This window comes from Malania oleifera, chromosome 11 (assembly GCF_029873635.1).
Source record: "Malania oleifera isolate guangnan ecotype guangnan chromosome 11, ASM2987363v1, whole genome shotgun sequence".
NCBI classification, from domain to species: domain Eukaryota; kingdom Viridiplantae; phylum Streptophyta; class Magnoliopsida; order Santalales; family Ximeniaceae; genus Malania; species Malania oleifera.
In genome coordinates this window covers 45,727,218-45,853,726 of record NC_080427.1, presented here as the reverse complement: position 1 = coordinate 45,853,726, position 126,509 = coordinate 45,727,218, and the positions used below count along the sequence as shown (strand labels likewise).

General features: G+C 36.4%; 6 protein-coding genes across 8 annotated transcripts; 5 read left to right on the top strand and 1 right to left on the bottom strand.

Moving 5' to 3' along the window:
- The first annotated feature begins 10,517 nt into the window (after positions 1-10,517).
- LOC131167753 (NAC domain-containing protein 83) lies at positions 10,518-12,658 on the top strand. The gene is made up of 3 exons (XM_058126631.1): positions 10,518-11,085; positions 11,495-11,772; positions 12,195-12,658. The coding sequence occupies exons 1-3, from the start codon at positions 10,896-10,898 to the stop codon at positions 12,480-12,482; spliced, it is 756 nt and encodes a 251-aa protein (XP_057982614.1). The 5' UTR covers positions 10,518-10,895; the 3' UTR covers positions 12,483-12,658.
- Positions 12,659-63,286: 50,628 nt separating this feature from the next.
- Positions 63,287-73,155, top strand: LOC131167751 (uncharacterized protein At2g33490). The gene is made up of 11 exons (XM_058126629.1): positions 63,287-63,675; positions 64,831-64,903; positions 65,451-65,525; positions 67,899-67,960; positions 68,074-68,142; positions 68,664-68,692; positions 68,768-68,975; positions 69,072-69,311; positions 70,032-70,085; positions 70,383-71,400; positions 72,747-73,155. The coding sequence occupies exons 1-11, from the start codon at positions 63,562-63,564 to the stop codon at positions 72,755-72,757; spliced, it is 1,953 nt and encodes a 650-aa protein (XP_057982612.1). The 5' UTR covers positions 63,287-63,561; the 3' UTR covers positions 72,758-73,155.
- Positions 73,156-73,941: 786 nt separating this feature from the next.
- Positions 73,942-78,972, top strand: LOC131167752 (probable inactive shikimate kinase like 1, chloroplastic). Its single transcript, XM_058126630.1, has 10 exons — positions 73,942-76,113; positions 76,997-77,043; positions 77,168-77,222; positions 77,328-77,400; positions 77,487-77,574; positions 77,866-77,948; positions 78,067-78,193; positions 78,345-78,423; positions 78,506-78,570; positions 78,694-78,972. The coding sequence occupies exons 1-10, from the start codon at positions 75,681-75,683 to the stop codon at positions 78,760-78,762; spliced, it is 1,119 nt and encodes a 372-aa protein (XP_057982613.1). The 5' UTR covers positions 73,942-75,680; the 3' UTR covers positions 78,763-78,972.
- Positions 78,973-82,412: 3,440 nt separating this feature from the next.
- Positions 82,413-90,715, top strand: LOC131167750 (uncharacterized). Of its 2 annotated transcripts, XM_058126628.1 has the most exons (6): positions 82,413-82,979; positions 83,796-85,602; positions 85,726-85,977; positions 87,905-87,985; positions 89,315-89,968; positions 90,490-90,715. In XM_058126628.1, the coding sequence occupies exons 2-6, from the start codon at positions 84,313-84,315 to the stop codon at positions 90,544-90,546; spliced, it is 2,334 nt and encodes a 777-aa protein (XP_057982611.1). In that variant the 5' UTR covers positions 82,413-82,979; positions 83,796-84,312; the 3' UTR covers positions 90,547-90,715. The 2 variants fall into 2 exon arrangements, with proteins under 2 accessions (XP_057982611.1, XP_057982610.1); XM_058126627.1 differs by having other exon boundaries at positions 89,315-90,715.
- A 5,762-nt stretch (positions 90,716-96,477) lies between these two features.
- On the top strand, positions 96,478-96,987 carry LOC131167495 (uncharacterized). Its single transcript, XM_058126298.1, has one exon. It carries the CDS (start codon positions 96,478-96,480, stop codon positions 96,985-96,987), a length of 510 nt encoding a protein of 169 aa, XP_057982281.1.
- A 1,364-nt stretch (positions 96,988-98,351) lies between these two features.
- On the bottom strand, positions 98,352-119,580 carry LOC131167749 (phytyl ester synthase 2, chloroplastic-like). 2 transcript variants are annotated; one of them, XM_058126624.1, is made up of 14 exons: positions 118,974-119,580; positions 118,610-118,661; positions 118,112-118,167; positions 109,960-110,118; positions 109,299-109,403; positions 106,439-106,545; positions 105,607-105,728; positions 103,613-103,721; positions 102,877-103,007; positions 101,874-102,243; positions 101,041-101,154; positions 99,551-99,636; positions 99,179-99,288; positions 98,352-98,943 (listed from the first exon to the last, which is right to left on the bottom strand). In XM_058126624.1, the coding sequence occupies exons 1-14, from the start codon at positions 119,329-119,331 to the stop codon at positions 98,753-98,755; spliced, it is 2,070 nt and encodes a 689-aa protein (XP_057982607.1). In that variant the 5' UTR covers positions 119,332-119,580; the 3' UTR covers positions 98,352-98,752. The 2 variants fall into 2 exon arrangements, with proteins under 2 accessions (XP_057982607.1, XP_057982608.1); XM_058126625.1 differs by lacking the exons at positions 103,613-103,721; positions 105,607-105,728 and having other exon boundaries at positions 118,974-119,507.
- Between the last annotated feature and the right edge of the window lie 6,929 nt (positions 119,581-126,509).

The window sequence follows — 126,509 nt, the reverse complement described above, 5'->3', positions numbered from 1 at the left end:
TTTATGTTAAATGCTTTAAATTTTTAAAAAAAATTATCTATTTAATAAATATTATATAAAAGTTGTCGGTTTTATTTTCATTAAGTATATGTTAAATTTATATATTAGTTTTAATACTTTAAAATATTAACTACTACTTTAACGGTTTCATATTTATGATACTGGAAGTTATCCTTAATTTTGCCTATATAAACTATGATCCGACTTTATTTTAAGATACAATTTTTATTCTTCTAAATAACTTTATCTTCTACTATTTCTTGAGATTTATATTTTGTTAGCTAACTAAATGACACTACATCTCCTATTTTTATTATTATTATTTTATTACATAGGAACTCCATCTACCAACAAGCCCTTTGGACCCCCTAGTGCGGCATCAAACTTACGGATTATCATCCTCTCCCTAGGTCTCTTTGATTAGGTAAAATCCGGAATGCGGACACGGCTTCCGTGCATCAGTTGGACGTTCGGCCAATCTGACTCCTATGACACATCTCCATTACCATTCACGGTCCCCGCTGGCTCATAAAGAGCTCTCACCATCCACAATCCTCGCTGGCTCACAGAGCGAACTCTCACCATCCACGGTCCCTACTGACTCACAGAATAAATTCTCACCACCCACAGGTACCGTTGGTTCCGTGAGTGTATTTACCTAAAATTGAACCCTCAATATTTGTGAGTGTACACAAAATCAAGTCGGCTAGGTAATCCTGGAGGTCATGCGTGCAGTGATACATGCACCGAGAAATGTTCTCGATAGGCACGAAATTGACTTTGAAGACACTAGTTTTTCACGGCTCAACTTCAGTCTTCAGATAAGATATTTGTATTTTTATTTAAGATTAATTTTATTAGTAGATATTTTTCCTTCTATTATATTTCCAACATCACTTACCATGTATGTCACGTTTGTTTGTTTAAACACGTGAAAGACAATTCTGCCGCGTAAGGTAGAATAATTTAAAATTAATAATAAATTACCAAACAAAAATTAATATAAATGCTATTAATTATATGCATAATTCTCCTTCCCAAATAATCCTTCTATATTTGAACCTCTTTATGAAATTACTCTCTCTCTCTCTCTCTCATCAATTCTTCTATATTTGAACCTCTTTATGAAATTATTCATTCTCTCTCTCTCTCTCTCTCTCTCTCTCTCTCTCTCTCTCTCTCTCTCTCACACACACACACATCATGAATGAAGCTATACGCTGGCATTGAGAGGGATGAGAGTTGTTTGGTGTCATCTAGCCATTTAGCATTATATGCACCAAGTCATTTCAAAATCTTCCTCATTCCTATCCAGCCTATTAATTTCTAGCTTACTTATCCAACTCCCATTTTTCCTTTTTTAGAGTTCAGGCTTCTCTCCAACTTGAAAACCAATAACAACGTCTTATCTCAATTAAAAAGTCATAACCCCTAAAACATGAATCTCGATCAACTTGGAAATTTTTTTTTACAGAGACTCAAATTGTCGAAACCCATATATAGTAACTTAATTATACAATCGGACTAAATAGGAATTCTTAATTTACTTCTAATATTGTCAAAGTCAAAACCCTAAAATGACAAATTTTTCCATTTCTTAATATTGACTTTGACGAAAAATTTATTAGTAAAAGTAGAAGAGCAACTAGTTGAGAATGGATTTGGCTCTTTCAAGATAAATTTTGAGTCTATCAATTTCAATATTCCTTTAAAGAGAACGCGTAAGTAATTAAATTGTTGAAGTGCATTAAGTAACTTAATTATACACACAAACTAATTAATAGTCCTTAGTGTACTTCTAATCTCATAAAGTCAAAAGACTCAAAACCCTCAGATAACAAAATTTTCTATTTTTTTGAAAAACAATTTATTAGTAATCATCGTATCACCCCATATAAGGGCAATTTGTTGAGGGGTTTGATTCTTTTAAGCGGTGGCAAATATATATACCGGAAAGATGGAGTCCATATTTAGAAGTATACATAACTATATTTTTGAACTTCATGTAGAAGCATACATATAGTTTTATTTTATTTTTTCGGAAACGATAGTGTTCGAGGCTCTTTGTATACTGTACTAAGTCATCAGAACAATTGGCTCCTTTCTACCCTTCTCCACTTAAATATTAAGGTATTATCTCAAATGGAAATTCGTAATCCTTCAAACTCGAACTCTGACCATTTAACCAATATATTATTTTTTGTTTTCTTCTCAAATTAAATGTTTTTCCGTTATTAGGGAGCATTGTAATAATAATTGACTAACTTATAAATCATTATCATACGTTGTATTTAATAGTATGAATTTTAGATCTTAAATTTAAATTTAGGTGAATTTGAATAAAATTTAATATAATATTATATTACATTTTGTCTAAACAAATTCAAATTTAATACGTTTCCCCAAACATAAGATTAATGAATATTTTGAATGAGCTCACACGCGTCAATAAATAATTAACATACTTCTCGACTTACTCAAGATCAAAGAGGCCTATTAGATTGAAGCCACTTTTGGCCTACAAACATATATATATATATATATATATATATATATTTCTTCTTGATGTGTGCTTCGACGTAGGGGTGAGCATTTGGACGATTCGGTTATTTCAGTTAATTAACCAAAAAATTGTAGTTAAAAAATCCCATTAACCAAATTGATCGAAATTTCATATTTAACCGAACTCAAAACTGATCAAACCGAATTTCGGTTAAATTGGTTAACCGATTTTAACTGATTTAATATATATATATATATATATATATAAAATATAGATTTTTAATATATATAAAATTGTAATATATATTAATATATATAAAATAAATAAAATTTTAGTATATACAATATTAAAAATATTTTAATATCTAATGTATATAATTATTTATTATTAATTTATATTATTTGGTTAATTCGATTAACCGAACCTAAAAACCAAACCGAAAATCGAAAATAAAAATTGTCAAAATAGGTGTGATCCCAAGAAAGGAGGTGAATTGGGTTTTAAAATTTTGTTGACTAATTTTAAATATTTGCCGATTCACCACAGTTCATATCTCAATCAATATTAAATGTATGTATGTAAAACGATTATACAATCAGTGCAGACATACACTTGTGCATGCGAATAATTAAAACAGTAAATAAGCAAGCATACACATATGAAAACTAAAGTGGAGTAATTAAATGAGATAGAGAGAGAGTGACACACGATATTTTTTTATTGAGGTTCGGCCAAACCAGCCTACGTCCCCGCCTTGGGCATACCCCTAAAGGATTGCACTATCCCTACTCACTTAAACGGGCGGAACAGAAGCCGTTTACATCCTCTCCTTACGGGGTAAGGAAAACCCCAACTCAATTACTAGGCTAAGTTCAATTGGTCTCCCTTACGGGGCGAAGACTTTCTAGTTCAATTTATCGGGCTGAACCAAACTAGTCTCACTTACGGGACTGAGACTCCCTAAATAAATTTACGAGCTAAACCCAACCGGTACATAAAAACATTTTTCGTACATATAAACATGCTTCTAAATACAAGCAAAGATGTACATCATTAAAGCTCAAATACATACACTCTAACATTATATGAGTTATGCTCAGTAGAGAAATAATGCTTATCAACTAATCTATGCACAAATAAAATATATGAAAAATGAGTATTATGTTCTCATATAAATATTTTTATAGATAAAGAATATTTGAAGAATTTAGGAATTTAAGTTTAAGAAAATATTTGTGTTATAAATAATTTTCTCCTAAAAATTTTTATCAAAGAAATAACCGGGAGAAAACCTAAGCAATACTCTCAAAAATATTTTCCAAAAATTAAGTGTTAAGTAAGAGTATATGTAAATAAAATGTAGAGACTTGAAAAAATTAAATAATAAAAATAATTTATAAAAAGAGGTTTTTGGCTGGAAGAGGAGAATAGAAAACCGGCAGTGATTTTGGAAAGGAAGCTGGTTAAGGAGAAAACCAGCGACAATTTTTTGGAGTGAGGAGAAAACCGGCGACGGTTATGAGGAATTACCGCAAGTCAGCAACAGGTTAAACGGTAAAAATTGACCAGTTAAACAGAAAATCGGCAACGGTTTTCTGAGAGTCAGACGAAACCGTCAACGATTTTGGCTAACAGTGCTGAAGGTATAACAACCGAGAGCTTCAATTGAAAATTCATAATAAACATTTTTCTCTCTCTCTCTCAAGAAACCCTACGGACCTCCACTCTTCTACCTTCGATTCCGGCCCTATTAAGCTTTGTTTTGACAATCAGGAACCATCATAGGGTTCCTAGGAAGATTCTTTATAGTGTAGGTGGAACAAATTTTCAGTTTAGAGTACTTGGGCACCACTCCAAAACCAGGGTAAGTAGGGTATTTTAATATTAAATTAAGTATTAAGAGTGTGTGGACCTGGGAGATGATAAATGATAAATATCCTGGGGTTAAACTAATTAAATAATGATTTTTAGAATACAGGGTTTCATTATCAATTCGATTTAGGCAGAATCTTGAGGAGCAGGTAAGGGGAAAACGTTATAGTAGTTTTTTTTTATTAATTTTAAACCGGTTAAATTCAAGTATACAAATATATATATCTATATATATATATATATAGATATATATATATATATATATATAGGTATGAATTATCTGAATAGTTAGGCACTTGGAAAGTAATGATTTTGAATATATTTCATATTTGGGAAAAATCGTATGGTATGAAAATAACTTTCGTAATTAAATGGTTGCGAGTACTGCGTGATTATGATTATTGTTCGCTTGTGGAAACTGTTTGGGTTGTAAATTCTGCTTGAATGTGAATACTGTCTGATTGTGTATACTGTGGTGAATGCATTGATGTGCTTGGATGATTTGTCATGTTATGGATATGTATTGTTTTATGGTTCATGTAAATTGCGATATAGCGTTGGTAGTGGTATGAGGAGGTCGTTATATCGTACCTGATATAAATCGCCATATAACGTTGGTAGTGGTATGAGGAGGTCATTATATGGGCATTTATATTAAGGGGGTAAAACATTAGCAGTGGAATGAGGAGTTTGTTTTATCGATTTACTATGAACGAAGTTGTGTGTGTGTGGATTTGTAACCTGTATGGTTGGGAAACTTGTGTAGTAACTTGTGTGGTTGTAAGTCCTGTGTGGACAATATTCCTATGTGGATGTGGGTCCTTTGTGAATTGTATCACTTATGTGGTTATGGACCCTTTATGAGTGTACATGAAGTATGTGTGTATCCTGTGTGGATGAGTTGTGATATGCTTGTATACGTGGTTATTTGTGAAATGATGACATTGGATGCATGTAACTATAATTATGTAAGTATTTATGGTAAAGTAAAATTATCCACCCGAGGGTTTGCTGAGAAAGGCGAGTGCCCTGGTAATTTTCTATGGGTACCAGAGCAAAGGGAAGCTATTTGTATGCGCGAGTATTCTTCCCTATTTTCGGAAACTTTGCTTGGATACATAACCCGAGGACTTACTGAGTAAGGTGAGTGCCCTAGCATTAATGTTAGATCAGAAAGAAGTTACTTGTATGAGCGGGGAAACTTCCTTATTCTTGGGAATTATCAATAAAAATATTTATGTTGTGTGTATGTTGTTATCATATGTCAATGATGTAGTTGATGATGCGGACTCTTTGGTGCTAATGATATTAAATTATAGATGATTATTTTTGTATGTACTAAACTCTCTACCACACACTATTATAGCTTTTTCTTCCTTACTAAGAGGTGTCTCACTCCAACGATTTATTATTCTTTTTAGGTCCTTCAGGTGATCGAGCTTAGAAAGCTCTGGGCCAGGGTATAGTTTTGTGAGTGTTTAAAGGAACATATATATGTTAAGTGTTATGTTTAATTTCTTTCTTGGATATGTAATATGGAGAATTTGGTTACACTACTTTATGGGTTTGTATACATGTTTATAGTACTATAGTATTTTATTTATGTTGCGTGAATGGTGTCAGAGACGTGTGATACACCCTAGGCCCCACTGAGCGGGTTCAGAGCATTACATAAAATGCCCTAAATAAAATACTCTCCTCAAAAATGATTTTGAAATAATAGTATGAAAGAGAATTGGAGAGATTTGTATAATATATTTTTCCCCAAAGGAATTGATTTTAATAATTAAAAATAGTTTGGAGGAACTTTGATTAACAATGGATTAGAGAGAAAATTTGGGTTAGTCAAAGTTGCTAATCTTAGCTTATGAAAGGGTATATATAGACTTTGTGAAAAATATGACCATTAGGAACATACTCGGTATTATTAGAAAAGTTTAATTAATTTTAAACGTGTTTTTAACTTTTAAAAATGTTGGAACCCAAGAGGTTCGGTCAACCAAGAACAAGGGATGGTCGACTACTTTTATAAGTTCGGTCGACCAAAGATATTTTGAATTACAAGGATGGTCGACCATCTCAGGGTGATTTTGAACCCTTTGTGGGTTCAATCGACCAAGGTAAAAGGCCCGATTGACCATTTATGAAGTTCGACCAACCAAGTAGTTGAAAAAGTAGATTTTTATTGTTCGGTCGACCGAGGAAGGTTAGTTCAAAACAGGTCGGTCAACCTAGGTAAGTTAAATTGTTGACTTTCTCCCTGTTCGGTCAATCAAGGAATTTAACACACCAAGAGGTCAGTCAACTGCGCATTGGTCAACATTTTGACTCCGGGCAAGTTCGGTCAACCGAACTTATTAAAGCTCGAACTGGTTGGTCGACTGAGGGCATTAACAATTAATATTTTGCCCAAAAAATTCAATGTCGATCAACCGAAATCATTGTCAAAATCATTTTAGCCTTAATTTTTTACCTTAATTTATTTTGAAAACTTTTGTGTGATTTAAGTAATTTTGAAAAATGTTTTATGTGAACGATTAGATCTCTAAGGTCAATCAAAGGTCGTCTGAGCAATCAATCCATTTCATACAGATGCATATATTATTATAGACCAAGTAATAAAAGAACTTAAATGCAATATAAATAAAAATGAATGTTTTTGTCTTTTTACTCTTCAATCTTCATGGAATACGCCAGAATAATGATAAGTTTGAAGTTCCTCCTCGCTTCCACTTCCCCTTATGTGTGTATTTGAATTAAATACCTTTTCAATCACTAAATACATACATAAGCGACTTGTGCTTTGTCAGCATTAAAACAGGGATCAAACTTAAAAAACCAACAAAAATTCAAAGAAAATGAAAACCAAACCAAACTGAATAAATTTTTTACCAAATTGAACCAACCAAATTTACTCTGTTAATTTGGTTTTAACCAAATTATGCTCACCCTTATTTTGAGGTAAAATGCGAAATTGACTATTCATTTGAAAACAAAATTTCAAAATTTGACATAAACACCCCTTGCATTTTCCAAACATAACCATTTTTTTTTTCAAAAAATCTCAACAACAAATTAGTTAATTTCTAAGAATATTTATTAGAGAAATGATATTCTTACAATTCCTTGTAGAAAATATATTACCATCTTATTCAAATTAATTACTTGAAAAATAATAATAAATAGCTTTTCATAAAGCAAGAAAAGGATTTTTTTTTATAAAAAAAAAATGTACTAAATAAACATATAATAAATATATAATGTAAATATATAGAACATTACATACATTTAAATACCTATATTATATAACTTTTGTAATATAATATAGTAAAATTAAAAAGTTACATCAAACTCATCAGTCGTATTATAAAGTTTGAATTCAACTCACTAAGTACTACTCTAACACTTCAAACTATTTTAGTAGAATCGGGTCAACTCAAGTCGAATTAGAGAGCGAGTCAAATCTAAATAGCTCAGTAGTAGACTTGGCTGATCTCTTACAGCCCTAAGAAGGAGATATAAAACAATGAATTTTGGGTGACTTTTTTGCTTTGACTTTTCAGATTTCTAATAAATTTGGTATAAAACAACTTCTTTTCTTCTTATAAATTTGGTTAATTTTTAGCTAAGAGTTTCATATATCACTCTTTTGGGCTTGTAATTTATTGTTTTATTGGTTGAGACGATTAATGGGTTGGGGGTACGGGGGCAACGCCTTTGTGAATCTGTGATAAGATATAGGGATATTTGAGAAATTTTTCTAATACCTCTATACTATTAGGGTTAGTATAATACATATAATGAAACCCTACTTAGAAAAAGTGAAATTCATCCACCGCTCGTTCCTGTGAATATAGGCATACTGTCGAACCATGTTAAATCCGTGTGTTTTTTGTTATTTTATCTATCTCTTTATTTTTTCGAGCTATTCATCATAATTGCCGCACATTTCACAACAATATAGTAAAGAAATATATATATATATATATATATATATATATAATTTGTTCAATAAATTGTTTTATTTCTAAGAAACACTTTTGGATAAATTATTTTGTCGTTATTGTTATTATTGTTACCTAAAAATAGAAGTTATATTGTCATTTTATTGGAATTAATTACTTCAAAAAAGGATAAACTTAGAAGAAAAATAGAAGTAAACTAGGATGCAAGTCATGTAAAAAAACTGTACATTAGTAGCACTATGGAAAATGCCAAAAAATGTTTTGTGACGTTATCTAAATTGAAGTTTCTTGAACACTATTTCTGAACCACTGACATGACTCTTTAGAAAGTTGGTTTCTTCGATTGTTTTTTAGCTCGAATGCTGAAGCACTAGCTTCCAACTTACCAACTTGTTTCCTTTTTTTTTTTTTTCTTTCATTTTTTTCTCAATCCCAAACAACATCCTAATTTTATTCGCACCCAACTAATTTACTAAAATAGTGGGCCAGTATATTATCTTTTTTTACTAATTAAATCCTCGTTTCAACTAAAAAATCAAAAATCTTGTTTTCAACTTCATTGTCCATTTTTGATTGTTATGAAAAAATAGAAAATCGGAATTATTAGTTTGTAGTTCTCGTGACCACATGTCGCCTTAGCACATTAACTCACTTTTGTGTGCGAGTTAAATCACTTTTGATTTGAGGATAAAAAATGAACATACGGTCGACTAATTTTTTAACTAATTTAATTATGAAAATATTTAAAATAGATTCTCATTTTCTATTCCGGGTTCTTAGTTTTTCTTTTCCAAAATTGGACACTAACATCAAATAGACTTCCAAATTCTATTTATTTATTCACAAATGAGATATAACTAAATGATAAAGTCAAAACCCCCAATCATACTTTATCGTCTATTATTTTTTTTCTAATATTGACTTGGCAAAAAATTACTATTAATAATTATATCACCATAACAAAGAAATTATTTCACTTACGTGGAAGGCATATGTAAGAAGGATTCAAAGGAAAGGGTTTTGACTCTACCAAGCGGTGACAAAACCAGATTATTCAATATTTCGACAAATATATCTTTTCGAGGGCACTGTATAATTGACAATGAAAATTATACGTTAAACCGGCACGAAAGGGGTTTTGGCATGTGAGCTGTTCTTTGAAAGCATAGGCACGTTGTGATTTTTCAGTAAGTCGTAAAAAAAAATTATTACTAAATGTCTTACTTCATTTTTCTTTTAAACAAAAGGCATATTCGTTGGATTAAGTCTCTCCCAGATACTCAAATCGTGAAGTTTATGTATTTACAATTAGAATGATACAAAATTTGGTAAATTTTGAAACAAAATATAATGTATTTGAAATTTTAAAGAGTTGGAAAAAAAAAATTATAACAATATATTTAAGTACGACTCGTATATCCCACTATATTTTAATAAATTATTCTATAAAATTTATGATATCTTATTCAATTATAATCGTTATAATGATGTTTGTGAATAGGGATTTCTACAAACCTAAAATATGAAATTTTAAATTCAATTCTCACAATTAAAACTTTAATAAATTAAATGCAATTTAGTGAATCTTTGAAAACGTTTCGTGCATTTAATCCATAATAAATGTGTTTTATCATCAAACATGCTTAAAATTGTCTACTAACGAAATAACTTTTTAATTGTTTGAATTAAAACCTTAATCGAAACTTAAGGTTAAGATCGATTGACAAGCTAAACCAAAAACAAATTGTGGAATACAAATAGAAAATTTCCCCTCATCAAATCATACTAAAAGCTTTCAAGAAGAAGAATCAAAACCGAATCGATTAATAAAAATTCTAATTCTCAAAAAATGATCACATAAAAAAATATGTAAGGTGACATTATTACATTAGGAAGTTACTTCCTGATCTGCATATCAAATCATAACTGAAAAATTCAGAAAAAATCACATCGAGACCAATCGGTTAGTCAAAATTTTACTTTCATAATATTTACATAATCAAAATTTTAAATTTTCTTCTCCTCTCATAATTTCTTTCTCCCAATTAACCCCCTCTCTGTTTTTTGGAATTGGGAAGGCTTGCACGTTTGAGAATGGAAAAAGGCACGTGCCATTGGGTCACAGTACGCGTGAGGGTACGCTTGTTGACCGCAGCGAAGCCCTTTCTTTAATTATCTTCCCTTTTAAAAATAAACGATGCCTTACACGCTTGGGGAAACCCAAACGGTCGTCAAAACAGAGCAGTCCCAAGTCAAGAAGTGCAAATCGAAATCGGAGGAGGGAGTTTCGTTTCCGATTCCAATTTCCAACTGGGATTTTGGATTTTTGGGAATTGGAATTGCTTTCCCCCAAATCTCCCCCTTAAAAAGGAACCCACTTCATCCCACGAGCCCACGAGGCCTTTTCCTTTTCGTTTTGCCTTTCCATTCTCTTTTTCTTGCTTCCCAATCTCCGCCATGGATTCTATAAATACCCACTTGGGTTTCTCTGCTTGATTGAGCTCGGTCTCGGAGTTCGGGAACAGGGTCGTCTGCGGATTTTGAATTTCTGGGTCATGGAGATGAAGCCCTCCTCTGATATCGTCCAGAAGAGAGAGCTGAGATTGCCAATTGGGTGGAGGTTCCGACCCACAGACGAAGAGCTCATCCTTCACTATCTGAAGAACAGAGTCTCCAATCTCCCCCTCCCTGCTTCTGTCATCCCTGAGCTTGATGTCTTCCAGACCCATCCCTCCGACTTCCCTGGTTTGTAAAAAAAAAAAAAAAATCCTTCTTTTATGTCTTTTTGTTTGTTTAATTTGCGGAATGAATCCGAAAGGTTGGTTTAATGGGGCGGGGAGAAAAATCAAACTCAGAAATTGTATTTTTCTAAATTTCGTTACTTGATTTGTAAACTTCTTTTTTGGTTCTTACTAATGGAGGATTTGTATTTATTTTTTGTTTACAAGCCGCAGATTTTTAGTTTGTTTTTCTAAATGTAATATTGTCTTGAGATTCCTAGTTCATACAGAGGAGAAACCAGAAAATCCAAATAACCCAGTAGTTTTCCTTTCTTGAATCTGTCATTCCATGCTACACAGATTGTCCTTCCCTCCCCCCCCCCCCCCAATTGCTCCATTGTTTATTGTGTTGGGTTTCCATTTTCTATTTGTAGGTGATTTGAAGGAGAAGAGGTACTTCTTCAGCAGAAGGAAAGGGAATGGGAGAAAATGCATCAGAGCCAGCAGTGGCTCTGGGTACTGGAGGGTTGTGGGCAAAGATAGGCTATTTGTGGCCCACTCAGGATGCAACATGGCAGTCGCAATGAAGAAATCTCTGGTTTTCCATGAAGCCAAACTCCCTTGTGGGACTAATTCTGCCTCTAAAACTACTTGGGTCATGCATGAGTACAGCCTTGTGAACTGTACAGGACCAAACCCTAACTCAACTCAGGTATAGAAACCAAAACTCACATCAAAACCTAATTCACAAAAACGAAAATCACTTAGTTTAAGCCCCCATTGTTGGTCTTGGGAAATTCTTTCCCACACACTATGTCAATATATCTGTCGTCTTTAGACTCTTTACCCACCATCTCGGTTCAAGTCGTTCGAGTTCTGACATGCATAATCAAAATCTTAATCTATTTGGTCTTGAACCCATTTGCATATAGCTTTGTATACTTGGTGAACTCTGAACAACCCTAATCATTTAGCGGTTGCTCAAGCGAAAATTACATTTTATGTGCCTTTTGAATCAATCATACATCTTATTAGTTGATGATACTGCAAACCCATTCGAAGATTTTAGTTTTCTTCTGCATTTTAATGATAATATGGTTTTGTTTTTTTGTTTTCGAATCTGTGCACATGCAGAACCCTAGGATGGATAGGGAAGAGTGGCTTGTATACTGCATATTCCAGGAGAAGAAGAAGAAGAAGAAGTCTAAAGCTCTTGGGATTTCCTCCAGCAGCAAGAGAACTGTGAATATGGAGGCGAATAGCGCTTTTCCCACTGGGGAAAATAGCTGTGAGTTGGGTTCTCCTCAGCCTTCTTCTTCTTGCAGCAGTGGAATCACTGAGGTGTCTTCTCATGGTAATGGGTCAGAGCAGGAAGAAAGCAGTGGCTATGTTAGTCTTTCTTCATTTTCTTGGAAGTGTTAGAGAGCGGAAGTGATGCCTGTTGGGCAGCAAATGTGAAGAGACAAAGAGAAGTCTTGCATATAAACTGTTTTGGGGACTTTGTAAGAGAATGTGTTATGCAAGCAATTGCAAATCTAACATTTTGAGATTAATGTTATACTCTTCCTTCCCTCTTTTACAAGACATTTTGAGATTAATGTCATGCTCTTGCTTTCCTCCTCTACAAGCTTTTAGCCAGTATATGAATTTTAAAATAATCAGTCTAAAAGAAAGGAAGGAGCACTCATTGCAACCCATTGTGTATAAGATTTTACTTTGATATCATATTAATATGCTTGGAGGTGAATTGATTTATATTGTATTAATATGCTTGAATTTTTAGGTGAGTTGATTTTGGGCTTCCGACATTTGTTTTAAAATCTAGGATATGTTGTAGATCTTCGAATACGGGAGATGACAATGGCCCTCTAAAAAATCAAGAGAAAAGACAAGGTGGGCTTCGATATTTATAATCGAATCGATAATTAAATCCTTATAATAGTAAACCATGAACTCAATTGAATACCCTATTATATTAAAGTCCCGCCTTGAGTCACAAGGCTTCTTGCTTTGTGGGGTAGTACATGATATATATAACCTAACTTTTTATTCAAAGAGGCTTGTACTATCACAAAATAAGTCTTGCAATTCATCAATGTACCCTCATCTACATTTCTCTGTAAATTATGACCTCAATTGAAGACCCTATTATATAAGAGGCACCCTGTCACAAGGCTACTCGTTCTGCGAGGGTAGTTAGAGACTTGCATGGTATATATAGCCTTACCATTTACTTTCTATTCAAAGAGGCTGTACTATTACAAAATAAGTCTTGCAATTCATCAATGTCCCCTCATCTTTTCATTGTATATCAAATAATTTCTTCAAAAAAATTCAACATTTGATAAGCATGTTCATTTTGACAAAACTAATAGTATGATGGATAATAACATAAAAGTTAAATTTTTATCAAAATCAAGGTCACTTCTCTAACCAAAGAAGGATTATATGTATATAATCTTAAAGAGCTAATATGTTTGGCCTCTTAAGTGGGAGCTTAGGCGTAAAGATAAAGTTGTTGTCATGTCATTTAAAGGTCATTCGTTCAAGGTATGGAAACAACTTCTTGCAAAAATGCAAAGTTACACAACATACTATGAACCTATCATGGTCTGCCCTTTCTCTAGATCTCGCATATATGAGAGCTTTGTGTACCGAACTATCCTAAGTAGGACAATCAATATTTATACATAAAACCTATTTTATTTACTATTTTTCTTGGAAGTTGGGACATAAAACAAAAACAAAACGCTATTTTTAATAATAATTTCCTCTTCCTCAAAAAATTAAAAAAAAAAAAAACAATTTCTTGAATTTTGCATGATAAATCTTCCCCTGGAATACTTCAGCCACTTGTTCAGTTGTTCTTCTGCCACATTTTGGAACAAAAAAGTTGATGCGAAGCAATTTGCAATTCTACATCAATAAAGAAAGTGTGCAAAAAGAAAGCATCCAAAAAGAGAATTGAGAGGAGGTTCTGTTCTATCTGTTCAAATCATGGAGAACCCTTTTTGCCAAAGAGATCCCTTTTGAGAGTGAGCAGAGAACAGAGACATGGTTGGAAAAGGAAAAAAAAAACAACACGAGGGATGACGATGATGATGATGATGAGAGTTGAGCAGGCATCTGCTCAATGGGGACTCTGATTCCCCTGTTGCTTCATTCTTCAATACTCTCCTCATCAATGCTTACCTTGCTTTGATCGATTCTCCATGATTTCTATATCTGTCTTCACTTTTTAATTTCATGTTCTGTGGGTTGTGACCACAAATAAAAGCAGAGAGATTCTCTGAGCAGAGAGTCTTCTAATCTGTGCAGGGGACAGAGTGTTTATTTTAATTGAATTGGATAATCGAGTGATGAATATTGATACGATTCTCTCTATCTCTGTGTATGTATATAAATAAGAATGGAATCGTTTTTTTGTATGTTGGAGAGAGGAACAAGACATGAAGGATTTTCTAAATGCTTCCATAGTTGGAAAACACAAACCCACATGGTGGGTAAGCACAAGATTCTCTGTTTCACCTCGTAGAGCCAATAGGGGTAGACAGTAGACACCCACGGCCATGGAGCTAACATAATTAAGTGCAAATATTATATATACTATATATACGTATATGTATATGTGTATTACTCATTTTTGACTTTCTTTCTTTTTGTTAAATAAGTGATTAATTTGGTAGTTGATTTCTTATTTTGAAAAAAAAAAATATAATACAAACAAAATAATCGGTGTTTGTCGTGTAAATGGTGAAATAGTATAGTAATATAAAATATGTGTATTCAAACTAGAATATTTTAATGGGCAAGGTTTGAAATTTTTACATCGAAACATATGTTTTAATTTCAAAAGGTATTAGAGGAGCCAATGAGATACGAGATGGTTACCGATTGTTGTGTAATTTAGATATTGAAAACCTCCAAAAACGGAAAGATATAGGAATATTTAGTTCGATACAAGCAGCACGTTAGCTCTTTTAAAAAAGTCGTGTTTAGGCAAATGTTACATTTAGGTCAAGAACTATGACTTTGAGTCGGTAAATTATTTACGACTAGAAAGGAAGAAAATTGAGAGCTCTTAATAGAAAATGTTTTCTTTTCATCAATGATCAAATTATTGGCAGTTTGCCACTTAACAATGTTGTAGTTGTGAATTAGGTCAGAGACACCTCACATGTAGGGTTCTAATGCACAAACACCAGAGCAGAGGAGAGGGGTTGAAAGTAATGAAGCCAAACAAAAAATGACCAAAGGAAAAGAAAAGAAAAGAAAAGAAAAGGGAGTATTCAGGTTCGATTGGTTGGGAGCCTACTGAGAACAGAGGAGGCAGGGGATTGGGATTCTCTATGATGATGATGATTTTTTTTAAATAATAATAATAATAATAGGACTTTTTAGGCATGTATGATGCAGGGGATTGACACTCACATTGAGTAATTCCGTGCACTTAGCAATTTAATCATGGCTAAAACAGGGGAAGAAGAAAAGTGAGAAAAGGTTACCAAAAAGTAAAACTAAACAGGGGACAGAACAGAGCTAAGGCAGAGCTGACCACACAGAGAGAGTTACTTGTCTCGGTGGTTTAAGAATCAGAATTTTATGGCTTGGGTTCTACGTGGTGTAAATTGCTGACTTATGATCATAAATCTCTCTACTCTCATCAAATTTTGTGAGGAAGCAATCAACCCTAGGGCTAATGCCATTAGGAATCTAGCTAGCACTCTTCACATTTCTCTGAATTTTCTTTACATTTGGAAGTGCACGTTTGTGCAATCAAAGCCAAGTTTAAAGCTAGGGTTTTCTTGCTTACCAACTCGGCAATTAGAGGGAAAAAAGAAAAGCAGCCATCCCAATTATCTACCACCATGAATTCATATTCACGATGCAGTCAAAGCTCAAAAGCTTTAGATGAACTTGTCACATGGTGATAATGTTTCGAGAGTAAGAGATTCGAGGATATGAAATTAATACAAACGTTATTATGTTTATGTTTGTGGGAGTGTTTTCATTTTTTATGACAGACGCTAAATGATTTGGTTAACTTATTCTCATTGTTGTTGTTTTGTATAATTGAGAATAGGTTATTGTTGTAGTATGTGGCTCGTATCGAGTGGAACACGTGTACAGAAAAAGTAGGCTGATACGTCTGTATAGGGGTATTTGAGTAATTTTTCTAATACCTCTGTACGGTTAGGGTTAATATAAATACATACGATGTAACCCTACTTTCTATAGTAGTGAAATTCCGTCATTGCTCTTTCCTACCAAACCACATTAAATCTGTGTATTTTTCTCACTTTCTTTATCTCTGTGTTTTTCCGTATTATTCATCATAATTGCCACACGTTTCACATCAGTTATCAGCATTTATGTGCTATTGACATGATTAATCTTTTGGTTTTTATTGCTATATCAATTATAAAGATATATAACTGAGTACAACAGGTGATTCTTCGTAAATGGTTGACTTAAATCCAGATGTGCTCATTGATTTGACCCCGTTATTATCACAAGTATGACTTAATAAAGTTTCAAAACCGATGAACACCATTCCCTTGCTAGTTATATGATTTGCGTTTTGGTTGAATTGTCATATTGATTATGAAGGCATATAGTTGAGTTTATCTAGCATTTCTCCATGAGAAATAAATGACTTGACTTGAGATGGGCTGCCAAATTTCTTATTCTTTTTCTTAGCCGTACAACTCATAGATACGAAGTAAATAACTATCTATCTAGTTTGCTTGTCCTCACAGTTTAGCTCAATCGATCTGAGTTGGCGTCCATTTTTTTGACTTTTGCATGTCGTTTTCTCTTTAAAACAACGTGTATAATGTTTGACTAAACCTCGCTAACTAATTTTCTTTTTACATGCCTCACAATTTTTTTCATCACATTTGCGTGTCAAGCTTTAACTTTGAGTTTTGAACTTCTAGCATAATCAACAAAATCCATATACACGAATCCCTTATAGGTTGGACTTCAGAACGGATCGAGGCGTCCTCGATAGTTTCATAATCTCATTAGAAGAAAAATTAAAAAGTGTAAAGAAGTACAAATTTTAAAAAAGTAAAAAAAATAACGTAAAAGTATTTTGACTTTTCACATAATCTTCGCCCACTTTGAAACGGTTATAAATATTTTTTTATTTTTAAAAAAAATTACCATTCCAAAGAAGAAAATTTTATTTTAACTTCCTTATTCTTTTTTTTTTTTTTTCCTCTTTATTTTTCCTTATCTTTCCTTCTTACCAAACAAAGTGTAGACTTTCTCAAAGAAGGAATAGATTCAATCAAAAACCTTACAAGGAGTATGCATCAAAGGAAAAAATATATATATAATTTTGATTTTACAAAAAAATATAGCTTTTTCCAGCCAATGATTCAAGGTAGCTAGGGTTCTTTGTCCCTCTACTAGGCACTAATGGATAATTCAGACAAGATTTCCTCTTGAAAGGAAAAAAAAAATAGTAATCTTGTAGATTCAAACAAGAAGCATTTTCTAGGTAGACAAACAGACAATTTCCATCTGCCCATTATTTTACATAAATTCAACTGTTAAATGCAAATATTTATATTGCATGCACATGTGTTGGATCCCCTGATTTCAACTATGCTTACAAATATATATATATATATTCAACAGTTGGCTGATGATTTTTTTATTTTTTTTATTTTTAAATACACACAAATTGTCAATAGTCTATGTAGAATACCTACAAAATCTTGATTTTATGATATTTACTTACATTATTATTTTTTATTAAGTTTAAATGTTTGTGAATATTTTTTTCAATTATTATTTTTTTCTAATTTTAAATATTTTAGTTTTTTGGAAACAATTGTAGGGATATACGTGTTTGCACACGACAAAAGAAAAGTAAATGAAAGGAAAAAGAAAAATGAACATCGTAAGTTGTTCACGGCTCACTCAATAATTGATGTGAACTTCAATCGACACGCGTTGAAACCCAACAAATAATATTAGAAAACTTGATTAAGAAAACTAAAATTCAAATTTTTGATAGAAAACTCAGATCCAACATTTATAAATGAAACGCAAACCGAAGGTATAAAGTAACAAATCTCGATCTAATGACTTTGCAGTTTCATACCAATTAATTGGCTTATTTACTTATATATTTTGTAGTCTTATCTTCAACCATGCTTTATAAATAGCATGCACACACAGTAATGAAAGGACATTGAATAGAAATCAAGAAAACGTGAGGTTTTGTTTATTCTATTAGTTCTTCACACAACTTGTGAATTTATCAAGGATTCTTCCTTACGGTGTTCAAATTTTATACCTTCGGTACGTGATTTAATTATAACATTGAGTCGAGATTTGTTACTTTATACATTTGGTTTGCATTTCATTTATAAACGTTGGGTCCGAGTTTTCTATCAAAAATCTAAATTTTAACTTTCTTGCGCGAGTATTCCAATATTGTTTGTTGGATCTCAACACGTATCAATTGAGGTTCGCATCAATAATGTGCTTATGGGGCTCCTGAAAAATATATTGAATTTTGTCTAAATTCATATGCAATTGCAAGTTTAGAATTCATGTTTCCAAACACGGCCTTATAGTCTAAATCCTTAGAGAGGAAAGATCAAACATGGGATAAGATATTAAAAGTGGCTCGGCCATGCTCCAAAGTCATAAGATTCAATATGGGCCAAGGCCCATTTGTGGAGGAAGACTATATATTGGGCCGATTGGTGGACACCACATGTCCAAAAGAAAATAAAAATTATTATGCCAATCAACATGCTCAAAAAAGTTTAAATTGTGAAACCTGGCCCAGCCCATGTATTTTGACGTCACTCTTGGCCCAGCCCATGAATACGCAAAAAATGTTCCTCTTCCTTGCATGTTATTTTTGGACCGTATTACCCCTGTAGCTTGGGGCCGTATAGATTGCCTATACATGCAATAAGGCCGTCACATAAAATTTATAATTCACCAATAAAAGGTATGTAAAAAGTCTTAGGTTTGATCTGTTAGATTAATCTCGAATTATCTATTGTTGATTGTTGATTTGTTCGATCAGTTAACTATTTATCATAATTCAAAAGACCAAACTATCCTTCCTACTCGAACTTTACCGGACCGAATCAAATTTCTGATTCATTCGATTAACCGAATCAAATTATAATTAATCATGGAAAAAAATATGATTATACGCTTTCAATATTTAATTTATATTTAATTATTAATTATATAATAATTTTGGAACCATAATTATAAATTATATAATTTATATTTAATTATTAATTAATTATATATATCGATTAAATTGATTAATTGAAATGTAATTTCTCCATAACTGAACCAAAAATCGAATAACCGATTTTACTTAAATATAAAATCAAACCGAACTAAATTAAAAATTAACCAAATCGAACCACATCAAATTTGATCAATTACTTTGGTTAATTCGGTTTTCACCGAATTATGCACACCCTGCTCGTAGATACTTGGCGATTAGTTCACTCCGAATTTAATAATCAAATGGTCATCCAAGTTTTCAATCATCAAAATAAATAAATAAATAAAATTTACACAACACGTTGAGGACACCTATTTGCTTTTCACGCAAAAGCCGCCAGTAAAAGTGGAGAGTTTCCAACAACTTGAGTTGTCACAAAAGGGCACACAAATCAAAATTCAAAACTCGCCTCTCTGTTTCTTTTGTTATCATCGCCCTCGTCCCGAAATCATCGTTGGATCTCACAAAACTTAATGAACTCATCAATTTCGATTCTCCAAACTCCTATTTTTGTCTTCCATCCGAATGTTCTTTCTCTCTTCTTACACCGAAATCCTCAAAATATCATCTTCCTCCTCGATGGGTTGTGGCGTTTCAAAATTGGACCCAGATGAGGAAACTCCGAACTTCAAAAAATTCACAAAGCTCCATAAGAATGATCAAGTTTTCGTCCATGGCAACTTCTCCCCCAGGCAGCTCCCCGACGACCCCTCTCGGATGAGTGTCGATACTGATTCGGTCTCAAATTATGGCCGTAAGAGCATTTCCTCGCCGAGACAAAGCAATGCATCTGCAAAGGAATTAACGTATGATAATATAGGGGAAACAGGGGAGACGGCTTCCCCTGTTTGGAAACATAGATGGGATAGTGTGGAGAATAAGCAGGGTGGGTTTAAAGAAAGAGAGCTTCGCATGGCGAGGAATGGGATCGCGAAGGGTGATGGCCATTGCGAAGACATCCTCTATTTGGAAACAGGGGAGAGGACGTCCCCCGTTTGGAAACTGAGAGGAGGTAAGGTGGAGAATAAGCAGGGCGGGATTAGGGAAAGAGAGCTTGTTATGGCGAGGAATGGGATGATGAGAAATGGGGTGGAGGTGGTGGTAGCGAAGGAGGAGGAGAAGGGCCGCGGCAATTGTGCAGATTGCGAGCAGAACAAAGAAGCTAGAGGTGAAGATGAAGAAGAAGGAGGATTCTCTGATAGAGATGATCGCTTGGTGTCTGCTACGAGGTCGCCGAGTTTTCGAGAGTATTGCATTGAGAATTCTAGTGATAGCAGCAGAGATGGTGAGTTTAATAAATTTTCCTTCAAGCCAAATGGTTCCTAGAAACGAATGTAATTTTCTCAGAAGCCAAACAACAAATGAAAGACAATATATAGGATTCTAATTTTTGATGGGTTTCTTTGTACGTGCATGCATGCATGCAGGTAGTGGTAGTGCAGTGGAAAAGGAGAACAAGTTACAAAGGGAGGGCTTTGCACGTTTAAGCTCAATTGAGGTACGTATAGTTTTATACCCATAAGAGCATGGCAATAAAATTTTTGTTTTTGTTTTTTTATGATAAAAATTTATCAAATACATGTTTATGAAGTCGAAACTTAAGGATTCTTTGCATGAAATTGGAAAATGGTATTAAGGATTAGTTCCAGAGTGCAAATTCTAAGTTTTGAATTTGAATTTATGTGAGTATTTCACAAGTGTTAGGATTTAGTTTTTCTTTAATTAAAAAATAAATTCAATTCTTCGATGTAATTTGAGGTATTCAGAAGCTAAACATACTTATAATTTAACATAAATTCTTATTCTGCTTGGTGTTTGAGTCATTCGCCAAACAAGTTCTTATACTCAAAATTTGACTCGTTAAAATTTCCATTTGTTGTTTTACCGTATAATTTGTTTTTTTTTTTCTTTTTCTCCTCGATAATCAAACCATATGAGTCATGCATACGACTAAATGGGTTTCCTTTTATTTTTTCTAGCAATCAAAAATGGATTGCTCAATTATTAAAATTTCTTTTGTTCCTTCTTTGGTTTTCTTTGTGAAAGTCACCACTTTGATCTGCAGGATTCAAAGCACCAAAGATCAAATAGATCAGCCAAAATGGGGAGAAGATTCAGAAGGGTGTTACCAAGGGGAAGGCCAAGGGCTGTTAAAAAACTTTTTGAACGTCAATAATAATAAATATTTGTGTACGTATAGAGAACACACATTCTCTCCTTGTTATAATTATTTTTTTTCCTTTTTCTCCTCTCCCTTTAATTATTTTCTTTCTTGAATATATATTGCCTTGATTTCAAAGGTTAGAATTGTATTTTTTAAATTGATTTTTTTTTATATTTCATCTCGTAATATGACAGTTTCTTTGGGAAAAATAAGGTGAAGTGGCGATCAGTATATACAAATAAAGCAGTAATATGGTGTTGATGAATGATTTACATTGTATTTGTAACTATTAGCTTTCATGCCCAGCTGAACTAGCTCAAGTGGTGAGGGTGAGTTGTAACTTTGGTGACCCTAAGGTCACGGGTTGGATTCCCCCTTGAGGCATATATATGTCGGTGAATTACCAGGGATGTGTCAATGGATAAGTGGCTTTCACCCTCTCGGGTTTGATACTGTACCATAGTGTCCAAAGTGGCGCGATGATGGCTGGAATTCCCGAATTATAAAAAAAAAAAAAAACTATGGGCTTTCACGGTTTTGGATGATATGTGAATAAAAATTTATGAAGTTTTGTAGAATTTCAGGTTCAAGATTGAAAATCTATGCTTGCAAATACAGAATAAAATAGATTTATATTTACTCAATCGCTTTGTTATCGAGCTAGTAGGTGAAGTAGAAGTATATATGTACATGGTGGCCAATTAAATTTTGTATGTTATTTGGTTTATTGTTGTGTTAAGAATGAAGGTGACGTAAACAAACCCATACAAAAAAAGAATAGGATAGCATAATTAAGAATTTTCAGTAGTTTTGAATATCTATTTTTTATTTTGAAAAAATTCTTTCAACATTTGGTTGTGTACAACTCAGAGTTCAATATTCAAAAATAAGTACTGGGCACAATCCCTAACTCCTTCATTTTTTTTCTTATCCAGAGTTTTAGGAGAATGTCAAGTTTGAAGAGGTAAGCTCGACCAGATAGATACACTTGATAAAACTTGACAAAAAGACCAGACCTAATGGGTTAGTTCAGCCAAAAAGGACCGACCACTTGATGAAATTTAGTAGAATGACCAAGAAATAGCTAATCATTTCGCCTAAATAACCAACCTAACAATCTTGGTAGAATAGCTAGCAAACAAAGAGCATGCCATGTCCACCTAGGTCGATTTGATAAATTTGATAGAGCAGGTTTGCCTAGCCTAAAAGATCAAATTGATAACCTCAACAGATCGACCAATACCGGAGCAAGTCAGCTCACCTTAGAAGACCTAGTTGATGACCTTAGCTATTCCGCAACTAAAGCTAGAGCATGTTGGCTCAGCCTAAAAGACTGAGCTAATAACTCTAGTAGAATGTCCAATAGTAGAGTATGTTAATTAGTTTTCACCTTCATCTCTTGGGTCTAACTATGTATACAAACATCCATCATCCACTCAAAATTTTCAATACGAGACAAAATCATAAGTTAATTTCTCAACAATATGTTTCTACTAATATCTGCATAATCAATTTGCAGCCTTGACGACCTGTAGAGAATGAAGAAGCTTAGAGGACCCATTCCCAAAAGATCTTCTTGATGCTTAACTTAGGAATTTAATATGTGACAATGAAATGATAATAATATGAAGAAAATGAGTCTTAGATGTCTTATCTCTATTCTTTTATCGATACTCATGCATTTAATGTCTTGTATCTTTAAATCGAAAGGAATTACATAGTCGTAATTCAAGAGAGCTACATCAATTTTTATTCCCTGATTTACATCCCTTTACTTTCTCATTAATTAGGTTTTTTTTTTTTTTAGGTTTTACCTTTATTCTAAGGTAACTGTCATTTTCCTTGGCTAAGTTTTTCACCTCCATCACCATACAAAATTAATAAGGGCATTTTAACTTTTAAGGCCTCTATTTAATGTTACCATTTATTGAGTCAAGTCTAAGGTAAAGAATTAAGAAAGGCCATTATGGTAGTGTGATTCCTATATGGTGTATGGATAACCTCTCCATTAATACAGGTTATTAACTTTCTAGAGTAATCATATAAAATGGAAGTCCGAGAGAAAAGCAAAAGGCAAATGACTCATCCTTTTGATATCGTAATTTTTATTTAAACCTCGAAGAAAGCCCTGGCCCTTAGGCCATTGAGAGTCTCCCGAGTTTCCATGTTTTTAGTCTTAAGTAATTGTTCGAAGGGATTTTTGAACTTGGAAAACCATCTCATACCATTTGAAGATTTGCTTAGGATGCAAATTCTAAACACACTAAAACTACCTTACAATGACTTTTAATTAGTCTCCAAGTGACATTAATTTTACATTATTGAAGAACATAAACATGTTTAACAGAAAATATCTAACATATTACCTTGTGATTGTTTGGTTTACACCATAAATAAATGTTCAATTTTAAAAAAGTAACTTGAAAATTTATTTTGTTTCCAAAAAATAAGCTTTTTTTTAAAAGAAATATTTTTCTAAATAAAAAAAAGATCAGCTAAGAGCACAAAACTCCCGTATATGCGAGATTTAAGAAATGAGTGGACTACAATTGGTCTATACTATGCAGTCTTATCTTACATTTTTGTAAGAGACTATTTTCACACTTCAAACCCACAACCTCTAGGTCATATGGGGCACACTTTTATAATACACAGTCTTACCTCCTATATTTGTAAGAGACAATTTCACCGCTCGAACCCACGACCATTAGGTCATATGGCTCACGCCTCGGACCCGTGACCTCGTCATCGGACCTCTAGACTCAAATAATTGGTGATTTTATCATCCCCCCCCCCCCCCCGGGGGGGCGTCTCTTTATTGAGGGATTTCCCATTAATTTCATGCATTAATTAATATCGGTGACAGAGAAAATATGACATGAATATGACTGACTGGTCATGTAAGCCTGAGAACAGAGTAGACATTTGCATGCATATCACTGTTGTGGTTGATTCGGAAACAGGGGCAGTCAGGACACCTTTGGGTTTGTACTTTTTTCGCTTGTATTTGGGTTAACTCTGCAGGAAAGCCAGAGTGTACAGCCAAACACTGCCTTCTTTTATTCAGAATTCAAGCTACCCGCAACCCACCACTCTGTCTTGTACTGTCCGTGGAGCTAGGCTTTTAGCTTACAATAATAAATAAATAAATAAAATTAAAGGACCAAAAATTTAAGGATCCCTTTAATTGTGAAAGAATATTCTCTATTTTTTAATTTTTAGTTTTCAAGAATTATAAAAAATTTTGCTTTTTTAAAAAAAAAATTCAAGATTTGTATCTAAAAAATAGAAAATAAATAGTAAATTTAAAATTTAAAAATATTTTTTTTATTTTTTATATTTAAAAAAAAAATTGCTATTCATTCTTATTTCCCTCCTCTTAAACACAAATGTGATATTTATTTTTTTCGCAAGATCAAAATCTACTGCAAGAAAAGAAAAAAATTCGACTTTAATACAATGGAGAGACAGATTTCAACAACCTATTTGTTTATATTGTCAATTTTCTATTTTTGTTTTATATCTTGAAGTTTTAGTTAGTTTAGCATGTTTTAGATCTTGACGTTTTAATTATTTTAGCAACCTGCTCCAAAATGCTTTAATATTTATACGTAAATTAAATAATTTATTTTATACATAATTTTCTATGAAAATTGAAATAAAATAACAATGTGAATTTAAAAATAATTCAAATAAAAATACTCATAAAATTTCAAAAAATAAAAAATAAAAACGATAAAAATGATTTTAAGAAATATTTTTACAGACTTTAAGAATCGTTATCTCAATGCCCGATTACTTATATATAGATTTGATCATGTGATGAATCGAATTCAAGATACTTAAATAGCTAAATTGTAAAAGATAAGTCGTTTTCAACGTGTTCCCTTCTAATTATGAAGAATTTACTTTATAAATGAATAAAAATGACATTTTCATATTGAGTGCACTTCATTTTCATTAATATTCATATTCGAAGCCTTAAATGCAGCGTTTCAAATTAAAATCGTTCGACCATCCTTTAAGAAACACTTTTTGGGTATCGAGTAAATTAATACTTTTAATCTCGACTTTAATTTCATTTTCTTTTTCTCTTTTCCTCTTTTTCTCCCACTAAGCAACAAATACAACACTTACTTTTTCTCGACATCACCATCCACTTTAATTTGTCTCAAATGGAAACACTAAAATTCCACTTCAATCCCTTTTTCCTTATTTTTTTCTTCCCACATTTGTGGTCTTTGCTTTTTCTCAACAATGCATTTCTTCCCTCCATGGGTTTAGGAAATCATTCAAACATTTTGGTCAATTTTTTGACTAAAGAAAGGCTATGTTCAAAGGACAATATCTTTTATAAATTGTCTAATGTCTCCATCACCCATTACAATACAATAATAATCCTCTTGGACCCCTCCAAATCTTGCAGCAATAACACTTAACCCTACTTGTCAAATATGTATTTGTGAGGATAAAATAAAATAAAATAAAATTTAAAATTTTGTTTGTATATATATTGAATTTTAATTTTTTGAAAAAAGTTAAACTTCATATACACCAAACTAGAAACTGTATAAACATAAACCCAAAACTTTACATCACCACTACTCTACCCTGTATCTTCTAATCTCTATAATAGTCTTGTTAATCAAACTATCTAAACCCTCATTTCTTCTAAAGACAGGGTCGGCTCTTCATTAAGGTCACTGAGGTGCTTGCCTAGGGCTCTAAATATTTTGGGGTCCCAAAATTTTTTTAATATAATAATGTTAACATTATTTATGGAATTTATGTATTTGGTGGGTGGAGTGCACATGCACTGTAGCTAAAATTATTTGATGTACCTAAAAAAATTAATTTTAAATAAAAATAAAAATTAAACAAAATATTAAGGGTTCCTAATTAAATCATTCGTCTAGAGCCCCATATTGTGAAGAGTCGCTCCTGTCTAAAGACTACCTCATTCCTGAGTTTCCATACAAAATATATAGTAGCTGCGCCCATATCTATTTTTGTATATATACTTTTTTTTTAAAAAAATTAAGCTTCGTATAAATCAAATGGGAAACTATATCGACACAGACCCAAAAATTTAAATCACCATTACTCTGCCCCGTATCTTTTAATATCTATAATAGTTTTGTTAATCAAACTATCGAAACTCTTATTACTTCTAAAAACCATCTCATTCATGAGTTTTCATTCAAAAAGCCATCTCATTCATGAGTTTTCATTCAAAATATACAATGGTTGTCCATATTGTGTTGACTTTATTTATTTTTTTACCTAATTTACTTTATGTTTTATTTTATTTTGTAATTATATTAAGATGAAAATCGGTGAGAATCGAACTCGGTGTCATCAACTAATAAGAGAGAGAATTTAGAGAATCTCTTTTATGCTCTGGTCAACCTAACTTTGCATGAATAGAGGATTTAGGATTAAGGGAAACATTCATCTTAATTTGCAAAGGAGAAGATGAATATGTATACGTGATTTAGAAGATTAAAACCTTGATTAGAAATATATTTTTCTAGTCGAAGGCGACGTGGTGCATTGTGATTGGACCTTATTTTATTCCTCAACAAAAATCTAAATTGAAATAATTAATATTGTCCAATAACGCATTTTTTATATTAATAATTTTTTGAGGAATTATAAAAGTATTATTTAGGTTGTGTTTAGGAGAGTTGATATCTAATTTTGAATTTGAAATTTTTTGTATAAATTTGTGTTATACTAATCTTTCCTGAAATTTAATTTTTGGACACTTATTAACACCGTTTGGAATTTTGGAAAAATATCTAAATAAAAAGAAAATAAAAATTTAGAAGATTCCAAAATTTCATGTTTGGCTACCAAGAAAAGTAAGAAAGAAAATAAAAAATATGTCAAATCTATAAGTAAAATTATAATTTTACACTTCCTTAACATTTTTTTAAAAAAAATTTAATCATATTAAAATATTTTTTTTCATTTTGGTATTTGATGTAAATGAAAAATATAATGTAAAATTAATTTCCTTCTTATTTTCCTTTCCTTAAGCAAAATCCTTGATCCAAACTAACTCTAAAGATACGTTCGAATCATACCATTTGTATTTTTCGACATTTGTATTTTCGAGCTTCACATAGGGCCTAAACGATTTATTATTTTGTCGGTGTTGTTGCCAAAAATCGAACGACCTTCACGAATCGTTCCTTGATCACAACCACCTGAAAAGAAACAAATAAGGATGTCTTGGAGGACCCGATGTGTACCCCAGAGGATCATTCTGATGCCTAAGTACGAGACTTGTTGAGAGGTTAATTGCAATAGTAAAAGAATGAGTATGAAATTAGATGGCCTTACCTCTTCTTCAGGTACCCTTTTTTAGTGGCAAAGTTTGACCTTGTAGTGATATGGTTTTAATGGGCGCATTATTGCGCAGACGTGAATCGCTCTAACCTTTAAGAGCCTTGACTTGGGTGACTTTGTAACTGCCCCATTAATGAGTGTTTTGGTCTTCTCTCATGTTTATGGAAGTCATAATAATGAGTGTGGTCAACTTTCGATAGTCTACTTAATGAGGATAATTTTGGGTATATATGCCTTTTGTTTGGCATTGTCTAAGTCATTTTGGGATTATTCGTGGTTTTATACGCTTATTCGAATCACCTATCATGCCAACGAGCCGTTTTTATTTCACCTGAGTCGTCTTGTACTAATCCGTGGCTCTACCGGTTGATCGAGTTGATGATTGCATTGACAATCCATCTTGGGCTGGTTCGCGGCTCCACCAGTTGATCCGAGCCGATGATAGATTTAACAAGTCGTTTTGGACTGGTCTGCGGCTCCACTGGTTGATCCGAGTCGATGGTAGTTTTGACGAGCCATCTTGGGCTGATCCGCGACTCCATCGATTGATCTGAGCCAAACAGCTCTCTTCGTGCCAAGCAGCTTTTGGAGATGCTTTTGATGCCAAGCAACTCTTTTGAGATGCTCTTCATACTGAGCAGCTCTTTTGAGATGCTCTTTATGTTGAGCAGCTCTTTGAGATGCTCTTTGTGCTGAGTAGCTCTTTGAGACACTCTTTGTACCAAGAAACTCTAATTCGAGCAGCACTTTAAGGCTTTCCTCGTGCCAATCAGCTTCAATTTGAGCAACTCTTTGAGGGACTCTTTAATCATCATGAGCTTTGCTCGTCCGTTGTGTCTTTTTCTCATGCCTCATGAGTTGTACTCATCTATTTGGGTTGTCTTCAGACCTCATGAGCTTTGCCCATCAATTGGGTCTTTGCTTCATACCTCATGAGTTGTGTTCATTTGTTTTGGATGTCTTGTGGCTTTATGAGTTTTGCTCATTAGTTGGGTCATTTCTTCATGCCTCATGAGCTATGTTCATCTGTTGGGCTGTCTTGGGGTCTCATGAGCTTTACTCATCAATCGGGTTGTTTCTTCATGCTTCATGAGTTGTGCTCATCTGTTGGGCTATCTTGTGGCCTCATGAGCTTTGCTTATCAATTGGGCTATTTATTTATGCCTCATGAGTTATACTCATCTGTTGGGCTGTCTTGGGACCTCATAAGCTTTGCTCATCAGTTGGGTTATTTCTTCATGCCTCCTAAGTTGTGCTCATCTGTTGAGCTGTCTTGTCGCCTCATGAGCTTTATTCATCAGTTGGGTTATTTCTTCATGCCTCATGAGTTGTGCTCATTTGTTGGGCTGTTTTGGGGAACTAGAGTAAAGATCCATACATTCTTCATGCTACTTTTCTGCCAAGGCAATGGCAATAAGAAGCAGCAATTCTATCTACGGTTATCCCACCGTTGACTTTCAACCAAGGCAAAGGCAATAAGTGAATTGTTGCAGTTTTCTTAATTTTAAATAATATTGGAACAAAATTTTCAGTTTTAATAGTATTTGATATAGAGAGAAAATACAATGAAAAACTAATTTCCTTTTTATTTTTCTTTCCTCAAACAAAATCTTTGATCCAAATTTTACTCCAAAATGGATATCAAATCTATTCTTTTATTTAAAAAAAAAAGAAGGCGGCACCTCCGATCTTTATTAGAAACCCCTTACTTATGGCGGAGGAATACCGTGGTTCCAACCTTGAGACTTGGGGAAAACTCAAATCCCAAGAATCTAAAACTGACTTAACCAACTTATTCAAAACCAATAAACCAGTGACCAACAACCAAACAAATAAATAAGAACTAAACAGCTATAAGTGGAAAACAAACAAAACTCCGGAAAGATCTCGGGGAATAAACCAACCACTCCAACTTTCACAAACACCAAAACAAAGCATCACAAGCGCAAGGAAGGAAATCCCAATAAGGTCAAAGTCTATTCTGATTAATTAGATATATTCAAAATCAAATCCAAATTTTTGGATCTAGATCAATCATAATCAAATCTAACTGAAGTTCAATAAGATGTGATTATTCATCCTGATGATAATTAGAACATGATCCATCCCCTTGAAGGTCTTTTGCAGTATTGTTAGATTCAAGTTCAAGGGCAAATAACTAGGTAGCACTCTATTGCAGGAAGTTCTTTGCTAATGTTATTAACACATTAAGGCCATGATTAACTATTCATGTCTGACTTACTGAAACCAAACAACATGACATAGGACCATACCTAATGCAGTTCAAATAAATGAAGCTTCATCCAAAGGCAGAGGAAAAAATAAAAAAATCAAATTTCATGGCATGGGAGTTCTTCAAGTTGGATTGGACAAATCTGAACTCAAATAATACTGAAAACCAAACAGTAAAACTTTATTCTTATATCATAAAACAAAATGTAGAATTACGAATAATGATAGCCTAAGGGACAAAGACCGAGGTCACATGAGAAGATAGATTCCAAAACACCAACTCCACAAACATGTCTCCTCATATGATATTAGGCACCAATCTATCACACACTTTTTTTTTTTTTTTTTACATTTTGGTAGCTAAACTTCAGGATTCAGCAGCAAACCATGAAGATTGCAAAAATTTTGCATTTATTGAATCCTTTACCTATTTGACTATTTGGAAAAGCTTATGGCTAATTAGTCCAAAAAGGAGTGATCATCTCAAATTCTCAATACTTCCATTGCAAGGTCAAGTGGAATTCTCTGCCTTATCAAAGGTTGCATTGTTTACTTTGTTACACTGAATAGAGTTTTCACCGGTGCATGAGGAAAGATTGGAGCATTTGATGTGGAATTGTTTAGTGTTAGATCATTATTGGACCTCCTTTTGGCATCTCTTGTGTTAATCTAAAAATCCCCACACAAGGCTTTCCTTATGTAGGAAAGTTAAAGCATGTCAAAAAATGCAAAAATAAGTAGGAAATAGGAAATAGTGTCTTTTTCATGTGCATAAAAGGAGCTTATAAGAAGGATTTTTGAAGGCAAAGAATCTCTTTTGAAACCTAAGATTTTGTTACTTACTTGTTTTTTTGGGAACCAAAAGTTGCATTTTGTTCAAATTTATTTAATTTTTGAATGATGTCCATTGTAAGGTGGCATGTGGACCTTTCTTTTATATTTTGCATGTACTCCAGGCTTTTTGCCTTTTTAGAAATGATACTTAGTTACAAAAGATAAAAAAGGCTGCAAAGTGATATAAAGTCGGTCCTGAACATAGATAAACATAAGGATATTCATAATAGTTAATCAAATTAAAGCAAAGAGGGGCTCTAATACCATGTTAATTTTGGTTTGAATGTCCTTTCAATCGAATATGCTTTCACTATATATAGAAGAGATTTACATAGTTGTTGCCTGATTTTCAGCACATTTTCAGCACCTAAATGCTGCCATATTTTCAGCATTATTTACAGCCTAATTTTTTGATATATATATACAATCGAAATATAAATTAAAATATTTCAACTAATTATTTACAGCCTGATTATCCTAAATTATCTTTGTAACACTAATCACTATTGTAATGTAGTGACCCGAAGAATAATAGTATTTTAATAATTAAAGAGGGAGGCAGTAGACTTCGTCGATGACATCGCACTTTGGAGATAATAATAATTTCAAGAAATTTCCAGGACTCGTCGACGAATACAGGGGTTCATCAACCAGGGTTCTTCAGGACCTCGTTGACGAGAAATTACCGAGAGAAGAATTTGGGCTACTCTGAATTTCGTCGACGAAGGGTAAGGTTCGTCAACGAAATTACTTAAGAACTCGTCGACGAGATGACGTGGCTTGTCGACGAATCCCACAGTATAAATAGCCCTAAACTGATTTTAATCGCAAAAATTCGGCCACAAACCCTCTCTTCTCTCTCTCCTACGACCCTTCACCCTTCTCTCTTCAATTTTGTCCCCGAAATTCGCCGGATCGACGATCTGAGGCCACCACAATGTTCCTGGCAGAGTTCTCTTCAAGTTTGCCGAAACGGATCATCAATGGGACGAAGTTGGAATTCATCCCAAATCCAGGGTAAGGTCTTTTATTCGGAATTTGACTTTCCAACAGTTGTAAGAAATGATGCAGATAAAGAAATATTGATATTTTGTTTTGAGATTTATGATTTTCAGGGTGTTGAGTGGAGAACCCTGCGAGTGTTGAACCCGTTATAATAAGAGATTTTTAGCAGGAAACAGGTAAGGGAAATATGCTATGTTAGGTAGTTTTAAAATGATTTCCAGTATGAAATGTATATTTTTACCATTTTATTATTCATAGTAGGACATTATACAGTTTATTAATTATGAATATTATGTATTAAATTATTGTGTAGCTTGAGAATATGAAAATAGTACAGAAGTATGTTTTATAGTATTTTCATGGTATGTTTTACAGAATATACAGCCAGTGGATATGTTTTATAGTAATTATAGAATACCATGATTATGTAGTTTTCAGTACCATGATTATACAATTTCCAGTACCATGACTTATAGATTACAGTTCAGTTCAGAAATACAGTTTATATAGTTATAGTTTATTTCAGTGTCATGGTTAATACAGTTATTTCAGAATCATGGTAATTCAGATAGTAGTATATAGAGATGTATTATATTGTATCAGACCCTATTGGACCATACAGTTACAAAGCACGGTACCGTAGCTACAGATATTTCAGTTCAGAGTGCAACCACCTATTTAGATAATATGTGGTAATAGGTCGATCGTACCCAAACATGGATAGGCTCCCCATCAAATATGGGTTGAGGAGTGGCCAATCTAACTGAGGGAGTATAATGACTTACCCTGGTCGACCAACCAGGGTAGATCGTGCATACAGGCTGCATAACCCTGTCATGAGGGGTTAAATCATGACACACAGTTATCCACAGGGAAGTTTTCAGTTATAATTATGTATATACAGATTTGCAGAGACGAAGAATATACTTATGTCCATTAGAAGTATTTTGACTAGTAACCTAACATACAGATATGTTAAGCAACATGGAAATGGTAGTGGTTTTTATTACTTGTACTGTATTTACAGATCTAGTTATACATGATTATATAGAAACAGATTTTCATAGTATTGTAACTCATTTGTCACACACTAGCAATAGCATATTTCGTCTTACTGAGCGTTGGCTCATCCCAATTAATTTAACATTTTTCAGGTGACTCAGGTAGGCAAGCAAACTAGGCTCGCAAATAGAGGGGTTGCAGTATTGCCCTGTCAGTAGATAGTGAGTATATTTTTGGAGTATATTTTGTATAGCCCCAGCCAGTTGAGGGTATTTTGGGGAACAATTGTACATGTATATTTTGCGAAACAATTTAGCACTCTAGTGTTGTATATAATTATATATGGTTATGTTTATTTGATTTCTACTTCTCGCTGCTTAGGTTGATGATTGGGTTTAATCCAGTGTGGTATCAGAGTATTTTAGATGTGATTGGGTTTAATCCAGTGTGGTATCAGAGTATTTTAAATGTGATTGGGTTTAATCCAGTGTGGTATCAGAGTATTTTAAATGTTATAGTATATATATATATAAACCCAGTTAAATAACAGGTCGTTACAGTTTGGTATCAAAGCCTAGGTTGTTAGGTTCTATAAACTTTAGAGTGCAGCAGAAGCAATACCAAAGTATAGGAAAAGGATTTGAGGTTTGTTCGGTTGTCTGGATACAGGATTTCCGTGGTGGTTTCTATGTTTTTCCAAGGGTGACGATTTCAGGAAAACCATAGTAAACTATTGTTGGGTCGTGTGTCTAGGTGACAGAACTGGATATTGAGTTAAGGTCAGGGAAGGCAGCTAATTTTGAATTGGTATAGGATAGGTTAGTGTAGGAGATGAGGTACTTAAGTGTGTTTCTTGTTTTCAGGATGGACCCAGGAAGCAGTGGCGCGAATGCTGGGGAGGATAGGCCAGGACCTTCCAACATAGGTGGAGGAGATACAGATGCTATACTGCGTAGCATCACTCAGCAGGTGATGGATGAGATGGCTAGGAGCTCTGGGGAGTGTGGTTGTTCGATTAAGCAATTTATGCGAATGAAGCCCCCATCCTCAGTGGAGGTGATGACCCGATTGTAGCTGAAAATTGGGTCCAGGATATCGAAGAGACACTGGCTGTGCTTCCTTATACGAATGAGTAGAAGGTAGTATTTGCAGCATTTAAGTTGACAGGGGACGCGAAGCGTTGGTGGAGATCAGCGCGTCTGATAGAGGATCAGATACCGGTTCTAGTTCTAGTGACGTGGGACCGATTCAAGGAACTGTTCTTCGAGCGGTATTTCCTTATTATCGTTCGGAGTGCGAAAGCAGCAGAGTTTATGCATCTGGTACAGGGGCAGATGACCGTATCCTAGTACGCGGCTCGGTTTATCGAGTTGTCGCGTTTTGCTCCGCATCTAACACCTAATGAAGAGAAAAATGTAAGGAAGTTTGAAGAGGAACTGAGGCAAAACTTGTTTGAGCAGGTGATTGATTTCAGGGCTCAGACATTCACAAAGGTTGTAGATAGAGCTACAATCATTGAGAGTGGTATTCAGAGGGGTTTAGTAGCTCAGAGTCAGAGGAAGAGGCCGGAACCTCAGAGTTTTCAGGCTGGCTCCAGTAGGGGTCCATGGAAAGGAGCTCGCGATAGGGGAGATCAGAGGCAGATGGCAAAACCTCGTGGGAATCAAGGTACACCGACTTACCCGGTGTGTCAGACGTGTGGGAGACATCATTTGAGGGAGTGCTGGGTAGGCAGAGGTATATGTTATCGTTGTGGGAGACCCGGCCACATAGTACGTGAATGCTCAGGTCATCTAGATTAGGTCCCAGCTCCCAGACCCTATCAGAGAGGACATCAAGCAGCTCAGGGAGGATACCAAGCGTCTCGTGGTGGCCAGCAGAGGAATGTGGCACCAGCACGAGTATACACTTCAACGACAAATGATGCAAAGCTACGGATGTGGTGACAGGTACATTTACTATTTTATCATATCCAGTTATTGTTCTTTTTTACACATTCTTTCATTTATGCATCCTATGTTAAATTATCTAAGAGTCAGAACCAGTCATTAGATGTAGCACTGTTAGTAGCTACACCATCAGGATCAGAGATCAGATATCAGAGGGTACTTAGGGGCTATCCGATAGAAATTCAGGGGAAAGTGTTACCAGCTAATCTGATGGTATTTGAGATGTGTGGGTTTGATATAATATTGGGTATGGACTGGTTGGCTACCAATCACGCCAGTATTGACTGTCATCAGAAAGAAATAATTTTTCAGACCCCCTTGGAGAGTAAGAATTCAAATTCGTTGGTTCACGGGTGCATGCTCCATCACAGCTGGTGTTAGCCGTGCAGGAAAGTGGATTACTCTTGGACGGAGGTCAGGGGTTTATAGCATTTGTGAAAAAAGTATCCGAAAATGAATTGAAGATTGACAGCACTCTAGTAGTATGAGAATTTTTAGATGTTTTTCCAAAAAAGTTACCTGAATTGCCTCCTGTGCACGAGGTGGATTTTCCTATAGATTTACCTCCAGGAATCGCGCCGATTTCTAAGGTTCCTTACCATATGGCTCCAGCTGAATTGGGAGAATTAAAGGAATAGTTACAAGGCTTTCTGGACAATGGGTTTATACGACCTAGTGTATCGCCGTGGGGAGCTCCAGTGTTATTCATAAAGAAGAAAGACGGGTCCATGAGGATGTGTATCGATTACAGAGAAATCAACAAGGTTACTCTTAAGAATAAATATACTCTACCCCGTATCGACGATCTGTTTCATCAGCAAGGTACACGTGTGACAACCCAAATAAAAATGGTATTTAAAATAATAAAGAGAAAGGGAAATTAACAGAGGCCTCGTCGACTAACACAAGGGATTCGTCGATGAGGGCATAAGAGGGTCTCGTCAACGAAGCCAAGTTTCGTTGACGAGGAAATATCGAGAGAGGTTTTGGAGTAGTCTGAATTTCGTCGACGAGGAGTGGATTTCGTCGGCGAAATTATTAAAGGACTTGTCGAAGAGATGATGTGGCTCGTCGACGAATCTAGTCCTATAAATATCAAAACCTCGGATTTAAATGTCAAAAATTAGCAAAAACACACACACACACACACTCTCTCTCTCTCTCTCTCTCTCTCTCTCTCTCTCTCTCCATTCGGTTTCTCTTCCTTCTCTTTTCAATTCTGGCTCCATCGCTCACCAGATCGACGATCTGAAGCCACCACGACACTCTTGGGAAAGTTCTCTGCATATCTGCTGGAGTGGATCGTTGGTTGAATTCTGTTGAAAATCATCCCTAAGTTGAGGTAAGGTTTTCTATGCCGAATTTGGTCTTACAGTAGTTATAGGAAGTGATATACACGTGAAAATACTGAAGTTTAATACTATGAGTTTTCATTTTCAGGGTATTGATCAGGAAATCCTACGGGTGTTAGACTAGGATATTTTAGGAGCTTTCTCAGTAAGCAGGTAAGGGAATAAATTAAAGTAGTTATTTTCCATGCAAATTATTATTATGTATGAGTAAGTTTATTTTTAGAAAAACATATATTACATATGAATATTATTGAGTAAATGTATATTTGGGAAAATACTGTTGTATACAAGAATTACGATTTTAGATGGAACGTATAATTTAATTCAGCATTGTGTGTCATGAGTATTATTTTCATGAAATGTATTATGTTACGGCAATTTTACGAATAAACATGTTTTCAGGAATTACGTAATAATGCAGTATATAATGATTTTGAAATACATGATAATTGATTTATTTTCAGAATATTAAATATGAAATGTTCGGCATTAGGCCGTTATAACGCCCCAACTTGGGTCTTCCAGGGAGCACTGCATCTCTCCTCCTCCACCTGGACTAATGACCGGCCCACAAACCAACACATGTCATTTTCAGTGTGTTTTTGTCCTCACTTACACACTTCCTGAGAAAACTTCCCAAGTGGTCACCTATCCCAAGATTGCTCCAAGCCAAGCACGCTTAACTATGAAGTTCTTATGGGAAGGCTCCCGAAAAGAAAGGTACACCTTGTTGATATGGGTAGTAACATCTAATATTTTTAAGTCTTTTCATCCATGGGGTATCACATTCTCCCCCACTTATAGAACACAACGTTCTCGTTGCGAACCCACATTTCCAAATCCAGGCGATGTGAATCTCATCACACTTCCGGCTGGGTGTTGGCTCTGATACCATTTGTAACGCCCCAACCTGGGTCTACTAGGGAGCACTGTATCTCTCCTCCTCCACCTGGACCAGAAAATAAGGGGGCGGGCCTTATCGGATTAATGACTGGCCCCACAAACCAACACATGTCCTTTTCAGTGTGTTTTTGTCCTCACTCACACACTTCCTAAGAAAACTTCTCAGGTGGTCACCCATCCCAAGACTGCTCCAAAAATGTGATACCCCATGGATGAAAAGACTAAAAAATATTCGATGTTACTACCCATATCAACAAGGTGCACCTTTCTTTTCGGGAGCTTCCCCATAAGAACTTCATAGTTAAGCGTGCTTGGCTTGGAGCAATCTTGGGATGGGTGACCACCTGGAAAGTTTTCTCAGGAAGTGTGTGAGTGAGGACAAAAACACACTGAAAAGGACATGTGTTGGTTTGTGGAGCCAGTCATTAGTTCGATAAGGCCCACACCCCTATTGTCTAGTCCACGTGGAGGAGGAGAGATGTAGTGCTTTCTGAAAGACCCAGGTTGGGGCGTTACAAATGGTATCAGAGCCAAGACCCAGCCGAAAGTGTGATGAGATTCATATTGCCTGGGTTTGGAAATGTGGGTTCGCAACAAGGACGTTGCGTTCTATAAGTAGGGGAGAATGTGATACGCCATAGATGAAAAGACTCAAAAAAATTAGATGTTACTACCCATATCAACAAGGTATATCTTTATTTTCGGGAGCCTTCCCATAAGAATTTCATAGTTAAGCGTGCTTGGCTTGGAGGAATCTTGGGATGGGTGACCACTTTGGAAGTTTTCTCAGCAAGTGTGTGAGTGAGGACAAAAATACACTGAAAATGACATGTGTTGGTTTGTGGGGTCAGTCATTAGTCCGATAAGGCCCGCCCCCCTATTGTCTGGTCCAGGTGGAGGAGTAGAGACGCAGTGCTCTCTAGTAGACCCAGGTTGGGGCTTACAGTCGTATTTATGAAATATTCGATACGAGGCCGTAATTATGAAATATTCAGCACGAGGCCGTATTTATGAAATGTTCGGCACGAGGCCGTATTTATTAAATTATGAAAGATGCTGTAATATCATGTATTATATGTTATCAGAACCCGATTGTTAGTTTAGTTCAGTTTTAGAAGCTTGGTACCGTAGTTATATAGATCAGATATCTATGTTCAGACTTATGCTAACCACCCCACGAGGGGGTGGGAGATGGATAGTCGATGTGAGAGTTGTAAATGTCCACCTGACAGTACGGACTAGGGTGTGGCGAGCCCATTGTACTTACAAACATTTTTTACTCGGTAGTGGTCGGCCAGCCATTGTCGGGTCCTGCTTTCGGGCTGCACAACCCGTCATGGGGGGTAATACATGACATCAGCTAGCTATTCATCCTGGGTATATTTTTAGTATGATTAGTTATAACAGATGTTTTACGAATGATATGATTTATTAGAAAATATGAAAATATATGATTATTCAATACGAAATGACGAATGTTGACAAGTATATGAAATGTATTGTATATATATAACTGCATTATATATTCATGTTGCCACACAGTTGCATTTAGTTTATTTTCCCTTGCTGAGATGTGTCTCATCATCGAACTTAATTAATTTTTCAGGAGACCGTGAGAGACCAGCGGGTTGCGGCCGATATTGAGTGAGTTGAGCTTCCCTGCTAAAAGGGTAAGCGTTGATCTAGGATCAGAAGATTTTTGTTGTATAATCCTAGGGTTATTTTGATGTTTTGGAGATTGTATATATAAACATAGTATTATGGGAATGTAGTAGACTCTGTTATTATGTAATTAATGATTTGATGGATGTAAATTATTTTTTTTTTACTGCTGCTTAGGTTTCTGCTATTTATGTTAGGCTATTCCCCGCTACCCATGGGTTCGGGTTGATGTTATTATTATTTATGTTTAATATGTGATAAGTTAAGCAGGTCGTTACAACACGGGGTATATTCCAAGATCAACCTTTGATCAGGGTATCATCAAGTAAAAGTGCAAGCAAGGGACGTCGCGAAAACAGCCTTCAGGACCAAGTATGGGCACTACGAGTTCCTCGTTATGCCGTTTGGTCTGACGAATGCCCCAGCCGTGTTTATGGACTTGATGAACAGAATTTTTCACCAGTATCTAAATCAGTTTGTAGTAGTTTTCATTGATGATATAATGGTGTATTCAAAGAGTTTTAAGGATCATGAGGTGCATTTGAGGCAGGTGTTGCAAACACTCAGAGAGGAGAAGCTTTACGCCATGTTTAGTAAGTGTGAGTTCTAACTTGAGAAAGTTGCATTTTTAGGCCATGTGATCTCAGGAGACGGTATATCGGTGGATCCCAGCAAGATCAAGGCGGTGGTAAGTTGGGCCAGGCCGAGGAATGTGCAGGAAGTTAGGAATTTCTTAGGACTGGCAGGTTATTACCGTCGTTTTGTTGAGGGGTTTTCGGCTTTGTTAGGACCACTTGTCACGCCCCGAACCCGGAAATGAGACCCAGGGGTGAATTTGAGTAACCTAACCTGTCTTTGTATCAATTTAAACGTACATGACACAATACAAACAGAGGGTCCGACCCCGTGGGGTGAACGGATGCCCACATATATACATACAACCATCCATACTTATCTATAATACGCATCAGAATATGATCTTTTATACATAAACAGTATCATACCAGAGTCTATACAAGCTAGGATATACATCCCCATAATACAAAACATACCCCAGGTGTCTACAAAAACATTCCTGACAACCTAGTTACAAAGACCCATACCTAGTAGGTACTAGTAGTAGCTACGACACCCTTGCTCCCAAATGCTAGGATGCTACTTACGGCTACTTGAGGGACCTGAAAATATTGTACGTACATTCAGGGTGAGACACCTCTTAGTAAGGAAGAAAGCAGGTTATATCAGTGTGTGGCATACCAGTGTTATTTTACATACTTCATAACACTATAAAAGATACGATACAGTTGAAACATTTCCATTCAGTTTCATACATATACATACAGTTCCAGTATTTTCACAAAAACCATTATAGTACATACGATACCCAAAACATACGGTCAGTGTCGTCACACTAGTTCGCAACTACACAAGGTCACCTCATCTCATAGCGATTACATTGCTATATACACAACTACGCTGCGACGACCGAGGCCCAATAGTGATTACATTGCTCCATACGCAACTACACAAGGTCACCTAGTCTCACATCGATTACATTGCTACATACGCAACTACAATGCGACGACTTAGGCTCAATAGTGATTACATTGCTACATACGCAACTACACAAGGTCACCTAGTCTCACAGCGATTACATTGCTACACACGCAACTATGAAGCAACGACTCAGGCCCAATAGTGATTACATTGCTACATACGCAACTACACAAGGTCACCTAGTCTCACCACGATTACATTGCCACATGCACAACTATGCTACTTCGACTCAGGCCCACAGTGATTACATTGCTACATACGGTGTAGAACACACCCTTCGGTGACCAGTTGGAACATACTGGTGATATTTCACACACTGGATATAGAGCCGACCACTCTTGCCCACGGTAATTAACCGATACATGGCTGTTTTACAAATCCCTAGAATCATTTTGGAACTCACGTCCCTATACATTTCAGCGTACGGTAATTAGCCGCCACATAACTGTTTCACAAATACCTGGAACAATTACATACATCCATACATACCACACTTATTTGGTTTACGACAAATCATATCATTTACAATTTCAAGTATAAAGTTTATGCAAATATGGATTACGGTCACCTCAATAATACAGTTTTAGCATAACCAACAGTTTTCCAAACAAGGTAGAGATGATACCCGAAATCCCCAATTTTTCCTGAAAATTGTAACCCAAAAATCCCGCATTTTTATCCTATAGATTTCCCTAAATAAGTAGCCAAAACATACGTATGATCGTAGCCTATAAGCTTACCAATCCTGATTTCAAAAATGAACTAATATAAACTGAATCCCCTTACTTTAACCCGAAATCCAACTACGAACTCTACGGTCCTCAAAACTACGAATTGAGACTCCAAAACCTACAAACCACAGTACAATACATGCTTTCGATTCGTTCTACTACACATATACTGAATCAGAAATGAAAACCGAGCCTAACCTTGATTTTAGCCCGAAACCCGAAATCGCTCAAAACGGGATTCCGATCTGCTAGAAACGTAGAGAATCCTTCACTGATCCTCGCAGTAACTTTGGATTTGCAATTCTAGCGACAAACGGTGAGGCAATCGAGGAGAGAGACAGAGAGAGAGAGAGAAAGAGAGAGAGCTTCGAGTTCTAGAGACAGAGAGAGAGAGTATTTAGGGAAACTTAGCCCCAAAGCAACTAAAAAATCTTTTATAGGCCTTTGATCCGAGTAGATTCATCGACGAATTGGTGTCCTCGTCGACGAATTCTTCACTAGCCTCGTCGACGAATAAGATATTTCCATTTTTCCTAAACCTCTCGGCATTTGCTCATTGACGAGCTTCTGAATTTCGTCAACAAATTCTTTACTAGCTTCGTCGACGAATTATGGCCCCATCGATGAAATCTGTACAATTCCATTTTTACCCCTCTTTTACATAATAAACCCACATCTCACGATTCGGGTTCTTACACCACTTAAGCGGTTGATTAGGAAAAATGCCAGATTTGCGTGAGATGAAGAATGTGAGCAGAGTTTCCAGGAATTAAAAGCGAATCGTCACCGCACCTGTTCTGACGATTCCATCAGGAAGTGATGGTTATGTTATCTACAGTGACGCGTCATTGAATGGGCTCAGTTGTGTGCTGATGCAGCATGGTAGGGTGGTCGCGTATGCGTTCAAACAGTGAAAGAGTATGAAAAGAACTACCCTACTCACGATTTGGAATTGGCTACAGTTGTGCATGCACTGAAGATCTGGAGACATTACTTATATAGTGAGAAATGTGAAATATTTTCAAATCACAAGAGCCTAAAGTACTTCTTTACACATAAAGAGTTGAATATGCACCAGAGAAGATGGTTAGAACTCATTAAGGATTACGACTACATCATCAGTTACCACCCAGGTAAAGCAAATGTGGTAGCTGATGCGCTGAGCTGTAAATCAGGAGACACAGCACAATTAACAACGATAGTTAAGCACCCAATTCAGATAGACTTAGAAAGACTCGGTGTGGAGCTAGTGGAGGATGATCCTCAGGCACTTATTGCCAGTTTGGTCGTATAGCCTACACTTTATGAGAAAATTAAAGCTACTCAGAGGGATGATTCAGAATTGGTAGAAGTGATAGCCAGAATACAGGATGGTTAGGGGGAAGAATTTAGCATTTCTGATGATGGGGTTCTGAGATTTCGCACCAGGTTGTGTGTGCCTGCAAATGACAACATCAAAAGGACGATTTTAGAGAAGGCACACAGATCTCTATACACTATCCATCTGGGCAACACGAAAATGTATAGGGATCTGCGGGAATATTTCTAGTGGAGTAGCATGAAAAGGGTGATAGTAGAATTTGTGCGGCAGTGTTTAACATGCCAGCAGGTTAAGGCTAAGCACCAGAGGCCGGCAGGACAGTTGCAGCCACCTTTCATTCCTGAATGGAAGTGGGACCATGTCACGCCCTGAACCCCAAAATGGGACTCAAGGGTGAAAATGTAATCTAACCTGTCCCTGTATCCGATAAAAACATCCAAAGATACAGTACAAAGGATGAGGGTCCGACCTCGTGGGGTTCTTAGGCACCCTAAACACATCCAAACACAATCATATACGTAGCGAAAAAATGTCATTCTATATATACATATGCAATACCATACCAGAGTCTATATAAGAGCAAAAATAGGCTCTAAAAAAACGTACAAATGGGTGCCCAAATACATCTCAAAATGGCAATCCACCCAAAATACAGTCATAGCACTTACCCAAGCGTTAACCACAGTACATCAGCCACTACGCTTCCTAAACCCGGACGCTAGTTTCGGTTACTCGAAGGACCTGTAAGAATGTACATACAGCAAGGGTGAGACACCTCTCAGTAAGGAAGAACATAGGTTATATCGATGTGTGCCATTTGAGTGTTATCATGATACAACATACATACAGTTAAATGCAATCCAGTACTAGTTTACACAATGCATACACGCACACATACACATACACATGATCAACAATCCCGGTGTCGTCTCACCCTTCAGCCCGAAGCCAGCCCGCGACATACGGCGTTGGCCCGTAGTCAACCCGCGAACATGACGCCACCGGCATATGGCTAGTCCCCGACTCCCATGGCATCGTACTGGCGCTAACTGGTGAATCCACACCCTTCGGCCTGATCTACTGAAATATGCTCATGCCCTCGAATATAGAGCCGGACACTCTCAGTACCTAGAACAATTTCGGAACCGCGTTCCTACTAGCATTTCAACATATCACACACACATGCATGCTCACATAACCAAACAAACCACACCCATTTGGTAATCTAAATCATGGTTTTCCAAACAAATACAGTTTAAATAAGTCAAGGCATGACTATCCCAATAACACAGTAAATGTAAAAACCCCAAAAAGAGATATAAAAGATTAATAGAATGATTTTAAAAAATAAATAAAAAATAAATAAAAAAATAAAAAAATTAATTAATTAATTAATTAATTAATTGGATATTAAAAAAAAGAAAAAAAAAAGAAAAAAAAAAGAAAAAAAAATAATAGTTTAAATATTAATTTTAGATATATGGAGCCTAGGGAAGGCTAGATGAGTATTATTTTGGATAAATTAATTAATTAATCTGGGGAAAATGTAAATTGCAGGAATTAAATTTCGGGCGCCGAGGGCGTGAAATTTCGGGTCCTAAGGAATTTCTCAGTAGGTAGGTAAGGGAATAAATTAAAGCAGTAATTTTCCATACAAATTATTATTGATTATGAGTAAATTTATTTTCAGAAAAGCATATGTTATATTGTGTATTACGAATGAAATATACGATTGGGAAAATACTGCTATGATGATTAAAATGTATATGTATGTATGAGATGTAAGTAATTCACGATTTTAGAATATGAAGTATGACTTTTAACAGCATATGTGTGGCATGAATATTATTTTATGTGAAATGCATTATGATGTGAAAGATTTTACGAACAAAGCATGATTTCAGGTATTATGAAAATATGAGTTATGTTATGATGGTTTTGACGATTATGTGATAAATGATGTATTTTCAGTATATATATACCTGAAATAATTTTGGCGCGAGGCCATATATTTATGTTATCCGCACGAAGCCGTATTTATGTTTTTGGCTTGAGGCCATATATTTATGTTATCGGCACGAGGCCGTATTTATGTTTTTGGCTCGAGGCCATATATTTATGTTATCGGCACGAGGCCGTATTTATGTTATTGGCGCGAGGCCATGTATTTATGTTATCGGCACGAGGCCGTATTTATGCTATCGGCACGAGGCCATATTTATATTATTGGCGCGAGGCCATATGTATGATTTCGGCGCAAGGCCGTATCTATGTTTTCGGCACGAGGCTGTAATGATGTTACGTATGATCATGTATTATATGTTTTCACAACCAAGATGTTAGTTTAGTTCAAATCAGGAGCTCAGTACTGTAGCTATGGGTTAATTTTGGCACGAGGCCTTATTAGTGCTACCGTCCCACGAGGGGATGGGAGATGGATAGTCGATGTGGCTTTCAGTAGAGTGTGGACGTCCACCTGGCAGTCCGGACCAGGGTGTGGCGGGCTCATCGTACTTACAGCCATATTTGATTTGGCAATGGTCGGCCAGCCATTGTCGGGTCTCGCCTTCGGGCTGCACAACCCGTCATGGGGGGTAATACATGACACCAACTAGCTATTCATCCTAGGTTTGTTTTTAGTACTACAGTTATAACAGATGATTTTATGTATGTTATGATTTATTAACAGTTGTGAAAATATATGTTTACCCAGTACGATATGATGATGTTTATAGAATTATGAAATGTACTGTATATGTATAAATGCATTAAATATTCATGTTGCCACACAGCTGTATTTAGTTTATTTTCCCTTACTGAGAAGTGTCTCACCCCCGAACATTAAATGATTTTCAGGAAACCCAGTGAGACCGGCGGGCTAGAGCCGCCATTGAGTGATTGGAGCTTCCCTACTAGAAGGGTAAGCATTGAACTAGGATCAGGAGTTTTTGTTATTTAATTCTAGTGTTATTTTGACTTTTGGAGGTTGTATATCATAACAGTATTTTGATGTTATAGAAAGCTCTGGTATTATGTTTTATGATCGGATGTTTGAGATTTTATGTTTACTGCTGCTAGGTTTTCCGCTGTGTTTGACAGGTGTCCCCGCTACCCACGGGTTCTTGTTGACCATTTTATTTATTATATGATATTTTATGTTAAGAAATTGAGGGACGTTACAATAAATCAACATATACCCTCGATTTTCAACAAAACTAGGGATGCAGCCCGTCGCCCATTTTCCTAAAACTGTAATAATGAAAAACCCATAGTTTTTTTCCGTTAGATTCCCCCAAATGAGTAGCCAAAACACACACATAGAGGACCGTGAACCACAGTTCCACCGAATCCGATTTCAAAAATAACCAATATAAACATAGTTCCCCTTACCTTTTCCCTGAATAGCCAATCCTGAACTCCAAGGTCCCTAAATAGCGAACCGAGTTCCAAAACCTACAAATTACAGTACAGAATATACTCACAACACAGTTTCTTATAAAACTACCATATCAGAATTGAAAACAGAGTCTTACCTCGATTTTACGCCAAAACCCAAAAATCTCCGAAACGGGATTCCGATCTGTAGAACTTGTAGAGAATCCTTCCACGATCCTTGTAGTAACTTTAGATTTACGATTCCAGTAACGGTTGGCGAAGAAATATAGAGAGATAGAGAGTAGGGAGAATTCTAGAGAGAGAGAGAGATAGGATTTGAAGTTTCTTAGTGAAGAGTAATGAAATTTGATATTTATAACCCTTTGACCTGGGCGAACTCGTCGACGAAATGGTGCCCTCGTCGACGAGGCCCTACAGTCTTCTCGTCGACGAGACTAGAAATTCATCGACGAATCCAGATATTCTCGGTTTTCGAAACTCCTCGGCCTCTCCTCGTCGACGAGTCTCTAAATTTCGTCGACGAAATCTGGCTTCGTCGACGAGGCCTGCTCTTTTACCAAAATACCCCTCTCTTTAAATATTTAAAACCATTATCAGAAGTTGGGTTCTTAAAACCTCCCCCCTTTATAAAATTTCGTCCTCAAAATTTGTACTCTCTCATACACGAACTCATTCATACAATCGAACACATATCTACCAATCTAGAGAAAAAACTGGCGACCACTATAGCGTAGCCCCATCATACACATACACATACATACCCTCACTTATGGCAGAGGAATACCGTGGTTACATATACAACGGTCTCAGGAGTTCACAATACACACACTCCCGACAACTAACCACCTATCCCAACCCATAGTAAAATTATTTACAAGCGCTCAAAACAATTATGGATACTTCCGGCGTATTTCTGTTTCCAATTCCCAAGAAGCTTCTTCAACCTCGTGGTTCCGCCACAATACCTTCACTAACGGTATCTCTTTGGTACGAAACTTCTGAACTTTACGGTCCAGAACCTGAACAAGTATTTCCTCATACGCGAAAGTATCCCCAATTTCCAAGTCATCATAACTAACAACATGTCAAGGATCCAACACATACCTTCTCAACATGGATACGTGAAACACATCATGGACCCTCGAGAGTGTTGGAGGTAATGCAATCCTGTAGGCTACCGGACCCACTCGCTCAAGTACTTCAAATGGTCTGATATACCTCGGGCTCAACTTGCTCTTCCTGCCAAATCTCATCACCTCTTTCATTGGAGCAATACACAGAAATACCTTACCTCCCACTTCGAACTCTAACTCACGGCGGCGAATATCTACATAACTCTTCTGTTGACTTTGGGATGATCTAATCCTCTCCCGGATCAAAGCCACCTTCTCAGACGCCTACTGCATAAGTTCAGGTCCTAACACCTGACGTTCACCAACCTCATCCCAACACAAAGGAGATCGACACCTCCGACCATACAAAACCTCGAACGGTGTCATCCTAATGCTAGACTAGAAGCTGTTATTATAAGCGAGCTCTACAAGTGGCATAAATTGTATCCAGCCACCACTGAAGTTTAACACACAAACTCGCAACATATCTTCCAATATCTGTATCGTCCTCTCCGACTGTCCATCAATCTAGGGGTTGAACGCTGTACTGAAAGTAAGCTTCGTCCCCAGTGCCTCCTATAAACTCATCCAGAATTAAGAAGTATACCTCGGATCTCGATCTGACACAATGGACACTGGTACCCCGTGCGTTCTCACAATCTTATGCACATACAACTCCGCCAGCCTACTTAAAAGATAGCTAACTTTCATCGGTATGAAATGATCAGATTTCCAATCTATCCATGATCACCCAAATAGCATCCTACCCGTGAAGTACTGGCGGCAATCCGGTCACAAAATCCATGAAAATATGCTCCCATTTCTACACCGAAATAAGCAAAGGCTGTAACAGCCCTGCTGGCCTATGATGTTCAGCTTTCACGTGCTGGCACGTCAGATACTGGTCCACGAACTGAGCAATCTACCTCTTCATACCAAACCACTAGAAGGCCTCGCGCAGGTCTCGATACATCTTTGTACTACCAGGATGTACCATATACAAAGAACGATGTGCCTTCTCTAGAATCGTCATTCTGATCTCATCATCATTCAGAACACATAACCTGGTCCCAGACCTCAGCACACTTCCCTCAGAGATGTTAAACTCTGTAGCCAGTCCCTGCTGTACATTTTCCACAACCTCTGCCAACTCTGCATCACTAGCATGCGCGACTTTTATACGATCAAATAAGGTCGGTTGGACCACCAAACTAGTAAGATAAGCTTGATGATCACCAACCACCAACTCTATACCCGAGCTCTTCAAATCCCTTCTAATGTTACACTGAGTTACAGCCGCAGATACAACCATAAGCCCTAACTTCCGACTCAACGCATCAACTACCACATTAGCCTTCCCCAGGTGATAACTGATCGTGCAATCGTAGTCCTTAATCAACTCTAGCCACCGCCTCTGCCTCATGTTCAACTCCTTCTATGTGAAGAAATACCTGAGGCTCTTATGTTCAGTGAAGATCTCACATTGCACCTCGTACAGATAGTGTCGCCAGATCTTTAGTGCATATACCACAGCAACCAATTATTGATCATGCGTAAGGTAATTCTTCTCGTACTCTTTCAATTACCAAGACGCATAAGCTACTACCTTACTTTGCTGCATAAGCACACATCCCAAGCCTTTCAGAGATGCTTTGCTATAAATCACAAATCCATCATCCCCCGAAGGAATGGTCAACACTGGAGCAGTAACCAGCCGGTGCTTTAACTCCAGAAAGCATTGCTCGCAATCATTGGTCCACTCAAATTGGACTCCCTTCTTGGTCAATCGTGTCAAAGGTCCAGACAGTTTAGAGAAACCCTTTACGAACTGACGATAGTAACCCGCCAGTCCCAGAAAACTCCGAACCTCCTGCACATTCTTCGGCTTCACCCAGTCAACCACAACTTCAATCTTGCTAGGATTAACTGATATACCATCCCCAATAACCACATGGCCTAAAAATGCAATCTGACTCAACTAGAATTCACACTTCTTCAATTTAGCATACAACTTTTTCTCCCACAGAATTTGTAACACTAACCTTAAATGTTCCACGTGCTCTTCCGTACTCCTTGAGTACACCAAAATGTCGTCAATGAATACCACTACGAATAAATCTAGGTACTCATGGAAAACCCTTTTCATCAGATCCATGAACACCGCCGGAGCATTCATCAACCCAAACGACATGACTAAGAACTCATAGTGGCCTTATCTAATTTGGAAAGCAGTCTTCGCTACATCCTCGGCTCTAACCCTCACCTGATGATATCCTGACCGCAGGTCGATCTTCAAAAAGACTTGCGTCCCTTGCAACTGGTCAAAAAGATCATCTATACGAGGTAAAGGATAGTGATTCTTTACAGTCACCTTGTTAATCTCACGGTAATCAATGCACATCCGCATCGACCCGTCCTTCTTCTTTACAAAAAATACTAGAGCTCCCCAGGGCGAAACACTAGGTCGAATGAAACCCCTATCCAGTAATTCCTGCAATTGCTTCTTCAACTCTCGAAGTTCCGCTGGAGCAATCCAGTACGGAACTTTAGAGATTGGTGCCTTACCAGGCAGCAACTTTATCACAAACTCCACCTCACGATCCGGAGGTAAACCGGGTAAATCATCTAGAAACACATCTGGGAACTTGCTGATTACCCGAATGTCCTTGAGTCTCAACTCATCCTGTGGCAGTTCCTTCATACAAGCTAGGTACCCCTGACGTTCGTCCAAGAGTAGCCTCCTCGTCTGTAGTGCCGACAGAACCTGTGGCGCTGGATGCATACACGATCCCACGAATTCGTACTCCTACTCCCTAGGAGGTCTGAAATCTACCACCTTCCTACGACAGTCGATCATAACATAACTGGAGAACAACCAATCCATCCACAGAATGATATCGAACCCCAACATGTCATATACAACAAGATTTACCGGTAGCAGCTTTCCCTGAATTTCCACTGGGTAGCCTACCAACATCTTCCTATAGAAAGATACACTCTCAGATGGCATAGTAACAGATAACACCTCATTCATATCTCGAGTCTCAACCCCACACCGTCCCAAAAAATTCTCATACACAAAAGAGTGGGTTGCACCCGAATCAAATAAAATAGAATCCTTATTCGAAAGCAATAATAAGGTACCTGTCACCACGTTCCCTATATGCTCAGTGTCCGCTGGAGTAAGAGAGTATATTCTGGCCGGAGCCGTATTCGTCTGAGCGATTCCCTGAGGTATCTAGTTGTTCCCTAATTTCCCACTAAATGCAGGCACCTCGCTTTGGTGCACGACAATCACGAGACATATGGCCTGGCTGGCCACAGTTGTAGCAGTTACCCCCAAATGACCGGCACTCACCCTCGTGCCACTTGTGGCATCTGGTACAACGACCACCAGTCTGGTTCATCTGAGAATCCTAGCACTTGGTATTGTGACGATAACCCACGCTTTTGTTCCTCTTCTTCTATGATCCCTGAAGGAATGGTCAAGACTGGAGCAGTAACTAGTTGCCATTTCAGCTCTTGGAAACTCAACTCACACTCCTTAGTCCAAACATACCTCACCGTCTTCCTCATGAGTTGCGTCAAAGGACCTGCTAAACTAGAGAACCCTTCCACAAAACGATGGTAGTAACTTGCAAGACCCAAAAAGCTTCTGACTTCTTGAATATTCTTCGGTCTCGTCCAGTCCACTACTGCTTCAATCTTACTCGGGTCCACGGATACACCTTCCTTGGACACGACGTGACTAAGAAACACAATCTACTCTAGCCAGAAATCACACTTCTTCAATTTAGCATACAATTTCTTATTCCTAAGCATTTGCAAGACAAGCCTCAAATACCCCTCATGCTCTGTAGCGCTCCTAGAATACACTAGGATGTCGTTGATAAATACCACAACGAACTGGTCTAAATATTCGTGAAAGACCCTGTTCATCAAATCCATAAATGTTGCAGGTACATTAGTCAAACTAAAAGGCATAACCATAAATTCATAATGGCCATACCGAGTTCGAAACGCCGTCTTAGGAATGTCTTCCGCTTTCACCTTCAACTGGTGATACCTAGATCGAAGATCAATCTTAGAGTAGATCTGCGTGCCCTGAAGCTGGTCAAACAGATCATCGATCCGAGGTAGTGGATATTTATTCTTTATCATCACCTTGTTAAGTTCTCTGTAGTCGATGCACATCCTCATCGACCCATCCTTCTTCTTAACAAACAAAACGGGCGCTCCCCAAAGAGAAACACTAGGACGAATGTACCTCTTGTCTAGGAGCTCCTGAAGTTGTTCCTTCAGTTCTTTCAATTTAGCTGGAGCCATACGGTACGAAGCTTTCGATATCGGCGCCATACCTAGAACTAGCTCTATCACGAATTCCACTTCCCTGTCCGGAGGTAACCCTGGCAAGTCCTCTGGAAACATGTTAGGGAACTCACACACTACAGCAATTGTTTCCAACTTATTTTCTTCAATCAGCGTATCTTTCACAAACGCCAGATACCCTTGGCAGCCATCTAGAAGTAGCCTCCCAACTTGCAAAGCTGAAAGGATCCGTGGTGCAGAACGCACACATGACCCCTGGAATCTAAATTCCTGCTCCCGTGGTGGTTTAAACAACACCTCCTGCTTGCGGCAGTCAATACTAGCATAACTGGCCGACAACCAGTCCATCCCAATAATGATATCAAAACCATGCATGTCATAGACAACTAGGTTAACTGGTAGTATTCTTCCCTGAATTTTCACAGGGAAGTTACGGACTAACCTACTACACCCGACTGTAGACCTAGACGGCGTAGTCACTACCAGTTCATAATCCAACAGTTGCACCTCCAAACCACATAGTTTAACAAAATCATGGGAAATAAAAGAATGCATAGCTCCATAATCAAAAAGTACTACACTTTCATGAAAAAACACATAAATAGTACCTGTGACCACGTCACCAGCGTTCTTAGCATCACCAGGAGTCAGAGAATATACGCTAGCCTGGGCAGTACCCCCCTGCTGACCGCCACGCTGTGTCGGAGCATTCCCTCTGCATTGCTGCTGCGTGACTCCATCATTCCTCTGCCTCGGACAGTCTCTTATCTGAAGTCCTTGTCTACCACACCACATACAGGCTTCCGTAGACAACCAACACTGCCCCTAGTGTTTCTTACCACATAAAGAGCAACGTGGAACACTTGCGGCATTCTGGGACGTGCCACCACTGTTTTTCTTCTACTTACTCTGTCCTGCCCCAGACGAATAATTAGGAGGCGCTGGCCTCTTCTTCGTAACCTGAACTTCTGCATCCTCTAGTAAACACTCCTCTGCTACCGTGGCTTTATCAACCAACGTAGTAAAGTCCAACAATTGCAAGATCGCTGTCTGCTTACGGATCTCACTCCTCAGACCCCTCTGAAACTTCAAAGCTTTCTTAGTGTCATCAGGAATCACAAACGAAGCAAATCGAGACAGCTCCTGTAATTTAGCAGCATACTGCTGCACTGTCAGCGATCCCTGCATCAGGTTCATAAATTCTTCCATCTTTGCGTTTTTAACCGTGGCCGAAAAATATCGTTTAAAGAAGAGTTCTTTGAATCGGGCCCACGTCAACACTATTGGTATCGGTCGGTGCTCTTCCATTTGCTTTATCGACCCCCACCATCTCTTAGCCTCCCCTGCCAACTTAAACGTGGCGAAGGTGACTTTCTGCTTTTCGATGCAATTTAACACATCTAAGATCTTCTCGATCTCCTAGATCCAATTCTCAGCACGAACTAGATTTGCACTGCCCACAAAAGCAGAGGGCTTCAATCTGGTGAACTGCTCAATGGAGCAACCCAACTCAGTTATAGGACGATCCTGCCCTCTATTCATATGCACTACCTCAGCCATAAGTTGCTGTGCAAATTCATGTAACACACTAGTAGAGTCGTTACCAGCCTCGGGGTCAGCACCCTCACTACTACTGCCACCTATATTGGCAGTGATATCCCTGGATTCCATCCTGAAAACATTTACGAGAATTTATTAGAAGGTAATAGCCTAAGCATCAACTAACACTATCATACTATAGACTTAGTTCCCTTAAATCCTCATCCTGAATATCGATGTACTCCATTAATTTAACATCATCATTATAACTTAAGTTCTGCCCTTCCACTTGGAAACAAAACCATCAATAGATTGCCATGATTTTCTGAACCCTTCGAATGATCTAGAAAAACACAGAAGTCTGCCAATTGTTTTCGTCTCCAGTTATACAAAACAAAACTCAAGGTCATATCCATGTCCTATACTCTGGTATATTCTAGACTGTAACAACTAGCAACTTCTTAGTTTAGCACATATCCTTAACCAGGTAGCATGAATCAAATCATACTTCCGACTGGCTACGGGCTCTAATACCAACTGTAATGACCCGACCCTTTATACGGACCCAGGTGTCACTCTTTCATACATAATATCTATACCTGTTCAAGATATGGAAACAACTCGCCCTAAACAGGGACATATGGGTGTAAAACATACATAATAATGATGTAAATGTCGCGGAAAAACATAAATATCCATTGGGATTTCTATTAGACTTATACCAGAGTTCACTAAAGCATCCATAATTTACATATTTCGGACTTAGAACAATTCTCATTATTACAACCCTCCAAAAAGGAACTTCATCTAAGATTTACTACATGATTTAGATGCTTACATAAGCTATTCAAAAACAATCTCCCAGTCCTTTTAGCTATTAGGACTGACGCACTGATGGACCTAAAAACAAAGGTTGTATAATAGGGTGAGACACCTCTCAGTAAGGAAGAAGGAGTTACAACAATGTGTGACTGCATACATGCATATTTTCATTCAACATTTGGAATATAAATCAAATATTTTCAATATAGTAATGTATCAGGTATATCATTATTCATATTACAAAATTCTCACATCTGTCTTTCGACCATTTAATGATTTATCAGATGACCAACAGCAAAATATCCCAATAACCAGTTTTACCCCGTGGCCCGGGTTGTGCACTGATACTCGTCCAATGCCCTGTTCGTGCAGGCACTGTCGAGTACCTACTTACGATCCGACTGCTTCCATTGGTCCAATATCAGCCAATGGTTTCACCCTGCTAGTCGACCATCTTGGTACCCACATCGTTTAGTACGTGTGGTTGCACGTGTACATCTAGCTACGATATTGCGTCGTATCATATAACAGTAGTTTATTTCAACTCTGCAAAGAAAGTATTTTTTAACCCTATATCAATAATATAGAAATAATCCCAGCGGGTTCAAATCGACGTCTTTCCACTCAGTTTACCCCTCTTTGTTTACTGATGCGGCTCGGTGTATCACTAGCCTCTGTTTATCACATTGTCAGTATAACAAATTGGAATTTCATTCCCATATTCTATATCAGTAGTATAGAAAATATATTAATTTCCATTTCAACATATATCACACAAGTTTAATACAAAAACCCGCTAAATGATAGAAATTCAATATACATAGTTTAACCGAATAAATAAAGGATTCGAGCCTCTCCTATTATAGTATAAACACAAATATACGATGTTTGTAAAATTTGGAGATTACACGTTGAAATCTTCATTTTTACCAAAAATCGTAAAATCATCAAACCGGCATTTCTACTCGGTAGAATTTCACAAATAAGCAGTTAAATCATACATAATAACATAAACTAGCTTTTTAGAAGTTTAGTTTTTCAAAATAGTTGTTGTAATCAAGTTCCCCTTACCTTATACTCGAAATGAAACTTCGTACGAAAATGGTCCAAAATGACAACCCGAGATCCCGAAAACCTAAAACCACAGAACATAACCTTACTATGTTTTCTACTGTTATCCAAATATCTAATCAAAATTAGGATTAGATTCCTACCTCGATTCTTGGGAAAACACGAAACTTTCCGAAACGACAATCCGATCCACTAAAAGTGTAGAGTTTCCTTTTCTGATCCACGTAGTACCCTTTGTTTTTGGAAACGGACGACAAACGGTGAAGGATCTTAGAGAGGGAGAGAGAGAGAGAGAGAGAGAGAGAGAGAGAGAGAGAGAGAGAGAGAGAGAGAGAGAGAGAAAGAATAAGAGAATTTATAAAATAAAACCTAACTTAGCCCTTAAGTAATCTAAATAAATATCTCCTCCAAGATATTTATATATAAATATCTCAAAATATATCTTTTCAAAATATCTTCTCCAAAATATCTCTTTATTTATTTATTTATTTTATGTTTATTTATTATTTATTTTTATTATTATTATTATTTATTTTATTATTTTTTTAAAATTTTATTTATTTATTTATTTATTTTATTTTTTCTCGGGGTCGGGTTACTACACATGCGGTTGAGGAAGTCTTGTGGGAGTTAGAAGATAAGATCAAACGAAAGTATCCTCACTTGTTTTGAGAAGTTATAATGATGATGTATATATTAGGATAGTAATTTTCTTTTGTTCGGTACAATGTAACTGTAATATATAGTATAAGATAGGTAGTATTTTGGTTTTGGGAGAATTTTATTTTATACTTGTAATCTCTCAGAACTACCCATGTAACTACGATATTCTTCCGCCATAAGTGAGAACAGATAATAAAATAAGTAGACCATTTTCCTTTAAGGGATGATGAATTATATAAATAGTAAATTTCAAGGACGAAATTTTATAAGGAGGGGGGAATGTAGTGGCCCGAAGAATAATAGTATTTTAATAATTAAAGAGGGAGGAAAATAGAAACAGGAACAGAGGGAGGCAGTAGACTTCATCGACGAACGCTCCGCGTTCATCGACGACATCGCACTTTGGAGATAATAATAATTTTAAGAAAGTTTCAGGCCTCGTTGACGAATACAGGGGTTCGTCGATGAGGGTTCTTCAGAACATCGTCGACGAGAAAATACTGAGAGAAGAATTTGGGCTACTCTGAATTTCGTCGACAAAGGGTAAAGTTCGTCGATGAAATTACTTAAGAACTCGTCGATGAGATGACGTGGCTCATCGACGAATCCCACAATATAAATAGCCCTAAACTAATTTTAATCGCAGAAATTTGGCCGCAAACCCTTTCCTCTCTCTCTCTCTTACGACCCTTCACCCTTCTTTCTTCAATTCTGGCCCCGTCAGTCGCTGGATTGACAATCTGAGGCCACCATGACGTTCCCGGTGGAGTTCTCTTCGAGTCTGCCAGAGTGGATCGTTGGTGGGACGAAGTTGTAATTTATCCCAAATCCAGGGTAAGGTCTTTTATTCGAAATTTGACTTTCTAGAAGTTGTAAGAAATGATGTAGGTAAAGAAATATTGATATTTTGTTATGAGATTTATGGTTTTTAAGGTGTTGAGTGGAGAACCCTGCGGGTGTTAGACTCGTTATAGTAAGAGATTTTTAACAGGAAATAGGTAAAAGAAATATGCTATGTTAGGTAGTTTTAAAATGATTTCTAGTATGAAATGTATATTTTTACCAGTTTATTATTCACAGTAGGACATTATACAGTTTATTAATTATGAATATTATGTATTAAATTATTGTGTGGCTTGAAAATATGAAAATAGTACAGAAGTATGTTTTATAGTATTTTTAGGGTATGTTTTACAGAATATATAGCCAGTGGATATGTTTTATAGTAATTATACAATACCATGATTATGTAGTTTTCAGTACCATGATTATACAGTTTCCAGTACCATGACTTACAGATTACAGTTTAGTTCAGAAATACAGTTGATACAGTTACAGCTTATTTCAGTGTCATGGTTAATACAGTTATTTCAAAATCATGGTAAATCAGATAGTTGTATATAGAGATGTATTATATAGTATCAGACCCTGTTGGACCATACAGTTACAGAGCACGGTACCGTAGCTACAGATATTTCAGTTCAGAGTGCAACCACCTATTTAGATAATATGCAGTAGTAGGTCGATCGTGCCCAGACGTGGACAAGCTCCCCATCAGATATGGGTTGAGGAGTGGCCGATCTGACTGAGGGAGTATAGTGATTTACCCTGGTCGGCCAGCCAAGGTAGATCCCGCCTACGGGCCGCACAACCCTGTCACGAGGGGTTAAATCATGACACTCAGTTATCCACAAGGAAGTTTTTAGTTATTATTATTATATATATATATATATATATACATATTTGTAAAGACGAAGAATATACTTATGTACATTAGAAGTATTTTGACTAGTAACCTAACATACAGATATATTAAGCAACATGGAAATGGTAGTGGTTTTTATTACTTGTATTGTATTTACAGATCCAATTATACATGATTATATAAAAATAGATTTTCATAGTATTGTAACTCATTTGCCACACACTAGCAATGACATATTTCATCTTACTGAGCGTTGGCTCATTCCAATTAATTTAACATTTTTCAGGTGACCCAAGTAGGCGAGCAGACTAGGCTCGCAGATAGAAGGGCTACAGTACTGCACTGTCAGTAGATAGTAAGTATGTTTTTGGAGTATTTTTTGTATAGTCCCACCCAATTGAGAGTATTTTGGGGAATAGTCATACATGTATATTTTGGGAAACAATTTAGCACTCTGGTATTGTATATAGTTATATATGGTTATATTTATTTGATTTCTGCTTCTCACTGCTTAGGTTGATGATTGGGTTTAATCCAGTGTGGTATCAGAGCATTTTAAATGTTATAGTATATATATATATATATAACCCAGTTAAATAGCAGGTCGTTACATGTAAACTATATCTTTTTCCCATTTGAAGCAACACTCGACATACATTGTTGCCCCATTTCCCACCAGCTAAGTGTCAGTTTATAATAAATATCAAATTTCTTATTAATTAAAACAACTGTGGTCTTCATCCACATTTTTTCAGTCAATAACAAACTTCATGCATGGAAATTCTATATCATCCACTAAAGATTATCATGACATACTTTTCACCAACTAGCATCTTTTCAACCAATTAAAGGAAACTCTAGCTCTTCTATAGTTGTTCAATGTTACCCTGTAAAGTCAAAATAAATAATTTGAGTTAAAAAATAATAATGTGTACTATAGGCTTGCTGATTTTCCAAATGCTAATAGCTTGTAGAAAAATAAATAAGTCTACTTCTCTATACATGATAATTGATTGTCGGGGAATTAGCCCGAAGCTGAGAGTAGCTAAACCCAATTTATTTGCCTCAAAAAATTTGTCAGGTCTTTTTTTTTTTTGTCCTGTTGAAGTGTGGGAAGAAACATAGATGGAAAAAAATAGCACACCATACCTGGGATTAGGATTGCCTTTCACCACTTTCTATCCATACTTGCGCCAACGATATCCAGCATCCAATATATCAACCTCACTAACAGTTTGAACAACAACTCGCGGCTCCCGAGTTGGCTTAACCAGCACTTCTAGAGTCTTGTTTCATGCACTTTGAGTGGGGATCTAGGTAAGTAAGTCCATGGTCATATAGAGATGCAATTTCATGGAATAATCTCATTTATAGACATGCTAGATTGGGTTAGCTGTGTGGGGCAAAATCAATCTTTGACGAGATGCCCAATAAGACGATTATTTTTTGGACATCAATGATATTTGGGTATGCTAGAATTGGGTTCTATGTTGATGCCTTAGGTGTTTTTTGGAAAATTTGCAATGCACTCATTGAAATGTATGAAAAATGTGGAAGCATAAATCAAGCCTTCTAGGTCTTTGATAAAATGTCTCAAAGAGATGTGATTTCTTGGAGTACCATGATTGGAGGTTTGGCAAGTCATGGAAAAGCTAGCAAAACTGTTGAACTGTTTCATGAAATGTAAAAAGCGAAGGTTGAACCAAAGGCTATTACCTTTCGTGATTAAGGATAGATAAATAAAACCTCTCAAGAATTTCTTATAGATGGCACCAACTGTTGCAGCCAAAAATTGAACGACCTTCACGAATCGTTCCTTGATCACGACCACGTGAAAAGAAACAAATAAGGATGATTTTGAGGATCCGATGTTTACCCCCGGGGATCACTCTGATGTCTAAGTAAGAGACTTGTTGAGAGGTTAATTGCAATAGTAAAAGAATGGGTATGAAATTAGATGACCTTACCTCTTCTCCGGGTCCCCTTTTATAGTGGCGGAGTTTGACTTTGTGGTGATATGGTTTTAATGAGCGCATAATTGCGCAGACATGAATCGCTTTAACATTTAAGAGTCTTGACTTGGGTGACTTTGTAACTGCCCCATCAATGAGCGCTTTGGTCTTCTCCCATGTTTATGGAAATCATAATAATGAGTGTGGTCAACTTTTAATAGTCTACTTAATTAGGATAATTTTGGGTATATCAGTCGGATACAAAGAAAAGTCTATATCATTTTTGATAAATAATATAAAAAAATTATAATTATTCTATAATATTGTAAAAATGTCTAAAATTTTTAAATTTTCAAAAAAAAAATATTTTTTTAATATTTCAAGAAAAATATTATCTTTGGCCTTTTAATTTTTTATTTTTATTTTCCCTTTTTTTAAGAAGTGGTGACTGGACGACGCAAAACGGTGCTTTGATTTTCAAAGAAGTGGAAGAGGACAAAATGGTCACTCTATTGAAAGAAGACCGACAACTGTCAGTCAATGTTGGAGGGTCTTAATTCTTGAATTCCCTCCCCTGTCAGCAAAATCTGACTTTGACCATCCAATTAATTAATTAACAAATTAATTAATATTTTTTTTTGGATTACGCACCGAGTATCCATGCGTCCATTTTACGGTCTACGTGACTAATCTTGCGCCCCTTGAAATTGACCCCACAACTCCAAAGGGAGGGTAAATTTAGGAGTCCAGGGGCAGAAACGAGTCCAGGAGGGTTTGAACACCTTACCTCATGAAAGGCACTCCTGCAACCCACACTACCACCTGAACCACACCCTGGGGGTCCAAATTAATTAGTATTGATATGCTGGCTGCATGTGTATATGAATAAATTCATGCTTTTAATGTTTTTAATGAAAAATTAACAAGAAAATAATATATAATAAATTAATAAACAAAAATTTAATTATATGTCATTTACTTTTTTCCTTATTTTTAATCATATTAAAACCTGTTTTTATTTTTAATAGTATTTAATATTGAGAAAAATATAATAAAATATATAATCTTATTTTGAAACAAAAATTTCAACTTAATAATTTATATTTAATTATTAATTAATTACATAATTTGAGAATTTTATGGATTTAGGTAATTGTGGGAACTTGTCACGCCTCGAACCCGGCAATGGTACCCAGGGTGTGATTTAGTAACCTAACTTGTCCCTGTATCATACAAAACACACATGATACTATAATGAATGAGGGTTCGACCCCGTGGGATTCCCGTACACCCTATACACATTCACATACACAACATATACGCAACGGAAAAGTTCATTTCATACATACATCGTACCATACCAGAGTCTAAGCTCCATATTACAAAACATAACCCACGGTGCCAACAATACCCAAAATGACAACCCAAATATAGTCCAAGTACTTACACAGGTACTTTATGCAGTAAACCGACCACCATGTTCGCAACACTAGGACGCTAGTTCCGATTACCTGAAAGACCTGACACACATGATCAAGTAACCTGGTGTTGTCACACCCTTTGGCACGAAGTCGACCCGCATAACACGACGTCCCCGACACATGGCGTGGCCCCAGGCTCCCATGGCATTGTATCGGTATATCTGGTGGATCCACACCCTTTGGTGATCAGCCGGTAAGAGACGATATTTCACACCCTCGGATATAGAATTGGACACTCTTGCCACTGGCAGACGATATTTCATGCCCTCGGATATAGAGCTGAACACTTTTGCCACTAGCATGTGATATTTCACACCATCGGATATAGAGCTAGACACTCTTTCACAACCTAGAACAATTCGGAACACACATTCCTATATCTCATTTCAGCATATCACAACTCAATGCATATTCATATAACAGTTCATTCCACACTTATTTGGTAATCACAAAATCACGATTTTTAGAATACATTTTAAAACAAGTCAAGGCATGACTATCTCTATAACACAATATATTCAACATATCCACGGTTTTCCAACGAAACCAAAGATGCAACCCAACACCCCCTTTTTTCCTAAAACTGTAACATAAAAATCTCGTAATTTTTACCCATTAGATTTCCCCAAATAAGTAGCCAAAATACAGGCAGGATCGTGAACCATAGTTCTACCGAATTTGATTTCGAAAATAATCGATATAAACAGAATCCCTTTACCTTTCCCAAAAAATCCAACCCGAACTCTACAACTCCTAAATAGCGAACCGAGTTTCCAAAACCTATGAACCACAGTATAATAATTACTCACAATTCCATTCTCTATAGATATACCAAAACGAAAATAAAAACCGAGCCTTACCTCGATTTTTGGGTCAAAGCCTGAAGACCTCAAAACGAAGATCTGTTCCACAGAACACGTAGAGAATCCTTCCCTGATCATCGCAGTAACATCGGATCGTTGATTTTAACAACGAACGATGAAGAAATCTAAAGAGAGAGAGTGGAGCTTCGAGTTCTTAGAGAGAGGGAGTGTGTGTGTTTTGATATCTTAGCAAATAAGTAAAGAAAAAAGATATTTATAGAACCTTTGACTCTATCAACCTCGTCAACGAGGCAGCGTCTTTGTTATAATATTTGACCATGTAATTTTTATATATAAAAATAAAAAATTTAAAATAATCACAAAATAGCTCGCTTTTTAGGGCTTAAGAGTATCCTATAGTTATATAATATTTTAAAATAATATTGTGAAAAGAACTGAAAAATATAACATCACTAAATTCTACAATATTATTATCCCATCTGGTAATATTCAGTACATTCCTTTTTAATAATATTTTAGTTATATAATGTGTATTTATGTATTAGCATTTTACAAAAATTATTATAGATTTAACTGTTTTGATATGACACTAATGTATTGTATGAATTATATGTTGAAGCAAAAACAACATTAAATAATAAATTCAGATGATTCGGTATGAGCCAAAAAAAAAAAAATTTTTACAAGGAATGTTTTTTTACCTAGAATTTATAATCAGTTCATTTTACATTGTCACGATAAATATTTTTTTCAATTGACCCTTTTAATCTCGAGAATGGAGAGAGTTTAGGGTTAATATTTCGAAAATTATTTACAAATAAGTGTTCCTTTATTTGAGATTTGCGAGCCAATTACAGATAAAATGTTACCCATTGGACGCACACAAATAAGAATACATTCCAACGCCACTTCTAATACGTTAAAATAAATAATAATCGATGCACACAATGCCGAGTATCTCAAATTTATTAGGTTTAAGAGACAATGAGGAAAATAAGGAAAATAAAGAAATATTATATGCACGTTCATGATTTATAAATATTATACTTACAGAAAATAAGGAAAATTAAGAAAAATAAAGGAAGAAAATACGCGTTGAATAATGCTTTTTTACTTTTATCATACATTTGAAAGCATGAAATTCAAATATCGAATTTCTGATTTGTGTGTGTTTAATATAACGTAGTGTAAGATTATATGAAATTTCTTCCAAACTCACATACATTTAAATCAAAACACTTAAATTTATATTTTCAAATAGTGTTTTAAGATGTTGAGAACATAAATTTAACGTCTTGAATGTAAATATATACCGATTTGGAACAAATTTAATATTATAATTTATCTAAATTTATTCGAATATACAGTCAAATCTAAAATTTTTAAATCAGTAAAAAGATTAAGAGTCGTTATAAGTAAATAACAAATTTTAGATGGTAAATTGTTCACTAAGAAAAAGAAAAAAGAAAACTTTCATGTGCTGCCACGTCATAGTTGTAAGCCAATCACAAATGTCCACGTTGGCAATTGGCCCACTTCGTTTTTAACGGTGATGCCACGTCCTCTTTACCGTCCGAGTCATCAGTTTATATGACCTCTCTCGCACTTTCGGGCTTTAATGAACCCAGCTTGGCACTTAGCCCCTAGCAATTAGCGGCCACAGGTCTCAAATCGGGTCGCAGCGAGTGCTCGTTCCTCCCTACTCGAGTGCGTGCCGGATCCTCTTTTCGAAGCACACGAAGCGGAGCAATTCTGCGTCTCCGACTACCCAACGAACCAGTTTTCACCTCGAAGTCCCACGCGACGCGGCCCACTCGCATTTGAACTCGCGCCATCTGGGCGCCATCTTTCATCATCTGGCACCGTCCGATCAAGGCCGTACGCGCAGAGCATCTGTTCAAAATCAACAAATTGACCTTAAAGGACACGTGTCGCTCAGCCAGGGGGTGCTTTCCCTAGTCGGCGAATAACGTTAGAATTTTTTCCTTATTCTGTTTATTTCCTCATTCCGCACTCTTCCGGTTTCGTGTCTCTCCCCTTCCTTTCTCTCTCTCTCTTCTGGTCTTTGATTTGTTCCGAGTGTTTTGACCTAACAACCGAGCTTCTTCAATGGAGTTCAGCTGATCGATTTGTGTTCGTGATTTCTTCGTAGATTTGATTTTACTGGTTTTGATTTTGAAGGAGGAGAGTAACTCGGATTCAATCTCTAGTTTGCTCGTAATCTCCGCATCTACTGCTCGCATTCTGCTAGGGTTTTGCGGATATGAAGTCATCGTTGGGGAGGCTGCGGAAATTTGCGCTTCATAAGAGCGATGGGAAGGAGAAGAGAGAGTACCAAGCTTCGGCGCACTTGGATGAGCTCGCTCAGGCTGCGCGGGTACTTTGTGCATGTGTCTGTTTGGGTGTTGGTATAATTGATCTTTGCTGTGTGTTTGCTTCGTTTCGATTGGTTCGAATCTTTTACTTTGAGAGTTGGATGCATGATTGGGCTTTGAAATAGGTTCGAATGAACATTGCTTGATTTTTAAGTCTTAGTTCTGAGGGCCTGTTTGATGAAATGAATTTGAAATTATGGTTGTTGATCAGGCGAGCTTGGAGATCCTCCATGAAGCTACCTCTCTCTCTCTCTCTCTCTCTCTCTCGCTTTTTAATTCGACTTTCCTCTTGTTTTTAAGTCATAAAATTTCAACTTGTTACTTGAGACTACGCTGGTATGGGTTTTTGTTTTTGGGTAGTGTCTTCCGCCAAGTGCTTACATTGTAGGCGCACCATTTGCTGCTCATTATCAGCTTATGCATAGGTTTTTGGACACTTTAAGCTTATGGAAATATAGAAACCTAGCAAGCATTTGGAGAGGAATGTTTTTGGAGAGGAAGGTTGTTCTTAAAAATAAGGTGGTCTCTACCAATGATAATAAAGATTGATGCTTCAATGGCTTTATATGAAAGTTTCTTTGCTGCTATAAATATCACTACATTGTGTTTTCTTGCCCTAGTGCAAGTTGTGGTTAGAGACTGGTTTCCTCTAGTGTGCAAATGGCATCTGTATTTGGCCTTGATTCTCTAAATAGTCTTTCTCTGTCTGATGAGAGGTCTCACAGGGATTACATTGATGACCAGTTAGATTTGTAATGAATTAAGCACGGAACATTTTTTCTTGGGGGATTTTTTATTCCTATTGCGTGAAGTGCTGAAAACGTGTTTGTGGTTGTAAAATCATATAATATTGCAAACAGCGATCCTGGAAAGATAATTTAGACTCAGCCCCGCAAGTAGAAGAATTCGACACTTTATACCTATTAGGAAACAAAATAAAAAATAGAAGGCATATTTTTATGGTTGTGGAAGTATATCTTTCTATATGCACTACATGGTAATTTTTGAGATAATTAGTGTGATTATTTGGTAGGGAAAATGATTGAAGCATTTGTGCATTGTTCAAAATTTATATATTGTATTAAAGTGTAGATTTCCAAGAATGTGATCATAAAATATCCTTTTTTAATTTCCCTTCCCTTGTTTTTCTTTTTCAGGACATGCACGACATGAGAAACTGCTATGATAGCTTACTTTCTGCAGCTGCTGCAACAGCCAACAGTGCATATGGTATGTATTTGACATAATCTTGCATAGAAAAATATAATTTAATTTGGAAAGTAGTTTTAGGTTCATATGGCATTCTATTGCTCTCATGTTGTGTTTGTTCAAAATTAATAGAACATAGGGCCTCTGCTGCTATGCGATGGTTGGTTAAGCTTTATAGCTATGTTTTTATGATATTATAAGTAATTGAAGAAAGTTTGATGCCTGAATTTATATCCATGCCCGACTTATATGTTTATTCCCCCATGCAGAATCTTTTCTAGTTAAATCCCCTTGCGGAATCTCTCTTAGTTAAGTTATGAGTAGTGATACTAGTTAAATTTTAAGCTCAAATATTATCAGAACATAGCACGTTAATAAAAAGGGCTAAAACAAACTTTAACAAATTTCCTATATTAGTATTAGTTTTGAGTCCTCAATGTTTGATTCATTGTTTATACTAGAACATAGTGAATGAAATGCTTTACCAACACACTGTCAAATAATTATAATGTTGTTATTCAATATCATCTTGAACAAATCTCCCACATAACATCTTCTTCACTTCCAGAATTTTCAGAGTCATTGCGGGAAATGGGTGCTTGTCTACATGAGAAAACTGCATTAAATGATGACGAGGAAACTGGTAAGTGAATCAATAAATATTTACTTGAAAGTTGCTCAGATTATCCGTTAAGGAAAATTTTAGTGGCTCGGATGTACTCTAAGATTGTAATGCATTGTATTAATTAGTAATTGGAAACTTTGTTTGCTGATTGCCAACAGTTCTTAATGTTTTTCTGATGCATATGAATAATTGTGTAAATAGGCTAAATTTTAACAGAATTTTATTTTTTCTTCACCATTTATTTATTCATTTTAGGAAAACAAGTGCTGACTAAAAGTTGGTAACAGTAGACTAACTAGATCTTCTCTAAGAAAACCAACTGCAGACTGGATTTGTTCCATGTTAAACAATATTCATGCATTTGACTTGATTTCAGTTGCTGATTATTTCAAATTTGAGACTCCTTTTGTTTGTTTGAAACTTTGAATGACTTGTGGTTGGCAGTGGCAGCATTGTAGCTTAGCAGGTTTGACTGCTGTACCATTTTAAAGATTTTGTGATCCTTTGTCCCACCTTCTCCCTTTCCCGCTTTCCTTTTTTGTCCCTTTCCTTCTGCCCATCATCATTCATTTCATCTTTCATAATTGATTCACTGAGATGTTGATGAGCATTATTAGTGCGTTATTTCCTCTTTGCTTTCAACTTTCGGTTTCATTTTCTGCACCATTTATTTTCTTTGAGGAAGAAATGGCCTTAAGTTACCCTCGCTTGTGTTACTATTATATATAAATCCTCAAATTAACAATATTTTGCTTTTTTTTTTTAATCCTCAAATTAACAAAATCTTGACCTTTTATTTATTTGTTTATTTTATTTTTATTTTTATGGTTTGAGGCAGGATCAGCATTGCGTGCGCGCGCGCTTGGGTGGGGGGGTGGTGGTCCCGGGATGGGGGGACTGGGGAAGGCTGGGGGTTGGTATTTCATACAGGCTTTCCCCTCATATATGGCATTAAAAGGCTAAACTAAGGCTCACCTTAAGAAGGACATGCCCAAAATGCCACAAGACATAGTCTGAAATACCATATTTCAAAGAGGCCTACACATTATACAAAGAAGGCATGCATGCCTTTTGTGCCCATTTAGTTGAGGCTTATGCATTTTTGGATTTGTGAATTTTAAGTTAGATTTAGAAAAAATAAAAATGACAATATGTTTATATGAAAAGGCTATAGTGCACCGTTAGGAGGAGTGAGCTAGTTACTATTAGTGACAATAGAAGGGATAGGGGTAGACCTAAAATAGTTTGGAATGAGATTGTGAGTGAGGATTTAATAGCTTTTAAGTTGTTGGGAGAAATTGCCCATGATGGTGTAAGTTGGCGGAAAAGGATTCATATAGCCTATTTAAGGCTTGGTGGTAGTGTTGTTATGTTTATATGAAGGGAATGCACTGATAGATTGGGTTTGTGTATTGTGGAATGTGCTAAAATTATTTTCATTAATGGAGTTATAGTGATAAGAATTTTAAATTTTTACGCTGTAGCCTCAAAGAACCGTTGGGCAAAAATTGTTAACAGATATTTTTCAAGTAAAATTTGTAATGCTTCGGGGACCTACCATTGTTCAAGTGAATAGTTGGAGCTTTTAGTCTGAATCAGCTTCATTTGGGATTGGGGTAGGGGATGATCTGTACCTTTGTCACTGTTTATAACTGAGTATTTTGTTTGTACTGCAAGTGTGCAAATATTCAGTTTATTTGAGATGGCTTCGGATATTAATTGTGTTGTAAGTTCTCTGCATCATTGTTAGAATCTTACAATTTCCTATTCAATTCATATGATTCATATCAATTTCGCACTAAATCAATTCAAAGCTTACCACTGAATCTAAAAACAACTGAAACATTGCCGAATCTATTGATTCACCTTGTGAATCTAATGAATCAATCTGAATCTATCAATTCACACAATTCTGGACCTTTCGTATCTTGACAAAACTGACTAGTTTAAAACCTCAAAAACAGTTTTTTTTTTTTAATTTTTTATTGCTTTTGTTATTACACAATTACCTTCCATACCTTATTTACGTCAGTTTTGGGCTGCAAACAGGAGAAAATAGAACTTTTGATCTTTTGTTGCTTTCACAAAACCATTCATTTCTCTTGGTGAAGTATGGTGTTCTGCCATTAAGAATGGGCGGAACAATCATTGGCTAAGGTGGTACTTATGTTTCAGTTAAGATTCAAAAGCTGATTTTTTTAGTAGTTTGTTAAATTATCATAATTTTTTTAGGTTTAATATATCAATATATCAATATATGCATCTCATTTAGAACTGAATCTTGGAAATTTGTACTGAGTCTTAGGATTCGATTCTCGATTCTCAAAATTGGAATTTCAGCTCACAATTCAAATCCTGATTTGACAACTATGCTCTGCATTTTATATCCAGGCAGAGTTTTGTTGAAGCTGGGACAAGTGCAGTTTGAACTCCAGAAACTTGTTGATAGCTATGTAAGTGCATATTGGAATGTTGCAAACTGTGACGTACTCATTGATATTGTCTTAGTTTACCTTAATTTACTGCCTTGACTTCAATGAATTAATTAGTTGGTTTGGTGTTTCAGCGCTCACATATATTCATGACAATCACAACTCCGTCTGAGTCTCTTCTCAATGAACTTCGGACCGTGGAGGTTTGTCCTTACTGATTCTTATGTCTCTATGTTACATGAGAAGTCTTTGCTGAACACCATTTTTTGCTGATGATGCTGGTGGCTTTCGGTTGTGTATATTCTTGTTCATTCCATTCTCAGAGCCAGTCTCCTAAGATTGGAATGATAATTCAGTGCCAACTGCCAACTCCTTAATCAGATTCTTAGATTATCAAAACCATCTCTGACTTAATAAAAAACTTTTTCTGATTGGACTTATGAATGGGATTTCTGTTAAGTCAGACGAGTGTGGGATTCTCATCAATCAAAAACATGGATTTGTGTACGACATAAAAATGGAAATTTTGTGAACTTGAGGTATTTTAAAATTTTCTTTTTGCAGATGCATATGCAAATTGAATTTGAGAACCCATGTTTTTTGTGTCCCTTCATGTGGGGATGTGTCCCTTGGTCTTTGGTAGACACCTCCACATGCTGTTAAATTGTTATGGTAGCTTTCCAGTGCAAATTATGCTCAATGGATCTCTTGTTTGCTGGTGCAGGAGATGAAGCGGCAATGTGATGAAAAGAGGTCCATAACTTTTCATTTGATTGAGATTTGCCCTGCTTGAAGTGAAATTGTTTTTTATTGAAAACATATTTTCAGGATTGTTTATGAACACATGACGGCACAACAGAGAGATAAAGGAAAATTAAAAAGTGGAAAGGGGGAAAGTGTTACTTTACAGCAATTGCAAGCAGCTCATGAGGAATATGATGATGAGGCAACTCTATTTGTGTTTCGGCTAAAATCTCTTAAGCAAGGGCAGTCTCGAAGTCTTTTAACTCAGGCAGCTCGTCATCATGCAGCCCAGGTTTTCCTTTCTTAAAATTCCCATAAGCTTCAAATCTCAGGTCTTCCTTGCAAGTTGAATCTTGATTCCTTTTCTTATATTTTGCTTTGAAAGCAGTTAAATTTCTTTCGGAAGGGACTTCAATCCCTCGAGGCAGCTGAACCACTTGTAAGAATTGTTACAGAACAGCAGCATATTGAATACCAGTTCAGTGGGCTTGAAGATGATGATGGTGAAGGGGGGGAATATGATGATGAAAATGACTATGACACTAATGAAGATGGGGAATTAAGTTTTGATTACAGACAAAATAAACAGGGGTTTGATGTTGTTTCCACATCGAGGAATTCAATGGAGGTGAGACTACCTTCATTGGAGCTTCGTTTCTTGAGAAACCTGGTCTATTGTTATTGCATGGCATGCCAAAGCTCTCTAGTACTGTATTTTTCACCATTTTTTTTTATGTACTTAATGATGGGTTGGACTCCTAACCTTCTTATTCCCATCTTATCTCTAAATAAATCAATAAGAATACAAGCTTCACCCATTTACCCATGTGGGTAAACTGCAACTTGAACCTCTAATTCAGCAGTGGCTGGTTTAGAATAAGTTTTGCCTTTTGTTTTTGTTTTATTATTATTTTTATTATTTTCTTTAATTTATATACCCTGGGAAACCTGGGGTGGCCAGGGCCCTTTGGGCCATTACCTCCTTTCCAAAACCCAGGAGGGAACCGCACCCAAAGAAGCCAGCCCCTGAGGCAAGCCAAGGAAACTCAGAGGGGAATCGAACTCAGGATCTCTTTCAGCCTTAGTCCGCGCTCACCACTGAGCCCACACTGGCGGATTTTAGATGAGCTGTTAGTTGAATCAGGAATTGTCACGCAGTCAAGGGTATCTTATGTGTCCTTGACCCAAACCTGTCGAAGTTGTTTTCCTTCTTACATCTTGAATACAAACTTTGGCATATCCATAACCATAAAGATAAATTAAATTTTTGATATGGACTTGTAATGTAATAGCTTTTAACTTCTTGTCACACAATGTCTGTGCCTATGATATGTTGTTTCATTTGCAGTTGGAGCAGTCGGATGTATCATTTCGTCAAGCTTCCACAGTGGAAGATGCAGAGGTATGATCATGCAGAGTAGGTTTGAAATTGTTTTACTTGAGGAAAAGGAATCCATTTATGTGACAGTACCCAGGTGACAAAAAAAACTACATAATTATTAAATGCGCCAAGTATTTTTAATCCTTCGGTAACACTGATAGTACTTTGGGATCAACTTTATAAAATCTGTGTAGTTTTGGTTCCATCATCATCTTGATTGTGTTAATCCAGTTGCCAGAAGGTTTCATTCTTTTGCATCACAAAGCCCAACTGCTATTCATTATGTAAATTTTATATCTCAAATCTCTCTGTTGACAGGTACATCTAGACAAAACCCATGGTGATTACTATGCATTTGGTCGGGACTATAAAACTGGCAGCCATTCAGCCCCAATATTTGCGGAAAAGATTGATACCACAGAAAGGACAAGACAAATGCAGCCATCACCAGCTAGGAAGTTTCACACATACGTGCTGCCCACTCCAGCTGATGCAAAGAGCTCAATTCCTGCAAGGTCAAGCTATTCAGCTCCACGTACAAGGCCAACAGGCTACGGTGGACACACGCACAATTTGTGGCACTCCACCCCATTAGAACTGAAAAGGCATGAAAAAGATTCTGGAGATGATGACCTCTCGGGCCATATTTTCTTAAAAGGACAGTCAGTACTAAAAGAGAGCAACAGCAATAACTCCCCATTCCAACTACCCCCTCCTTTAACGGAGGGTCATCCACTTCAGCAGCTTGATGGGCAAAATGCATCTGGTTCTAAAAAGATCAAAAGACAAGCATTTTCAGGTCCATTATCAAGTAAGCCATCATTGACAAAGCCTGTTTTATCTGCTAGTGGCCCCATTGCCTCTTCAGAGCTTCCCCAACTTGTTTCTGGATTGCTTTCGCGTGTTCCAGTTCACCCTTCTTCATCTCCGAGAGTTTCTCCATCAGCTTCCCCTCCTCTGGTGTCTTCACCCAAAATAAGTGAGCTTCATGAGCTTCCCAGGCCACCTGGCATATCAGCCACCAAGGCAGCAAGATCTCCCAGCTTGGTTGGTCACTCTGCCCCCTTAGCCTACAGGAGTCCAGAGCTTTCTATGACAAATAAAGTCTCTCCAGTGGTGTCAAATGCAGCTTCTCCACTTCCCACTCCACCGTTGGCTGTCCCTCGAAGTTTTTCCATACCATCAAGGAGTCAGAGAGCAGCAGCATTTCAAGTAGCGCAAATTCCTCGCAAGTCTGAGGAAGCTGCTTCACCTCCACTGACACCTTTATCCCTTACAAACATGAAACCAGAATCAACTGTCTTTGAACTTGCATCACAGTCTGGTCAAAGAAGAGGTAATTGAGACACTGCTTTTACACTTTTTAAATGTGACATCTAGGCCTGTTTCCTTTACAACCTTGCTTTTGTGCTCATAATTTTTGTGGACTTCATTTAGCCATTATAGTTCCTGGCAGTCATTTGATTTTTTCAAAAAAACACATGCCTAGGAAATGATTTTGTTGACTTTGCCCTTTTTCCCCCTTTTTGCTTGGGAAATCCAAATGCTTTGAGTTTATGCTGTTAACCGTTGTTGCTAACTAGCAATTCTATAATTATTAGTAATGTTGCTAATTTTGAAATCATTCAATATTGGATAATGTTAGAAGTTTTTTGGTAAGAAGATGTGACTATAAAGCACCAATTTTTTGACAGAGGGCATCATAAGTTGTGATGTATATATATGCATATATTATATATGTATGTATTTTTGTCTAAAACATATATTATAGGCTGTTGGTTGTCATTAACATTTTCTTATTAAAAAACATTTGAAGAGGAATATTGATGGAACTTAGAATTTACCAGCTGTATTCAGAAGCATGTTTGACTCAGAAAAGTTAGGTACACATTTTCTTATTAAAAAACATTTGAAGAGGAATATCGATGGAACTTAGAATTTACCAGCTGTACTCAGAAACATGTTTGACTCAGAAAAGTTTGGTACATATCAACTTACGAAATTAGGTGATCACATCTTTGGAGCTCTCTTAACCCTCACAACATTTTATTTGGACCTTCACATAAGTTCTTTTGACTGCTAGGAAAACTGTATTTGGTTGGTTAATATTCGTTTGCCAGTGTTAATTTTCATTCGGGTGTGCCTGAAACTTGCAAATACCTGCATTATTAGCTATCCTGTGATTTTATGCAGTGGATGAGAGATGAATAATGTTTTCTTGCGATATGTGTCCCATCCTCTTCTATTATGCTTTAATTTGCTTTCCTTGATTCCCAAACACTTTTGGTGCCTGGGGTGGTAAGAGTCAATGGAAAAGGTCTTTGCTTTCCTGAGAAAACATTTTAGCATTAGGCCTGTGTTTCGAACTTGGAAAATATGGAAGGGGGAGAAAAAATGACGAAATTATTCAATTTTTCTCTCAATTTTGAGTCATAGTTGAATAACTTCCCATTCTTAATAATATTGAAATGAAGATAAAACACAATAGAAAATGATTTCTTTCTTACTTTCTTTTTCTTTCCTTTTTGTTCACAAACTACTGGATTCAAATGGAAGAAAAAAAAAGTATGTATTAGAACTACTGAAGCTAGTACTTTGATAGCACCCATTGAACTTGTTTTCTTCTACTTGCTCAATTATCATTTGGTTGTGGTTCAGTCCGAAAGTCTTTTGCTCGTGCAGGTGGAAGCTGACTTGCATGAGCATTCGGTGAAGATACGATTCTTTGTTTTGGGTCTGTTGGGCAGGAACTGTTTCTGATCATCATCATCATCTTTGTGGTATTATGGTAGGCACAGGTCTGTATATACTATGTATTAGTTTGGTTTCTCATCTCAATCTTTGTTCATTGTTTGGTACTGATTAGGATGAGAGCTCAAGTCTCAACACAATTGTGTACATCCTCGAATGAGAAATTTTGTTGTCTGAGGAATCAAAAATCAAGTGAGGATTTTTCATTTTATAGACTCTGGCAAATGGCTTGAATAATTGATCCCTTCTCATTTTTGCATATTTATCATAAAGGGTAAAAGAATGTAACATTACAATTTTGCTAGTTTGTATCAGCTCTCTGAAGTACCCATTTCGAGCATCTCTGTCAAATTATAACACATTCATTTTTTAGGCATTTGGATGTTATTTCAAACATGCGTTTAGGCACCTGTTTCGAGTGTTCGGTAGAAAGTTCGATGTACAAAAAGCAATCATGCTAATTAGTATCCAATATTAATTGTCAACCGTATTCTTATATTTTAATAAAAAATATATCAAAAATATAAAAGTGGTAATCTGCATTTAGTAGCATGAAAGATTTGTTTGGATGTAGATTATATGACTTTTTTTTTCAAAAAAATTTACATACAAATTAAAGTCTCGAAATTTATTCTCATGTGTGTTGGGTGACGTGATTTTATTCGCAACAATGTTTAGTCATTTCCCAACAATTGAAATCACTTGCCTTGAAAAAAAATATAAAACTATGTAGTCACTCTTCTATTTATATGCTAAGTCACTAATCCTATGTCTAGTAGCTCAGGTCTCTAATCATTATATAATGAAAGACATGAATTTTATGCTTAATGAAAATTTCAATCCCCTCTTCGTGTCCTATTGTGTTGTTACACTCTTCTCTCTACATTGTGGACTGGTCCGAGTATTCATAAAATAAATGGCAATATGGTCTTCCAACAATTACTAACTTGGTAAATTAAATCTTAAAATTTAGGTGTGTAATTTTCCGGTTGAGATCCAACTTAGCAAGAGGTAAGTTCATTTTCCCAATTGATTAATTAAGTGCTTCAAAGGTTATAGACACCATAGCATTAAAAAAGAGTGATGGCATTTTCTTTGTATCTTGGTAAATATGAGGGACAAAAAATGTCAATTATGTTGTACTGCATTTAGCTTTTATGAGCACAATCTTTTTTAAAAAAGAAAAGAACCAAAAAGAAAAAAAAAAAACCCCACTCGCGAAAGTGTGACACTTTCAATTGTATGAATTAGAAATGTGCATGTCGAGCTCATTTGTTAGAATTAGTGTATTTTAAGAAGGGGGTGAATTGAGTATTTAAAAAATTATCTCCTTGGTTCAACTAAACCAGTGGTAGTAATACATAACCTAAAGTCTTTCTAAGCATATATCAATTGCGCAGATAAAATTAATATGTAGAAATTAAATCATGCACAAAATTCATAATATATCGAACATAACATACATGTGCAGGAATATAAAGTGTTGGAAATTAAAAATAGACATACGATATGTTATTGCGGTTCAGCCAATACTGCCTATGTTCTTGACTCAAGCTCACAAGCAAGAGGATTCTACTATGATTGTTCGTTCAAAGTTCAATTGTACGAATTAGAATGTGCGCGCTGAGCTCGTTCAAAGTTCAACCTATTACTGATGAATTAAATAATTAAAACATATATAAAAATGTTATGACAATGCAAATAGAACTTCTCATCGTGCTTATGCCTACTAACTTACATGTTTAGCCAAATATAAGGAAATGAAATTAAAAATAAGGGAATGATTAAATATACATTGGGTTTGTAGATGATCCTTATTAACCACAAATAAAATTGCAAGTTGAATTCATCAAATTTCTAATGCTACATTTGCGAGCATGAGTTTTTGGACCTTAGATTTGGATTTGGATATATTTCAATAAATTTCAACACAATTTTGCATTAAATTTTATCCAAATTTAAAGTCAAGACCTTTCCAAACATGGGTAAACCTCGTGTTTTAAAGCTTTACATATACATTTTTTATGAAACATTATTTGAAATGAATATGATTAAACATTTTACAAAATAGAAAATAATTGTGAATGTGTAAAATCACATCAAAATAGTATTCAAATTTAGTTATTTTTCCGACTTCACGAAAGCTAAGGTGTGACATGGTTGTAATTACTTTTCTTTTCGTGCTAGTATTGTAGGCCCGCCTTCACATTTAATCAAATTCTTTGATTATGTGGCTAGTTCCTTTATTCTAAGTTGCACTGAGTTGGCCACTTAACTCTAAATCAAGTTAGTTTTTGGTCTCATTCTAGACCTAAATTGATCCAATCATGTCGGTTCTGAAAAGACAAATTGAATTGTGACATATGATACTTGCTCATTCATGGACCAGGACGTCCCCAAGCCTGTTGGAGTCAAAAAATAAAAAATAAAAGCACCCACTAATCACTTTTAATATATGAAAAGAATTAATGAGTACAGATTTTTAAATGTGCTAATTAGAAATACAAAACTAAAATAAAATTACTTTATTTTTTCATAAATAAATAAAAAAATAACAGCCATAAACAAGAGCAAGAATCAAGATTTGGGGCCCCCAGGGCATTGGCTTGGTGGATTTCAACTGACATATAAGAAGGAAAGTTTGGGATTCAAGTCATGGTTGATGCATTGGTGACATGAAAGCGTGATTATTCACGTTGGATGCCGCCGCATGTGTCCCTTAGCGGGACTGGCCAAAATGTCCAACTGACTGATTTGAACTAGTGATTGGATCCGATTAACCTGGCCGACGAACCAGGGGAGAAGGCCGCCGACCCATGAGGTTGGTGCCACATCGGGAGGATCTAAAGAGTGGCTCATCGATGGATGGAGTCCTACAATAATAATAATAATAATAATAATAATAATAATAATAAAAGAATCAAGATTTGGGAACAAATAAAGAAGTCAAAAAAGAAAGCAAACAGGCATGGGGTCACCAAATGGAACAGAGGATTCGGATTCAAAAGTTGGATATGGTTGCGCTGTGCTCCAAATTGGCTTCACACGTTTAGGAGAGCGACCATTTCCATGGACATGGGGACGTTAAGCTCGACAACATTCTCTTCCCTCCAATTCCTCAATCCTTCGCTCCACTCTCAGGTGCTGGCCTCCAGCTCCGTACAGTCACTGTCACTGTCCTCCGCCGCGTGCCGCCGCAGATTTTACAAACCCCTTCGAACTCCCAGCATTCCTCCTTCCCCTTCGTTCCTAAAACCTCTCACTGTTGCATCTTCTCTCGGAAACGAACCAGTTAACGGTAATTGCAGCATACCCAGCTCCATAATCCATCATCCCCCTTTGAAAATTTTTTCAGTTTTATTCATTTTTTTTTAGTTACCTACGAATTCATGGGAGACGCCGGCCGTGAATTGACCGGCTGCGTTCCGGGATAGGCAGTGCAATAACTTTTTTCAAGAATTTTCACTGAAGTGTGTGTTATTGCCGAACCCAGAACTTAGTTTTCTGTTACACTTGACGCTGGCTTTTCTGGTTTTTGTCATTTGTACAGAATGCACGCCAAGTGTTTGATGCTTGGTCATCTGTTTGTTAAGCCTTAGGATGGGTTTGGGACTGTGGGATTTTAGCCTTGGATATAGAATTGCGTGAACAAGAACAGAACCTAGTGGAAAATGTGTTTATCCTTTGTTGGGAGAGGCCCTGGATTTGGGTTTGTGTGGATTTGGGCAAATTTTAATGCCAATTGGTATTAAATTTTGTCCAAATCCACCCAAAAAATCCAATTCTAGGGCCTGAAATCCATGCTTCCAACATAGTGTTAGTTCTGGTGAATTCTATACAATTCCAAATTCAAGGCTTGGACCTTGTGCTTTCAAATAGAGCATTAATGTTCTGAGGTCACCTTGTGTGATATAGCTGGGCGTGTGCCTTGTGGTGAGTCGATCTCTACATAGTCTCGAGTTCAATGGTTCAATTCTATGTTCCCTAATGCAGCATCAGTATGTTGAGGCTGCCTTCTTTATTTTTCTTGATTTAAATGGGCTGCTGGTGGGTGTTCATGGATGTGACCAATTGGATTGAGGTGGTGGAGTTGTAAAATCTTGATACTTATTACAATTTAAGATTATTGAGTAGATGCATCCAACTTACTCTTTTTGACTTTGTCATCTTTATGTTCTAAGACTCAGCGACTCGGGTTGCTGCCGGAGATCAATCCTTTGCTCTGAAGGTGAAATTTCGTTCCCACTTGTGTTTTATGATACTTTTGGAGTCGTAACTGATAATTGATTATAGCTTGGTGAATTGCTTTAGTTTGAAGTGCCCATTTTAACTTTTTTTCAGTTTTAAAACAGAAGAAGGCACTGGAATTGTCTACCGGACTGAAAGCAAGTTCTATATTTCTTGTGGGTAAGCATTACTAGATTTTGATGGATGCATCTAGGAAACTGAATGTAATGATAACTCTGGTTTGTGCCTGCCTTTCTATGGCCTCATGATTGTTTTACCTTGCAGGCATCAACAACACAACAAAAGCTAATTTGGGACAACTTCTAGCAGATGCATTAGGATATTATTACTTTGACACGTAAGTCTCTTTTGATGCTGAAAACATGAGAAAGAAGATCCTCTATGTGACCACTCTACTTATTTTGTTGGTCACTGTTTATTCAGTGATAGTTTGGTTGAGGAAGCTGCTGGTGGGAAATCTGCTGCCAAGTCTTTAAGAGAGGAAGATGAGAAAGGATTCTGTGACTCTGAGGTGACTGTTTTGGTCGACCATTGTGTTGTGTTATATTTGCTTTTGGATGTAAGATTAGTTGTTTGAGGTACTGAGGTTGTAACTTCTAAATCAGTTCATTTTTAGGAGTATCCCATTTGATATGCAGCTATGTGAACTGAATGAACATTGGCTGTGATTAATGGCTGCCAGGTGTCAATACCATATAGCTAGCCCTTGAAAACTTAGGACATCAACTATGCAAATTGGCTTTCCCGGCAAATCTGAACAATAAAACGACTAACTTTTCCATTTAGTATTTGCTTTTTCCAGACTGAAGTATTGACGCAGTTATCGTCCATGGGCCGGCTGGTGGTTTGTGCTGGAGATGGTGCAGTTCAGAATCAAACTAATCTGTATGAAGAATATCTGTACTTGTTTGTGGTTTTGCTGCTTGTAATGCTCTGTGTGAATAATTCATCATAGTTTAAACCAATTCATTGTTTTATATAAACTTGTTTTCAACATTTACAGTGCACTTCTGAGATACGGGATTTCGGTATGGATAGATGTTCCCCTTGAACTTGTGGCCAAGGAGTTAGTAGATGATAGGAGTCAATTTCCCACATCCCAATTGTCTGCTTCAGGATCTCATTCTGAGGTCTTTTTTTTCCTTTTAAAGTTATTAATTAGGCTGCCCATTTTTTTGTTCACAGTGAAATAATTCATCACTTTTGTTATGGTGAATTTCTGTCTCTTTCTATCGATCTTCAACTCTTGTTATTAATCAGAACTTTGGACAAATGATCCAGGTACTGAGTCAGCTAGAGCTGCAGTTTGAAGAAATGAGAGATGGATATGCTACTGCAGATGCAACTGTTTCACTCCTAAGTATATCTCGTGTTTTTGCTTAAAAAACTTGAAATTATTTTCTACCCATAAAGATTTTACAGCTTCTTGTTCTTATTAGCAGAAGTGGCATGCAAATTAGGCTGCGACGACTTCCATGCAGTAACTGCAGAAGACATGGCTATGGAGGTGAATAAAAAAAATGTTTAGCTTGTAATGAAACCTGTTTCTAGAATTGAGAATTAAACTGGACAACTAGTTTTAAAATGGAATTTATTCTCTCTCTTTCTCTCGTTTTTGTAAAAATTTTAGGTCCTCTTGGAGATCGAGAAACTGAGAAGAGTAAAAACGATGATGGACGAGGCTGGTAGACCCTTTTAGACCACATTATATTCGACAAGTTTCACGAGTTTATTTGCCAATCTTTGCTGCATCCATGTATACCAGCTTCTTTGCCAGTAATCCCATATGAGAGCTTTTTGTTCATCTGTGTCTTGTAAAAATTTTGATCTGAGAACATGGGGGAAAATGTCACTTGTCTTTGTGAGATGTCTGATCCTTGGATAAAAAGATTCATTTCTTGTTGCTGGATATCTGTTTCTCACACATCTTCTCTACAGTACCAGCCTCATTGCTAAACTTTTCTAGCTTGTACTTCACTGTCATTTTTCTTTGGGTATGCTTGAATCAAGAATTTTACTTATTAAAAAAAAAAAAAACAAAACTCATTTTTCATTGTATTTTCCTTTTATATTAAATAATATTAAAAATAAAAACTTATTTTAATATGATTAAAATTAAAAAAATATAAAAAATAAATGTATAAAATTAAAAAAATTAATAATATATAAAATTAAAATTTTGTTAAGACATATTATTATTATTATTATTATTATTATTACTACTACTTTCTTTGATAATCAAACATGAAAATATGAATTTTTTTAATGTTTTTCTTTTGTTTCTCTAATATTTTTTGAGTTCCTTCCAAATCCTAATCATTTGAAGAGCAAAAAATTTTTGAAAACTAAAATCAAAAATAAAAAAAGTGATTGCCCAAAAGACTGAATTAATATTCCAGAAGACTGAAGTATTACTTCAGACGACTGAAGTATTACTTCAGACGACTGAAGTTAAACTTCAATCTACTGAAGAATTTCTTTAGAAGGCTGAAAAATAAGTTCAGTCTACTAAAGTTTTTCCTGAAGGAATATAGAAGAGGCAGTACACCCTCAGAAGACTGAATCCTCAATTCAGGCGTCAAACCTTGTATTCAGACTAAATTTTTCAGTGTTTAAGGTACTTCAGAAGACTGAACCCGACACTTCAGTCTACTAAACACTGTTAACGGTTAATTTTTTTTAAATGTTTTAAAATCCAAATAATGGTTTTTGTTGCTCCAAATTTATGAAAACTTAGGAAATATTACAAGTAATCTTGGGTAACACGAAATTACTTTTGAAAACCTATAAATACATAGTTTTAGCAAATTAAACTCACCAAGAAATTCAAAATCTATTCATAAGTTGAAAGTCTTGCTGCTCTCTCTTGCTCTCATCCTTGCACAACTGATTTGCTGAGATTTCTAAAAGTGCCGATCATTCTACACTGAGTTCTTATTGCTAATTCTCATCTAGAGAAGGAACTCGGTGAACTCTTACTTGAGCTTCATTCTATTTCACTTTGATATTTGAATATTGAAGTATATTAGTGCTTTTAAATTGTACTAATTTGCTCTTTGTGAGAGTGTTATTGTACGCAGAGATTATTTCTTGTATTCTTGCAGTGTATTGATGATTCCAGGTTGTTGGATAGTTGGACCAAGCGTGGGGTATCACTTGGAGAGAGATCTCTACCTTTAAAGAGGGAATTGTAACGGTTTGCTCCGCCTGAAAAGCAGAATACTAGTGGAATCCTTGGGTGGTATTGGCCCAAGGTGAGGACGTACGCTGGGGATAAGCCGAACCTCGTAAAAATCTTGGTGTCTCTTTTTCCCTACTCTTTATTGTGCTGTGTGTATGCAAAGTGCAGGTAGCTGAGAACAAAAACCAAGATTAAAAGAATACTCTTAATATAAAAAAATACGTTTTGATTAAACTTTTGCGGAAACCCAAAAGGGAATACGTTGTTTAATCGTTTGAAGAAATCTTAGTTAAGAGAGTGCAAACTATTTCATTCAATACAGGGCTTACAAATATTCATAGGGCTACAAACAAGCAAATATCTTGAGTTCTTGCAAAAACTGAAATTACCAAAGAGCTGCATACTACATCTTGGTTTGGTATTTTGCTCATCGATTATTTTAGTTTTTGTTGGTTGTTGGATTGCTTAAGTTTTGTTTACTTGTGTTGTGATTGATTTGTGAGTTGATTTAAAAAACTTTGCTGTGTGTTTGATAAATTAACAAGAAGTTAGAATTTTTATAAAAAAAACTAAAATTTTAATAACCCAATTCACCCCCTCTTGGGCTAACTCTTTCACTTCCACTCATCATCTAAGGGAGGTCTATAGACTGAGAAAAGTTTTGTAAGGTCTTAAACAAGCTCCCAGGGCTTGGTTTGAGAAGTTCTCTAAAGTGTTTTGTTCTTTTGGCTTCCATTCAAGTGATCATGATTTTGCCTTTTTTACTCGTTTTACATCTGTTGGGCGTATTATTCTTTTTCTTAATATAGTTGATATGATTTTAACAGGAGATGATATAGATGAGATTGTAAAGTTGAAATCAGAGTTGCACCACCACTTTGAAATGAAAGATTTGGGACCCCTGAGATACTTTCTTGGCATTGAGGTAGCCTATTCTTCTAAAGGTTATCTCCTCCCTCAGTCTAAATATACAACAGATGTTATTCAAAAAGTTTGTCTTACTAATACTCGAATTGTAGAAACTCCTATTGAATTCAATGTTCATTATACCTCTTTTGATGGGATTCCATTAGCGGATCCAACTATATACTATACTATTGTTGGCAGTTTAATTTATCTTTCCATAAGTCGGCTTGATATTATATATGCGGTTCATATTACGAGTTAGTTTGTCTCATCTCCCACAACGATCTATTAAGCTACTGTTCTCTGTATCTAATGTTATGTCAGAAGGACATTGTAGCAGAGTATATTACTCCCTTTACATCTACTTTAGAATTTCGTGCTTATTCTTATACTGATTGGGCTGGAGATCCTACAGACCGTAAGTCCATGACTGGCTTCTGTATTTTTCTTTGCGACTCTCTCATTTCTTGGAAAAGAAAGAAGAAATATGTAGTTTCTCGTTCTTCTACTGAGGTCGAGTATTGTGCCATGACTTCAACTATTGCTGAAATAGTTTGGTTGCATTGGTTACTTGCTGACATGAGTGTCTTACTTGTTGAACTCACTCCTATGTATTGTGACAACACTAGTGCTATTTAGATTGGTCATAAACTCTGTCTTTCATGAACGCACTGAGCATATTAAAATTGATTGTCATCTTACACGTCATCATCTTCGCCTTGGTACCATCTCTCTCCTATTCATTTCATCTACCATGCAGTTGTCTGACTTCTTCACAAAGTCTCACACTATTAGTCGTTCCTAGTTTCTACTCAACAAACTCTCAATGCTTCTCAGTGTGCCATCGTGATTTTGAGGGGGAATGTTATATATATTTAAGTAAGGGCACTTTAGTTTTTGTATCATTATTAGGTTTAGGTTTATTAATTAGGTCTAATTGTATTCAATGATGTAATTTTTGGCTTGCTTGGGTACAACAAGTCTCTCTTTGCAATTAAATCTCTCTTTTTATCTTTCTCTCTCACTTTTTGCTTTGGATTATAAATGTTTTCAATTGTAAGCATGAAATATGGATGTTCAAAATTTTAAATTTAAAGATTAATGATAGAGTGGAATTAAAATTATTTTAAAAATTCAAAAGAATGAAAAGATAAAATTTTAATTGGTGATAATTTGAGGCTATTGGTGTAATTTAATAAAAATTAAAACATAATCCATCTTTTTTATTTTGTCCAAAAACGTTTCCCACACGAAATTTATTTCTCCGAAGTTCGTATGGTGGGATGGGATGGTGACACGTACGCTGGCGAGCGACTTCTCTATGCACACCGTAGACGGGATAGACCCGAGATTACATAAAAATCAGCAGCACAAAAATAATTAAATAAGCAAATTAATTAATGCAAGCAGCAGCCAGAAAATTGAAAATTTGGAAATTCTGGTTGCGGAGTTACGACGATGATGACTCTGGTTTTGGGGGATATAAACACATTGTGGACGCACAAAACAGGGGAATGGTGCTTCTGCGTGAAACCGCAAAGCCAATACCACCACCAAAACCACAATCTCAGCCTCAACCACTCCCCAGGAGACGCAAGAGAAGAAAATTTCTCATACCCTTTTGATTTCCCCCCCCCCCCCTTCCCCCCCTCCCTCTTCTTCTTCTTCTTCTTCTTCTTCTTCTTCTTCCTTTTGATTTTCTTATTTGAGAAGCGAACTTGAGTTTGGAATTTCCCGCGACAAGTGAATGATGCGGAGGTGAAAGTTCAATGGGTAGTCGCTGAACATGACATTTCTTGCAGATTCGGTGATCGCGAGCTCATTTTCAAGTTGGGCATTCTTCCTCTCTGTTTTTTATTTGTTTGATTTCGCGTGTGTGCGTGTCTGTGTGTTGCGAGTTCGAAATGGGTGGTTACCTTTGTGCTTTTGAAAAACTTTGCTTGTTTTGGAGGATGGCGGAAAGTTTGGTTTAGGGGGCGTGGGGATTGGGTTGAATGTGTGCCGTACAAGCATCCCTTTCGTTCTTGATTGTGTAATCGAATCGGGTCGGAACTTATTCCTTGTTTTCTTTTTGTTTGTTCTTGATCAATGCTTTGGAAAACATAACTTTGTTTTGGGAAGTTCTATTCTGATCGAGGGTTGTTTGGAGTGTGGTGTGGAGGTTAGGTAGTGCACTTGCTGTTTGTTTACTTTTCCTATTAACAACGCATGGATCTGTTTTAGATTCATTCATACATCAAAGGGCTAAGGTCAGAAGAATCATTTTTTTCCCCACTATTTCTCGGTGTATGTTCTCAATTGATGGTAGGCGGTGTATGTTATCAATTGATGGTAGGCTTGCCTTTTTTATTTTTTAATTTTTTATAAAATTTCCTTGTTCCTGTGGAGTTATTTATTATTTTTTAAAATAGTACAAATGGGAATATGAGAGGCAACTTGTAGCATTATTTGTTGATTTATGCTGATTGGTTTTGGGATTAGTGGTTGTGTGCACGTTGTGAGTTGGAGTTCAAAGGATTGAGTCACAAGTTATTTCAATTGGAAGGAAAAAAATGTGAAAATCATTAGTTTTCACTGATGCGTTCTTTCATATATTTATCATATCAAGCTCAATATTTTTTTTTTTTTGTGGAATTTTATTTCAGATACATCCGTTGATTCATTTGACAACCATGAATTTTTCATGCTTTGTTGCCTGCTGGTTCGGAGGCCAGAAAATTTGCACTAGCCACTACTTTTGGATTATTATGATGTGCTTGGGTGTTTCTCAGCAGGCTTCCGAGGGAATGGTGATTGAAATGTGGATGCCTTTGGTAGATACATAGTATTAGCTTCTCTATTGGATTAAGAATGCCAGTTTTGAGAAGAATGCTTATTCAAATCGTTGCTGAAATTTGGAAGCTTGTTTCATTTCTTACTCTTGTATAGTGTGACATTGATACAATTGAGTCTTGCATCTTGAATTCCCTCTGTTCATTCTTTCGACAAAACTGAGCAGACGGTATAGGACTGTAGGAAGTTGGGCAGAAAAAGAGAACACCCATTTTAGATATTTTCAAGAGCAAGAGACTAGCGTTGGACAGAGAAAAAAAAAAAAAAGGAAAAGGAAAACCCATTGTACACCTTTTGAAGAGCAAGACACTAATTTCTTTGACCTTAGCAATGGGCTTGCCACAGGTTTCCTCCAGTGAAAGTGTGGAGGACGTTGTGGCACCATTAAGTTCGTTTCTGCAAAGTCCACCACACATTACTGGTGTGAGCACCTGTGATTTGGATGGCTTGTCTGAAGTCAATATGGGCCAGGAGTGTGGGGATTCCCAATGCTCTTCATCTTCTTTGGAAGATTGCCAGATGAAATTCTCCTTGGAGCTCTCAAATTTTTCTGATGATTTGTTCAAAGTGAAAGGGTCTTTGGATGCTACATCCAATGTTCATGGCTTGAAGATTACACCTGCGGATAAAGGCAGTTTGTTCACCCCTAAAACTGGACGCAATATTCAGAGTCCTGTTTCTAGGATTGTAGGTTTTGACTCTGTTCAATCAGATTCTTTCTTTAGTGAATTGTGGGGAGCTCCAGCTGGTGATGTTGATTCTTCTGCTATGGTTGCTGGTACGGTTAATGAAACTGAGTGTGGTGGGTTGATAGTGAGGAAGCGCTTGTTGTCCCCTTTAAGTGGTATGTTTTTCCATGATCAGTTCAATGGTGACCACTTGGACATTGGCTGCAGCAATTATCGGATAAATTCCCCTGCTGCAAATAATAATATCGGTGCATCTGTGGCACAAGATCATAAGAAAGCAAATATTGGAAGTAAAACAAACACACCAGTCTGGTCCATATCAAATAGCCCAGAACAGAAGAATGTTTTGAATGACAGTTGTAGAGCAGCGTCCATCTTTTTTTCTGATGGCCCTTTGTTAGACAAGAAGGAACTAATACCCTGTAACACTAGCTTATCTTCATTGGGAGTTGATAACTGCATAGAATCAAGTGAGGTAAGATCTCAAACAAGGGTGATATGGATAACTCCCAAAAAGGTGACGTCACCTCCCCTTTCTTTATCTCCTCTTGGTCCAAAGCTTTCAGAGAGAATGCCAGCTTCTGGAGGATGCAGGAATACCAGGAAAGAGATAGAGGATGATTGTATGCCCTTGGAGAATATAGAACCGCCATGTAATGGAACTGTCTCGAATTTAATGTTTGTATCTGAAGAAGAGGACTGTATGATGGGGAGCAAATCGTTTGAACATACTTTTCTTTTGCATAAAAAGTTACATTCATCCTCTATAGATGGAACTGCTGGCATTAGTTTGCCTTCAGGTCGAAATTCAGCCCTCACATCCCAATGCAGAAGGTTTAGAAGTGTGAGTGGGCTTCCTGTCAGGTCATTGGTTGGATCATTTGAAGAGTCCTTATTGTCTGGACGGTTCTCATCTGGAAAAGTCAGCCAGGTTAGTGCTTTTGTAATGTTTTTCAAGTTTGTTGTGCGTGATCCATTATCTATATGTTAAAATTACTTTTAATTTACATTCGATGTCCTTATTAACTGCCTATTTTTATCATATTTTGTGCAGCGAATTGATGGTTTTCTAGCTGTATTAAGCATTACTGGAGGGAACCTCTCTCCACAATCACAGAAACTCCCATTTGCAGTAACCAGCATCAATGGGGATAGTTACTTACTGTACTATGCTTCTGTAGATCTTGCAGGAAATTTGTCATCAAACAGATGCAATGGCCAGAAAGTGAAAAGAGGTCTTAGCAATGACGATTCACACACAGTCAAAAGCCGCTTGCGTATACCTATGAAAGGGCGCATACAACTGGTACTTTATTTTCACATGCATCTCTCTCGAACCACAACCCCCCCCCCCCCCCCCCCCCCAAAAAATATATATATATAATAAAATAAGAACAAAAAAAATCTCCCAATGGATCAGTTACTTCTTTGGGCTTGTCCATGGATTGTTTTGAGCATCTGTTGCTTGAACACATTGAATTTGAATGAATCTATTCAGCTTGTTTGTTTCCACCCGTGTTTAATCAAACAGATGTATCTTATTATGTGAGCAAGAAGCTTTTTGTTCTGTACTCACTAATTTAACCATCACATGTAGTGCCAAATTCTGATGACAGAACCACAAATAAATATTTGGGAGTATTATTTTTAGAATAGAGTGCTCAACCATTTAGAATAGGTGGTAGTTTTTTTTCCCCATACAGTAAGAATTATTTTAGGAAAAAGTTCTTTCAGTAATGAAAGGTTTTGGTTAATTTTTTAAGGCTGCTAGCCAACTCAAACAATTATTGACTTTGTGCTCAGAAACTTTATTTTGTTGAATTATATGGGCTCATATAGTCTGAGGTATGATTCCTTGAGTAACAATAGTGCCTAATTGTTCACTGTGTGCATGTTCAAATATATCATATCTGGGGTTTACGTTGGCGTCATGTACTAGATGAGGGTTGTGAAAATGGTTCATGCCATCAGTAAAGATAGAGCAATATACACTGATCTCGGGTTTTGGTAAGAATATGTGGACCTCCCCTACTGTTCTGAAAATTGATGCTGTCCTCCCCTAATATATAGAATGAAAGTTGTGCATTTTTAGTGGACACCAAATAATGGTTCGATATATTTGTCATAACAAAATTTAACCCCTAATTGGTTAAGTGGAGAAACCTTAATGCTCATCAAAACTTGGATATCGTTCTTGGATGAGTTTGATTAGAACATTTGTATCAGCCAACGCGAAGGTGCTGTGTCAGAAAATGCACGTCTAAAGAAGAAGAAGATGGTTTCCTATAGGGATGATAAGCTTACTTAGAAGTATTGAAGTTGAGAGGGGATCTTTTGAAAATATTTCCCATTGAATAATTGCTCTGCTAGAATGTGAAAATCTAATCATTGTAGCTTAGAATATGGTTACAGAAGAATTAAAAGTTAGAACTGGCTCCTGTTTTGATCAACTTAAGGGTGAGTTCACTGAGAAATACTCAAGTGTAACCCTAATTTTACACTGGCATATAACAGTTGTTATTTTCACTATTGTTGGAGAAAAACGATCCATGACACCAATCCCAAATAGTTGGGAGAAGGGCTCTGTTGATGTTGTGCTTCAGTGTTATTGCGAAAATATTGTGTAGTATCCTTGGTTTATGTGGTTGAACTAGGTGGAATTGCTAGCAAGTAGCATTTTTGTTTCGCATAACATTGGTTTAGTTGATTATTTTTCTTTCAATCAAATGCTCAAATACAGTCTTGCCTATTCGACAGACTTTTGTATTAGATTACTGATCCTAGGCACTCCATTTTACTAATTTTTTTAACAGTTTTTTTTTTTTTGCTGTTGTATGGCAACTACTCATTTCATATTACACTTATTTGCCAGACGGCTCAGATCTTGCCCGTTATATTATCTATATTATGACCTGGCTCTTATTGGAGGCAGTTGCATCCTTTTTCTTGTCTCTCTCATGCTCACTCTCTTAAAAAGCCTAGTTCTGACATTTCCTATTGGGAACAAATTGGAATTTGTTTTCGACTTGGAGTTCTTCCATCATGATCCTGAGTATTGCGGATTAGTACTTTTGAATTAAGTTCTTAACTTCCCATGGTAAATTTCTTTCTAGGAACCATAATATTGACTGATTGTGTGTTTCTTTTCTTTTAAGTTAATGGGGATACTTTATTTGAACTATGATGTGCACAATTCCTTATATTAACAAGCTTAGTTGCTTTCCATTCCACAGGTTTTAAGCAACCCAGAAAAGACACCTCTTCACACCTTCTTTTGCGATTATGATTTGACTGACATGCCAGCTGGCACGAAGGTAAGTTGGAATGATGATTGAAACACCATACTTCAATGATTCTACCAATTTTCATTTTTTCCCTCAAATTTTAGAAATTTACGCATTTAGTATCACAGAAGATTCCACATGGAAGATCAAATCTTTGTGCACATGGAATATCAAATCTTCGTGCTTAAGAATAATATTACTGACCTTCTTTGAGGATATGATGCTACTTTACTTTTAGCTTGCTGGAATTATGCCGTGAGAGGTACATAAAGCAATGGCTATGATGAGATCAAACATCATCTTATGGATTGAAATGCAATCAAGACACAGACTAAGCACAGCTAATATGACCATAGTCACCAAGGTCTTAGGCTAGATTTGTAGGGGTGAAGAATTTAACACATAACCTTTGGAGATTAGAATTAATGAAAAATTTAGGAAGCTGGATGAGATAGCCCTTACTTCATGCAAAAAGTGAGGTGAAAATGCCATTGAAAGTAATACTAAGTTTTGAGACCATCATTTTTGTACGTTTGAGTCAAGATTTTCCTTTGTCTACTTCGACGGAAAAGTAAAATTGAAGGCCTTTACATGGCCATGTCGTGTGTCCAATATTTTACTTTATTGTCGCCAAGGCAAATTGGGAAGAGATAAAACAGGAAAATTAAATGGGAGGAAATATAGCCATCTCTCTCTCTCTCTCTCTCTCTCTCTCTCTCTCATGCCCAAAAAGGGTAGGTGTGGACAACTAGTTCTTGGAAATCGCCCTTAGGCATTACTCGAGGAACCAATGCTAGTGCAGGTGTAAAGGAGAGCCTGTACAGAATTAAAGCGCTTTACCTTAGGTGCCTGCTGAAGAAGCTGCTGGTGCTTTTTGGGTTGTGTTATGGCGTAACACTAGTGGTCTAGCCCCATTGACGGCATTGTGCTATTTACCTGAAAACTTGAGATTAAGTGTCATGACCCAAGTCCAGTCCTGCAAGTGCCCAATGATCTGAATTCACGAGCACCTATCCTCCAAACCACTTGGGCAGAAGTCCTCATTCTTTTAACCATGAATTCACCACCCTTGGTGGCAACTTTTGCTTAATGATTTGAAAATATGAGTGTTAACCATGTTAATTAACTATTGACGTCTGTAGTTTATTTATTTCCAAAAAAATCCTTACCGTTATACTCATACAATATATATATATATATGTACATATATATATTTTTATTACTTTTTTTTTTTTTGCAGTACATCACAGAATATATTTATGTATGGTAAATTTTGGAGCTGGAATTAGTGAGTGATTCTTTTTCTTTTCTTTTTTTCCCCACCCTTTCTTTGGGCATCACGCCATTCAAATTAAGTAGACCTTCTTACGCCAGAAGGTCACTTTAGCGTCTCCTTGTTCAACTTCTACACAGGTGAAACAAGATTATAGAGACATTGATTTGAAACTCGAAGACAAGGTGACTCCCTGTTCGGAGAACAGTCATCCTTTAAAGTTTCGTGGGAAATTCCCAAATCCCCATGGAGTTGACATGGAGTATAAAATGACAACTTTTGATCAAAGTGGCAGTTTTAAAGGAAGTGAAGCTTCTCATCTTACAGGTTCAACAGATACAGGTCTATTGAACCACTCCAATCCTGACAGAGATATGGAAAAAGGAAGACTACCTTGCTTTATTCTTGAGAATGGTTGTACTAGTGAATGCCAGGGGACTGGTGGGGAGGACTGCTGCTGGGTTGATGGTTGCCATGGAACTGATAACAATCCTGTCCATGGCTGTACAAAGGTCAACGAGCATGCTTCTGGCACTGGTGCTTTGCGTTATGCTCTTCATCTCCGTTTTCTATGTCCTTTCCCTAAGAAATGTTCCAGGTCAGTCCATGGATGCAAATCTGATCCGGTACCCGTACCACAAAGAACTGGTCCTGATAGTGAAGGGGTGAGGAGATTTTATTTGTACAATGATTTGAGGGTCGTATTTCCCCAACGTCATTCAGATTCTGATGAGGGCAAGGTACGTGGTTTCAATTTCTCGGATATAATTTCAGATTGCTTTTGGCGTTTTCAAGGGATAGACCAGGACAATGTGTCATTTCATATTTTAAAGATACCATGTTTAGAGTGTGTCAAAGTAAGCCCCATCAGAAAGATAATATGTGATTCATACAAAAAAAAAAATTGCGTTTTCTCTGTTTGGAACTTGGAGAATATGAAAGAAAAGAAAAGAAAAGATGAAGGAATTCTCTTTTGGTAGTGAGAAAAATGAGAAAGTAAACAATACACAAAGCAAATCAAAGAACATGACTTCTATATTTTGCATGCCATTATCCTTTTATTTGAATAAATTGTTCTTAACATATTTGAGATAGAAAAAACATAAATGAGTTTTCTCATTTCCTTTTCTTTAATCCAAACAGGATCAAATGTTTTTTTTTTTGTTTTTTGGGTCACTTGAGTGAAAAAATACACCGAAATCTCCTTTGAATGGCTAGCTTGTTAATTAGTCTGATGAGGATTGTTCATATTTGGTGACAGTTGAACGTGGAATACCATTTCCCAGCAGATCCTAAATATTTTGACATCAGCCAATGAATTGCTTAGTTCATCTCCTCAACAGTATACTTCTTTCCTGCTTGTGTATATATATATATATATATATGATACATAGTTGATGGCATTTCATCTTGAAATGGCACACTGACACAGCTTCCATCTGTATAAAGAACTTGCTGATGAATAATTAACATGATGGGTTTAAACATTCTTTTATGCTTTCCTACTTGCTGATGAAAGAATTACAGCATTTGCTATTTCATGTTTTGTGGTGTTGGCATTTTCCAATCTCAGCTTGTGCAGATTGATAATAGAAGTGATCTAGCGGTGAGAAAATTTCCAAAAATGCAAAATGGAAAGAGAAGGAAATCTTTGGTTAGGGATTTCATAGTCTATTGAAGAGAAGCAATGTGTGTTGTGTGTGTGTGTGTGTGTGAGAGAGAGAGAGAGAGAGAGAGAGGTGAGAGTTGATTCTCATTTACAAGAATGTTTCTCATTTTCTGAGTTTGTTTTTGAGAGCACGGTAACATTTTCATCCACGAAAAAATCCTATAGCTAACCTTCTGATTGTTCTTCAATCAATATTAGATGCTCCCACAGGATATTCCTGCCTTTGAATATATTGCTTTATGTCATAGAGCCAAAGCTTTCCATCACCCTCATACTCAATTTCCATCCCAGATTTCACTTTGAACATTGCAGCTAGTGTCGCCAAAGCATAAAGAATCTGGTTATTCTATCTCGGCTTGAGCCTTTCAGATTTGAATTTGTATCAATTTAAATGAAACTCAATACAAACTTTTATTTTATATTTTATTTAAATTCACATAAATTTAAATTTAAATTTTTATTTTTTTTTTGGATTACGCACTGGGTATCCACGTGTCCGTTTTACGATCCACGTGACTAATCCTGCGCCCTTTGAAGTTAATCCCACAACTCTAAAGGGAGGATAAATTCAGGAGTTCAGGGGCGGGAATGAGCTCAGGAATGTTTGAACACCTAACCTCATGAGAGGCATTTTCGCTGCCCACACTATCACCTGAACCATGTCCTGGGGGTAAATTTAAATTTAAACTGGCAAACATGGGTGAGGGTGTTTATCCTTCTTGGGCATAAACTCTTTTTTGACCTTGCATTTCTCCTCGGTCACATTTTCTTGTCGCCTCCGGTGAATCAAATGAGAGTAGTGAAAGGAAATCTATTTCTTTTTTCTTCTTTGCTTCAAATGTTAGGTTACATTTGGTCGGGAATAGAAATATAATAGTTATTATAGAAGAATTTCGTAGTTATAAAATAAAGAATGTTAATGTTATTGGGGTTGCAAATGAATCGAGTCAAGTTTGTTTTTCTCATGCTTTGCCAATTAAATTTTTAATCGAGCTTGAGCTTGAGTCGAGCTCAAAATAAATTTAATATATTAGCTCAAGCTTGTTTATTATGTAAATAAACGAGTTCACGTGCACTTATAGGGTCGAGCTATTGAGATGTTTACTAAAAATTTAATTTTGTAGAACCTTTTATTTTAAGAGATAGGAGGTTTTGTTTGACCAAAAAGTGAAAAGGGGCTCTTATTAAGTTTTTTTTGTTTCACCAATCTTGTCTATTGGCGTTGAGGGTTAGCCTTATAACTAAATTAAAGTTATGGAGTTTGAGTTATATAATTTTACATACAAATGGTCTCTTTCTTTTTAAGCACAGTATAGTCTATCAAACCTAATTTGATTGTATTAAACTAGTTTATAAATAATTCTAATTTAAGCCTATTAAACAAGTTCAAATTGAGCCTAAATCGAGCTGCTCGTGAGGTAAAACCAATCGAATCCGTTCATGTTTAAGTTTGGTTAGCTTATTGAACAAACTGTAAAATTGGGATTGGGAATTGTTAGTTTACATAATGAACAAGTTTAAAAAGCTCTGTTCGAGTGGAGCTTTCAAGCTACTCATGAGTGATTTGTTCATTTGAAGTCCTAATTATTATAAAATATGATTTCTTATACTTGTATAAACTTGATCATTGGGTATGCATCATACCTGATCATTCAAATTTGGGTAGAATTGATCAGGATCATTAGTATCTTTGGTGTAAGTATCTGTGCTGGTTATTAATAAAAAATCACTACACGTTTGGGAAAAGCACTTGCCATTCGTTGGTTATTAGGGGCATCTCGAAAGGATTCCCCGAGATGAGACGAACTGTTGATTCTCCGGTAAATGTCAACAAAAAGAGGTGAAAGTCTGATCTATCAATGGCCAATCAGGAATAAATATAGGTGCTCCGGCAGGTAGATTTCCCCACTAAGCTGATACTTATCTATGTAGTGAAAGTTCGAGGTTGAGCTGCCTACCTGAGTTCTTTGCGTTGGGCTCGCTCGGTTCGTTTGTTCATTGGAGGAAAGTGTTTTTAAGCCTTTTTTCTATTAATGTGCTGAAGCATGCAAAGAAAGCAACAAGCATGAAAAATCCTATATATTTTATTAGTAAAGCAGTTTTTTCTTTTGCAGTACCTCGACGTGACATGAATGTGAAAGGGGTTCAAGAATCCCTTTTTTAATTAGGGCTAAAATCACTTATGTTGGCTTTTTGACCTCATATTGTAGGAGCTAGGTAAAGCAAAACATCGTTTCCGGCAATGCGAACCTTCCTGGCTCGTATAATTCCATCGTATGGATCTTCGATTGGGAAACCGTATCCAAGCTCCATGGCCAATAATATGAAAATTTTTATGAATCCATAATAAAGAATAAAAGGAGAATAATTATTTTGAAATTTTTTCATGAGAATGTTTATTGTTTTCCATTAAGTATTGATGGAATAACAAAGAATGGGTATGGAATAATTGTTATTTCATTTTATTTGTAGGAATAATTATTCTGCAAATATTACCTGTATTTGGGAGTATGAATTTTAAACTTTAGATTTTAGATTTATATATATTTGGATAAAAGATAATATTAAATTATACTTTCTTTTTTTTTATTTATAAAAATTTCATATATTCAAATTTAAAGTTTGAAATTCATGTTCTCAAACATAAAAAATTTAGGGTTTTGGGATTTAGATTTCTTTGGATTTTAAAGAAAATATAATTTTGTATTATATTTTGTATAAATCTACACAAAATTTGGGTTAATGTGCCTTATATGAACCTAAAAGAGCAAAGGAACCTGTTCGGTTTTCGGCCCCTATACTAGCAAGCTCGACAACTAATGCAAGACTTTAATTTTGTTAACAACATAAGAAATTATACAGAGAACATGTCATTTAATTCTATGCGAAGAACACAAAATTATACGCGTCTTACATGTCCTAAGATATGTTCAAAATATGCCGATCAATTTATTTTATTTTCAAACATGTTTGTGAAACATCGTGATATAGTAAGGATAGTTCAAAAAATAACTTGTGATAAAATACTAAAATTATGTTTGATTTGCAGAATGCTTATTTCTAAGAATAGATTAGTTTTAATTATATGTTAGTTACAGTTGGTTATATAAGAAATTATAGTGTTACTATAAAGTAAATAATTAGTTACAATTAGTTATATAAGAAATTATAGTGTTACTATAAAGCAAATAATAATGTTAAAAATTTTATGAATCTATAATAATGAATAGATAAGAAATAACTATTTTTAAATTTCATTATGTGGATATTTGTTTATTTCTTATTGCTTGTTGAATGAAATTATTTCGAATATATAAAGAATAACCAATCCCTTAATTCCCAAAATTTAAATTATATTCTCTCTTATTCCAATGAATAGCTATTTCGCCGAATCAAACGAATCGGAAGCTCTATTCACAACCCAAAAAGAAAAAGAAAATGAAAACGAAAATGTCATTTGACATTTATGTCCCTTCTCAACATATGTACCCTCTCTAAGATCTAATGAGTTTGGAGCAAGTGAACCAGTCATATTTTCAAATAAATATATGCCCTTACATTTATAAAAAATAATATTTTTAATAGTTAAATTCTAAAGTATTTTTGTGAAAATTAATAAGTTAAAAATACTGACTAAAATATTCTTTTACACTTTATAATTTAGAGAGATGATATCACCATTCCAAAAATCAATCTCGATAGTGTCTCAAGAAAATACTAGCTATTTCAAAAATTACACGATTTTGTGTGTCTATTTCTTAAATTCTAAATTCATGACAAATGGATCCTTTTCTATTCTCTTTATATGTCTTATATTAATAAATAAAAAATCCAGTTATCACATATTTAGGACACGCAGAAGAACAGTCTTTTGTATAATTTCTCGTACTTAGAGGTGACAAAACGGGACAAAACCTAACGAATGACCCATAACTCATCCGTTTAAATCGGGTTTGGATTTAGTAAAAGTTGGTCCATTTATAAACGGGCCAGGTTGAATTTGACTCGTTTAATAAACAAGTTATGTGAGTTTGGATTAGGTACCCGCCGGGTGACGTATTTAATTTTTATATATATATTAAATAAAATAAAATAAAAAATGGTTTTTTTTAAAAAAATGTCACTTTGTATGAAATATTTTTAAAAATTACAAATAAATAAATTATATTTTTAAATGAATTCTTAACGTCGTTTATGACCACTAGTTTAAATTTATATACTAGTTTAGTAAAAGGGTCAACCCAAACCGTTTTAACCCCTACTCATTTCCTATCGGCACAAACCCGATTACTAACCCATTTTGCCAACCCTACCCTTCTCAATTGTGTCAAATTAATTTTTCAAAAGATCAAAAAGTCAAGACTAACTTTTTATTAATTTCCCAAACAAAGTTACTCGCTAGCCATTGAGTTTCATCATTTCAGATCATGTGTCTACTCTCTCTCTCACTCTCACTCTCTCTCTCTCTCTCTCTCTCTCTCTCTCTCTCTCTCTCTCTATGTTCAACGCCTTTCAATCCATTTCCCAAATAAGGTAAAAGAAGCGCCTTCGTCAAAACCTCAAGTAAGGAATATCAGTCTCCCATTTTCACTCATTAAGCTATTCTATTCGTGTAGCCTGTGCAGCTCCGTCTGCCATGGCCGCCCGACGCGGACGATCCATCAAACTCATCGGTCATCATCTACGAAGTAATACACTTCTGCTCTCTGCGCCCCCTGACTCTACTCCTGCTGCTCTGCTCCAAACCCAATCTCCCTCTCTCTCTCTCTCTGAATAAAATTACTTAATCAATTAATTTCCAATCCATTTCCCATTTGAGCCAAAAGTAAACCCCTTCCTCACTCCCCCAAGCAAAGAATATCAGCCCTCCATTATCACTAATATATTCAGCTATTTTCATAGCTCACAGACACAGATATGGAGAGAGAGAAGGTGGTTTTCCTTTTTACTGCTTGTGCTCTGCTTTGGCCGCCTCTGCGCGAGCAGAGAAGTTTTCGTCGCACCACTCACCCACTCACAGTACCGCTGCTTGAACAAGAAGAAGAAAGGACAGTCCTCCCCACTCTCTCTGTTTTGTCGGAAACGGAAATTCTCTCTCTTCGCCTCTCTCTTAATTGACCATTCTACCCTTTCTGCCCCCAACTCTCCTGGCTTTCTACTTTGTCTTTTACTGAATATTTCTGACATTTCACCCAGAGGGGGAAGTTATCCCATTTCCAAATGCATTGCGCAATACCAAATTCTGTACCTCCCGCTTCCTACACGTGTCGCCAGCGCTGTGGCCCCCACACACCTTACATTCGTACGTGTTGCGATGCTATACCTCCACGCGTCAGATCCCCAATTTGAAAAAATAGTAATGCCGTTTGGATGATCAAGCCTTGGGGACAGATATGTCATTTCGCGCCGCAGCCAATCATATCCCTCCAAGTTGTCGCAGATAACAACAAAACCTTAAAACCGTTAAACCCTACTCCATCCCCATCCATCATCACCCATTTATACGAGCTTAAACCCACCCTTCCTCTCTCTCTCTCTCTCTCTCTCTCTCTTGGATCCATCGTTTGCTCTGTGACGGCAATGGGGGAATATTCCGGAGTCTACGAGTTCCTGAAGCACCCGTTGTCCGACGAAGACCACGCCGGAAGGCGCGCTCCGGTCAACCGCTCCTTCCAGTGCCTCTACTGTCCTCGGAAGTTCTGCACCTCGCAGGCGCTCGGCGGCCACCAGAACGCTCACAAGAGGGAGCGAGCCGCAGCACGGAGAACCCTCGCCGAACGCCTCGGCCGCTTCCACCACATCCCAGACCTCCCGTCTGCGGCGGAACACGGCGGCGGCGTCGGGGTTGTATCGCCGTTCCTGGAGAACTGGCTCGGCGAACCGCTACTTCAGACGGCGAACATCTCACCATCATCATCGGCTGTGGCGGTGGCGGTGACTCAGCCTCACCACCACCATGAATACGGATTCGGTGTTCATCACGGGATTGGAGTTTCCAGAGCTCGCGATGACCATGGCCATCTGGGTCTCTCGTCCACCGTCGCTGATGCAGCTGACCTCGTAAACCTTGACCTCACCCTCCGCCTTTGAATTCCAGCTTTAATTTTATTACTCCATTTTTTGTCCAATTTAATGTTCGACGTCGGTGGGTTCATTCTCATCTGAAGTGGTAGCACTGCGCAATGGCATGAAGAAGTGTGGAAATGGTGAGAATGACATTTTTTGTTTTTTTCGTTTTTCAAAAATGTGTGTGTATGTGTGTGTGTGTGTGTGTGAGAGAGAGAGAGAGAGAGAGATGGGGTTTAGTGGGGGTTTTAGGATAGAGTTAATCATGAGTAGTTAATTATGCGGGGAGTTTGGTTCATATATAAGTATGGCAAGTGGAAGCTTTTAGTTAAGTAGGTTCGGAGCGTTAGAGTTAGAAGAAAAAAAAAGTAGCAGCAGTTAAATTTATATATGTAGAACTTTCTCAATTAGCATTTAATTTAATTTCAGCTGGCGTTTAAAAATGGTATCTAATTATTTAAATGCTAACGTTATATATGCATGTCTGGAATTTCTGTGCATGAGCTCATTTTATCGTCACCCCTGTACTCTCTCTCTCTCTCTCTGACGTGCATGGGCACATGGCATGTATCATCCCGGCCGGTGGGAGGTCAGTGCGGGGGTCCGGCGAGTTCCTTCTCCGGATTTTGTGAAGCAAAGACCCAATAGCTAAAGCTGGCTCGATAGGTTACATATGTTGGATATATATATATATATATATATATATATATATATATATATATATATAGAATCTCTTGGTGCTTTTTATTTTTATTACTGATCTTGGCAGGTGAATGTCAGCCGTTAATTAGATGGGTGTGAAATGCCACGTGTTTCGATCCTATATGGGTCTTAGAGGGATAGTTTTGGCATGCAATTAAAGGAAGAAATGGGCCCACTAAACCAGTTTAGAGCTTAGCTTTTGGATATATTATTATAAATTAATAACAATAAATGTAATAATAACAAGTTTTCTTTAGAGTTCAGATTTGGATTTAAATTTATGTGATTTTAAATAAAATATAATATAAAATTTATATTATATTTCAATTGCCTAAATTTAAGACGGTATTGGTTAGAGACTCGTGCTGAATGGCACCTCAAAATAAGTAGAACTTTTTTTCGAAGTTAGATGAGTAACTTCGTCTGACCCTCCAAAATTCCTTTACGGAGAATTAAAGAAGATCGGAGTCTGCGATTATGTATTCATTCTCAATCAGCTAAGCTATTTATCTTTTATGTGGACAGATGTAAAGTTTATTTTGATTTTATTCCAATATTTGTTCTTCTCTTGTTTAATTTCTATTTTCTGTAAGGATCATGTTCAAAATTTACTGGTAAGATTAAAAACCCAAAGACAGAGTAATGAACCCAAAAAAAAAAAACAAAAATTCAGACACACAAGCTGATGGGCACAATGAAACATCACATGCTTTATTCCATTTATCAAGTTTGTACAGAAGAGCTCTAGCAAATAAAAAGGGGTTGGACTCGACAACCTAGCGATGCACATTAAAGCATAGTTCTAGAATTTTCCAAAATTTTGAGCAATTTGTTGAATTTGAAGAGAGATTTCAGTATTATTCCCAATGCGAGTGGCCTCTGCCAGATTATTTGTTGGTTCATTCGATCGAAAATCACAAATCCTCGACATTTCTGAGCTTCTGAAAAGTTATTCATCCATGGCCAGTGACCAATATGAGCTATGCAAGTATACGCTATGCAATGAAGCTACCGCTGTCCCTAGCAAATCATAAGGGCCTTTGATGAATGAATGTAGAGAAGAAACTGTCCTACAAGGGGGCAACGATCATAGTTCAAATGTTGGAACTTCGGAAGTAAAGCCTGTTGTGGCTTGGTAAATCAGCCGGGGCAACAAATTCCGATATGGATCATTCTTTCTCTTTTCCTTCAAATAAGCAATGCATTGCTCGACATCAGACTTGGCATGTAAATACAGTTCTTGGGCATTCTCCTTGTCCTTCAATTCTTGCATCCTCCCTTCAATGAGAGAAAAACAACCAGTCATTCAACCTGCCTTAAGAATAATGCATTGCATAAACTACCAACTGTAATTATCCCATAATGAGGATCAACAGCGATCTGCAAAATAGTCGCCTAACTCGCCCTTCACCATAACATAGAAGCTGCTTCTATACTTCTGTGTAAGCATCGTTTATGCAATACACTGCTGATAGACATATTAAAAGAGTGCTTGTTGAAGAAAGGGCTATACCTTCCGTCTCAATTGGCTTTCCGAACAAGAAATAGAAACGTCCCGGGAGTTTTGGTCGAATCAGCGGAAGGTGTATATCTTGGTTTGCAACCTCCCCAGTCATGCCACTCCTATCATCCATAAATACCAAAATTTGCTTAACATGAGAAGAAACAGATTCAACAAACAAAAAAATCCTATAAAATCTGAAGTAGGAAAAATGGCCAAGGCTGCATGGCTATAAGTCACCCAATGAAATAGGGTCGTAGATCCCTTACGACAATAAAAATCACATGGAATAGAGAAAATGACAAATTGAGGAGTATATCAACATTGTAAGAAAAAAAAAATTAAGGAGGCTTCAGTAAAATCAATAAAGGAAACCTAGAATACCTCAGCTTCACTGCCTCGTTTGTTAATTCTTCTATTTCTCTCTTGAAGTAAGGAATTTTATTTAGGTCATCATAATCAAAGAATACCTGAAACAATGTGCAGTCAATTATTTTCATTGAAGATTAACTCAAATCTAGTGATGAAGAATGTAGACAACAAAGCAAGCCATAAAGAACACCTACATGCTTTTGACAAGTACAAGCCATAACTGGAGTAGACTTACATGGAGAACATGGAAAACAATAAAAATTATGTTTTCTAAGTTTTCCAAACAGATGTTTGATTACTAGAGAATGAGGTAACATTTTGGAAATTATTTAGAAAATTGAAAATTGAAAGTGAAAAATGTTCTCCACAACTAAACAATCCCTCAACTTTTACTTGATCTCTGTAAACCAAATAAATTCAATGACATGCATCCAAATATTCATTCTCTCCCAAAACGTTTCCATTGTTACCATGACTTGGTTTAGTTTTCTCTTTATATTTTAGAATTCTCTATTCTTTAATTTTAGCGTTCCATTTCAACTAGATTGTTGGCCCAAGTACTAATCACCAATCCATCCCACTAATAACAAATGCTGTCTGTCACAAGAGCATTTTTATTTTTATTTTTTCAGTTAGCCCTCTCCATTGACATGGATGCCTTAAAAATATGCGTGTGCCTTGGTGCATTGAGTCACTACATTTAAACAGCAAACGAAAGAAAACGAGATAAAAAAAAAAAACACAATGCACAGAATACAAGATTTACGAGGTTCGACAATTTGCCAAGTCCTCAGAATCAAATCAGAGCACTAATTCCACTATTTAGCAACAAGTACTAGTAAAATGCTCTACCCCTTTCCCTCACTCTCCTCATATTCTAAAACAGTTTTTTTTTTTTTTTTTCAAAACGAGAATAAATCATTGTATATGAGGATGTAGGCCAACCTTCATAAAATACAAAATTACACAAATATCCCTCTCATAAAAAACATATTTCATTTCGGGGGCAGCGCCCTCGAGCCCCCGCCTAAATAAGGATTTGATAGTACTACAACTTTATGTGGATGTGGTCCTAAATCATGCGATATGATGGAAAATGATTCAAATAGCCAAACTAAAGACCTCACACTTGTTCATTTGTTTGTCAAGGGAAAACTTCTCCTCATTTTCCAACTAAAGTAGATCAAATTTACGTTACAATTTTTTTTTTTTAAAGAAAAAGTAAATTTTCATTTGATGCTTGACACTCTACAATGTTCATACTTAAACCTTTCTATTCCCTTGATAAATTCCTGCACTGGGCAATTTAAAACACCTCTTGCTTATAGCCCCTATAAAGAGAGATCCAGTCCTTGAAGTTCCCATTAGATCAGTTTGAAGAGAGGCATTAATGAGAACCTATTTGAAATAAATTTACATGCAGGATGAAAAAAAAAGGAAAGATCCACACACAATACAAGAAGATGATTCAATGCACTGCAAAACGAAGCATGCAAGCTTACTTCAGCAATATCATCTTCTCCAACCACACCAAAAGGTACAATTTTGGCTCCAAATCTGGCTGCCATCCTCACAAATTCAGACTGTTCTGGCCAGAACAACTTGTATTCCTCACCCTACAAAATATTAAGAGTTGGGATTGCAAAATCAAATTTAACATTGTGAATTCTAAAAGGAAAATCCAACTTTCATGGCCATACAATACACATGAGCACACAGGCACATACATGTGTACATACACAGACACAATTTGCACATGTATATGCATGTACGTGAAAAAATAGATCAAATGCATGCTAGAAGACGAGCACATTATCATTGAACTAGTTTTCATTAAATTATAGAAGTCAAGTTCTCTCTAGAAGCATCATAGCGTGAGAAATTTGAGGATGAAATGCTGAATTAATGCAACAGAAGGGATACGGTCTGTCTGATATCAAGGTCCACAAACGTGAACAATTTAGCATGACACCAAATATGAAGTTCCTATAGTAACAGTAGATCTAGGGAATGATGCGGATAAATTTCTAATTTACAAGATAGGCTTGACAGAAAAATTTCCCCATCAACCAATTGAATAAAAAATATTATTTTTTCCACAGATTTTTCCTGTAATGCACATGAAAAGGAAATAGACTGTCCTTTAATTAAATATTTGTTGTTTTCAATTGGTGTTTTTTTTCAACAGGGCAAATGGGAAGGTTACGGAATGACTGAATTTCATTTTCGTGCAAGTTGAAGTTAAAATAGTGACATCAATACCAAATAGAACAAACATTTAGTTGCTATACAACAATAGTGTATATGAAGGCAGACTTTATTCCTGAATTTTTACCTTCCGATGAAGAGCTTCACGCATTCCTCCTGGATATAGAAGGACATAAGACTTTGAAGAAAGTAGTTTGTAGAAGTTCACAGCTGAGACAGGTACTGCACCCATAAATCTGAATATGTCGAATGTTGATAAATCTGGTAATCTTCCATCTCTCAATTTGACAAATGTCATCGGATGTGCTATTCCTCTCAAAATGGTATTCTTCTCTAGAAAAAATCGAGATACCAAGGGATATATTTCCCATCCCAGTAACATGTGGTAGCCAACAAATAATACTGGTCCTTCAGAAGGTATTCCTGCAAGGCCCTTCACTATCTTCCCATCATCTACAGTTGAGAGCATCACAGGTGCGGTAGCCACATCAATCCATCTAAGCTCATTATAATTGTCAGGAAATTAAATTTAAGTTAGTGTCTTTCTATTACCAGAGGCCGTGCCTTGGTGCGATGGCAAGTGCCTCCGCCTCAGAACGGGTGGTCTCGGGTTCGAGACTTGGGAGCGGCCTCTCCAAAAATGGGGGTAAGGCTTGCCAACATTCACCTCTCCCAGACCCCACTCAAAGTGGGAGCCTTGTGCACTGGGTACGGCCTTTTTTTTTTTAATCTTTCTATTACGGTTCAATTAAATTCATAGAGTTTATGAAAATGTGTTGAAGGCATTCTCACACAAAAAAGGAAAAAAAGAACAAAGAAAATAAAAGAAAGAATAAAAAATATTACCATTTTCTGCATTTGGTTAAAATGTGAAATGCAACCAGGATACAGAATCCATCTGCAAGGAGGACACCTTAAAATACTCAATTTATGTGTGTGTGCTTGTGGATCATGCGTACTTGTCATTTTGACTGACCAGAAAATAGCATATGACGTGCCTCATGGCCATGCATGTGTGCAGATATAGAATATAGTGATATCTATTGAAAAGCTAAAAGGTGCCTTGAACTTAGTATTAATATAGCAGAACAAATATTCATACAACATTTTTATAGAAAAATATCAATTACCTGAAAGGTTCAAATGATTTTTTGAATTCTGATATGGTTGGAGGTATGTAGTCAGCTACATAGTCTTGGTTTCTTGCACGGCGATAAAAACCTGCACCTCTGATGGTCACACCCAAATCAACACCATCTTCCTGTTACATAATCATAGAAATAACACATATGTTAACAGAAATTATGGCAACATAACAACTATAGTAGCAAATTTTCAGTTTGAAACATACAAAAATATGATACAGTGGCAGGGCATAATAATTTTATAAACATAGCCACTAATTCAATCAGATAAAAAACATATTGAATGTAAGGACCTAACTTGAAAGCCCATAAAATCAGACTGTCCAAGGACAGTTGTGATCAAATTCAATTCTGCTGTTTAACAAAAACAGAACAGCTATACAGTGCTTTAGATTATCATCAAAACAGGGTTTTAAGACTGATGTTCAAACCAAGTATGTTTAACCTGGCACTGAATTAGGGGTATTCTAGGCTGGATCACTGTTAGACTTGCCCAAACCCAACCTAAGGTTTCATAGTATGATGATCTATACCAACTTCAGATACATCTGAAATTCAAAAATTTCGGAGTCAATTGCTATGTATTAGTATCTACATCTGTTTCTCATGGATTATTCTATATGCACAGACATATTTTCATAAGCTTCAAGGCAAGAGAATGGCCTTCCCCCAAGCAATCAGTTAGAGAGAGAGAGAGAGAGAGAGAGAGAGATTATCCTACCAAGAAGAGGAAATGACCACTCTCACTAAACTGACGAATCTCACACTTTGGCAGCACACGACGCAGTCTTGTGCCTTCCTCTTGGCTCGGTAGCAACTGATCCTTTCCACTAGGGGACAAACAGCGTAATCAAACCCATTATTCCACAAATATAAACACAAAATGGCTGGAAGCATGAGGGGAAAATATGCATTGATGTGTATCTAATAAATTTGAAGAAACTACACGATGACAGGTGAACAATGCTGAATACACTAGCAAAAATTTATTTAAGCCAGCCCTAACTCTAAACTCAACAGGAGATGCACAGTGCCTCACTTGATCAGAACTTCCATTACAAACACGAAAGCTTGAAAGCGTTGGTTTGTTATATGATTATATCTGATAATTCAGAAAGGAAGAAGGATTTGACACCAGTGAAAAGACATCTGCGCTGTATTGAGACATATGCTGAAATACCAAATTGGCTGTGTGATAACAGAAGATTGTTTCAGGAGCTTTAGTTGGGAGAGAAATAGTTTAATAAAGGGTGAAGCAATTATAGCTAGAAAATAATTTTAAGAATTTAGACCAGGATATGAGTATCCTGAAGCCTTGCTTGGGTGTGATTTTAGATTGCAAATGATCTGGACTGTTGGAACTCATCTTGCTATGCTGTCGCTGCAGGCTATCTAATGGTTGTTATGTCTCCTGAATTAGATGTTAAAATTCAATTAAATTGCTTCTTTTGTTTAATCCTGATCATAATCATCGAGCTTAATTAGACAAGGGATATTTTTTTATAAATAGTTGGATATCTCTTTGCTTGCAATTGTAGTAGGAGCTTGAGCTTGAATCAGAAGTATATTGGATGGCATGGTGCTCCCCCTAGGCAGCTGCAATAAGAAGAAGCTTAGACTATATCCTAAATTAGGGAAACATATTTTCTCTAACAATAAGCATGGTTAGATTGAGGAAATCTTGTCTCTTTTTCTCTTCTCTATTCCATTCAGTGTTGGCTGGATGTTTCATGAGATAATATTACTGTTGAGTTTCCACTTGAACTAAAAGATTAAAACATTAGGTTAACTATTAGGTTGTGGGTTAACCATGCAAGTCAAGCCCTAAAAATCTTCTTCAGTTATGGACCAATCGCACGTGGAAACACACACTAAGTAAAACCCATTACGGGAATAGCAAACATCCAATTTTGAATAACTAATAGATAGAAAATAAATGGAGGCCACAAGAGTTGAATTCAATACCTTGGGGAAACCATGGCTCTCTACATGCCTAAAAGCCTAAACTTGTTGAAAGGTGGCTCATATTAAGAAGGGTTTGTCCACTTGAAGCTTGTTATAAGTTGGAGGTATTGTGTGGATGGCAAGAAGGTCTGAGGGCCCCTAAGGGCATTTTTGGGTTTTCACATGGGAGCTATATGTGCATGCTTGTAGCCTAAGGTTGAAATTGCTCAAAAGTGATAGCGGCAATATTGACTTCATTCTAGGTCCCTAAAAGAAGTTTAACTATCAAGAACATTTAATTGAGGCTTCGAAAATGAAATATAAAAAATGCAAACAAAAAGCTTATTCTTTTGCCTTTTAGGGTCCATCCGGATCAAGGATTTGTTTAAGGATAGGAAAGGAAAGGAAAATGAGAAGGAATATAACTATATTTTCTCTCCGCATCAAAATACTATTACAAATGAAATTTTGTTCCACTATTTAGAAAAAAAAAAAGTCAAATGTTAATGATGCATAAAAATAAATTTTTCATTGATTTGTAATATACTTTATTTTCTTTCTCGTTTTCCTTGATAACTTAACATAAATAAGGGAATTCCTTCCTATTTTCTTTTCCTTTCCCTAACATTTCCCAAGTTCCAAATAGGCCCTTAAGAAATCTGTCAGGTTTACAGAACCAAACAGTAACTGAACATCTAACTGCAGTGAGCTATAATGGTATTTACTTCCTGAACTATATAGATTGGGCCTAGGAGCTGCCAGAGTACTCACCTGGAAAGTATTAGTGTCTGAGCCTTAACAGCATGGAGACGTGAATTGGCAAAGGCAGAAGCTGATTTCAGCATCCATAGTTTCCAGAGAAGTGTTTCTCTGGGTAAAATATCAGCCAGAACCTGTGACGATAATAATCAATTCTTTCTCACCAAATTGACAACACAAACATTGGTGAGCTAGTACTTTAAATATTAAGCACAGGGAAATCCTTTCCCATCCTATCAAGCTCAATCATTTTATAAATAACATAAAATGGTATATCATATTTATGCTGCAGACAAGGCACAGCAAATTGTAATAATTTTGAGAACGGGACACCAATTCTTTCTCACCAAATTGACAACACATAAACATTGGTGAGCTAATATTTTAAATGTTAAACACAGGGCAATCCTTCCCCAAACCATCCAGCTCAATCATTTTAAAAATAACAGACAATGGTATGTCATATTCATGCTGCAAACAAGGCACAGCAAATTGTAATAAAGGTGAGACCAACACACCAATTCTTTCTCACCAAATAGACAACACATAAACATTGGTGAGTGAATGCTGTAAATGTGAAACACAGAGCAATCCTTTCCCAGCCAATACGGCTCAATCATTTAAAAAATAACATACAGTGGTATGTCATATTTATGCTGCAGATGAGGCACAGAAAATTGTAATAGATCTGAGATTGGGACACCTATTTCTCACATATAAAACATGCGAACTCAATGCATCAAATATGCTGTAAATAGTTGGTGTACTCCACAGATAATCCATCACACTGTAAACAAAAAAAAGAGTGCTCTTCAGAGTCATCTGTTTATGAATTGAATCTTACAGGAAGGTAAGATGACAATGCAAAAAGACCCTGGGGTAGCTCTCCAACTGCATGCGGCACAGGTATTCCTTTCTCCACATTAGCCATGGCCAGCTTTAAAGGATCACCTACATGGATAAAACAGCTGGTAACTGGATGTATGCTTTGAACAAAAAAGAGGCTTTGCAACTGCCAAATGCCTATAGCATCATCATGACAGTCACACCCAACCAAACATAATATTGGATGGGTCGTAAGGAAGTGCAATCCAGAAGCTTGAAGAGGATGCTCACATATGATCCGACACTAGATGCATGGCTTCCTACACAACCTTCTTCTTTATTTTTTTTCTTGGGGGGTGTTTGTTCTAAGCATTCAAAACATATGATAACATGTTCATCAGTGAAATCAGGCAGTGCAGCCTCCCTCAAATATAACTTCTTCATTGAAGAGTTGAGATCAACTGTTCAAGCAGAGCATAGCTTGGCTATGAGAAGAACTGCTTGTAAGTTTTTGAAAAGGTATAAAACCACACTACCAGAGAAAGGTTGGAAAATCACTTCATTTAAAATACAATAACAGCAACAAAACCAAGACTTAAGTCCCACTAGGTGGGGTCGGCTATATGAATCATTTTCCGCCAATTTATGCGATCATGGACCATTTCTTTTGATAAATTTAGGGCTATTAAATCCTCATTCATTATCTCATTCCAAGTTATTTTAGGTTCACTCCTACCCCTTCTACTATCCCCGCCCCCCAAAACACAATAACTAACTCACTCTTCCTCACTAGCGCGCTATGTGGCCTACATTGCAAGTGTCCATACCATCTGAGTCATCACTCCCTTATCTTATCTTCTATAGGAGTTACACCTAACTTATCGCGAATATGTTCATTCCTTAATTTATCCTTCAATGTTACACCACTCATCCATCTAAGCATTCCCATATCAGCAACTTTTACATTTTTGGATATTCTATTTCTTCGTCGCTTAACATTCTAATCCATATAGCATAGCTGGTCTTATAGTCATTCTATAAAACTTCCCTTTTAATTTTAAGGGTATTCTACGATCACAAAGCACACATGAAGCGCTTCTCTATTTTACCCAACCTGCTTTAACTTTATGCATTACATCATATTCAATTTTTCCTTCAGCTTGCATAATTGATACAAGGTATCGAAATCTATAAGTGCTATTTATTTTTTCATCAAGTTTAACTTTGTCTCCAATATTCCTCCTACTATTACTGAAATTACATTTCACATATTCTGTCTTATTTCTACTTATCCTAAAGTGTCTAAATTCCAAAGTTTCTCTCCATAATTCTAATTCAGCCTCTACTTCGCCCCTAATTTCATTAATCAATACAATATCATCTACAAACAACATACACCATGGAACCTCATTTTGAATGCTCTTAGTCAGTTGGTCCATCACTAAAGCAAAAAGATTGGGACTCAAAGCAGATCATTGATGTACACCTATGGTGATTGGAAATTTTCTAATTTCTCCATCTATAGTCCTTACATTGGTCATTACTCCATCGTACATATCCTTAATGACATCTGTATACCTACTACATATACCCCTTTTTTTCCTAAAACCAACCATAGAACTTCCCTAGATACCCTATCATATGCTTTCTTTAAGTTAATAAATACCAATCCCTCTTCTTTTCCCTAAACTTTTCCATTAATATTTTTAAAATATATATAGCTTCTGTGGTAGATCTCCCAAGCATAAAACCAAATTGATTTTCTAAGACCTCGTTTCTAACCTTAATCTTTGTTCAACTACCCTTTCTCATAGTCCCATGTCATGGGCTAGGAGATGGTGAATCAGTGGCTTTTGCCACCACCAACATCACTCAACAAATAGCTCAAAATAGAAATTATTTAATTATGTTATTTAAATACGTCATATTTTAGATAATTAATTATAACAATTTTTAAATTTAAAAATAATTACTGAAACAGAATGTTTGAAATATGAAGCTGTTTAATTACTATTTCATTTAAAATAAATAAACAAAAGATTAAAAAAAAAAAAAATCAAAGGAGCACTTTTAATACAATCTTCTAAAATGTGCCGACTAAAAAATACAACTGCATTTAATCATCACTTCTCAATATTTTGTTAACGCTTGATATACATCATTGGCCTCACAACCTAACAGCTTAACCTTTCAGGTAAAGTGGTAATCTAACATGGTATTGGAGCCATGCTTGTCAGGAGGTCCGGGGTTCTAGTCTTGCTACCCAGTGTTTATTGCTTGGTTGTTAAAATTATCTTGTTCCCTGCAATATGTCTCAGCTATTGTTTTTTTATCTGTCCACGTGCAATCAGGCTGCGCGTGCCGGGAAATGTCATGATATATATTGTTGGCCCACAACCTAACAATTTGAGCTTTTAAGTAATGTGACAATCGAAAATTTTTTTTACACAAATATTCATTTTAAAAAAGAAAACAACAACAACAACTTGGCTACAATATACAGGAATGAGAATAGCTTCTGAAGTAATAAATACTTGGACATGTCAAAAAATAAGATGGAACAAAGAACTGACAAAGTAAAAGCAAAACCCACCAAGATAACTAAGCCCCTTGAGTTATGTGGGCTCAGATTTGCATCCCTGCCTCAAATAACCCAAACTCAACTCAGTTACAACATTTTTAAAGACTACATAGACATATTGTTTATGTCATACATTTTTAGATGCACCTAAAACAGTATGGCATTTTTCTTAAAAATAACAGTGTTGGCTATAAGTTTTTGGCTTCCTGGAATCTCTAGTATTGTTAGCTCCAAGAAGAAACAAGTATTTAATTTTAAACAACTATTACTTTAATTACAAAGAACAAAGAAAGAAAACCTGTCATTAAGCTCAAAATGTAAGGGAGGCTAAGATCCATGGGGCTAGGCATGACTTCCAACAAACGTATTAGAGGTTGCAGCAGCGACTTGCCAAATGATGTAGCTGCAAAAGAACATCAATCAGGTTCTATGTAGAGTAGGTGAATATTCTGATGAATGTAGTACTACATATACCATAGCCCAGTTATTAGAGTTTGAAACAATCCATGGTCTTTCTCTTTTATAATCTTCCCTTTTACCGTTCAGGATTTTTTCTAAACAGTTTCTTTTAAGTCCCAGAACTTTGGTTCACCCAAAATTCTGCAATGGAGAACATAAATGGTATCAAAAGACAGTCTTTCCAACATTGATGTGGTACTATGTATTTTTGTGCACACCATCTAATCCCATTCATATTCTCCATTTGTTAACCTCATGCTTCATTTCATTCTTTCCAAAGGATTTAAGATCTTAGTTCTTCCCAGAATTAAGGCCAGATTAACCAGTGAAAATTCAATTATAAAATCTCAATGGAATGTCTCTTTTCTTAATATAATCACTTACTGATCAATACACTATCCATACTGTCAAATTTCCAAAGGAAATCAAAAGCATCTGAAGCGTATAGAAACCATTTCAGTTTTAAATTTCATCAAAATGATTCATGGAAAAGTTCTCACCTGGGTTAGCCAAAATTAGTATAAGATCAATATCAGGATTGCGAGCAGCAACAGCCAGTGCAAGACATGCTCCCAGAGATTCTCCAACAAGATATATGGGTCTGCTTGGGGTACGTTTAAATTCTGACCTAACTGTGATTTCAACCAACTGCACCAGTTCTGAATGCAGAAAATAGAAGAATAAGAAATGGCTACATTTCCATAGACATTTTTTTGTTTTGACAATACATTTCTTTAAAATACATCCTATTTACACAACAAATTTTGTATGGATAAAAAGCACAATTTTCAACCTTAAACAATAAGGTAAAATTTAAAATAATAGTCATTTTCTTTTTATTGTGAATATCACCCAAGAGTATGCGGGAGTGTGTGCACAACGCAAGTCAAAGTAAAAACAGAACCCAAAAAACAAGAGGAGCATAGCAATTTTTTGTTCCACAATGGGCCTATGTCCAATGTCCATAAAACTAATACAAAATCTCCACTGCACTGTCAACATAAACTGCCTTGGGGTTTCAACTGCCTACAAAGGTAGACACCCTAAATGCACCATTGGGCCTTTCTTCACTAGGGCAGGTTTCATGTGGAAGCAGACAGGCATGTGAAGATTTTGTTGGAATTTTATATACGCATGTGATCTTCATGATCACATAGGATGTATATATAGATTTATAAATAATTAATCAGGAATTAACCTATAACTTAGTTTATGAATAAATTATATGTTTAGGACCAAAGTCATGTATCCTTAATGATTAATGAAGAGTCTCCCAAGATATATTGGAATATTAGAGATACATTGGTCAAAGTCGTGGGATTTCATTAATCAATATAATCATTAAGGAATGTATCACATTAAGTCAAAGAAATTTAATGTATATTCACCTTGGAGGAAAGGAAATGGTATGCATACATTTATGATTCTTTGATGGATTAAGTCACTTATAGCACTATATAAAAGATTCTTGATCCCTCTCATCGTTAACTAAGTTTGCTAGAATTTCCATCATTAAACCAAACATAAAAGTGAGTAAGGAAGAGAAGATCAAGTAGTTTTTGCATAATTGAGACTTGATCAACATGAATAGAAGGAAAGAAGAGGTCCCTCTCACCGATTGTCTTGGTGCAAATGGCACAAGATATATCTTGAATCACAATCCTTAAGCTTACTTGGTCGTGGTTCATAAAATAAACTGAAGATCCTCCTTATGAAAATATTCTAACAAATTTCACATATAGACATAGAGGGGAGGAGTGTTAAGCGTACAGAGAGAAGGAAAATAGAGCATACCGGAAAGGAAGGAATTTCCTCTCATATTTTATCATTATCTATATGTGTATATATAAAAAAAAGGGAATAAAGTTTGTTATGGTAATCGTAGACAACAACAAACATGTTGTCTACGGTTTTACAAAGAAATGCTCAAAAGGTGTTTGTGAAAATGATTAGCCTATACAGAACTATGGGACATCAAAGCTTTCTATTCTAATACACCCCCTTGAGTTCAAGGGTGTGTCAACAACATTGAGACTCGACTTGAAACGAGTGAATTTATCAGCTGCAAAAGGCTTTGTAAGCACATCATATACTTGGTCTTGGGAGCTTATAAAGGAAACTCTCAAGGTCTTGGCAGCCACTCTATCCCTGACAAAATGATAGTCAATATCCATATGCTTTGTCCTGGAGTGGTACACAGGATTTGCTGAAAGATACGTGGCCCCAAGATTGTCACACCATAAAATTGAGGCATGAGATAGAGGAATACCGAGCTCACACATAAGAGTTTGTAGCCGTATGAGTTCGGCAGCTGATGATGCAATGGATTTGTATTCTGCCTCAGTTGATGACCTGGCCACAGTGGACTGATTTTTGGAGCTCCAGGAGATTAAATGTTTACCCAAGAAAAGGCAATATCCTCTGGTAAAGCGACGATCATCCGGATAGACCCCCAATCGGCATCAAAGTAGGCTTGAAGAGTAACTCCAGATTGAGAGGCAAAAAACAGTCCATCGTTGATGGTAGATTTTAAATATCTCAGAATTCTCTTGACTGCACTCCAATGGGGAAGTTTCGGTGCATGTAAAAACTGACAAACCTTATAGATTGAGAAAGAAATGTCAGGTCGAGTGATGGACAAATATTGTAACCCCCCTACAATACTCCGATATAGTGTGACATCCTCAAAATCAGGAGCATCATGCTTAGACAATTTTAAAGAGAGCCATTGGAGAGGTCATTGGCCCGGCTTGAAGCATGTTGCTTCGAGAAAGAAGACTTTTAAGATATTTGCGTTGAGACAGCATAATACCATTATTAAGATAATCCACTTCAATGCCAAGGAAAAAGGAAAGTCGACCAAGGTTCTTCACAGGAAAGGCACGGCCTAGGTCATTAATCAAACAATTAACAGCAAATGGTTTTAAGGAAGTGATGACAATGTCATCCGCATACACTAACAAGTAAATCTGAGTATCAAGATGTGTAAGAATGAAAAGTGATGGATCAACCTTAGAAGCAACAAAACCATAGTCAAGAAGCCATGTACTTAGCTGGGCAAACCAAGCTCTTCGAGCTTGTTGGAGACCGTAAATCGCCTTCTGAAGTTCACAAATGTGATGAGGCCGGGTTGGATCAACAAAGCCTTGGGGCAGCTGCATATAAACATCATCAGATAATAGGCCATGTAAAAAGGCATTCTAAATATCAATTTGATGCATAGCCCAACCTTTGGAGACAGCAATAGACAACACAAGCCAAATGGTAGTTGGCTTTACTATTGGACTGAAGGTGTCTTCAAAATCAATTCCAGGCTGTTGGTGATACCCTTTTGCAACCAGACGAGCCTTCCTTCTTTCAAATGAACCGTCCGCAAGAGTTTTGGTGCGATAAACCCATCGGCAGCCTAAGACGTTTCGGTGAGGGGCGGGAGGATCGAGTGTCCATGTCGAGTTTTGAAGAAGAGCATCATACTCAGCCTGCATAGCTTGATTCCATTCTGAGAATTGAGAAGCATGACTGAAACTCGAAGGATCATCCGGGACCTGTGCAGAGATGGTGACACAATGTCGAGTGGGGTAGGCAACAGTACCATCGGTAAAACGGTGAGGATGAGAAGAATTTGTTTGGCCTCGAGTGATTATAGGGGATCGTGGTGGAACTAAGATAGGAGAAGGAGAGGGAGAATGTCGAGCAGATTGAGATCGAGATGGATCGCCAAATGACGGTATTGAAGTAGGGTTTGAGATTGGTAAAGTGTGGGATGAAGGAGATGGGATCGAAGAGGAAGGATTTGGAGCTGGACGAGGGGTCGGGGCTGGGCCAAGAATAGATGGGCTGGAAGTATTAGGAGATGAATGTGGTAATGGGCCAGGCTGGGAGACAGGGAAAACTGGTAATATGGCTTGGACTGGAACCGAAGGAGGTGGGGGTAAAGTGGGCTGCTTGCGTGAGAATGGAAAGGACCGTTCATTGAAAATTACATCACGAGAGATAAATTTTATGAGTCTGGAGGTCCATACATCTGTATCCTTTATGGACCGGGCTGTAATCAAGAAACACACAAGAAGTAGACCGAAATTGAATTTGTGAGAATTATAAGGTCATAAATTTGGCCAGCACTCACAGCTGAATACTTTGAGGAATTTGTAATCAGGTACAGACTTATAGACCATAGAATAAGGAGATTTATTTTTAAGAGTGGGTGTTGGAAATAAATTAATGAGATACATTGTGGTTTCAAAAGCTTCGGCCCAATAAGCAAAGGGAAGAAAGGAATGGCCAAGAAGAGCAAGCCCGGTCTCAACAATGTGACGATGTTTGCGTTCCACAAGCCCATTTTGTTGATGAGTGTGAGGGTATGAGAAACGATGAGTAATCCCAAGTTGTTTGTATATAGAGGTAAGTGGTTTAAATTCACCACTTCCATCAGTTTGTAATGTAATTAACTTGGAATTAAACAATCGTTCAATAAATGGCAAAAAGGTTAAGAAAATATGAGGCACATCTGATTTTAATTTCATCAAAAAAAGCCAAGTGAAACGAGTATAGTAATCAACAAATGAAATGTAATATTTATAGCCATTGTGGGAGACAAAGTGAGCCGGGCCCCATACATCAGCACACATTAACTCTAAAGGCCTAGTATAATGGGCCGAATTTGTTTGAAATGGAAGTTGATGACATTTTGCAAGTGGACAAGCTGAACAAAAGAAAACTGAGTCAGTTGGGAAATAAGGCAAGCGCTTGGAGTGCAACACGCAAGAAACTAAAGCGAGAGAGGGATGCCCAAGCCGCCAATGCCACTGATCAACCAAAGTCCGTTCACCAACATGGGCAGATGAGGAAGGTAGATTAGGCGTGGTGGTAGGGAAGATGTAAAGGCCGTCACAAGTGAGCCCGGTGAGGAGGGTTTTCTATGTCTCCTTGTCCTTCACAGAAAAATGAGCGGCATGAAATTCAAAATAGAAATTATTATCAATGCAGAATTTAAGAACGGAAACAAGATTTTTGGTAATAGAGGGGGCATGAAGAAGATTACGAAGAAGGAAGGGAGAGGAGTTGAATTAAAGAGAGAAATCACCGAAGTTGTCGATGGAAATACCGGCACCATCACCCACTCTAATGGTCTCATTTCCGCATAAGGCACTGACGACAAGTTCAAGTTAGACAGATCATGAGTAAGATGATGAGTGGCCGCAGAGTTGGGGTACCAGACTAAATCGGAGGAAGGAAGCTGTGCTGTATAGTTTGCTGAGAAGGTCTGCGGTGCTTCATACTGGTAGGAGTGATTGAAACACTGGCGGCACTGGAGCGCAACATGCCCAGTTTTGTGACAAACTTGACAGATCGAATGGTGAGAGTTGTATTGCTGATACAGCTATGGGTGAAACAATGGAGAGGAGGATTGTGATGATTGAGTACGTCCGCCATGAGTGTTAGAGAAATGACGACCTCGTCCACGTCCTTGACGACCTTCCCGAAAAGAGCTGCGACCACGTTGATCACGCGAAGCTGAGCTGAATGAGCAGAGGGCTCAACAAAAGTAAAGGAGGAACGATTTATATGGGAAAGACGAGTTTTATGGATAAGCAGCAATTGATAGAGTTCATAGAAGGAAATGGGGTCTCTGCGCGTGGTAATGGAGGTCACAAATGACTCATAGGAAGGACCAAGACCATTGAGAAGATAAGTGATCATCTCCTTCTCAGATAGAGGTGTGCCAGAGTAGGCAAGCGAGTCAGCTAGTTGTCGCACCTTGCCGAAATAACCTGAAATCGATTGGTCGCCCCTGGACAGATTCGTGAGTTGAAAACAGACTTGAAACTCTTTGGCTTGAGATTGGAAAGAAAACATGGAAGAGATGGAGGTCCATAACTGGTAAGAGGTAGTGGAGGAGAGGACATGAGTTAAAATGGATTCAAAGCGGGATGAGAAAAGAATACTCAGTACGAGTTGATCTGTCTTGCGCCAAGCATGAAATTCTGGGTTGGGTTTTGGAAGTTCAGCGGATGAGCTGGGAAGAATCTGGAGGTGGAAGGGAAGACCCATCAACGAAGGAGAATGTTAAAATAAATAAATTGTATTATTCCGGAATTAAAGTTATCTTTACAATGATATTTATACTAGTATTTATACTAGTATATGAAATGAAAAATACAACTAAAATAATAACTAACAAATTAACAACTAAACTACCTAACAGATTAACAACAGATTAACAATTCTAATACGCCCCCTCAAGATGGAGATGGTGAATAAAGATTTCACATCGCCATCTTGCCGTAAAAAGACGATGAAAAAAAAAAAAAAAAAAACTCCATTAATGTGAAGCATGACAGCAAGGCAACGGCGACGGAGATGATCCGTAGGAGAAGATGCCGATGCATAAAGCAGGCGAGACGTGCCGGCGAAAACGAAAATTGCTGCGAAGTGAAGACCAAAGATATGGCCCAAAACGAAGGAAAAGTCTATAAAAATTTCCTTCAAAATCAAGAAACTCCAAGAGATTAACTGTCTCTGCGAAGGAGTGACGAAACACGGCATAGCCGGGAATGGCTGACCAGCAGATCAGACCCAATACAAGTGAGCCGTAGACGAGACGGAAACGACGACACGGACTAGCAGATCAAACCAGAAATGAGAGTGGAGAGCTGCGAAGTCACTCTAAGGTGCGAAGCTCCTGACCAACAATCACTGCAACTAAAAACAAATCAAAGAAAACAGAAATATACCGAGCCGCATTCTAACATAGGCGCCGAAATAAGGACACTGGAGCCGGAGAAACAGTCCAAAAGCCTGAGGTCGCAAGAGAATCTTGACATTGATGTCCTTTTTGCGATAAATCAAGTAAAATTACCAGGAATCAACTTCAACTGAGATAATGGAATAGCAGATATGGAAGGGATTTCCTGAAGACCTGTTCCAGAATTCCAATTGCCACCATTTTTTATTTTTTTTTTAAACTAATAGCAACAAACAACATCCCTGCTCAACAATCAGAGATAAAACAAAATTCCATCCAAACTTCAAAGAAAAACCTGAACAAGACCAAAAGCCGATGCTTGGTTCACTGGATTCACCCATGTAATTGGGTTCACGAAAGTATATCCACAAACTGTTACCCAAGCTAAAGGGGCGAAATTCGGGCGGCGAAGAACTAATCAACGGTGACATACTCCTAGCCAAGCTTGACGCAAACCGTGAGACAGGTCTTGATCTTGTTCCAATTGCCGGAGCATTGTGAATCACCAGCTCCTTTGTGTCATTCTTTCGAACACTTGGAGCACACACAGGAAATGAAACCATACTAAACAATATTCCCAAAATTTCAGAGCAGAATATGGGAGAACGGAAAAAAAAATGTATGCAGAATAAGAATCAGAAAATCCAAGAAGGGGAAGCGACGCAATCACCAAAAGGGGAAAGAAGAAACCAAAGAACTGAAAACAACAGAGTCGTGGTGACTGCCCATCACGAGAACGACGAACTGGGGTTGCAAGAATCCGGTTTCATAGGCATCATCAAGAAGCTTTAAGGGCTTCAACATGAGGAATGATCTTGATTGTGAACGGGAACCCATGAATCTTGATTGCAAGAACAGTTTACTTGCTCTTCAAACGCTAGAAGCCGAACTTGAAGTCATCACCTTCGCTGGCGATGACATCGACGGAACTCTTCGCAGGGAACAATGGAAGAACTCTCAAGTTTTCTTGAAACAGAGAGAGAGAGAGGGGAAGGAAAATAAATGCTCTGATACCATGTTAAAATAAATAAATTGTATTATTCCGAAATTAAAGTTATCTTTACAATGATATTTATACTAGTATATGAAATGAAAAATACAACTGAAATAATAACTAACAAATTAACAACTAAACTACCTAACAGATTAACAACAGATTAACAATTCTAATAGAGAAGAGGTCCTGACCTCTGAGACATGCAAATGTTTGGACCTTCCAGAGAAGGTAGTTGTCTGAGGTTAATTTGGTGGTGACAATGTGAGAGAAGGACGAAGTAATGGTAGGATTCGGAAGTGAAGGTGAGGAAGGAAGAGGAGGAGGTGGAGGAACATCAGCCATGGATTTTGGACAATGAGTTAGTAGAGCTCTGATACCATGTTAAGCATACAGAGAGAAGGAAAATAGAGCATACCGTAAATGAAGGAATTTCCTCTCATATTTTATCATTATCTGTATGTGTGTATATATATACAATGTAAAGGAATCAAAAAGGGAATAAAGTTTGTTATGGTAACCGTAAACAGTAACAAACCTGTTGTCTACGGTTTTACAAAGAAGTGCTCAGAAGGTGTTTGTGAAAAAGCTTACCCTATACAAGACTATGGAACATCAAAGCTTTCTATTCTAATAGGGAGGGTCATTTCCCTTCATGTGAAATTCTTCAAACAAAAATTATCAAAATTCTGAATAAATCCTTCACCCAATAATCTGACATTCATCATACAATCTTCAGGCAACAGCTTAATTCCATGTCATGCTTAATCTACTTGGGCTGATTAAGTCAGGTCAAGGCATTGCATTGGTTATTTAGATGCACATTTTACATCCAACAGCAAATAAACAGAATAAAATGACAGAACAATTCTGCACAATTAAGGAAGCAAAGAAGAGAGTAGGGGAAAAGGACCTGTAAATGGTGTTCGATCCATAATCGGAACATGCAAGCACCACATATCAAAAATCCTTCATTCAAAGAAAATTCCATGACTTCAAAAACATAAACAATCACAGTAGAATTACTAAACCTACACTGCATTTGATAGAATTAGTATTAAGTAGAAATAGTGAAATAGCATTTTATAGAACCAGTAACTAACAGGAACATAAAAGGACGGAAGGAAGAAAAAAGGTGAAAGAAAAATGTGAGTAAAAAATCCCTTTTCCTTTGTTTGGTAAGGAGAAAATTAGAGGAAAGATTCGTAAGAAAGTAAGTAATAATTACTCCAAAAATGGGAAGAAAATGGATCAAAAAGATTTGCCCATTAAAGTAAGTAATGGTCAATTTTTTCCCACCAAACCAAACGAGGAAAGTCCCTTTTTTTCTTTTTCCTTTTCACTTCTTTGCACATTTTCATTTCCTTTTCCTGCTCCAAGCACTAGTGTCCTTTGAAGTTTGAACACTTACTTTCCAAGCTTCTGATGATGCAAAATAAGCCCCAGTCCAGTTCCATCAATCCCTGAAGAATTTAGATGGGCAAAAAAGAAAAAAGCAAATTATAAATAATAGTTGCAGGTCCATTTTTTAAATTAAAAAAAAAAAAAACCTTGAAGTACAGATTGTGCAGGGAAATTTTGAAAAATATAAATTAATTAATTAATAAACGAAAAAATTAATTTTAAACTTTTAATTATATAAAACATCAACCAACGATGCGTTTGTTTGGATCGAAACTGCTTTCCGAGAAAATGTTTTCTCGCGAAAAGAAATAGCAAAACAAACTACCGATTTCTTGCTGAGTGAAGAGACAACGAGAAAGAAAGGCACTGACCGGGCAAAAAGAGAAGCAGAGGAGAGTTGCTCACGCGACACGCGCACTCCAAAGGCGAGAACCACCTAGGCGGACCGCCGTCCGATTTAATCAAACTCTTTGACTCCTCGAAGTAGTCCTTCAACCCACGCCGTTCGATCTCCGGCGCATCAGAGTTCTCCGGAGGCTTCGAAACCGCCTTCTCAGCTTCGTGCCTTCGCGTTACATTCTCGTAGATTCCGCTCGCCGGCGCTTGCTGATGCTCGACGGACACGGCGCTCCGCCGAGTCGGACCGGCGTGCCGGTGAGCTGATTTCACTTCTCGACGGAGAGCCGGCGAGAAACCGGTGGCCACATAGAACGCTACGGCGGCCGCCATGGCAGAGCTTAGCTAGCTCCTCCTCAGACCAATTGAACTCGATCTCTCCAGGGACTTCCGCAGATTTACAGAAAAAAGTTGATTGTTTGATTAATAATTCTAAATAAAAAATTAAACAATTCATTTAAAGAATTGAGAGGTGTCTTGCTGGTGGTGAGCTGCGATTGTTCGTCCCGACATGCACCGAGTCGTCGGATTGGGTGTGGATATACTGCTGTGTAGAGGAGAGAAGCGATTTCATGTGACGCGGTCCAGGAGTTTCTGTGGACGAGCACTCGTTTGATTCGCTGCTTGGTGGGATCATCGGCACAGCTGGGACCAGACTGCAAAGTCAGTGCTGGGCGACCGCCACGTGGCACCAGCCAGACCAGCAAAAGGAGAAAAGTTAAGTTACCTGGTGACCTTTCGGGATTAGTGCATAATGACTTTCTATTTTTTTGTCTTGCATGAAGGAATTTTTTTTTTGTTTTTTCCTTTGATTGAGGGCATTTGCTCAAGTTTGTCGAGTATTTATTTTTGAAAAAAATTATATAACAATTGACAAAAAGGTGGTCATTAGGGTGAGTTTAATTTGAGTTTAATCGAATTAATGTTCGAACAGTTCAATTTGAAATTTGAATAATTTTGAGTATTTGATTTTTGATTTGGAAATGGAGAATTTTAATTCGATTAACTAAATTACTCAAATTATTAATTAATTAATAATTAAATATAAATTAGTAATATTAATATATAATATATGTTAAATCTTAAATATTTAATCTTAAAATATCCATTTTTATCAATAAACTCTTTTATTAATTAAGTTAAAATTGGTAAACTATAAACAAAATTTGCAATTATATTTTGTTTTTTATAATTAATTTTAAATTTATTCGATCAAATTCGGTTAACCGAATTATCCGAAAAGTTGGTTCAGTTGGATACAGTTCAGTTACAACAACTAATTCGATCGGTTCAGTTAAAGATTAGTATTAATTGAAAACTTTCATTAATTTAGTTAACTAATCTAATTTGACCAAACCAACCGTTTGCACACACCACTAGTGGTGATATCGAAATTTTAAACATTCATGATAATCTTAAATTTTTAAGTGCAAATTATGATTAAGAAGTAGTTAATCGATTGATGATGTAAAACGATAATTTTAATTTTAAATATATATTGTAACTTGAATTTCTTTTTGTATTGAATTTAAATAAAATGTAACATAAAATAATATTTGAATTTATCCGAATTTTAATTTAAGATTTAAAATTCATACTTTCAAATACAATATAAGAGAAATAGTTTTAAAATGGTTTATTTTAAGATTTAAAATAGTTTTTTTTTTTTTTTTTTTCACAGGAAAGTCTTTGATGAGTTTACAAAATGTGTTATATTGGATTTTACGAGGTTTTGCAAGATCTCTTGGTCTTTCATTAAGTAATAGCTATAGATAGATTTTGTTTCGATTTTCAAGCACAATGTTTTTACTAATTAGTTCTCGACGATTGTAATTAAAATTTCTTTATAGAAAATTACATGTGGGTTAAGACTAACCTTGGTTGAATTCAAGAGAGAGACTGAAATGCAGGGCGAGCTTCAGAGCAAAAGCAAAGAAAAAAGATTATTCCACTCTAAAGGGAGCGAAGTGAGTCATTGCTCGATGGGGCACGAGCATCTAATCGTCATTCACTGCCTTCGAGATTCTTAGATATTGATAATCGTCATTCTAATACAACACTATTAAAATTTAAAATAAATTTTTATATTACTCGTGAATTTTTGGCACTTCTGTGCACACATATAACTAGAAAATGACATCTATCTAATCATAGATTGATTAAGTGGCTAGTTGTAGGGAAGCTTTTATGCCAGTTAGCATGTTCATGCAATTATTACCACTTGAGCATGTGGTTCAAAAAGATTTTCGAGTAGAAAAACAAAATGGGCATGCAATATCACAAAATGATCATGTTGCATTGGTAGGGTATCGTACTTTAGGAATCACATGTCGTCTGGAATCTATTTAGTCAAACCTTGAATTAATTAAGAATTATATTTATATTAAAAATGTAAAATGGAAGACCAAACTTGAGCATTTTAAATTGTCGAGAGACCAAAAAAACATATGAATAAGGGCTAACACTCTAAGAAAATTAATTCTAGTTATGATACTTAACATAAGATAAGTTTTTTATTTAATTTCTTATATATTTTTTTTCCTCATGAACTAATTAAAAGATATTATTTTATTTTACAATTTTTTTTATTTTAACTAGATGAAAAGAAAAAATATATATATGAGGAAACTCATTTTTTATTGTCCTGTTATATTAAATATTATTGAGAATGAAATTTTATTTTAATATGATTAAAAATATTTTTTTTAAAAAAACTCAAATATTCTTCGTTCATAAATTTAATATGTTTTTTGTTTTTTGTTTTTTTTATAATCAAATATAAAAATATAATTTCTTTAATATATTTTTTTAATGTTTTTCGATTTCCTTTGAATTTAATGGGCCGGCATTTCATGTTATAGCAACCGACAGCCACAGAAAACGCTATTGCGGGTGCCATGGCAGAACCTAGCTAGAAATTCAACTTGATATCTCCGGCTAATTCCGCAAATCTATAGAAAAAATTGATCGTGTGATTCATCTCGAATAAACAATCAATTAATTACTTTAAAGAATTGAGAAGTGTCGTGCTGGTGGTGAGCTGCAAATGTTAGTCCTGATATTTGCTTATTCAGACACGAAGAAGATTTTGATTTTCTGATGTATGCATGGGAGTTCTTGGTTCAGCTGCATCGAAGTTTTGAAAATTGAACCGAATTGTTGAGATTGTAGGTGTGGAGTCATCAGTAGCAGCGCCTTCCCCGCAGCTTACGTTGAAATGGAAACCTGCAATAAATGGAGACTAACAACCTAGTCGTGTTCTTTGACATTGGAGACTGGCGGCCACCAACCTCCGCCGACTATGCTGAAACTGTAGCCGCCTTCCTTTGAATTTTACTACCCAATCTGTGTATATATATGTGCAATATGAGAAGTGAGTGTGTGTTGTGTCGTGCGCAGAGTGTAACACCCCGATCCCGAAGGGTCTGGGATATTAACTTTTTACTACTAATTTACAGTGGAAGCAAAATAAACTCAATTATTATTAAACCAGAGCACTAATTATTCATATTACAATCATTTATTTCAAAAGAAGAAAAATTATACAAGCATAAATATCTGACATCATACTATATTTCTAAACAAATCTTTATTTTTCTATCCCCACCCGCATGCTTGCTAAGCCTGATTTCCAACATGCTCTTCAGAGTTATCTGAAATAAAAATATGATTGGAGTGAGACGACACTCAGTAAGTAAATAAGATTATTATTAGTGTGTGGCCAAAATGAGCTTTTAAAAATTTCGTAAAACAATATTTAATATTATAACTTCAAAATTTCTTTTAGAATAAATATAAATTTAAAAATTTCTGCATAAAACTTTTGTCATCAATTACAACAGTAAAATTTTATAATTATATACTATAACTGTTAAATTAAACTTTTAACTTTAAAACTGTAAAAATATTTAATGATAAACATACATATACTTTTCCTTATATGTTTTCCTTATATCGTCATTTAAGCGACAAAATTATCCTTTTCACGTAAACTTACACTTTTCCTTCAAATTATTAGTAACTTTATACACGTAATTAAATATGTATAAACATATATTATAAAAACCACCCTTAGGCCTGTTTTCTGTAATCATGTTTACCCCAATGACTAGGTAGTGTGGTCCGAAGACTGGACTTAGCTGGCTGGCCGACCAAACTAAATCAACGTACGTAAACTTTAAGTGAGATTTTCCTTATTAAGTCCTGGTCTAGAACCAGGTGTGTACTCAGGAGAAATCCACTAACATAAATAACCACTCTGTAAATAGTGTGGGTGCACTCTGATCCGTATAAACTTTAAGCTGCGGTACCGAGCATCTGTAACTTTGAACTTTCGTTGCCATAAGGGGTTTTAAAATCATCTTATTATAATTTATGCAATTTAAAATAATATCGTAAAAATCTCATCTTTACTCATATTTTCATAAAAAATGTAACGTAAAAATAAACTCATGCCATACAATTTTTGTGTTAAAAATATATATAATTTTATTTTTGAATAAAAAGAAATGCTGAAAATTTACCCGAGGGGATTAGAACATTTCATAACCAAAAAAATAGATGCAAGTATATTAAAGATAGAACTGGTATAATTAAATATGCGTAAAAATAAACTCATGGAAATTTTATGGAACTAATTAACATAATTGAAATTTACTTATAAAATAAACTTGGGTATGAATTTTAAATAAAAAAAAACTAACATAATCAAAATTTACTTACCTTCTTCCTTACGAACACTGTAACTATCTCTAAGAAATGAGATCGGAAAGAGTGGGTGATTGAGAACTTATTCAAAAATTCTCTCTCCACCACAAATTCTTTCACTCACTAATCCTTCTCTTCCTTGAAAAATTGTTATAAAAAATGAAGGTTGAGAGCTCCCTATTTATAGGAAAATTGTGGGGAAGAAATGAAATTTATAAAAGTGTGGGAGATGGGTGAAATTATAATTTTTAAAAAAATTAAAGAATAGGCAAGGGATGGGTAAGGTATGGGTTGAGTATGGGATGGAGATGGAGACCATGTGGGAGTGCTTGCCACCATTCCCATTAAATAAATTTTTAATTAATCACTTACCTAATTAATTAGTCAATTAGTTAATTAATTATTTTATTATTTTATTATTTTTCTTAATCATTATTATCATTATTATTATCATTATTTTTACTTTTAAACTATTTTTAGTATTTATTTATTTTTGAACAAGAATTAAATTTGAATTTTGAAAACTCATGTGGGTCCCACATGGTCTTGTGAGCTCCACATAACTTCGAGACCCGAATGGATCCTACGTAACTCGAATAACTCTTATACGATTTTATGCATCCTACATAGCTTTGAAACTCGTGTAAACCTTCGTACGGCTTCGGGACTCATGTGGGCCCCACACAGTCTTGTGGGCACTGCATAGGATGCCTATATTACTATTATTTTATCATATATTTCTACAAATTATATCAATCAAAACATTATTTTATGTACTTATTTACGTATATAAACAGTGTCTTGTAGTTTCGGGACTCATGTGGACCCCACATAGTCTTGTGGGCCCCACATATGATACCTATATTATTATCATCTTATTATGTATTTTTACAAATTATGTCCGTCAAAACACTATTTTATGTATATATACTTATTTACATGTACAAATAGTGTCTATCCTGTTTATCCTCTGAAATTTCATTTTGACCAAGCCGACCTCCAGGGAGTGACTGAGCCGCAACGGTCTTTGAACACTCACTAAGACAAGGTCTTTCTTAGGCATCAAACATGGAATCAAGGATCCTACAGAAAAACACTTCTGTATTGATATTAATTTAATGACCATTTTTATTATTTTATTATTATTGTACTTTAATTATATATATATTTTTGGGTCATCACACAGAGTGTGTGTGTGTGAAGAGCAAAGAGTTGTGGTGTGTGTGTGTGTGTGAAAGAGAGAGAGAGAGAGTAGAGATGAAGGCAGTAGCCTCCTCCTCCTTATATTGTTCTCCTAGTTTATAGTAAAGTGGTGTGTGCTCTGTGGGCGTAGGTCGATTCGACCGAACCACGTAAATCTGATTTTCCATTGTGGTTGTTTATTTTTCCAATGTGTGATTATTGCTTCTAGATCCACCTCAACAATTGGTATCAAAGCGCGATTAGGGCAAAATCGCCAAATTGGAGAAAAATTCCCATATTAGAGCCTCTGTCCAGTAGCCCAAAACTCAGTTTTGAGGCCACCATCGTGTTCCTCTCGTCAAGATGAAACCAACGGTGGCAACCAGAGCTCGAAACGACCTCAGATGGCACCGCACGCGCTTGCACGCGCCGCCAACGTCCAAGCAACGTTTTCACGCGTTGGCAAAAAGTTAGCAAGTCATCCTATGCGTGCCCACGCGCCGATGAACAACCGGCGAACGAACGGAAGGTAGAAGACGGTCCACGTCAGCGACACGTCATTGGACACGTCAGTGGTGTAACCACCCGGAAAATACTGATATTTAAATATTGAAGAAAGAGGAAAATGGAAACAGGAACAGAAAGAGGCAGTAGACTTTGTCGACGAGTACATAAGGAATTTTGTCGACGAATACAGGGCTTTGTCGACGAGCACATAAGAAAATTTGTCAACGAATACAGGGACTCATCAACGAATTTAATGAAAGACTCGTCGACGAGATGACGTGTCTCGTCGACGAATCTGGCAATATGAATATTTGAAAACCGAGATTTTTATCCATTTACCAGCGCCCCTCTCTCTCTATGAATCCTCTCCCTTCTCTCTTCGATTCCGGCCCCACCAGTCGCCGGATCGACGATCCGAAGCTACCACGACGCTCCTGGCGGAATTCTTTACAAGTCTGCCGGAGCAGATCGTCAGGAAAACAAAGTTGACTTCACAGTTATAGGAAATGATGTAGACTAAGAAATACTGATGTTTTGTTCTGGGGGATTGCGTTTTTAGGATGTTGGGTTAGGAACCCTGTAATGACCCGAATAAAATGGTAGTTAAATAATAAAAGAAAAGGGATATGGAAACCGGAAACCAAAAGAAGTCGTCGACTTCGTTGACGAATACAGGAGATTCGTCGACGAAGGCTTTAAAGATTTCGTCGACGAACACAGGGCTTCGTCAATGAGAAAATACCTAGAGGGGTTCTGAGGCAGCCTGAATTTCATCGACGAATACAGGGTTTCATCGACAAAATTTGTGAAGGACTCGTCGACGAAGAACGGGCTCGTCAACAAAATCCTCTGTTTTATATATATGAAAATCTGAAATTTTATCTTATGAAAGAAGCCATCACTCTCTTCTCTCTCTCCCCTTCGGCTCTCTCTCTCTCTCTCTCTCTCTCTCTCTCATCATTTGTGGGCCAGATATACGTCGAATCGACAATCCGAAGTCACCACGACGCTCCTAGCACGGTTTTCTCCAAATCTGCTAGAGCAGATCGTGGGAGAAAGCTAGTTGGAAATCATCCCAGAGTTGAGGTAAGGCTTTTTAAGCCATATTTGGTCTT

Bases quoted from the DNA above. Each gene is read 5' to 3' on its own strand.
- LOC131167752 (XM_058126630.1), top strand. From the start codon at position 75,681: ATGGAGTCCTACAATAATAATAATAATAATAATAATAATAATAATAAT. The intron at 77,044-77,167 runs GTGAAATTTCGT...GTTTTAAAACAG, and splicing joins ATCAATCCTTTGCTCTGAAG to AAGAAGGCACTGGAATTGTC. The intron at 77,401-77,486 runs GTAAGTCTCTTT...CTGTTTATTCAG, and splicing joins GGATATTATTACTTTGACAC to TGATAGTTTGGTTGAGGAAG.
- LOC131167750 (XM_058126627.1), top strand. From the start codon at position 84,313: ATGGGCTTGCCACAGGTTTCCTCCAGTGAAAGTGTGGAGGACGTTGTG. The intron at 85,603-85,725 runs GTTAGTGCTTTT...TATTTTGTGCAG, and splicing joins CATCTGGAAAAGTCAGCCAG to CGAATTGATGGTTTTCTAGC. The intron at 85,978-87,904 runs GTACTTTATTTT...TCCATTCCACAG, and splicing joins TGAAAGGGCGCATACAACTG to GTTTTAAGCAACCCAGAAAA.
- LOC131167753 (XM_058126631.1), top strand. From the start codon at position 10,896: ATGGAGATGAAGCCCTCCTCTGATATCGTCCAGAAGAGAGAGCTGAGA. The intron at 11,086-11,494 runs GTTTGTAAAAAA...TTCTATTTGTAG, and splicing joins CCATCCCTCCGACTTCCCTG to GTGATTTGAAGGAGAAGAGG. The intron at 11,773-12,194 runs GTATAGAAACCA...GTGCACATGCAG, and splicing joins CAAACCCTAACTCAACTCAG to AACCCTAGGATGGATAGGGA.
- LOC131167749 (XM_058126624.1), bottom strand. From the start codon at position 119,331: ATGGCGGCCGCCGTAGCGTTCTATGTGGCCACCGGTTTCTCGCCGGCT. The intron at 110,119-118,111 runs GTCCTTTTCCCC...TTCTGCATTCAG, and splicing joins GGATCGAACACCATTTACAG to AACTGGTGCAGTTGGTTGAA. The intron at 109,404-109,959 runs GTGAGAACTTTT...GTTCTTTTGCAG, and splicing joins ACTAATTTTGGCTAACCCAG to CTACATCATTTGGCAAGTCG.
- LOC131167751 (XM_058126629.1), top strand. From the start codon at position 63,562: ATGAAGTCATCGTTGGGGAGGCTGCGGAAATTTGCGCTTCATAAGAGC. The intron at 65,526-67,898 runs GTAAGTGAATCA...TTTTATATCCAG, and splicing joins AAATGATGACGAGGAAACTG to GCAGAGTTTTGTTGAAGCTG. The intron at 68,693-68,767 runs GTCCATAACTTT...ACATATTTTCAG, and splicing joins CGGCAATGTGATGAAAAGAG to GATTGTTTATGAACACATGA.
- LOC131167495 (XM_058126298.1), top strand. From the start codon at position 96,478: ATGGGGGAATATTCCGGAGTCTACGAGTTCCTGAAGCACCCGTTGTCC.